At 51.3% G+C, this 138,476-nt stretch overlaps 7 protein-coding genes across 19 annotated transcripts in view; 4 read left to right on the forward strand and 3 right to left on the reverse strand.

The window, feature by feature from the left end:
- Positions 1-1,054: 1,054 nt before the first annotated feature.
- Positions 1,055-58,539, reverse strand: LMNA (lamin A/C). 11 transcript variants are annotated; one of them, XM_063694126.1, is made up of 15 exons: positions 58,422-58,539; positions 57,906-58,142; positions 36,231-36,383; positions 25,876-26,480; positions 10,341-10,497; positions 6,601-6,726; positions 6,154-6,324; positions 5,817-5,942; positions 5,018-5,238; positions 4,703-4,925; positions 4,111-4,218; positions 3,907-4,026; positions 3,393-3,482; positions 2,379-2,648; positions 1,055-2,056 (listed from the first exon to the last, which is right to left on the reverse strand). In XM_063694126.1, the coding sequence occupies exons 4-15, from the start codon at positions 26,229-26,231 to the stop codon at positions 2,030-2,032; spliced, it is 1,995 nt and encodes a 664-aa protein (XP_063550196.1). In that variant the 5' UTR covers positions 26,232-26,480; positions 36,231-36,383; positions 57,906-58,142; positions 58,422-58,539; the 3' UTR covers positions 1,055-2,029. The 11 variants fall into 11 exon arrangements, with proteins under 11 accessions (XP_063550196.1, XP_063550195.1, XP_063550198.1 ...); XM_063694125.1 differs by lacking the exon at positions 36,231-36,383 and adding an exon at positions 47,361-47,430 and having other exon boundaries at positions 58,422-58,495; XM_063694128.1 differs by lacking the exon at positions 36,231-36,383 and having other exon boundaries at positions 58,439-58,539.
- Positions 58,540-58,619: 80 nt separating this feature from the next.
- MEX3A (mex-3 RNA binding family member A) lies at positions 58,620-69,079 on the forward strand. The gene is made up of 2 exons (XM_031010868.3): positions 58,620-59,539; positions 63,413-69,079. The coding sequence occupies exons 1-2, from the start codon at positions 59,086-59,088 to the stop codon at positions 64,519-64,521; spliced, it is 1,563 nt and encodes a 520-aa protein (XP_030866728.1). The 5' UTR covers positions 58,620-59,085; the 3' UTR covers positions 64,522-69,079.
- A 1,510-nt stretch (positions 69,080-70,589) lies between these two features.
- RAB25 (RAB25, member RAS oncogene family) lies at positions 70,590-79,973 on the reverse strand. Its single transcript, XM_004026948.5, has 5 exons — positions 79,645-79,973; positions 74,986-75,181; positions 72,629-72,822; positions 71,344-71,424; positions 70,590-70,936 (listed from the first exon to the last, which is right to left on the reverse strand). Exons 1-5 carry the CDS (start codon positions 79,685-79,687, stop codon positions 70,809-70,811), a joined length of 642 nt encoding a protein of 213 aa, XP_004026997.1. The 5' UTR covers positions 79,688-79,973; the 3' UTR covers positions 70,590-70,808.
- A 2,598-nt stretch (positions 79,974-82,571) lies between these two features.
- Positions 82,572-87,020, reverse strand: LAMTOR2 (late endosomal/lysosomal adaptor, MAPK and MTOR activator 2). Of its 2 annotated transcripts, XM_004026945.4 has the most exons (4): positions 86,117-87,020; positions 85,650-85,812; positions 83,008-83,097; positions 82,572-82,760 (listed from the first exon to the last, which is right to left on the reverse strand). In XM_004026945.4, the coding sequence occupies exons 1-4, from the start codon at positions 86,182-86,184 to the stop codon at positions 82,704-82,706; spliced, it is 378 nt and encodes a 125-aa protein (XP_004026994.1). In that variant the 5' UTR covers positions 86,185-87,020; the 3' UTR covers positions 82,572-82,703. The 2 variants fall into 2 exon arrangements, with proteins under 2 accessions (XP_004026994.1, XP_018879758.1); XM_019024213.4 differs by lacking the exon at positions 83,008-83,097 and having other exon boundaries at positions 86,117-86,655.
- A 265-nt stretch (positions 87,021-87,285) lies between these two features.
- Positions 87,286-105,745, forward strand: UBQLN4 (ubiquilin 4). The gene is made up of 11 exons (XM_031010859.3): positions 87,286-87,495; positions 89,238-89,389; positions 89,768-89,985; positions 90,562-90,824; positions 92,457-92,615; positions 96,897-97,122; positions 98,178-98,317; positions 98,855-98,938; positions 99,104-99,219; positions 99,420-99,606; positions 103,918-105,745. The coding sequence occupies exons 1-11, from the start codon at positions 87,388-87,390 to the stop codon at positions 104,068-104,070; spliced, it is 1,806 nt and encodes a 601-aa protein (XP_030866719.2). The 5' UTR covers positions 87,286-87,387; the 3' UTR covers positions 104,071-105,745.
- A 16,472-nt stretch (positions 105,746-122,217) lies between these two features.
- SSR2 (signal sequence receptor subunit 2) lies at positions 122,218-134,147 on the forward strand. The gene is made up of 6 exons (XM_019024189.3): positions 122,218-122,294; positions 123,020-123,174; positions 124,819-124,917; positions 128,123-128,231; positions 131,311-131,388; positions 133,549-134,147. Exons 1-6 carry the CDS (start codon positions 122,238-122,240, stop codon positions 133,657-133,659), a joined length of 609 nt encoding a protein of 202 aa, XP_018879734.1. The 5' UTR covers positions 122,218-122,237; the 3' UTR covers positions 133,660-134,147.
- A 1,983-nt stretch (positions 134,148-136,130) lies between these two features.
- Positions 136,131-138,476, forward strand: part of ARHGEF2 (Rho/Rac guanine nucleotide exchange factor 2) — a 62,137-nt gene continuing 59,791 nt past the window's right edge. For both annotated transcript variants that reach the window (XM_063694169.1, XM_055361751.2), the window contains exon 1: positions 136,131-136,252. The gene's annotated coding sequence lies outside the window, so the exon portion shown is untranslated. The remainder of the gene's footprint in view (positions 136,253-138,476) is intronic.

The following is a 138,476-nucleotide window of genomic DNA, read 5'->3' on the forward strand; positions in this document are numbered from 1 at the left end:
GTGTCCAGCATGACCTCAGGGGCCCTTCTCCTCTCAGTAATTTTGCTTTCTCACATGTTTTCCCACGATCCCAGCCAGACATGCCCGTTTCTCACTGACTCTTGACTGTAGGCTCAACTCTGCCCAGGGAACATAAATAAACTTCCAGAATCTTGGGATCTGTGCCACCTTCGAGCTGAGTGGCCTGAGTTCCAGAGGCCTGGGAGACAATACCTACCTCTCAAGACAGTACGAAGGCCAAATGAGATGCTGCAGAAATGCTTTGGAAACTAGGAAGGGCCAGAGAAAGCCTGGCTTCTATAGCTCATTTTCCCTGCTTGGGGCCCCTCCCCTCAGTCTGGGCACCTCATGCCCCCAGGTTGGAACCCCCTCGGAGGCTCCTACTTGGCCTAACGTATCCCTTTGTCTGCAGTCTATTTTCTGACTCCCACTGGGATGTAATTTCTCTGAGGACAGTGGGCATCTTGTCTTGTTCATTTCCCAATCCCCCAACCTGAGCACAACATGGCACAAAGGGACATTAACTGCTCCTTTCCTCTGCCCTCTCCTGCAGCTTCTGTTCCCTCCTCCCCGGGTGTCCTTGTCCTTACGTCCTGATATGTCACCACCCTCAGACTGGGTCCATATCATATGTCTTATATTCATGCTTCGCTCAGGGCCCAGCACAGAGAAAGCACTCAGTAAGTGCTGGTGGACGAGGGAAGTTAGTTAGCAAATGCTCTCCTTCAGGCGCTGCTTCTCTGAAGGACTTCCATTGGGAGAGAGCCGTACAGTGGATGGTGATGGTTATATCAAAGCCTTCCCCCTCAGCCACCACCGAGTGCCCAGATGTGCACCCAAAGTGCTCTGATCTCTAATTGTTTCCCCTGGAGCAGGGCAGGGCTGGGCAGCAATGAGCAGGAGGATGCAGTGACCGTGCGGCGCTCTGTGTGTGTGTGTGTGTGTGTGTGTGTGTGTGTGCACGCGCGTGTGTGTACGCGCGCGCATGCCCACGAGTCTGCACCTCAGTACACACAGTGACGTCCACCAACAAAGACACCACAGCAGCCAGGGGTAGAAACAACTAGTGTATTGATTTGGGGAGGAGAGAAGGGGTGCAGATGGGAAATGGGGAGGCAAGGGCTCTTTAGTGTTTGCCAAAACCACTGCCACACCCCTCCACCCCCTCTTGCCTTCCTCCTCCACGGTGGGTGCCAGCAGGCTCTCCCCTTTCCAGTGACCTCCCTCTCCCTCCTCCCAGCACCCCACTTGGCTTCAACCTCCAGTGACTGCACAGAGCCCACCCAGGGTCTAAAGCTAGGGAAGGCAGCTCAAACTCACCTTTCTTCTCCCTTCTTCCACCTCCCACCTCATTCCCATCTCTTGTCTAAATAAAATACAGAAAAGCAAGCGCAGCCGGTACCTGGGAGAATGGACTCACCCCGGGGCTGGGGGCAGGGGTGGGGACTGGGGGCGGGGCAGGCAGAGGAATCTCAGCCAGGTGTAGTGGAATCACAGCAGGCCAAGCCCAGGGGCCCGGCTCAAGCTGTCCTCTCTCTCTCTCTCTCCCTCTCGGAGGCTGGCCTGGCAGTGAGCCTGCCATCCAGAGGAGGCTGGCGGAGAAGCCTCCATGCCTGCCTCTCAGGCACCATGTCACAGGGTCCCCGGGGTGGGGGCAGCAGCCAGGGCAGAAAAGCAGAAGTTAGCCTCTATAAAAGCACCCCTTTCCCTTGGCTTCTGGAGGAAGCCCTCTTTGGTTTTAAGGCAGATGTGGAGTTTCCTGGAAGCAGGGAAAAGGAAGGGAGGAGAAATTAGGATTGAGATAGATGAGATAGATGCTTTTTTTTTTTTTTGCTTGTGTTTTTCCTTCAGTATAAAACCACTGTAGAAAATAACTTCTCTTAGAAAAAAAAATACAGAAGAAAAAAACCAAAGGGTTATTTTTCTTTGGCTTCAAGACCCCTCCCATGAGGTGCAGGGCAGGGGGTGGGCATGAGGTGAGGAGGACGCAGGAAGCCTCCACCCCCACCCCTGCCTGGCAGGTCCCAGATTACATGATGCTGCAGTTCTGGGGGCTCTAAGAGAGAAAACAGAGGAGAGAGGTGTGAGCAGCAGGGCCTGGACCCAGACCCTCCCTCCCCTGGCCCCTAGAAGGGAGGTAGCATCTCCCCCATCCCTCACACTCCAGCCCTGCCCCTGCCCTCCAGTCTGGGGCTCAGACAAGAGGGGCAGGATGCAGAGGTGGGCTGTCTAGGACTCAGGCTGTGGGGAGGAGGCTCCCACTCCCCCGGGCTGCGGAAGAGAAGGCAGGCTCTCCCCCCTGCAAGGCCACCTCATCCTACCCCTTGATGACCAGGGACCCGCCTGCAGGATTTGGAGACAAAGCAGAGACAACTCACCTGGGTTCGGGGGCTGGAGTTGCCCAGGAGGTAGGAGCGGGTGACCAGATTGTCCCCGAAGCTGCCACCCCCACTGCCCCCCACACTGCGGTAGCTGCGAGTGACCGTGACACTGGAGGCAGAAGAGCCAGAGGAGATGGGTCCGCCCACCTGGGCTCCTGAGCCGCTGGCAGATGCCTTGTCGGCAGGCTGCCCGCAGGTCCCGCACAGCACGGTGCGCGAGCGCAGGTTGTACTCAGCGGGGTCCCCCGAGCTGCTGCAGTGGGAGCCCTGGGAAGGGAGACAAGGCTCAGGCGGGACGGCGAGTCTGGGACTGACCACTCAGGCCCAACCAGTCTCCAGGCTCTTGCAGGCTCCCAGCTGCCAGGCAGGAAGGTGTGGTTCTGTGCCTAAGGAGCCAGCGGGCAATGGGGGTTTGGGAGGCCAGGGGCCCGGAGGAGGAGAGGGAAGACATAAAATGGGAGAAGGCTCAGGAAGACTTGGGGACAGAGAACCAGAGAGGTGACTCTGACTCTGTTCTAGCTACTCTGAGCTTAAGAGGAAAAGAAGAGAGAACAGGAGCAAGCTTGTAGGGCAGCAGGCATGCACTATTAATTGGAGTGGAGGGGCGGTCAGGAATGAGAGAGAACATTCTTGCAGGAAAAATGAGGGAAATGAGAGGATATGCATGCAACAAGAATGGGGGAGAGAGGCAGGGCGGGCATGCCCCACGTCTGTCCTCCCCTCCCTTTCCCAGAAGACAAATCCAGACCCTTGTCCACTGCTCCCACAGGAATATTCCATGGCATCAGAAAGTTCCCACTCCCTTCCTTACCAGAGTAGGGCACCCAGACACCTGGGTTCCCTGTTCAAGGTATAGGGAGGAGAGAGAAGAAAGGCCAGGCCAGCGAGTAAAGTTCCAAAACATTCTTTAATGAAAAGATTTTTGGCACGGGGAGGCTGGGAAGAGGCTGCCCCCAGGCCTGGCTGGGTGGCCCCAGTGCAGGCTCGGCCTCAGCGGCGGCTACCACTCACGTGGTGGTGATGGAGCAGGTCATCTCCATCCTCATCCTCGTCGTCCTCAACCACAGTCACTGAGCGCACCAGCTTGCGCATGGCCACCTCCTGGTGGGGACATGGAACCAGGTCCAAGGGTCAGGGCCAGGGAAGGGTTGTACAGCATGTCTACCCCAGTGACCACCTGCAACTTTTCTTGTGGCCTGCCCTTTGTCCGGCCTGCTGCTTACTCTGTCCTCTGTGGTGACGGAGCTAAGGAACTCATTTCCACCCCAGAGGACACTGTCAAGCTCTCCGGGTAGGAGTATGGCTCTGCCTTTAACAATCCTCACTGTCTAACTTCCACCCCTTGTGCTGTTGAGGAAGCATCTTTTGGTTTGCCTACTGGGTGGAGAAGTCTGGAGCCTGCAACAGAGAGCTCTAGAAAGGGGCCCTGAATTGGCAAACTTGGGTTGGGGGCAGCTGGCTCCGATGTTGGCCATCAGGGGGAGCCTCGTCCATCCAGCAAGCAGCCAGGCCCAGGCCTACTTACTTCCCCAGTGGAGTTGATGAGAGCCGTACGCAGGCTGTTCCCGCAGCCCCAGGTGTTCTGTGCCTTCCACACCAGGTCGGTAGGGGGGCTGTGGGTGGCCCCAGCTCCTGCAGCCCAGATCTGGAGAGGAGAAAAGGACACTTACCCCAGCGCTCCCATAGCCACCCAAGGCTTCCCCAGAGTCCCAAGCGCCCTGCCACTCACCGTCACCACCTGCCCAGCCTTCAGGGTGAACTTTGGTGGGAACCGGTAAGTCAGCAAGGGATCATCTCCATTCTGGCGCTTGATCTGCCAATTGCCCATGGACTGGTCCTGCCGGGAAGATAGGGAAGAGGAAGGTCGGGGAGGCTCACCCAGGCTCTTGGGTATATCTTGCTCAAAGGCCCAGCCCTCTGCCCGCCTGCAATTGAGGCCTCTCCTTCCATCTACACACACCCCTGTCACTGCCCTTCCCCCGGGGATAATAGCCATGATCTGTGGACACATACGCAGCACCAGGCACACAGATACCTTATCTTTCATCTTCCTGACAACTCAAAGACTTAGGGATCAGTATTCATCCCCATTTTACAGATGAGGAAACTGATGCTCTGAGAGGTTAAATAACCTGCTCAAGGTCTCACAGCCAAAGAGTCCAGGAGCCAGGCCTGGAACTAGAGTGTGGAGGAGATATACAGGCTCACCCTGGTCCACTCTCTGAGGGCAAGGATGTTCCTCTCTCCACATGCCATCCCTCTGTCTTGCCACTCTCTCCCTGTTGCAGCTGTATCCCCTTAGACCCTGAGCAGGAGCCTACCTCATTGGACTTGTTGCGCAGCCGGACAAACTTGCCCTCCTCGTCCACCTCCTCCACGGCCACGCGCCCGCTAGTGCGTGCGTGCTGTGAGAAGCTGCTGCGGCTCTCGGTGGACTCCAGTTTGCGCTTTTTGGTGACGCTGCCCCCACCCTGTGTCTGGGATGAGTGAGAGGAAGCACGGCCACGGCTGCGCTGCGAGGTAGGGCTGGGGGACAGGCGTAGCCTGGGGAGAGGGAGACCAAGTGGGGGTCTAGTCAAGGCCAGTTGCCAGCCAGAGGACACTGCCAGCACCTCCCCGACATCTCCCCAGCCCACCTCTCCTCCTCGCCCTCCAAGAGCTTGCGGTAGGCGTGGATCTCCATGTCCAGGGCCAGCTTGATGTCCAGAAGCTCCTGGTACTCGTCCAGCTGCTGCTGCATCCTTGCCCGCATCTCAGCCATCTCCCGCTCCTTTTCCGCTAGCAGCCGCCGGCTGGTGTCCCGCTCACGGGCCAGTGAGTCCTCCAGGTCTCGAAGCTTCGCCTCCTTGGCTGCCAGCTGCAGGGGGGTGGGAGGGTTTGGTGAGCTCCCAAGGGCCCTAAGTATGGGGAAGGAGGGACGTGGGTCGGTGTAGGAGACACCTGGCTACTCTCTCCAGGATCTGCAATCAGAGCTTCCCCAGAGCCCTCATCAGAGCCAGCTCTGAACATCACAAGCTCTAAACATAGTCTTGGCTGGCAACTGGGAAGTCCTTCCCCTTGTCTAACTGAAACCTCTCGTTCTGAGGCTAGACTCTTTTTCTCCTGTCACAAATGGCACAGCCAACTAGAAAAATACTGATGCTTTTAACACCTCACATTGCAGAGTCCTATGGCAACTCTGAGTTAGGGAGATTAAGAACAGCCTCCATTTTCGAATGGGAAAACCAAAGCCCTGAGAAGTGAAGGTGAGGTAAGAGTGTACAGAAACAGCACACAGGCCATCTGACTCCACATCCTGCGACCCTTCTCTGTGGTTCTGGGGACACTTTTCATCCCTCTCCTCCTCAGGAACCTCCCACCCCCAACCCTGGGCTTCCAGCCTGCCTCCTGCCCAGACTCTAGGCCCCTGGAGAGAGGGGTGAGGTGGGGTATCACCTGCTTCTGGAGCTGGCTGAGCTGGGCAGAGAGGCTGTCGATGCGGATACGCGACTGCTGCAGCTCCTCGTGGGCGGCCCCCACCAGGTTGCTGTTCCTCTCAGCAGACTGCCTGGCATTGTCCAGCTGGAGGGGAGGACAAAGGGTTAGGACTGTGGTGACTGGGAGGGGTGGAGGCACAGGCCTGAGTTGGGCATCACTGCTACAGCCCCAGGTCCTGGGCCACCCTGAGCTCCCTGCCACCATCTGCCTGATCCCCAGAAGGCATAGCCCAGCGTGGGTAAGGGTAGGGCTGCCAAGGGCAGAGGCAGTGAGGGAACCAATCGAGAGCAAGCACCTTGGCAGAATAAGTCTTCTCCAGCTCCTTCTTATACTGCTCCACCTGGTCCTCATGCTGGGCCCGCAGTTCCTGCAGCGCATCCGCCAGCCGGCTCTCAAACTCACGCTGCTTCCCATTGTCAATCTCCACCAGTCGGGTCTCATGACGGCGCTTGGTCTCACGCAGCTCCTGGAAGGGTTGGAGGAAGGACACAGAAACCAAAATCGGAATTAGTTCCTGGGAGGCCAAGACCCAGGGGCGGGGCTCCCTGCCCAGCCCTACTCCATGAGCCACTACCAGCCCCACTTTAACCTGGGAGCTGAGTGCTGGCCACCCCCAACTCCCTGTCCACTAGGGCAAGGGACTCAGGAAGGCGAGCTCTGCACACAGCTGGTCCCCCCTAGCCCAGCCCAAGTCTGTCATCACCCAGCCCCAGCCCTCTGGCTTGCAAAGCACAGTCCCCACCTCACTGTAGATGTTCTTCTGGAAGTCCAGTTCCTCCTTCATGGTCTGCAGCCTGTTCTCAGCATCCACCCGCCGCAGCATCTCATCCTGAAGTTGCTTCTTGGCCTCACCCAGGGCTGCCTCAAGCTGTGAGGAAGCAGGCAGAGATGAGGAAAAGGGGTCACAGAACACAAGAACTGGAAGGAAGCTGAGAGGTGGGCTGCTGCCCGTGCACCCCTTCACACATGTGGAAACAGGTCCAGGGAAGGAGGGCCTTGGATGCCTGCAGGGGTCAGGACATCTACTCACTCACTCTTGGTAGGTACTGTGCTAAGAGAGAAAAGATATATCTAATACAAAAAAGTAGCCAGGCATGATGGTGGCACACGCCTGTAGTCCCAGCTACTTAGGAGGCTGAGGCACAAGAATCGCTTGAATCCAGGAGGTGGAGGTTGCAGTGAGCCGAGATCGCACTACTGCACTCCAGCCTGGGTGACACAGCTAGACTCTGTCTCAAAAAGAAAAGATATATGCCCCCCAGCCACAGGACTCCCTCCTCTGGCACAACATAGCAACTGCTATAAAGGAGGTATGTGCAAAGTACTGAGGGGACATGAGAGAAGGAACCAAAGTATGCCTGGGGTACTTTTGGGGGGCTCTGGGAAGGCCTCCAAGAGGCTAAGACCCAAGGGGCAGGCTAGCGGGGCCTACAGAGAGCTACTGTCATGATTTCAAGGGCAGAAACAAGCATGTACAGGCACAGAGGTATGAAGGCATGTGTGTTCTGGGGTCTTTGGAAAGATCAGTACTGCTGAAGCCTGAAGTAGGGGGTGGGAAGGGATGGGAGAGGTGGCTGGGTCAGTAGGCAGGGGCTGGCTCATGAAGAAATGCCCTTATCTGCCATGAAAAGAACCTGAGGATGTTTGAGCAGGGGAGCACCACGCTTAGATTTTCTTTTTTTTATTTTTATTTTTTTTTTGAGATGGAGTCTCGCTCTGTCACCTAGGCTGGAGTGCAGTGGCACTATCTCGGCTCACTGCAAGCTCTGCCTCCCAGGTTCATGCCATTCTCCTGCCTCAGTCTCCCGAGTAGCTGGGACTACAGACATGGGCCACCACACCCAGCTAATTTTTGTATTTTTAGTAGAGACAGGGTTTCACCATGTTGGCCAGGATGGTCTCGATCTCCTGACCTCGTGATCTGCCCACCTTGGCCTCCCAAAGTGCTGGGATTACAGGCGTGAGCCACCACACCCAGCCGTATGCTTAGATTTTCATTTAAGAAAGCACAGGCTGGGCTAAGTGTGGTGGCTCATGCCTATAATCCCAGCACATTGGGAGGCTGAGGCAGGAAGATCTCTTGCGTCCAGGAGTTCAAGACCAGCCTCAACAACATAGAGAGAACACGTCTTGCCAGGCGTGGTGGCTCACGCCTGTAATCCCAGCACTTTGGGAGGCCGAGGCGGGCAGAACACCTAAGGTCAGGAGTTCAAGACCAGCCTGACCAACATGGTGAAACCCTGTCTCTACTAAAAATCCAAAAAGTAGCTGGGCGTGGTGGTGGGCACCTGTAATCCCAGCTACTCGGGAGGCTGAGGCAGGAGAATTGCTTGAACCCGGGAGACAGAGGTTGCAGTGAGCTGAGATCGTGCCATTGCACTCCAGCCTGGGTGACAGAGTAAGACTCCATCTCAAAAAAAAAAAAGACAGAGAGAGAGGAGAACATGTCTCTATTTATAAAGAAAAACAGGGCAAGGAAGCACAGGCTGATCAGTGCATCCAGGAAGGGCTGGGGGAAGGGTACAACTGGGAGGCTGGAGACCAGACCCAGGAGGAAGGTGGCCCAGCCTTGGTTTGGTGGTCAACCTGCTGGCTTCTCCAGGTCTTTCCCTGGTATACTATGATGGTAGGGCCTGGGAAGGGTAAGAACCCAGGATGGAAGCTTGGCCACTGACTCTAATCCTGGCCCCACTATGAACAGATGAGACTGTGAAATTAGGAATAAACTGCTTCTTTGATTCTTAGCTTTTATTTATTATTTATTTTTATTTTTATTTATGTTTTTTTGAGATGGAGTCTCGCTCTGTTGCCTAGGCTGGAGTGCTGTGACCTGATCTTGGCTCACTGCAACCTCCACCTCCCGGGTTCAAGCGATTCTCCTGCCTCAGCCTCCCAAGTAGCTGGGATTACAGGTGCCCGCCACCATGCCTAGCTAATGTTTGTATTTTTAGTAGAGATGGGGTTTCACCATGTTGGCCAGGCTAGTCTCGAACTCCTAACCTCAGGTGATCTGCCCACCTCTGCCTCCCAAAGTGCTAGGATTACAGGCATGAGCCACCGTGCCTGGCTATTTTTTATTTTTTTTGAGACGGAGTTTTGCTCTTGTTGCCCAGGCTGGAGTGCAATGGTGCAATCTCAGTTCACCACAACCTCTGATCCTGGGTTCAAATGATTTTCCTGCCTCAGCCTCACAAGTAGTTGGGACTACAGGTGTGCGCCACCACGCCTGGCTAATTTTGTATTTTTAGTAGAGACGGAGTTTAACCATGTTGGTCAGACTGGTCTCAAACTCCTGACCTCAAATGATCCACCCACCTTGGCCTCCAAAAGTGCTGGGATTATAGGCGTGAGCCACTGCTCCCAGCCCAATTCTTAGCTTTTAACATGATAAATTGGGGAAGAGTGTTTTGAAAGTAAAGGCCACTCTATATACACAAAGCATTATTAACACATGTCACATATGTAATTAGCCATCCGCTTCTGATGGCCTCAATAGATGATCAACTCCAGTCCTCCTTTTCCCCAGAGAAATCACAAGGGCCTATAGGAGGCCCTTGTATAAAGGAGGGCCAAACTGGGAGGGATCTAAGGCCAGGTACAGTTCATTGCAAAGTTAAGTAGAAATGGCTTGTGGATTATTTTATTTTATGTATTTATTTATGTAGAGACAGGGTTTCCCTCTGTCACCCAGGCTGGAGTGCAGTGGTGCAATCACAGCTCACTGTATCCTCGACCCCTCAGGTTCAAGCCATCCTCCTGCCTCAGCCTCCCAAGTAGCTGGGACTATAGGTGCACACCACCATGCCCAGCTAATTTCTTTAAATTTTTATTTTCTAGAGATGGGGTCTGTGTTGCCCAGGCTGGTCTCAAACTCCTGGACTCAAGCAATCCTGCCTCCTTGGCCTCCCAAAATGCTGGGATTACAGGCGTGAGCCACCACACATGGCCTGGATTTTTTTATTATTATTATTATTTTTTTTTTTTTGAGACGGAGTCTCACTCTGTTGCCCAGGCTGGAGTGCAGTGGCATGATCTCAGCTCACTGCAAGCTCTGCCTCGCAGGCTCACACCATTCTCCTGCCTCAGCCTCCCGAGTAGCTGGGACTACAGGCGCCCGCCACCATGCCCGGCTAATTTTTTGTATTTTTAGTAGAGACGGGGTTTCACCATGTTAGTCAGGATGGTCTCGATCTCCTGACCTCATGATCCGCCCACCTCGGCCTCCTAAAGTGCTGGGATTACAGGCGTGAACCACCACACCCGGCCTCCTGGATTATTTTAAATTCACTGTGGTAGATCCCATTGGCGGCCAAATTAGGATAAGATGTGGCCTCAGTGGGTAAAATGACTCTAGGACAGGTGAATGGCTCTGAAATCAGGTGACAGGTCAGACCAGGCACCACATGGGGGAGGGCCTAGGTAGAAGAGTGAGTGTACATGTGTTAGGTGGGGCCATGGGTGGGCCCTGCAGGGTGGCCTCACCTTGGCCACCTGGCCCCGCAGATCATGCAGCTCGCCCTCCAGCGTGCGCTTCTCACTGAGAGCAGTGCTCAGTGCGGCCTCCTTGGAGTTCAGCAGAGCCTCCAGGTCCTTCAGCCGAGCCTGAGCAGCTATCAGGTCACCCTCCTTCTTGGTATTGCTAAAGAAGAGAGGGGAGAGTGGATTTAAGAGAAGGAGTCTGTGTGCCTAGACAGTGCCAGGCTCCCAGGAGGTCAGCCATGGGGGCTGGCGCTGCTATGCCTGCAACTACCAGGAGAGGGCATCCTTGCATTAGGTTGGTTTGCATCTGCTTGCCTCTGGGGCTGGGCTCCCACCTCCCCAAGGTCCCTGAAAACCCCCTTCCTGCTTCTCCACCCTTCCCATGACTCAGGGCTCAGGAACGTGCCTGGGGCCAAGGGCAGAGCTCTACCCCGTGATATGAATGCTTTTCCCTCTCTCTCCTCCCATTCTTTCCCAAAGAGACAGGGGTACCTTTGTCTCCTGCCCCTTCCCACACAGGGCCTTAGCCTTCTCCCTGGACTCTACTCACTTCCCTTTGGCCAAGCTTCCCTCCCTCTGAGGAGCCTGACAACTAAGCTCATGGCCCACATGTCCCTAGCACTTCTCGATCTGAGCCCCAAAGGTACTGGTCACCTCTCCTAGTCCCTTTTACACATGTGGGACTGTGGGGAAGGAAAGTCTGGTTAGAGCTCAGAGGGACCTCAGACAAGGATGACCAGGCACAATATTGACCCTTTCCTTTCTCAGGACCCAGTCTGGGTGCCCTGATCTGCACTGAACAGAGGGGTCCCTGCCTCCCTCCCTCCTGCCTCATCCGTGCCCTGGGAGAAGGCTGAGCCCTACCCATCTACCACAGCCTCAGCATCTGGTTCCAGATGTGGATCCCAGGCCTCCAGGTCCATCTGGGCCCCAGCTTTAAGCCTCCCTGCTCCTCAAAGTGGGTAAAGCTTTAGCTATAACCAGTTGAACAGCGCTGTCTCTGCCACCTCCCTCACCTTTTCTGGGCCCCCGATTATTTTTGCTAGTGGACTGGAGAAATAGAAAGGTCCTATTTTCTTAAAAACCTCCAGAGAACCCAAGAACTTTCTAGATGTTACAACTGCTTCACAAATATAGGGTGAGAGAAAGCAGCAGACCCAGGGAGCGGAGGGAAAGATCCAGAGGACCTGGTTCCAGCTGCCATCTGTAACTCATCAGTGCTTAAGCGTGAGCCCACCACAGCAGATGGAAAAAAGGAAAACCAAGCGTGGGCAGAAGGAAAAATCTATCCTGGAAAGGAGAAAAGCAGCCCTGCCAACATTTTTCTTCTACCACAAAAGCCCTAAACTCCAAGAGGCCCAGCAATTCACTGTGAAGAGGGATAGGGGAGGCTAGATTTGCAGAAGCTCTGGAGGACGAGACCCAGGCAGTGTTCTGCTTAGGAGAGTCCAAAAAAGGAGTCACCCCCACCTCCCCCCACCAGGCAGGGAGGAGGATAGAGTGACACTCAGAGGGGCAGGCGAAGGACATGAGAAGCCAGAGGAAGCTCCCCCAGCCTGCACACTTGCTCAGTCCAGGCCTCTGGCCACACCTCAGAACAAGTTGTTTAATGTAAGTGTCTTTCTCCTGCAAAAAAGAGCTCCTTCCAGAACCAGAGAATGTATTCCCTCCTCTGTCTCAGTCAGAAAAGCTAAAAATAAAGTCAAAACCCAGCTCAGGTTTTGGCTGCCATCCGGCCTAGCCCCTGGCTGGGAGCACAGCCCCAACTTTCCATGACTTCAGAACTTTTCCGAAGCTGAAGCAGCTGCAGGGGGAGGAGGGAAAATGAAGAAAAACCGCTGGTAAAGTGAAGCAACTGGGGCAACTTAGATTCCGAGCTCCTTGGGCTGACTCCCAGGCTGGCTGGGGCTTCCCAGAAGAGGCCTCTCTACCCTGAAGGCTAATGGCTGCTGCTGGCTGTACTAGGAGGCTCTCAGAATTTAGAGAACTAGGAGCTTAGAGTTGATTCAGCTCAACCCTCTCCCTTTTATAGATGAGGAAACTGAGGTGCAAAGGAGGAAGGTGAATGGCCCAGTGTCAATTACCGAAAGCCAGCAGCAGCATTCCAGTCAATTCTAGCTGCTGATCTAGGGTTCCTCCTCCTCCACCTCACTGCTTTCCTAAGCCACAAGTTCCAGAGAGAATGGAGAAGCCAGGAGGAGGAAGAGGGCAGACACTATGGCACAAAGCGTTCCCCTGACCAGCCAGCCTGAGCTGAAAGAAGCTGGAAGGCGATGGGATGATTTCAGAAGATGTCTCAAGGGCACCTCTTCCCTAGTCCTGTCTCCCCAGCCTCCTTAGGTGCCAGGAGGAATTCCTGGAGTTCCCCCTGGTAACAGCCTTTCCTTGCCAGTGCCTGGCAGACACTGACTGAGGAAAACATAGATGCATGATCCCTGTGCTCTGCGAGCTTATGGGCTGATAAGCACAGAAGTTTTTTCTTCAGTCTAACCTCTTCACCTTCTGCTGCTTGCAAAAGTGATGGTGGCAGTGATAATAATAATATAATAGCAAACACTTATATAGAGCTTATTAGGTACCAAGCACTGCTCTAAATATTATGTTAACTCACGTCATCTTCACAGCTACCCTATGCGATAGGTGCTATTCCTATGCAATTGAGGAAATAGGCACAGAAAGCTATATCTAGGGTCCCACAGCAAGTAGATAGGGGAGCTGGAAATCCATGCTGTACCACTTTGGCACAAGCCACAGTATATGGTCTCCAAGGAAAGTAAGGGGGCTGGCTGAGTGCGGTGGCTCACACCTGTAATCCCAGCACTTTGGGAGGCTGAGGCAGGTGGATCACTTGAGGCCAGGAGTTCGAGACCAGCCTGCCAGCATGGTGAAACTCTGACTCTATCAAAAATACAAAAATTAGTCGGGCATGGTGGTGCATGTCCGTAGTCCCAGCAACTTGGGAGGCTGAGACACGAGAATTGCTTGAGCCTGGGAGGCGGAGATTGTAGTGAGTTGAGATTGTACCACTGTACTCCAGCCTGGGTGACGGAGTGAGACTCTATCTCAAAAAAAAAAAAAAAAAAAAATTTAGCTGGGTACGGTGGTGTGCACCTGTAGTCCCAGCTACTGAGGAGGCTGAGGTAGGAGGATCACTTGAACTCGGGAGGCGGAGGTTGCAGTGAGCTGAGATTGTGCCACTGCACTACAGCATGGGTGACAGAGCGAGACTCCATCTCAAAAAAAAAAAAAAAAAAAAAAGTAAGGGGGTTATTTGTCTTTCCCTGGTGGAGGTTTTGATTAGCACTGCAAAGAGAGGAGATTAAAGGACTAAGACACACCCTGCAGATGAGAAAAACCACGAGCAGAGAGGGAAGTAAGGAAGAACCTTTGTGGTTTTCTTAGGCACGGGGAGCTCCCATCTGCAGGGAAGAAGCCACTATCACCCATGGGCTCATGACTCAGACCTCGGGAGCTCTGTGGCCAGGGAGCCACACGCACACCCCAAGAGATGACTAGGGGTACAGTAGAGCCCAGTGTCTCTCCTCCCTCCTCCCTGCCCCCGCCCCCAAGTGCCATTTCCTTCCTAGGAGGGGTCCTCAGACCTAGCAGGGACCAAAGTAGACCCTAGCCAGGCATTCGGTCCCAGGGTGGTGGTGCAGCCCACTCCACTGGGGGTTGGCATCAGGAAAGCTGAGCACACGCTGAGTGCCGTCCCCGTGCTGGGTTGGCAGGGAGGACAGGGTGGGGCAGGCCAGAGGAGCTGGGAAGGGTGGGAACCTGGGCCCCTCAGGTGACTCATGCTCAGGCACACAATACCCGGGCAGGGGTCGGGAAATCCTCTAGTGCTCACAGGGGAGACCCTGGCTTCGCCCGTGTCCTGCCCCAGGCCGGGTGCTGTGCCAGCAGAGTGCCAGTCCTTTCCCTTGCATCCTCCAGGTTCCCCAAGCACAGGAGTGGCTGCATCCCAGTGGCCTCTTGAGGCGAGAAGGGCTAGGCATCCTGTTTCTAACTCTTCCCATCACTGGCAAATCTGATCTCAGAAAGAGGGAAGAGAGGGGGTGGGGAGGGGAACAGAGAGGAAAAGAATAAGGTAGAAATGAGAGTTGGCACTTGCAAATGTGACCCAAGGCAGGGGTCTGCAGGGCTGTGCCTGGTGGGACAAGGAAGTCGGGCTCCCCAGCTGCAGCAGGCCCGGGCCCTTGGGGCTGTTTGGGGAAGAAAGGCACCAGCACAGCAAAGGGGCTGAGTGGGCACCGGGCCAGGCGCTGACCCACCCTCTGAGTCACCCTGCTCAGCCCAACTCTGATGCCAGATATGGAAGCCAGGGCCGGCCACAGGCCTGTTTGGGCCCGGTTGCTGGGGGCAACATGCTAGGCCCAGAGGGAGAGGCCTCCGTTTCCTCTCCCAATCTGGGGGAGAAGCAAGAGGGACAGACACTGTAGCTAAAAATAACAAGTGGGAGGGGAAGACAAAGGGGAGGTGGAGGAGCTGGCCCAGCCCTGCAGGGACTCCTTAGACCCATTCCTCGGCAGCCCTGCTCACCAGCCCTCAGAGTTCCCCATCGCCAGGCAGCACACAGGAAGGGAGCAGAAGAGCAGAGGGTCTCCCAGCCCCTGGGCATTTCCTGTCTCCCAGGAACGTCGCCCCCTGTGGCCGGGTGGGTACAGGGAGTCCGCCTGGTGGCAAATGCTCTCCTGTATCCTCCTGGGCATCTAATTTGTTTAATTTTAATTTAAAATTTTTAATTTTTTAATTTTAAAAATTTTCATTTATTATTATTACTATTATTATTATTTTGAGATGGAGTCTCATTCTATCAGCCAGGTGATCTCACTGCAACCTTCGCCTCCCAGGTTCAAGTGATTCTCCTGCTTCTCAGCCTCCCGAGTAGCTGGATTACAGGCCTGCACCACCATGCCTAGCTAATTTTTCTATTTTTAGTAGAGACGGAGTTTTGCCATGTTGGCCAGGCTGGTCTCAAACTCCTGACCTCAGGTGATCCGCCCGCCTCCACCTCCCAAAATGCTGGGATTACAGTCATGAGCCACCACGCCCAGCCCCTATTATTATTATTTTTGAGACAGAGTCTCGCTGTGTTGCCCAGGCTAGAGTACAGTGGCGCGATCTCGGCTCCCTGCAACCTCCACCTCCCAGGTTCAAGCAATTCTTGTGCCTCAGCCTCCAGAGTAGCTGGTATTACAGGCGCCTGCCACCACACCCAGCTAATTTTTGGCATTTTTAGTAGAGATAGGGTTTCGCCATGTTGGCCAGGCTGGTCTTGAACTCCTGACCTTACGTGATCCTCCTGCATCAGCCTCCCAAAGTCCTGGGATTACAGGTGTGAGCCACCACACCCAGCCCCTCCTGGACACCCAGACCTCTGCCCAGGCTGACTTCCTGCCATGTGACAGGGCATCTTCTGCTGCCACCCCAAGCCACTCCTACCACCCCTCCTTTTGTTCCAGCAACTCCTCCTACTGCAATATATCCTCCTTCTCTCTGTCCCTCCCTCCCATTCACCCAAAACCTCCCTACCCCTCAGCCTACTTGAGCCTGTCTCAGCTCTGCCCTGCTGATTTCAGCCAGTGTTCTACCTGTTGGGTCGTGGGGCTTTTTCTGTGTGTCCCCCAAATACCCGGAGACTAGACGGTTCACAGGCTCAAGGCTTCTAGAGGAACCTTCTCCTGAACCAACTCCTATACTTTTACAAGGGGAAACTAAAGCCTGGAGACGGGTAGGCTCAGGCACTAAAAACCTGCCCCCAGGTCACCTGAGGACACTCACAGCAGATTGGTGCAAAACATAGAAAATGGCACAATACACACAGACACTGCAGAGAATAACACAGAGAGACCCAGTAAGACAGTCTGGGAAGCGTGTCTGCCTCTGTCTCGCTTGCTGGGAGATACCCCAGTCAGAGAGTGATACGGAGGCCTAGTGAAAGTGCCACTCCCACCCACCCTCAAATATACACATACCCACACCTTTGTGTGCGGCCAGTCATGAGGTTTGATAGCCCCCAACCCCCCCAACCCGGCAAAGTAACCACTGCTTGGTTTCTTGGCTAGTCTGTGGGTCTGCCACAACTCGGGTAAGGGCAGGATGTGGAGACTTCCCCTCCCTGGCATTTGAGGTGCTATCCCTCTCTGGAAAGAAGACCTTAAAGAGAGGAACTGAGGCTGGGCGCGGTGGCTCACGCCTGTAATCCCAGCACTTTGGGAGGCCAAGGTAGGTGGATCACGAAGTCAGGAGTTTGAGACCATCCTGGCCAGCATGGTGAAACCCCATTTCTACTAAAAATACAAAAATTAGCCAGGCATGGTGGCGGGCACCTATAGTCCCAGCTACTTGGGAGGCTGAGGCAGGAGAATCACTTGAACCCAGGAGGCGGAGTTTGCAGTGAGCCAAGATCACGCCACTGCATTCTAGCCTGGGCAACAGAGCGAGACTCCATCTCAAAAAAAAAAAGAGAGAGAGAGAGGAACTGAGGGGGGCAGCTGTTCCAGGGACTTAGCAGCCCCTTGAGCCTTCCCGAAACCCCAACCTGTGAAGTTCTGAATATCATACACCTCAAAAGCCCACAGGTGCCCCAGGATGAAACACCCCGACTTCCTCACACGGGCATGTGCACCCACAGCAGGCATCGCTCTGCTTCCACACGCTTCCCTTGGGCGTGACACCTGCCAAACAGACAAATATGCCTAGGGTCTGAGGCCTCTCAGATCCCCTACCAGAGCCACTAGGCTCCCAGCTGTCCTTCCCTAAGACAAAGCCAGGTTTTAATTCCAGGCAGAGGGAGGGGCTGAAGTGGGGAGAACTGGTGCTGAGAGAGGGATAGGAAGCCTGTTGACATGTTCAGACGCAACTCCAGTAGAAGCGCTGGGCCTGGCAGGGGGCCAGGCCTGAGTCACAGCTGCTGGGCGTATCAACGTGGCATTGTACAGAGGCAGGAGAAGCCTGAGGCCGGAGGCCAGGGCACTGGGGTCCTGGACAATGGGCGGCTGGCTTCCTCACCAGCCGCCCCCTGCAAGGTCTCCTGCCAAGTGCCACTTTCCTTCTTCCTGGCCTCTCTCTCTAGAAATCATTCCGGTGTTGTCACAAAAATGCAGGGGTGGGGCTTGGGGATAGAGCAAAAGAAGTAGTCCCTGGAGGAGGGAGGGATGGCCTAAGAAGATAGTAGAATGTCCTGAAGGGGGAGGGAGGGAGGCCAGTGACCAAAACGAGGGACATTTAGGGGATTCCCTTTACAAGAAGCCAATTCAGCAGCCCTTTAACTCTCTATCTGGTGGCACATAGTTATTAACCCTGAGGACACTGGGAGAGAGTGGGAGCCACACCCCAAGGTCAGGAGAAGAAGTGGGGGAGGACCTAGGCAGTCTGGTCTCACTGCATTCCAGCTCTAGCCTCAGAAGACACAGCTCTCTCCTAGCCGGCAGAAGGTGGCAGTGTTAGAGCTTTGGGAAGAAAGGGGAGCCTTGGTGACCCCAAATAGCCTCCTTCTCAACTGCCCAGAACCTAGACCCCTTGAAATGAAGTCTAGCTCCCCTGAGCCAGACCTAAAGGGACTCATGTGTCCTATCTCCCTTCCATTTGTCCCCGTCAAATTCAGACCACTGTCCTTCTTGCTGCAACTTGAATGTAGTTCCCAAGAAAAGGCCACCCCTCAGCCTCTGCCTTACTGACTGGACAAGCTTAGGGTCTCCTGTCCACTCTCCACTCTGCCCTCTACCGTGACTCAGCGCCCCTGCCGGGCCTGGGATCTCAGCCAGAATTATTCCTGGCTTCAGCAGGCAGGATTCCGGCTTCCTCTCTCACAACCTGGGGGAGGCAGGGGTGAAGGGAGGACTCCCCTTCCCAAACTCTTTCCCCTTCCTTAAGGGATTGGTAGGGGCCAAGACCTCCTCCCAGCCCAGCCACAGGTTGGGGGAGCCAGTATGGGTGCTGGAAGGGTAGAAGGTGGGCAGCCCAAGGTCACCGTGCCCCTCCCCCGGGTTCCAGGCACTGTTCTCTAATCCTGGCCAGCTCTAAGGTAACAGTCCTGCCTCTCCTAGGCCTTCGCCCTAGCCCCCAACACGGGTCAATGGGAGCCATTCCTGTGCCGCATCTCCCTTTCCTACTCTATGACACAGCCCTTTCCACCGTCCAGAAGGGAGAGGCATCGAAAACGAGTTGTCCTTTCCTAGTAGCAATGAAAACAAAACATTTGCCAAGAGGGTAATGTCACAATTTAACCATTTCTAACAAACTTTCACGGGGAAATAGAGAAATGTGGTAGTATGTTTAATTCCACAGCTTGTGGGAAACATTTCTATTGAGAACAACATTAGCTATTAACTATATTCACATTATTTATATTTGATTTTACTATTAATAACTTGGTATTTTAGAAGACTGTTTTCTCACTTTGTGGGTCACTGTACTACTTTGGAACCTAAAAGGTCTCTGGAGACTTTCCGCTCCAATCCCTTTCTTTTACAGCTAAGGAAAGCCAGAAAGGGGAGGCGATTTGCTCAAGGTCACACAGCAATTTAGGGAAAGGGCCACGCACAGAACTAAGGGCACCGAGGGCTAGGGTGTCCACTATATCACACTGCCTGTCATTTTGTTGGTGGACTACCTTGCCCCTTATTTATTTATTTATTATTAGTATTATTTTTTTGAGACGGAATCTTGCTCTGTCGCCCTGGCTGGAGTGCAGTGGCGTGATCTCAGCTCACTGCAACATCTGCCTCCTGGGTTCAAGCGATTTCTGGCTAATTTTTGTATTTTTAGTAGAGACAGGGTTTCACCATGTTGGCCAGGCTGGTCTCTAACTCCTGACCTGAAGTGATCTGTTCCCCTCGGCTTCTCAAAGTGCTGGGATTACAGGCGTGAGCCACTGCGCCCGGCTTGCCTTGCCCCTTATTGAGGGATAAGAGACCCTGCAATCTTCCAGAGATCTCCTATAATATTAGAGTTCGGCCTATCAGTACACTGGGACCCCAAGGAGGTGAGAATGGAATGAACCCTGCCCTTGTGTCTGGGCCTCTGAAGACTTGGTCTTGGCTGCTGCAGCTGCTAGGGGTGGCGAGGGGCTGGGGAGGAGGGAAGCAAGGGGGAGGGGAGCAGAAAGCACAGTTGGTAGGTGAAGGGATCTACCAGTTGTCCATCCAGCTGTCCTGGGCTTCAGCGCAGACACTAAGCTACCGAATCAGTGGGGGGTGGACCTGGAAGTGGGGGCAATGGGCACATCCATGGAAGAGTAAGTCTCAGACTCCTGGAGGCCAGGGGAAGTGCCAAGCAAGGGCACCAATAGTGGGAAGGCAATAGGGGGTCCTAGTGAGGAATTATTCTCTCTTTTGTTTCTCTTGGGCTTTTTAAGTACTTCTCACCCCCCAGGTTTAGCTGCACCCTTCTTCTTTCCCTTTGAATCAGAACGTGGATTTGGGCTAGGCTCAGTGGCTCTCAGCACTTTGGGAGGTCAAGGTGGGTGGACTGCTTAAGCCCCAGAGTTCAAGACCAGCCTGAGTAACATGGTGAAACCTGGTCTCTACTAAAAATAGAAAAATTAGCCGAGCATGTGGCACGTGCCTATAGTCCCAGCTACTTGGGAGGCTGAGGTGGGAGGATCACATGAGCCTGGGAGGTGGAGATTGCAGTAAGCCAAGATCATGCCACTGCACTCCAGCCTGGGCCAGAGAGCGACACTGTCAAAAAAAAAAAAAAAAAGAATGGATTTGGTGGTGGAGGGTTGGAGAGGTAACACCAGGAGATACCCTCAGATAAAGCCCAGGGCCCATGCATCCTCAAAGGTCTCCAACCCCATTAACCTAATGGGTCTGCCAAAAGGCACAGCCTCCTTTCAATCCGGGTGGACAATTCCCATGACAAGTCTCAAGATAGTCTCAAGACAAGAATCACCAGCCTCCCAGAGCTCTGACCGTCTCCCGATTGAGCGGCTGGCAGGTGTCCTGGGTCCAGGTATAGGCTGGAGCAAAGGCTATCGATCATATGCTAACAGGCCCTGCAGGACAGCAGAGTTTTGTTTTGTTTTTTTCTTTTTCAGAGACAGGGTCTTTCTCTCTCCCAGGCTAGAGTGCAGTAGTGCAGTCATAGCTCACAATAGCCTCAAACTCCTGGCTTCAGGTGATCCTCCCACCTCAGCTTCCCAAGCAGCTGGACTACAGGTGTTGACTGGCTAATTTTTTTGTACAGAAGGGGGGTCTTGCTATGTTGCCCAGACTGGTCTCAAATTCCTGGCCTCAAGTGATCCTCCTGCCTTAGCCTCCCAAAGCACTGGGATTACAGGCATAAGCCACGAAGTATGGCCATAGAGCACTAAGGTGTCACTGGCCCCAGAGCAGAGTTTCCAGGCTGCAGAAGTGAGCCTCAGCTACCTGACTTCACCTTACCTCACCCTCTAGATCCTCCCTCCAACCTGTCCCCCAAGCTAGAGAAGTGAGGCTTAATGGTAAGAGCACACCCAGCTGGAAGTCATAAGTCCTGCGCTCAAGTGCTGACCCCTTTACTGTGTGACATGGGACAAGCATCTGTGCCTCTGTGGCCTTTGCTGTTCTTGTCTTGATCAGAGCCTACATGAACTGGAGCCTGCATCTCCCTGCCTGTCCACACTGGGGCTGCAACAGTGGGCAATCCAGGAAGTTGTCAAGCACCAGGGCCTTGTTGGGGTGGAAGTAGCGCTTCTGCTTTGTGGGCCTGGGATCTCCCCACTTCTGACTCAGCCTTCCTCCATCAGTTTCACATGGGAAGGCACAGACCCTGGCACTATCCTGCAGCCCAATCCATAACTCTGAACTCAACTGTGGATTCTAATTACTTGTGTATGTTACCTGTCCAGAGAGAGCTATGTGTCCAGACACCACCAGAGGGTCTCAGGAAGGAGCCAGGCAAGGGACTCCAGGATGCAATGGGGAGGGGGGCAGAAGAGGTAGACATTCAGACCACCACTCCTCCCTTTAAGACAACTGCTGTCTCCACCCTGTCTCCTGCTGTCTTCTGTAAAGCCACCAGGGTGGGAGGGAGGGGGGCAGCATCTGAGTCATCCACCCAGCTGCCTTGCCTGGGGTGGGGCCCAGCTGCAAGCCTGGACTCCAGACAGGCTTCCCTGGTGCTTACAACCTTCCCATTCTGCCTGCACTTGGGTATCCAAATCCCTTGGGCTACAGACTAGAAAGAGATAGAGAAGGGGCAGGGTGTACCAGGTGCGGTAGCTCATGCCTATAAATCCCAGCACTTTGGGAGGCCAAGGCCAAGGCAGGTGGATTACTTGAGCCTAGGAGTTCGAGACCAGCTTGGGCAACACGGTGAAACCCCATCTCTACAAAATATATAAAAATTAGTGGCCGGGTACAGTGGCTTACACCTGTAATCCCAGCACTTTGGGAGGCCAAGGTGGACGGATCACGAGGTCAAGAGATCAAGACCATCCTGGCCAACATGGGGAAACCCCAACTCTACTAAAAATACAAAAATTAACTGGGCGTGGTGGCATGTGCCTGTAGTCCCAGCTACTCGGGAGGCTGAGGCAGGAGAATCGCTTGAACCTGGGAGGTGGAGGTTGCAATGAGCCGAGATCGCACCACTGCACTCCAGCCTGGCAACAGAACAAGACTCCGTCTCAAAAAAAAAAAAGAAAAACAAAATTAGCTGGGCATGGTGGCACACACTTGTAATCCCAGCTACTCAGGAGGCTGAGGTGGGAGAATCACCAGAGCCTGTGAGGCTGACGTTGCAGTGAGCTGTGATCATGCCACTGCACCCCAGCCTGGGCAACAGAACAAGACCCTGTCTCAAAAAAAGAAGAGAGAGAGAGAGTATTGGTGAAAGGGGTTTCTTCTTGGAGCCTATAATCCAGCCCAACAGAAGGTCCCCCAAACTCCTGAGTGTGGTTGAGGTACCCAGGCTGGGTCAAAAATTGCTACAGGGTCTTAAAAACAACTTTCCATCCCAACTCCAAATCTGGCCCTGAACTCTGAGCTCTAATTAAACATTAAACCAGACAACACCTTCTCTCTAGGCTTTGGTGGGAGGGGTTGGGAAAATGCCTTTTTTCGTCTCCCAAATTCTTTACTCTACCCACTTCTCTACCTCACCCTGAGCACAGCAGACCCAGCAGGGAGTAACCAATCCTGGCTCCTCCTACTGTGGGCATAGAAGAGGACAGACACCCCAGTCTGAGTCCCCTTTGTCTTCATCAGCTTGGGATCCAGGTGTGCAAATCCACCTCTCTTTTCCGGAAGCCCAGCCTTCCCAGCCAGGATCAGTGGGGGAGAACAGAGGCAGGTGGCTAAATATAACAAGTACACACACCACCTCCGCCCTGCCCCACGTGCGCACATACCCGCCTGGTGTCCCAGGCCTCGACAGCTGCACTAGGAGGCAGAGGAGACAAACTGGCGTGGCTGGGTGAGCAAGAGAATATCGAATCCACTCAACCTGTTTCCCGATCAAAGTTTTGACCAGAAAACTGCTAAAACTGCTAAAAATGTCCTTCACAGGGCTTTGGTAGATGAGTGGACTAGTTTAGAATGCAACGAATTCTCTGGGTCTCCCCTTCCTTGCTTCCTATCTGTCTTGCTAACTAAATTGTTCATATCACTAGTAGAAAAAAGACAGGCCTGGCGTCAGGCCTGGTGGCTTATGCCTGTAATCCCAGTGCTTCCGGAGGCCGAGGCAGGAGGATTGCTTGAGGCCAAAACTTCGGAACCAGCTGAGCAACATAGCAAGTTTCCATCTTTACAAACAAAAAGCAAAAAAAAAAAAATTAGCCAAGCGTGGTGGTGCCTGCCCTTAGTCTCAGCTATTCTAGAAGCTGAGACGGTAGGATCGCTTGAGCCCAGGAGGAGTTCCAGGCTGCAGCAAGTTATGATTGTACCATTGCACTCTAGCCTGAGCAACAGGGCAAGGCCCTGTCTCTGAAAAATATAATAAAAATAAAGAAAAGGACAGGTGTGGTCTCTTTCAGCAGAAATAAAATTTGAGGCTGGGCACAGTGGCTCATGCCCTGTAATCCCAGCACTTTGGGAGGCCGAGGCAGGAGGATTGCTTGAACCCAGGAGTTCAAGACCATGGGCAACATGGCAAAACCCCATCTCTACAAAATAATACAAAAACATTAGCTGTGGGTGGTGGTGCCTGCCTGTGGTCCCAGCTACTCAGGAGGCTGAGGCGGGAGGATGGCTTGAGCCAGAGAGGTAGAGGCTGCAGTGAGCCATGACCTTGCCACTGCACTCCAGCCTGGGTAACAGAGTGAAACCCTATCTCAAGAAAAAAAGAAGCCAGGCGCAGTGGCTCCCGCCTCTAATCCCAACACTTTGGGAGGCTGAGGCAGGCAGATCACTTGAGGTCAGGAGTTCGAGATCACCCTGGCCAACATGGTGAAACCCCGTCTCTACTAAAAATACAAAAAGTAGCCGGGCGTGGTGGCAGGCACCTGTAGTCCCAGCTACTTGGGAGGCTGAGGCAGGAGCATGGCTTGAACCCGGGAGGCAGAGGTTGCAGTGAGCTGAGGTCACACTACTGTACTCCAGCCTGGGCAACAAAGCAAGACTCCGTCTCAAAAAAACAAAATAAAGGTTGATGGCCGGGCATGGTAGCTCACACCTGTAATCCCAGCACTTTGGGAGGCCGAGGCGGGTGGATCATTTGAAGTCAGGAGTTTGAGACCAGCCTAGCCAACATGGTGAAACCCCATCTCTACTAAAAATTAAAAAAAAAAAAAAATTAGCCGGGTGTGGTGGCACACGCCTATGATCCCAGCTACTCAGGAGGCTGAGGCAGGAGAATCTTTTGAGCCTGGGAGGCAGAGGTTGTGGTGAGCCAAGATCGCACCACTTCACTCCAGTCTGGGTAACAGAGTAAGACCCTGTCTCAAAAAAAAAAAAACAAAAAAAAAACCGTTGAGCCTGTCTTCCTACACACAACTTCCATTGACTCTTCAGAAAGAAGGGTGATGGGCCCAGCGTGGTGGCTCATGCCTGTAATCCTAGCACTTTGGGAGGCTGAGGCAGGTGGATCACCTGAGGTTGGGAGTTCAAGACTAGCCTGATCAACATGGAGAAACCCCATCTCTACTAGAAATACAAAATTAGCCCGGCATGGTGGCACATGCCTGTAATCTCAGCTATTCGGGAGGCTGAGGCAGGAGAATCACTTGAACCTGGGAGGCGGAGGTTGCAGTGAGCCGAGATTGTGCCATTGCACTCCAGCCTGGGCAACAAAACCACACCTAGCAAAGGGTTCTAGGAAGAGCAGAAGTTTGGAGTAGATGATAAAAGAGAAAGAAGAAGTCAAAGCCAACAGCCCTTTACGGATCTCCAAGCACCCTTAGTGCTCTTGGCCTGGGTCTGCATAGAGAAAGGGAAGGCAGGAAGAAGGGAAACAAATTTTGATGGGGCTGGAAGAGAGGGCCTATACTTCCAAGCTCCCAAAGGCTTTTTTAGAAAAGAAGGTGCAGTTGAGTAGGGTGGGGTAGGGTGGGGCAGGGGTGGGTAAAGTGGGAGTGGCCTGAATCTTCCAACGGCTGGATTTCAAAAATGTCACTGTATTCCAGCACTTCAATAAGACAAAGATCAAAACATCAGCAGCTAAGAGGATGGGCCCGAGCAAAGACTGCCTGGCCCGGCTGGGAAAATGAAAGTGGCTCACCCCAAGGAGGGAAGGACAGTGCCCCCAACCCTCGAAGACACTAGGCAGAGGGCCAAGGGAGGAGTGCGGCCAGACCTGGGCATAACACAACTTCCTGAGCTGGGAGCCTCTGCCCTCTGCCTCCCTCCCTCCCTTGCATTCCTGGGCCAAGCAGGCCAAGGGCTGTGGGAGCTGCGGGGGAGCCGATCTCTCATCTCCCGGAGCTCTTTTGGTGGGCCTGTCAGAGCCCAAGGAAGGTCCCAGACACGCAGAGTGGCAGAGTGAGGGAGAACTTCCCAACCCTTAGAACCCAGGACAAGGTCATGCTGAGGGGGCCACCGCCAAGCCCTTGGGAGGGAAAAGGGGGATTGCCCTGCCTTCCTGACCTCGCTCCAACACGCTGGACAGATGCCAACTTGAGAGTTATGTCTTAGTGGGCATCGTGTTTTCAGAGCCAGCTTGGGCAAAGCTGGCACAGTGCCAAGCCCGCCAACAAAGTTCTAACAGGACCCTTTCTGCCACTCCGATGTGTCCTGGGTGCCCAGGGTTCTTCGAGCTGGCAGGGCTAGTTCTGTTTTGCTCAAGCCCCTCCCCCGGGCTCCAAATAGCTGGCAAATCCCAATCTGACCGAATTCAGGCCGGCCCCAGCCCCAACTTGTCCCTGATACCCCCACCATTCCTTATATCACCCCCGACCCTCTCCCAGAGACCACCTCTTCCCTCTCTGTCCTGTCTTGACAATTCCCCTTGACACTGCCAGTCACCCGCTGGGGGCAGTTCCGGGGAGGGAGGAGACTATGGCAAAGTTATCGGCCTCCAGGCCCTCTCACTCCCTTCCTGCGGCCGGCCAGGGGCGCCGGCCCGCCGCCCTCTCCACTCCCCGCCAGGCACGCAGCCACCTGGGCGAACTCACCGCGCTTTCAGCTCCTTAAACTCCTCACGCACTTTGCTCAGCTCCAGCTGCAGGCGGGCGCGCTCCTTGGCTACTGAGTCAAGGGTCTTGCGGGCATCCCCGAGCTCGGCCTCGTAGGCGGCCTTGATGCCGGACACTTCGCGGCTGACCACCTCTTCAGACTCGGTGATGCGAAGGCGCAGCCCTGCGTTCTCCGTTTCCAGCGAGCGCACACGGTCGATGTAGACCGCCAAGCGATCATTGAGCTCCTGCAGGTCCTCCTTCTCCTGCAGCCGGGTGATGCGGGTGGGCGACAGCGGAGTGGAGCTGGCCTGCGCCCCGCTGCGGGTGGCGCGCCGCTGGGACGGGGTCTCCATGGCCGGCAGGGTGGCAGCGCTGCCCGCGGGGCAGGGGTCCCGGAAAGGGCGCGGGGCTCGGGCCGAAGGACAGAGACTGCTCGGAGTCGGAGTGCGCCGGCCGGCTGGCTCTCGGCTTGCTCCTGGCAGGCGTGGGGATCTGGGCCGGGCGCTGTCGGACCTCGGGATCTGGGTTGGCTGGTGTAGGTGCGGCGCTCCCGCGAACACTGAGTCACCGACGCCGGGGCAAAGGCTCTAATAGGTCCTCCTCTGAAGGGAGGAGGGGCCACTACTCTTAAAGGGGCAGTCCCAGATCCATTGGGGGTGGGGGCGGGAGTAGTGAGGAGGGGGAAGGACCGTTGGGGTGTGGCGGAGTCGGGCCCCACCCTCTCCAGCGCACCCCTAACTGCGTGAGGCTCAAGCTTCCCCTCTCTTGGCTCCTGCCTGCTCAGCACTGTCGGCTCCAAGCTTGCCCCCATTGCCTCAGACCTTCTGGGCTAGAGGGCAGAGCCAAGGAGGGAGAGTGGGTGGGCAAAAGGGTCGGGGAGAAAGAGAGGGAAGTGGGCGCAAAGCAAGGGAGAGGGTCAGATAGGCAGGGCTGGGAGCCAGGAAAGTGGGGGGAGGGCCGAGGCTGGTGCCCATCAGTGTGACTCACCCTTCTTCCACCACTGGCTCCCCCTGTCCTCCCAGTAGTAATAGTGAGTCACCCCAACCCCCCTCCACACGTGGGCAGCCCATTCAGAGCTGCATCTCAGTGTGCCAGGAGTGGGGTGGAGAAGGAATGCCTGGGTTCCCTGGGGGGAGCAAAGTTCTGGAACCTGAGTTCCTTTATGCCCCCAGTTTGGGACCAGGGATCAAGGAGTTTGGGGGTCCCTTTTTTTCTTTCTTTTGCCCCAATCTATCTCTCTTCAAAGCCAAGCATTCGTTTTTAGACCCAAGCAACAAGCCACAGTCCCCTAAAGAAGTCCCCTAAAGAAGGCCAAGAATAGGAGCCAGGCACTGCCCCTTCCATCTCCTGTCCCCTTCCTTTGGACCCAAGCACTGCCTGGGTTCCTTCCCCCTTCAGTCCCTTTCTACTACTTACTGCACCCAGTCAACTTATTTTTTTCCCCCAGAACTGTACTTATTTTAATGGATAATTTAAAACAGATACCAGAGCTGTGCGTGCATTCATTACGTTGCCAAGACACTAGGTCCCAGATTTCTGTGGTTCCCAGAGGGGCCTGAAAGGGGGAGCAGGGCTGGGGGCTGGACAGCCAATGTTGGGTCTCTATCCTGGTTTCAGCCAGAAAGAAGGTAGTGGGGGGCAAGAAGGTAGTGGGGGACAGGAATAGCAAAGACCCCACAGCCTTGCTGGCTGCAAAGGCCAGCACCATACTCATCTCTACTTTCCTCTCTGGCCAGGTCCATTCTGCAGCTGGCTCTGGGGAGGGGCCAGGCTCTCTCACAAAACGAGATCACTCAGGTCCCCAGGGTTTGCTACCTCAGGCTCTGGAGCCTCCATCCTCAGGCCTCACCAAGGACCCTTTTGATAAGCCTTCCACTCCCCTCCCCTCATCCTGGCCCCTATCCTGGTCCCACCAGCCACCTCATCCTCTGTTTGTTTGTTTTGTTTTGTTTTGTTTTTTTGAGATGAAGTCTTGCTCTCTCACCCAGGCTGGAGTGCAGTGGCATGATCTCAGCTCATTGCAACCTCCACCTCCCGGGTTCAAGAGATTCTCCTGCCTCAGCCTCCTGAGTAGCTGGGATTATAGGCACCTGCCACCATGCCCAGCTAATTTTTTTTTTATTTTTATTTTTAGTAGAGATGGGGTTTCACCATGTTGGCCAAACTGGTCTCAAACTCCCGACCTCAGCTAATGTGCCTGCCTCAGCTTCCCAAAGTTCTGGGATTACAGATGTGAGCCACCATGCCTGGCCCACCTTATCCTCTCTAAGAGGTGACAGCATTGAGGCCTGGGTCCCATCTGCCTGCATGCCCTGCCCAACTGCCTCCCACAGCTTATCCTCCGATGAGCAACCAGGGAAATCAAATTATGTTGCTACCTTGTACAGCTCCAAGATATCAGGGCTTCCCTCAAACACAAGGAAAGCAGGGCTGGACAGGCCCTCAGTTCTGGGTTCTGAAGCCTGGCCTCGGGGTGGATGAGGGACTGGAGTGGGATTAAGGCAGGAACTTTGGTTATTAGGGGAGGGGAACAAGGAAAGTTCTCATCTCAGTGAGGGTGCCTGGGCAGCATGGTGAGCACTAGGGATGCACCCGGATGAGGGGGCCCAGAATATGGCTTCTCTCCCCCAGGGCGTGGCACCCACCCTCAGCTTCCCAGACAATAAAAAGTCTTGTTCTTCTCCACACCAGAAGCAGAGGCAGGAGGGGTAAGCCAGTGAAACGTGAGGGAAGGGTTCATGCTGTTCCCACTGCCTCAGCCCCTCCCTGGCACTCAGTGCCCCCTTTTCCCCTACCCAGCTGCTTGGCCTGGCTTCCTTTCCAGGCTGGGAAAGCTAAACCACACTTAACGCTTCCTGTCCTAGACCTCCCCCCTCTGTTTTTGAGAATCTTGGTCTGTCGCCCGGGCTGGAGTGCGGTGGCAGGATCATAGCTCACTGCAACCTTGAATTCCTGGGTTCAAGTGATTCTTTTATCTCAGCCTCCTGAGTAGCTGAGACTATAGGCTATTATGATAGAGATGGAGTCTTGCTATGTTGCCCAATTTGGTCTATAACTCCTGGCCCCAAATGATCCTCACCTCAGCCTTCCAAAGCGCTGGGATTATAGGTGTGAGCCACTGTGTCTGGCCAGACCTCCCCATCTTGTGGAAAAGGTGCAGGAGAAAGAAGGAGGGCTTTCACCCCAAATTTCACTCCAAGCTCTTTCTAAAGGTTCCCTGCCACCACCCTCAAAATGGCCTCAATCCTAAATCTGAACTTCAAAGTGAAACTTTATCCTGAATATTCAATCCTAACTCTGGACTCCAGATGTCATAAGTCTGCTCTCCCTTTGCCAGGGCAAAAATCACCAACCCAGAAGCAGCAGCCAGGTCCAGAGGAGCTGAGCCTGCTGGAGGTGAGAGGTGATGGGAGTGGCGGCTAGAGGGTGACCACATTCTAATCCTACCTCTTAACTGCTGAGTGATGCTAGATCTGCTACTGAATTCTCTGGACCTCAGTTTTCTTACCTGTAGTATGGGCAGAGTGGCTATCAAAGACGGGGACTGAGCTCCTGGGTGTGCAAGAGTTCTGCACACTATGCCACAGGGTGATAGCAATACTATGCTTGCTCTCAAGGGAGCCTCCCACTAGTGGGAAAGACAGAGGGAGAAGCAAAACCAACAAGCACAAATGATTAAAGAGCAGTGGAGGACTCTGAATTGGATGAATTCCAAAGGGATCCCAGAAGTCTGGGAGCTGGAGCATGCATGAGTGAAATCAGAATGCAGTGGTTGGGTCCAACGGACGGTTTGAGCTTTTTTTTTTTTTTTTTTTTTTTTTGAGACAGAGTTCTGCTCTTGTCACCCAGGCTGGAGAGCAACAGTACAATCTCAGCTCCCTGCAACCTCTGCCTCCCAGGTTCAAGCGCTTCTCCTGCCTTAGCCTCCTGAGTAGCTGGGATTACAGGCGTGTGCCACCACGCCCGGCTAATTTTTGTATTTTGAGTAGAGATGAGGTTTCACCATGTTGGCCAGGCTGGTCTTGAACTCCTGATCTCAAGTGCCCCCTCACCTTAGCCTCCCAAAGTGTGAGATTACAGGCATGAGCCACTGCACCAGGCCTAGGCACTTTATCTTGAAGACCAATGACCTTGATTGGGTCGGGGGGCTCCTCTGTGTTCTTATAGCATCCTAGTGTTTCCTCTGTGACCCCCATTCCTGAAAGTGCTGTGAGGGACAGAAAGGACCAAGTCTTGGTCATCTGTCTCCCTAACACCTGGCACACAGCAGGCACTCGGTGTTTCTAATTTTTTTTGAGTTGGAGTCTCGCTCTGTTGCCCAGGCTGGAGTGCAGTGGCACAATCTCGGCTCACTGCAACCTCTGCCTTCCATGTTCAAGCGATTTGCCTGCCTCAGCCTCGAGGGTTGCTGGGATTATAGGCACCCACCACCACACCCAGCTAATTTTTATATTTTTAGTAGAGACAGGGTTTCCCCATGTTGGCCAGGCTGGTCTCGAACTCCTGACCTCAGATGATCTGCCTGCCTTGGCCTCTCAAAGTGCTGGGATTACAGGCATGAGCCACCGCACCCAGCCTCTTTATTTTTTTAAGAGATGGGGTCTCACTATGTTGCCTAGGTTGGTCTTGAACTCCTGGAGTCAAGTGATCCTCCCACCTCAGCCTCCCAAAGTGCTGGGATCACGGATGCCAGCCACCATGCCCAGCCCTCTCAGGGTTTCTTGGATAAACAAATGCATCTGGCCCTGCCACTTTTCAGGTCAGTGACTCTGGACAAGTTTTTCCAGCGTTAGTTTCATCATCTGTAAAATGGGGATGTGCAATAACTAAATAAGGTTACATACATTTGAAGGAGGGCTTCTTGGAGAAGGTAGATTTAGGGGCTTTACAGAACTGCCTTATACACAGAGAATTCATTCATTCAACAAATATTTATTGAACATCTACTATATACCAGGAACTATTCTAGACACCAGGGATGCAGCAGTGAATAAAACAGACAAAAATCCCTACCCTTATGGAGCTGACATTCTAGTGGAGGGAGACAGTCAATAAACCAAAGACAAAGTTATAGTTTGTTAGAACACGGTAGGAGCTATGGAAATAAAAATATAAAGCAGAGGCTGAGCATGGTGGCTCACACCCATAATCCCAATACTTGGGGAGTCCGAGACAGGCAGATTGCAGATTGCTTGAGCCCAGGAGTTCAAGACCAGCCTGGCCAACATAGTGAAACCCCATCTCTTAAAAAAAAAATTAGCTGGGGGTGGTGGCACGTGCCTCTAGTCCCAGCTACCCAGGAGGCTAAGATGGGAGGATCACCTGAGCTTGGGAGGTCAAGGCTGCAGTGAGCTGTGATTGCACTACTGCACTCCAGCCTGAGCAAGAGTGAAACCCTGTCTCAAAAAAAAAATTACATATATATGTGTATATATATATATATATACACACACACACATATACATACATGCATACATTTAGCAGAATAATGCTCACACAGTGAATAACTTACATCTTAACAATCTTTATAGTTGTTGCATGTTTTCATACATTCTCAACTGGGTCCATACAACAACCTCATGGGTTGGAAATTATTTCCCTGCTTTGCAGATGAGGCTGACTTTCCTAAAACTAGGCCGTGAGTAACAGGCCCAGTGCAGAACTGGGACCAGGTAGTCTGGTCCAAATCCTGGACATGCTTCTCTGTCTTCTGCCACTCTGGCTGGAGGAAGTCTGTGCAGAGGTGCCGAAGTGGGAAAGAGCTGAGTGTGCTCTGACCTGCCAAGGGGCATGGGGAGCCACTAGAGGTAAGGCTGGAAAGAGGGGGAAGAGAGACGGGAAGGGAGAAGTGTGGAGGCAGGGGCCTGGTGCTGGGATGGGGCCTGAGGGAGAGGCTTCCAGCTGCTTGATAGGCCTTGAGGTCAAGGAGAGAAGGAAAGCATCAAGACCAGTGAAGAAAGAGTCAGGAGCACTGGCCTTGGCAAGAAATAAGCCAAACTAGGGTCGGGTGGGTTCAGCCCAGTGATGATGCCAGGAGGGATTCCAGAGGCATGCTAAGAACCATTCGTGTAGGGAATATTTATGGACTAGGCACTATTAGGCACTAGGTACTTGCATTATTTTGTTGGACCAATACAATAGCTCTACAAGGTAGATACTATTAATAGCCCTATTTTACAGATGAGGAAACTGAAGCCCAGAAAGGTTAAATTATTCATTTAAGGTCAGGTTTCTCAACCTTGGCACTACTGAATTTTGGGCCAGATAATTCTTTGTTGTCAGAGAAGGTTCTTTGTACTCTGAGATGGTTTGTAACATCCCTAGCCTCTCCCGACTTTAGGCCAGTAGCACTTCCACTCTCAGTTATGACAATCAAAAATATCTTCAGGCATTGCCTAACATCCCCTGGGGGATAAAATTACCCCCTATTGAGAATCACTTGTCTAAGGTCATATGGTTAGTAACAGAACTGGATTTTTTTTTTTTTTTTTTTTTTTTTTTGAGATGGAGTTTCGCCCGTCGCCTAGGCTGGAGTGCAATGGCACAATCTCAGCTCACTGCAACCTGCACCTCCTGAATTCAAGCGATTCTCCTGCCTCAGCCTCCCGAGTAGCTGGGACTACAACCATGCGCCACTAAAAAATTAGCCCAGCTAATTTTTTTGTATTTTTAGTAGAGATGGGATTTCACCATGTAACTCCTGACCTCAGGTGATCTGGTCACCTCAGCCTCCGAAAGTGCTGGGATTACAGGCATGAGCCACCACGCCCGGCCAGAACTGAAATTTTAATACGAGTTTGCCTGAATCGGAAAGCCAAGATCTTACCATCAGGTGGCTAGAACCCTGGACAGGTAGGAGTCAGAGAGAGGCGACTCTTTGGAGGAGGGTCTGAGGAGGTGGAGGTGACGTAGAGATTCTGGGACATGGTTTGGGAATCTCTTTACAGTGAGTTCTTGAGGGAGGGTCTTATTCATCCTTTGACTACAGGGTATTAAACAATGATTGAAGTGCTGAGTCACTCGTGTGCAGGTGATAGTTATAACCTTGACAGTGGAAGACCGTGCCTACTCTTTAAGGGGCTGCCATGTGCCAGCAACCAGGCTAGGGGCTATATGGAGGTGATCCCATTTAATCTTCACCTCAATCTTATGAGGTAGGTATTATTATCTGCATTTTATGTGTCAAGAACCCAAATTCCGGCTGGGAGCAGTGGCTCACACCTGTAATCTCAGCATTTTGGGAGGCTGAGGTGGGTGGATTACTTGAGGTCAGGAGTTCAAGACCAGCCTGGCCAACATGGTAAAACTCCATCTCTACCAAAAATACAAAAAATCAGCTGGGCGTGATGGCATGCACCTGTAATCCCAGCTACTCTGGGAGCTGAGGCAGGAGATCATGTCACTGCACTCCAGCCTGGGTGACAGAGTGAGACTCCATCTCAAAAAAAAAAAAAAAAAAAGAAAAAAAAAAAAAACAACCCAAACTCCACGAGGTTGTAATTGACCTGAGGTAGCACAGCTGAGTAGATTTCTTCTCAGGCTCAGCAGGGGGGAATGAGGCAGGCTCATAGGTGGTGCCAGGTGAGAAGCGGGCCCTTAGATGGAGCAAGTGAATGACAGCTATTTGTAAAGTCAGAGATCCCCCTCACTTAAATGAAATCTCACCCAAAAAGCACAATCTACTAAATGACAGAGGCAGAGCTTCTCTACTTAGGGAGCTTGAGGCCCCTGCCTGGTTGATCCCCCCAGCCCACTTCCAGGAGGCCCCTGGGCTCTGACGAATAAGCCCCTTTCTTTATAAGTGGAATTCTGAGGCCAGAGGAGGAAAGATTTGCCCAAAGTCACACAGCCAGGCAGGGCCAAAACCTCCAAGACAGCACTGCAGCTCAGTGCCACGCTGCCATGGGAGACAGGGCAGCCACACTGGACAGATGTCAAAGAGCTGGTCCACTTAGGGACTGGCATGGGTTCCTACAAAGTCGGGAAGTGGCTGCCGGGCTCACTGAGCCAGCGGGGCTGGAGGGGCGACTGGATAAGTAGTAACCAAGCCCTCCCACCTGCCCCGGTCCCCCCGGTGACAAGCTTTTCACAATCAAGGTTACTACCTTAGCCTTCTCAAATTTCTTTGAGGTGCACAGGCAAGCACCATTATCTGCATATTACAGCTGAGGAGACAGAGGCTTAGGCAGGCTAACTGATTGTCTCCAGGCCACACAGCTGACAAGTGACAGAAGCAGGCCCAAACCCCAGGTTTCTGCCTCCAGGTTAAATATACTCTTTCCCTCTTCGACCCAGATCCCAAGGAACCCAATCCAACAGCAAAATCCTACAGTCTCCCCAGGAGCTCCATTCCCGACATTCCAAACCACCTCCCCCACCCAACCAGGCCCAAATCGCCACCTCACTTGTGAGTCTCAGGCTCCCTGAACTGTCACAATACACACCAGACTATTGCCAGTCAAATAGAAATCGGGCAGCAGGCAGAAGGAAATTCAGCAGAAATTCAGCAGTGACATCTCCTTCCTTTCTCTTTTCCATCCCCCAGCTTTGGCCCCTCACCACCTGGGGGAAGGTGTTAAGGGGGGAACGCGGCCGGGGGCGGTGGGGGGGTGGGGACAGAGGCGTGGGTGGGGCCATGTGGGCCGGCGGCGTCCTAGGCAAATCAGTAGGGGCGGGTAGTCGGACTGGATTCAGGCGGGGCTATTCTCCCCACTCCACACCCCGCAGGCGGGCAGCGAGGGCCTGACGGCTGGTGCTGACGCAGGCGACTGCGTGTGGGCGGCCGCGTGTGAGTCTGTGTGTCTCTGTGTGTGTGTGGTTGCTGGGGCCTCCCCGGCCTCCTAAATGGGGGTTTCCTTTCCCTGTTGCCAAGGAAACAAACAGAAGCGCCACAACTCCAGGACTGGAGCTGGAGGAGAGGGCCCCCTCGCCCCATAGCTCACGCCCCTACACATTTCCAGGAAGTGAGGCAGAAAAGGATTCCCTTTCTCCCTCACCCTCATCCCAGTGTGGGCCAAATGTTTGTGGAGCCTGAAACTAGGGTGGGCAATTGCCCTGGGTTTGCCGGGGACTGAGGAGTCTCCTAGGATAAGGGAATTTTTTTTTTTTTTTTTTTTTTTTTGAGACGGAGTCTCGCTGTGTCTCCCAGGCTGGAGTGCAGTGGCGCGATCTCGGCTCACTGCAAGCCCCGCCTCCCGGGTTCACGCCATTCTCCGGCCTCAGCCTCCCTAGTACCTGGGACTACAGGAGCCAGCCACCACGCCCCGCTTTTTTTGTTTGTTTGTTTGTTTGTTTGTTTGTTTGTTTGTTTTTAAGTAGAGACGGGGTTTCACCGTGTTAGCCAGGATGGTCTCGGTCTCCTGATCTCGTGATCCGCCTGCCTCGGCCTCCCAAAGTGCTGGGATTACAGGCGTGAGCCACCGTGCCTGGCCAGATAAGGGACTTTTAATGCTAAAATAGGGACAGTTGTTCATCCTACCTAAAGTGCACACAATTTTGTGGGGAGGCCCTCTTTAAGAAATACAAAATGATCTTTTTGCAAATGTTATGGACATGGGATCATGTGGAAAGTTTGGCAGGGCTCCTCTTCAGGCCTTGAAAGGGCCCGTGCAACTGAGAGGCCCTGAAACTTCACTTTCCTTTGCTCCCTGGTGAATCCACCCCAGTCCACAGCCCCTGCAGCCCTCACACTCCTCAAGGTCCCGGTTGAAAGCTCTCCTCTGGCCCTCAGGCCAGGAGGTCAACTAGGAAAGTGAACTCCCAGCCAGGAGGGTGGTGGTGAATCTGCAGGAGATTTCCTGGCCGCTGGGGTGGAGCAAGGGGCACTCTCAGGAGGAGTGGGGAGGGGGGCTGCCAAGTAGGGTAAGGAGATGGCTGGGGTCTCCGCCCTGTGGGATGGGGAAGGGACTGCACTTGGGCCAGCGTTTCATCATTCATTGCCTAGAAGTAGAACTTCAGAGCTGGGAGGAGTCTTAAGGCATCGTGCAGCCCAACCACCTCCCTTCTAGATCCACATTAGTCCAACTCCCCAGATTCCCCTGTCCGCTATCCCTAAGCCAGCCCACAGGCCTGCCCCAGAGGAGCACCCCATTGGCCCTCTTTGCCGGGTGAGCTCAAAGCTTGCACAGCATGCCAAGAGCCCACCTCACTTTGGCCTTGACCTCTGAGGGGCTCTCCGTCAGTGACAGGTAATGAGAAAACCACTGGGGGAGGAGGGTGACAGGGGTCTGGCTGGGAAGGACAGGAAGACAGGCTAAAGCTGGCATGCTCTCAGGCCCTGGCCCGCTCAGGCTACCCAGGGAGGAGCTAAGGGGGCATCTGTTTCCTCTTGGCCATGGTCCCCTCAGTCCTACCCCAGAGGAGGTGAAAATGGTGCTGGCTTCCTGATGCAGAGCTTCCTGGCCTGGGAGTGCAGTATGGGGTCCAGCAAAACATTCCCATATGCCCTCTCTTCTCTCCCCTTGGAGCTTGGTGGAGCTAACGTTTAGAGGTGGAAGGTGTGTTTCCTGTTGGAGGAAAGGAAAGAGATGTTGGGGCTAACTGAGCACCAACGACGTACTAGCCGTAGCCAGGCTGGGGTCCCAGTGAGATGTAGCGGGGGAGAAGCAGAGGACCTGTGTGGCTTAGGGGGTGGGACCTCACTCAGGCCCCTTGGTGAATGGATCCAGGAGTGGAGGATGGACGAGAGAGACCTGGGCACAGAGGATGATTGGGGATGAAGGAGAGTAAAAGGGAGAGAGGGAAGAGGTTGGGGAGGAAATCAACCATGAGGGAGGGGGTGAGGACCACATTTAGAATCCAGTCCAGGGGGCTCTGGAATAGGGAACTGAACAGAGGGGAGGCTCATAAATTGAGGAGGGGGCAACTACCTCGGCTGACGCCAGTGCTCCAGCCCCAGATCCTGTTGGGGCAAATATTTACCAGATGACAACAGTTGCTAAGCAAGGAGGAAGGAGGAGGGAGGCCAGTAGCTGCAGGCCCTTCCAGGCTCCTCCCCAACAACAGCCAGCCTACACAGGCCTGAGCCACCACTCCCCACCCCAGCTGGGAGGCTGAGCTATACCCCTCCATACACGCACCTCTTGGGATCACCCCGACCCCTGCCCCCCAACACGCCCAAGCTGGCAATACGCCAGAGAGCTGGGCTAAGGGAAAATCCCTGGGCTGCCAGGCCTTCCCTCTACTCTGGGACATCTTTTGGGGCTCAGACCTTGCAAAATGTCCCCTTCCCAATCCCTCCTTCAGTGGGGGCTGTGAAGGGGGGAGCCAAGGAGTGTGGATATGATGAGGGAGGGTGTGCTGAAGAATGGAGCCAGGATGTCCCAGGAACTGAGGCCGGGTTCGGGGAAGGAAAGGAGTGACTCCACTAGAGGCTTCGAAAGGGCAGGGGAGCAGGGCTGGTGGAGCCAGAGAAGGGGGTCCAGAGGGCCACTCCCTACTCTGGTCCTTGGGCAGGGGAGGGCGTTGAGGGATAAAGAGCAGGGAGGCTGGGGTATGTTCAAATGGAGCCAGATGTGGCCCTGTGATGTGGGCTGTTGTTGGCACAGGCACAGCAGGGGCAGGACATGCCACTGCCGATGGAAAGGATTAGTCAGAAACTGGGAGGGGGCAGCCCCCGGAGAGGGGACACAGGAGAGCTAGTCCAGGACCCCTTCCTCCTCCCTGCCCGAATGAGGGCTTGCAAGGAGGGGTTGGCTAGGGTTATGCGCTGCCCTCCCATCTCCTCCTCAAGGGGGCCACCATCTGCCCACCATCCTTAAGGTTCCCACCCATTTTCCTGGCTGAGCCTCAGCTACTGTATGCAAAATGGGGATCCTGGCACCCTCCCCACAGCTGTTAGAGGAGTCCCAGACAGAGGAAGTGCGAGGGCCCAGCACACAAGAGGGGCATACTGGGGGCCCTCTTCCTTGGCGGCCTCATTAGGGTGAGGACCCTCCTCTGCAAGATTTCTCCCTGGGGGTCGATCGCTGGCTTCTCACCCTCAGCCACAGGCCCTCTGGAAATTGGGATGCAGAGATGGGCGGGAAGGACTGGTAGGCAGGACACAAAGAGGAAGCTGCGGGGGCAGGAAGGAGGTTCCTAGAGCCCAGGACTTCCTGGTGCCTATGGAGGTTCTCCAGGGTTGGAGGGTTGGCCAGAGCAGCTGCAGGGACAAAGTCCCCAGCTCAGCTGCAGCCCCCATGGGTCCACCTTGAGGCAAGGATAGATGAGGGCTTGGCTGTGAAATGAAACCAGGGGAGAGACGGAAGCTGCACCACGGGATGGACTTCTCAGTGCCTCTGCAACAGCACAAGTCCCCAGGGAGAAGTGGGAAGGGATCCCAGGAAATAAGGCAGACCCGAAGGGTGGGCCGGGACGCAGCAGTTACGGGAAGACCTATAGACACAGCATATGGGACCCTTGGAGAGCTGGGCCCAAGCTGGCAACCAAAAGACTGTTGTTTTCCAAACTCCCATCGGAAAGTTTGAAAAATACACATGGAAACGTGACTCACTGCCCCCTCCCCATGGCCCCCCTTTCCTGATTTCTGTGATTTTTCTCCCAAGAGTTAATTCAAGTCACATTCCCACAGAAACCAAAGCTTAATGAAGGAGCGCAAAGAGCCGGCTGCAGGAGGCCAGAGGCGCCCAGGAGGGGCTGGAAATGGAGATGAGCACTGGGTGGGCCAGGGCAGACTGGGCTGCGGCGTTCTGCCCACTGTGGAACACCTCGGGTGGGGGAAAATTCAGCTCTCTCAAGGGTGGAGATGGAAGGGTTCATTCACACCACCTAAACCAAACCATCTTGAAGACCCAGTTTTAGGACAAGAATGAGCCCTTGGGTGCTCACAGCTCCTAACCAGAGGTGACAGAACCAGGACTGAAACCTGGGTGCCCTTGCCCTGCCTGGGTGTCTGCGGTATGTCAACTGTACCTTGCTGCCCTCTGTACCCCAGGCCCAGAGAACTTGCTTTCTGGCCTCTTACTCAGAATCCATTCCTGGGGCCACAACTGAGCCTAGAAGTCCAGGATGGTGGAAGTGAGGAACACCCCTGAATTCACTCACCTCCACTCCACTGTCCTGCCCCCGTGTATCACGGAGCAGGTGCACAGGCACATTCCTCCCTTTGGGCTGGGGAGCATCAAGGCCGGCCTGCCCCAACAGGGTATTTCTGAGCCAGGAATTCCCAGCCTGTCCCAGAGAGACTAGGGAAGGGGAGGGCCTGGCACTGGGCCAAGGGTGAGTGGCCTTCCACTCTTGAGAATTCTTAGAAGACGACCCCAAGTATTCCCAGACCAGGAGTGATTCCTAAGCATCCATAACTCATCATCACTCCTTGGATATCTCAGATGGAGTTCATGTCTCCCAACACACAGCTTCACTCTGCTCCTCCTTCCTCAGCCTCTCCTCCTTCATCTCCCTTGGCCAATGAGCCCCCAAGTTCTTGTGGTTCCTACCTCCAGAATTGTTATCTGTTCTATGTTCTACCTCCAGCTCTCTGGTCTGCTCACCACCAACCCCCACCTGGATAACTGCAGCAGCCTCACAACCAGTCTCTCTGCCTCCACCCTTGCCTCTGCTCCCATCCTTTCTCCTCTATAAACCATAGTGATTCCCTCGCTCCCTCCCTCCCTCCCTCCCTTCCTTCCTTCCGTCCTTCCTTCCTGGGTAACTGCAGCAGCCTCCCAACCAGTCTCTCTGCCTCCACCCTTGCCTCTGCTCCCATTGTTTCTCCTTCCCACAGTGATTCCCTCCCTCCCTTCCTTCCCTCTCTCCTTTTGAGACAGGATCTTGCTTTGTCATCCAGCAGGCTGGAGTGCGTTGGTGCAATCATAGCTCACTGCAATCCAAAATTCATGGGCTCAAGTGATCCTCCTGCCTCAGCCTCCTGAGTAGCAGGGACCAGGTTCATGCAACCGCAACCAACTAATTATTTTTATTTTTATTTGTAGAGCTGGGGTCTCACTTTGTTGCCCAGGCTATTCTTGAACTGTGGGGCTCAAAGAGATCCTTCCACCTTGACCTCCTAAAAGTGTTGGGATTATAGGCGTGAGGTGCCACGCCCAGCCCACAGCGATCTTTTCAAAATGAAAGCCTCATTTTGTTTCCAGAAGACTTTAAACTAACAGTGGCTCCACATTGTATTTAGGATAAGTCCAAATTCCTTGACCTGACTTGTAATGCCCTCCGCGACCTAGGCTCTGCTTGCATCTCTAGCCTTATCTAAATTCCAGCAATCTCAACCTCTCTCATTGCTTCCTAATTTTTCCAGACATGGCACTTACTTTACCCTCTGATCAACTCCTACTCATCATCCAGGCTCAGCTAAAAGTGCCACTAAGTCTGGATTAAATGTCCCAACTCGCCACCAATATCCCTTGTCACACTGTCTGTGACATTGTCTGTGTATGTGTGTCTTCCCCCATTAGAGGGACTCCTCAAGGGTAGAGACTGGGTGGATCTGGTGCTCTGCCAGCACCTGGCACAGTGCCTGGTGCACAGAAGGTTCTCAATACATGTTTGAGTAGAGTATCCTCATCATAGCCCCCTCACCAACCAGCACCCTCAACGTGCTCTACTCCTTCCTCTACTCTTCCCACACACCTTACTCCTCAGCACCTCATTCTAAGCTCCCCTTCCTCCTGCAGGCCCCACCTTCACTGCCTCCCTTCGTCTGAGCTCCCTGTGTGCACTGCAACCAGGCCTCTCTCCAACCTAGCCTGGGGCACGGTCACAATAACAATAGTAAGGAGAGTTACTGTTTAGAGAGCACTCACCATGTGTCAGGACCTGTTCTAGGCTCTTTCCATTCCTTGGCTCATTTCATAACCAGCAGGAGCTAAAAAAGGGGGTTGGCCCTATGACCTAACTTGTCTGATGGTCCAGGACAGGTCCCTCCAGGAGATTATTAACTCCATAGTCACCATGTGTAAAGGAGATGGGTGTGCACTAGGCCTCAATAAAAGTTTATCAAGGGAAGGAACAATATAATTGCCTACCTTTATAGCAGGTCCTATCACTAGTAAAACATTATGTCTGGGCAGCCCTGGGAGGTGAGCATGGCAAGGTCATTATTCTCATTTTATAGAGGAGAACTCCCTCTAAGTGAGTGGAGAGGAACCTGCTTCCAGCCACACTGGTGGTAATGAGCTCTCTTCCAAAGTGCAGCACCTCCAGGGCTATGCAGAGGGGTCCTGAGTGGTATGTGACAGGGAGGTGCTGTGCCAGGCTGGATGGAGCCCTCCAGACCATTCATCCAGTGATCTCAACCCTCACTGGGCATCAACATTGCTTGGAGGAAGGGGGCTTTCAAAACTGCCAATGCCCAAAGTCTTGGATATTTTGATTCAGTAATTGATCTGGGGTGACACATGGGCATTTTTCTTTTTTTTTTCTTTTTTTTTTTTTTTTTGTCACCCAGGCTGGAGTGCAGTGGCACCATCTCGGCTCACTGCAGCCTCTGCCTCCTGAGCTCAAGCAATTCTTCTGCCTCAGCCTCCTGAGTAGCTGAGATTACAGGTGCACACCAGCACACCCGGCTAATTTTTATATTTTTAGTAGACTCTGTAGGGTTTTTGCCATGTTGGCCAGGCTGGTCTTGAACTCCCAAGCTCAGATGATCCACCACCTCGGTCTCCTAAAGTGCTAGGATTACGGTGTGAGCCACTATGCCTGGCCTAAATTATTTTTTAGAGATGGTGTCTTACTCTGTTGTCCCTCACTGCAGCCTTAAAACTCCTGGGCTCAAGCAGTCCTCCTGCCCCAGCCTCATGTGTAGCTAGGACAGAACTTTTATTATCAGTTCCATTTTACAGGTGAGAAAACAAAGCACAAAGGGTCCAATGTTGCACAATTAATAAACGGTGGAGCTGGGATTCAAACCCTAGAGACCTAGCTTCAAAGGCCACATTCTCAATCTTGACTCCATAGCTGTCAACCCCAAAGTTGCAAAGCAGCCAGTGGTGGAGCTAGGCCCAGAATGCAAGTCTCCCCTGGGCAGAAAAGTCAGAGAGCCAGTGAAGGTGGATAAACCAAGGCCAGAAAAGCCACAATCCAGGCCTAGAAGGCTAGTAGCTCCTAGGAGCTAAGGAACTAAGGCCTAATTGCTAAGGAGAGGGCTCCAGGGCCCTCTCCTTCAAAGGGAAGGAAGGGGCTGACAGTGGGGCAGCCTTTGCCTGCCTGCCTCCCTCCCTGCCAAAGGGGAGCCCTGACCAGCCCCAGCTGAGTTGTCACCTCCCTGTGCTAATTGATGCAGCTTCCTAATTGCCCATCATGAGGAGGCAATTAAGCCCTATTAGAAAGCCAGAGCTAATTAGTGCTCAGCTTCCCACAGCCTCTGGGCACCCCAGGGGTCTACAGGAACCTGCTGCCCACCCCCGGGGAGAACTGTTGCTTGTATCAAGCATACTGGAAGTTTATGTTCCTCCCTTTCTCTCCCAAGGATGGGGGTGGGAGGGGTGAGCATCATGGCTTATCCCTTACCTTTGCACTGCAGGGTAGCTCTATCTCAGTCCCACTAGACATGACTTGCCTTCCCTGACAACTGACAACATTCATGTCACCCCACAGTTCACAAGTACTCTCCCACCACCCCCTCCATCCTCTCCACAAGCCTGCAGGTAGGGTATCCTGAGTTACCACTGGGGCTCAGAAAAGGTAAGTGATTTGTCTGGGATCACACAGCCCATTTTGACCACAGATCTTGTACCCCTAACACACATATGTGAGAAGTCTTTCCCATGATCTCACCTCAGTTATTCCTGATGTAACATGGTAGACAGTCGGGCCATGAGTTGCGTACCTTCTTTTCACATGGCATTTTATGCTAGGTTATCCCATTTCATCTGTCTCACTCCATCTGTTCATCTACCTGACTCCCATCCTAAGAACTCAATGCCAAATTCAAGAAGTCCTTTCTGGGATTACAGAACCTGAAGTCTGTGGACAGGGAATCTAGTTCACTCTTCCATTAACTTGCTCTGTGACCTCAGAAAAATTGCTCCCCTTCTATGAGCCTCAGCTTTCACACCTTCAAAACAAGAGAACCAGACTGGAAGATTTCTAAGGTCTTTCCAACCTCCATCCCTTCTACTACAAGGGAATAGATGATGAGGGCCTGAACTATGCTCTTGCATGCTATCAAGGCCCCGGGTGAGATGGGCATACCCCTCTTGTACTGAAATTGTGTGGGCCCCAAAGCTGAACAAGAATGAAACTATCCTGACAGGGACTAAAAGGCTGGGAACTCCCAGGCTATAGCAGAAGCTGGAGGATAGGGGTGATGGTGGTGGGTGGTGTAGACATGATGATCACACACACACACACACGCACGCACACATGCACACGCACCCCTGCCCCTAGGACCAGGACAGAGAGAAAACGGTGGGGGAGCTGCCATCCAGTTGGATGGACTGGAACTGGGGCCTACTCTCTTGGGCTTGGAGGAGAGTGAGAGGTAGGCTGGCTGCCCAGGTTCTGGCCCACATTAGGCCATGCAGTTGGCCAGCTTTCCTCCGTATCAGTGTTGGGCTCACATAGGGCAGGGCAGGCAGGGAGGCTAGGGGCCTTGGGGTCCATCTCCTCTGGGGTCTGAACCATCCTCTAACTCTCATGCTCCTGCTCTTCCTTTTCTGCTTTCTGGGCCTTCCCAAGCATGGTAAAGAGTCAGGCTAGCCTGGGTTCCAATCCTGGCTCTGCCACTCATGTCCTGCCCATGGCACCGTGGGCCAGGCTGAGAGTTTCCTCTTTGATAAAACAGGGATAATGGTAATTCCATAGGACTGTTGTGAGCAATAAGTGATATAAGTGATATGTGCATGTACGGCGTGGAGCAAAGCGCCTGCCCCTTATTGGGGCTCAGTTCTGCCATCCCTCAGTTTCCCTGCCAGTAGCTGGCAGAGCAGAGATCCAAGGCCTGGGCTGGGGGAATGCATGCTCAGCAGTGAGAAGGAGCCACAAGGCATCCGGTCCCCAGCACCAGGTCACTCTGCAGCCTTCCCTTTCCTGTGGTGAATCACTGCTTGAGGGCCCTGGGGACCCAGGAGTCCCCAGCTTGCCACAAACACTACCGTTGTCATGGAAACCGGGCCTCCCCTTCCTCTCTCGCTGATTGATTTCACCGCAGCTTCTCCCACATTGTGTCTGGTTCCTAGATCTCAGCTTTTGACTCACTGACTGACTTCACTGCCTCTCATTTCATGTCCTCAAGAGAATAGCAGCCTCATCAGGACCCCCAACCTCTCAGGTTGGCCCCTTTCCCGGGTGACCACCACTTCCTTCCCTGCCGTGTTAGGCTGGACATCCCCTAGGAAAACATCTTTCTGGGAGGGGTGAGCGAGAGTCTGCCCCCGAGCCCCAGGGCTTGGAACTTCACCCAGGCCTCAGGACCCCATCTCTCCTGCCCCAGCTGAGAACCCTCAGCGCCTGGGCATGAGATGAGCAAGCGCAAGGGAGGTGGCCACGGGGAGAGACCGACAGGCCCTGGCGCCACCTGCTGGCCCAGCGGAGACCAGCCCCACCTTCTCCTTCCCTGTGGGTGCGTCCAGGCTAGTCCTGAGTGGCAGGAGGCCCTGACTGTGTCCTTCCAGAGGAGACATTCCACATCATTCATTCATTCACAGATATTTACTCAGTACCATCTGGGTGCCAAAGACAGCTTTCATCTTCATGGATAAAGTAATTAATGTGTGATGAGTGCCTCCAAACGCTGGGGAGCAGAAAACCCGGCACCTAACCCGGTCTGCGGTTGTGTGGCAGGCCTGCCTGAGGAAGGGATGATTAAGCTGAGTCCTGGATAATAATCACCAACATTTATTAAGCACTTTCTGTGTACTAGACAGTATGTCAGTACTTTACATGCCTCTTCCCACTAATTGCACAACAATCCCATGAGGTAATTGCTACTATTAGCTTTACTTTATAGATGGGAAAACAGGTTCAGAGATGTGCGGTAATTTGCATAGGGCTCACAGGTAATACACAGTGCACTGCCACCCACCTACAGGATCCTGCTTGAATAGCCAGTCAGAAAGGGAGAAGCAAGTGTGTTCCAGGCAGAGGAAACGGAAGGGGGAGCCCCTGGCTGTGTAGACAGAGGAGAAGAGATGGGCAAAGAAGGCCAAAAAGGAACACCCAGGAAGGTGGAGAAAAGCCAGGGAGAAAATCAAGACTTCAGAGGGAAAGGAGGCATGTGTTGGGTCAGAGGTCAAAAGCAAAGCAACATAAAAGCTGAGACTAGACTCGGCATCACTCTCAGGGAGCCCTGGGCAGTGTGGGAAGGTGGGGCACAGAAACACAGGAGGCCAGAGTAGATCACGCCTCTGTTCAGGTCTGAGTGTCAGAGGTGGAGCCAATCCATACCCCTGAGTAGTCTGTGAAGGCTGCCTGGGAGAGACATGTACAGTTATCCGCCTGGAAGGGCATGCAAGTGCCTCTAGGATATGGGCAATAAGCAGGACCAGGCAGCCTGAGTGTAACTCTCCAGGTTCTGGGACTGAACACAAGAATTAATTAGAAGTGTGGGGAGGTAATAGAGTGGGGAGCAGCCTGACCTCTAACCCCCAGACTCCTGGGGAAGCTGGAAGAGGGCCTAGTACAAGGATGTTGGCGTTAGAAGTGTCTTGGACACCGGGCACAGTGGCTCACGCCTGTAATCCCAGCACTTTGAGAGGCCGAGGCGGGTGGATCACCTGAGGTCAGGAGTTCGAGACCAGCCTGCCCAACCTGGCGAAACCCCATCTCTACTAAAAATACAAAAAAGAAAAAAAAAAAATTAGCTGGGTGTGGTGGCAGGTGCCTGTAATCCTAGCTACTCAGGAGGCTGAGGCAGGAGAATCACCTGAGAAGAGGAAACTGAGATGGGGAGTGACTCATTCAGTATCACATGGTCATTTTATTCCTTTCATTCATTCAATCAATCATTTACTCAATAAATTTTTATTGAATGCCTCCTATATGCTAGGTTTTGGAGAGACACATCCCTTATTCATGGAGAGCGATCAGTCTGAGTAACATGAACACACAAACTGGCTTTGAAAGCACTGGGAGTTGGCCGGGTGCAGTGGCTAACGCCTGTAATCCCATCACTTTGGGAGGCTGAGGAGGACAGATCACCTGAGGTCAGGAGTTCAAGACCAGCCTGGCCAACATGGTGCAACCACATCTCTAATAAAAATACAAAAATTAGCCGGTAGCCGGGCATGGTGGCGTGCGCCTGTAGTCCCAGCTACTTGGGAGGCTGAGGCAGGAGAATCACTTGAACCAGCAAGGCGGAAGTTGCAGTGAGTGCACGCCACTGTACTCCAGCCTGGGCGACAGAGCAAGACTCCGTTCTCAAAAAAAAAAAAAAAAAAAAATTAGCTGCTTGTGGTGACAAACGCCTGTAATCTCAGCTACTTGGGAGGCTGAGGCAGGAGAATCACTTGAACCCAGGAGGCGGAGGTTGCAGTGAGCCGAGATCATGCCACTGCACTCCAGCCTGGGTGACAGCACAAGACCCCATCAAAAAAAAAAGAAAGCACTAGGAGCTAAGTGCTAACAAATGGGTAAATACTGAGTGCCACAGCAGACTTGGGGGTATATGTAAGACCATCAGCATGGTCAGGAAGGCCTCTCAGAAGACACAACTCCTCCTTGGCCAGGTGCGGTGGCTCACACCTGTAATCCCAGCACTTTGGGAGGCCAAGGTGGGCAGATCACGAGGTCAGGAGCTTGAGACAGCACAGGCCAAAGCCCTGGCCAATATGGTAAAACCCTGTCTCTACTAAAAATATAAAAATTAGCCAGGCATGGTGGCACGCCTCTGTAGTCCCAGCTACTCGGGAGGCTGAGGCAGAAGAATCACTTGAACCCGGGAGGCAGAGGTTGCAGTGAGCCAAGACTGCACCACTGCACTCCAGCCTGGGTGACACAGCAAGACTGTCTCAAAAAAAGAGAAGACATGACTCCTCCACTTCAGCTCAGGTCTGAAGGATGAGTGGGAGATAGCCAAAATGAGAGAGAGGGTTCGAGGCAGAGGGAACAGTGTGTGCAAAGCCCTAGAGGATAGAGAGGGCCTGGCCAGGAGCATGTGACCCATGTATACTTCTTGTGATAGACTCATTTCACTAGCGGTGACTGAGAGGAGGTGTATGCATGCTTAGGGATCCCTTCTGAGCCATCCACCAAGTCACGTCGGTGAGTTAGCAACACTATTGAGTTCCTGCTGTGTACGGCCCCAGACCAGGTGCTGGAGAGTGGAGGAACCCAGTGACAGGATATACTAAACCTCATGCAGACAGTAGCCCCTTGGAGATCAGATGAGGGCAGGCTGCGAGGGCCCAGGTGTGGGAGTGGGGATGGAAGGGGAGAGGAGAGATGGAGCTGGATGTGGGAGTGAAAGGTATGCCAGAAAAGCAGAGGGAGAAGTGGAATATTTGGCAATATATGGGTGAGAGGGTGTTCAAGAGGGAAGGATGGATGAGCATACACAATTTCCGAACAGCAAACATTTATTAAGCACCTACTTTGTGCTGGGTGCTGAGAATACAGGAGTAGACTAGATCCAGTCCCTGTTCTCAAAGAACTTCTCGTGTACTGGGGAAACAGAAGTGTAAACATACAGTTACAATAGAGCATGATGAATTGTAAGGGATATCCAGAAGTGACCAGGGGAGATTTCTAGGAAAAAGTGACATGTAGTTGGGCGCAGTGGCTCACACCAGTAATCCCAGCACTTTGGGAGGCCAAGGCGGGCAGATCACTTGAGTTCAGGAGTTTGAGATCAGCCTGGGCAATATGGTGAAACCCTGTCTCTAAAAAAATTACAAAAATTAGCTGAGCATGGTGGCGCACACCTGTAATCCCAGCTACTTGGGAGGCTGAGGTGAGAGGATGGCTTGAGCCAGGAGGCAGAGGGTGCAGTAAGCCAAGATCGTGCCACTGCACTCTAGCCTGGGTGACAGAGCCAGAACCTATCTAAAAATAAAAAAATAAAAATGAAAAAAAAATTGACGTATAAATTGAGTCCCGCAAGATGAACAAACATTAGCCAGGTGAAGGGTCAGGGAATAGCAGATGATGATAGCACAGGCCAAAGCCCTGAAAGAAAGTCCATGTGGGCTGGGAGTGGTGGCTCACACCTGTAATCCCAGCACTTTGGGGAGCCAAGGTGGGCAGATCACCTGAAGTCAGGAGTTCGAACCAGCCTGGCCAACATGGTGAAACACTGTCTCTACAAAAAATACAAAAATTAGCTGAGCGTGGTGGCAGGCATCTGTAATCCTAGCTACTTGGGAGGCTGAGGCAGGAGAATTGCTTGAACCCAGGAGGCGGAAGTTGCAGTGAGCCAAGATCGCACCACTGCACTCCAGCATAAACACAGCAAGACTCCTCTCTCTCAAAAAGAAGAAAAGAAAAGAAAGAAAGGAGAAAGTCCATGTGGCTGGAGTAAGGGAAGGAGGAGCAGGATGGGCTGGAGAGGTGGGCAGGAGCTGGCCAGGACAAGAGGGACATCATCACCACACTAAGGAGTGTGAATCTGATGGCAATGGGGAACTAAGATGGTGCTTTTATCAGTGGCATTTCATGATCACATTTTTTTTTTTTTTTTTTGAGATGGAGTCTCGCTCTGTTGCCTAGAGCTGGAGTGCAGTGGTGCCTAGAGCTGGAGTGCAGTGGTGCAATCACAGCTTACTGCAACCTCCACCTCTCAACTTCAAGCAATTCTCCTGCCTCAGCCTCCCAAGTAGCTGGGATTACAGGTACCCACCACCACGCCCCAGCTAATTTTTGTATTTTTTGTAGAGACGGGGTTTTGCCATATTGCCCAGGCTGGTCTCAAACTCCTGACCTCAAGTGATCCACCTGCCTTGGCCTCCCAAAGTGCTTGGATTACAAACAGGAGCCACTGTACCCAGCTTTCTTGTAAATTTTTGAATAGTGATGGGATCTCGCTCTGTCACCCAATCTGGAGTGCAGTGGCACGATCACAGCTCACTGTAACCTTGAACTCAAGTGCTCCTCCTATCTCAGCCTCCTAAGTAGCTAAGACTACAAGAGCAACTCACCACACCTGGCTAATTAAAAAAAATTTATTTTGGCTGGGCACTGTGGCTCACGCCTGTAATTCCAGCACTTTGGGAGGCCAAGGTGAGTGGATTACCTGAGGTCAGGAGTTCGAGACCAGTCTGACCAAGATGGCGAAACCCCATCTCTACTAAAAATACAAAAATTTGCCCGGTGTGGTGATGCATACCTGTAATCCCAGCTACTAGGGAGGCCGAGGCAGGAGAATGGCTTGAACCCAGGAGGCGGAGGTTGCAGTGAGCCAAAATCGTGCCACTGCACTGCAGCCTGGGCAACAAGAGCAAAACTCCATCTCAAAAAAAAAAAAAAATTTTTTTTGTAGAGATGGGGTCTCACTATGTTGTCCTGGCCAGATAGCATGACCATCCTTTCTAAATTAGCCACCTCAAACCTTTCTGCCCCCATATCCTGGCTTATCTTTCTTTGCAGTGATGATCACTACCAGAAAGTACATTATCTACTTGACTACTGTCTGCCTTCCTCCCCAATAGAGTATCAGCTCCGTGCAAGTAGGGACCTTGTCTATCTTGTTCTCTGATGTATCCAGGGCCTAGAATAGTTCCTGACACAGCATGTATTTGATAGATATTTATTGGATGAAAAGTTTGTTTGTTTGTTTGGTTTGTTTTTGAGACGGAGTTTTGCTGTTATTGCCCAGGATGGAGTGCAGTGGCGCGATCTTGGCTTACCGCAACGTCTGTCTCCCGGGTTCAAGAGATTCTCCTGCCTCAGCCTCCCGAGTAGCTGGGATTACAGGTATGCGCCACCATGCCAGGCTAATTTTGTATTTTTAGTAGAGACGGGCTTTCTCCATGTTGGTCAGGCTGGTCTCGAACTCCCCACCTCAGGTGATCTGCCCGCCTCGGCCTCCCAAAGTGCTGGGATTACAGGGGTGAGCCACCGCACCTGGCCATAGATGAAATGTTTTAAATCCTTACAAGGTAGATATTATTATTTCCCTTCAGACCCAGGTCAGTTGGACTCAAATGCCTGTTTCCTCAGCCTGTCCCCTGAACAGTGTCTCCCAGAAACTCAGAAGGGCGCTGGACATGAAGCCAGGTTTAGGCGACTGGAGGGGTCTCCAGGTGACCTGGGGAGCTGCTCAGACCCACGGGGATTCCCAGGTCTCAGCTACCTGGGTGTTCGTCCCGAGTCAGGAAACGACTGGTAGCATCATTGTCCCCCATGTGTTGGATGCCAGAAGCCAGGGGCAAGCGGAAGCTGGAGATGACACCTGAGGAAGCAAGCCGAGCATGGAGCCCTGGCTGAGCAGCGAAGTCACACCTGGGCCCTAGTGAGGGCGCTGAGGCTGGAGCCGCTTCTAGGAATTGGCCTGCGGCGCCACCTGGTGGCCAATGTTTAAAGACGTGTTTCTTTGAACCTGTCCCCTGATCCCCAAGATCCATGCAAGCCGGCCACCTGCTCAACCAGCAAGTCTCCCTGGGCACCTCCAGCACCAACTTCCAGACATCCCTCCAATTCTCGCCTTTCAAATGAACCTCACCCACCCTTCAGATCTACTTCATCCAGGAACCACTCCCTCCACCCTCTGTGGGCTCCAAGCACTCACTGAGTATCACTGTCTACCTCTGGGGTCCCAGGCTCTGGGGTCAGACTGCTCTGGTTTTGAACACTAAAGTCTCTACTTACCAGCTCTGTGACCTAGGAAAGTTACTTAGCCTCTATGAACCTCAGGTCCCTTCATGTGAAGCAGAGACACCAAGTCCATCTTCACAGAATTGTGAAGACAATTACATCAAGTCTGAAAAGGCCAGAACAGAGCCTGGCACCAAACATGCACTCAGGAAACGTCAAGTCCCTTCCCACCCCTCTCTCTGCCTTTCGCTTCCCTTTCCTGAAAAAGGAAGCATGACAGATCAGAAAGCAGAAGGGAGTCACAGGACTCGGGTTCTCTGGGCCTCAGTCTCCTCTGTAAAATGAGTGCATTAGGTAATTGATGAACTATTCATTCACTCATTCCCCTACTCATTCATTCATTCAACTTCTAGTCCAGCTCTGACATTCTATACTGTATGCTGTCAATTCATCTGTGCCAGACTGCATCTTGCGTTGCAGAATCTCATTAGTACCTTACACAGTGCCTGGCACAGAGAGGGCAATTAGAAAATCCTCAACAACCTAGGAAGGACATGTTTACTGCCTCCCCCTCCCTGCCCCAAGAGAGCATCCAGCCCCTGGCTGGCACCAGGTGCCCCTCCCCCTCCCTCACCGCAGCTCGAAACCAGAGCTGGCGCCACTGGGTGTAGAATCTGGGAACCAACTGTCACAGCTCCAGTATCACCCGCCTCCTGGACGCCTGGGTCCAGCCCTAAGTCCCAGAGGGGGCCTCATCAACCAGCTGTCCTAAGGGGCCCAGACTCCGCCCCAGCCCCTCTGAGCTACTCTCCCTGGGGAAATCAGACAATGCAGGGGAACTGGCAGAGGGAGTGCCAGGGTAGTCCCAGGGGAGAAGCAGAGACGTTTGTCCAGCTCCAAACCTAGGCTAAGCCTGCAAAGCCCTTGGAGATCAGATCCACAACAACAGAAAGACTCACAGTGACCTCTCTCCCCTAACCTCTGTAGCCCTCCGAGTCCCAAAGACCTTTTTTTCTTTCTTTCTTTTTTTTTTTTTAGACGGAGTTTTGCTCTTGCTGCCCAGGTTGGAGTGCAATGGAGGCCAAGGCGGGCAGATCATGAAGTCAGGATGGGCGTGGGGGTGCGCGCCTGTAATCCCAGGTACTCAGGAGGCTGAGGCAGGAGAATCGCTTGAACCTGGGAGTCAGAGGTTGCAGTGAGCCAAGATCACACCACTGCATTCCAGCCTGAGCAACAGAGCAAGACTTCATCTCAAAAATAAATAAATAAATAAATAAATAAATAAATAAATAAATAAACAAGGGTTGGGTATGGTGGTACATGCCTGCAATCCCAGCACTTTGAGAGGCTGAGGTAGGCGGATCACTTGAGCTCAGGAGTTTGACACCAGCCTGGCCAACATGGCAAAACCCCATCTCTACAAAAAATACAAAAATTAGCCAGGCAGGGTGCGCATGCCTGTAGACCAAACAACTCAGGAAGCTGAGGTGAGAGGCTCACTTGAGCCTGGGAGTTCAAAGTTTCAGTGAGTCAAGATCATGCCACAGTATTATAGCCTGGACGACAGAGCAAGACCCTGGCTCAAAATAAACAAACAAACAAATCAATCAATCAATAAAATAAAATAGGCTGGGTGCGGTGGCTCACGCCTATAATATCAGCACTTTGGGAGACTGAGGCAGGTGGATCATGAGGTCAGGAGATTGAGACCATCCTGGCTAACACGGTGAAACCCCATCTCTACTAAAAATAACAAAAACAAGTAGCCAGTTGTGGTGGCACATGCCTGTAATCCCAGCTACTTGGGAGGCTGAGGCAGGAGAATTGCTTGAATCCAGGAGGCAGAGGCTCCAGTGAGCTGAGATTGTGCTACTGCACTCCAGCCTGGGCAACACAGCGAGACTCCGTCTCAAAAAATATATAAAATAAAATAAAAATAAATTAGATGAGGTCTCACTTTGTTGCCCAAGCTGGTCTCAAACTCCTGGGCTCAAGCAATCCTTCCACCTTGGCCCCAAGGTGCTGGGGTTATAGGCAGGAGCCACCGTGCTCTACCCCAAAGACCATTTTGTCCTTACATTTAATCCTGCTTACCCATGTTCTCTGGGTCATGTAGGCCAGTTTCTGTGTCTTACCGAGGGTGGGGATCAAGTCTCACATTTCTTTTGTGTGGCCTACAGAATTTTATTCCATATTCTCATTGATTAAAATTAATTAATGCTAGTGAGGTTTGGACTGCTGGTATAAGGTTAAAAAAAGAAAACAAAAAAAATTAAATTAAATTAATTAATGTGTTGAGTGCATTCTATCAAAGGAGAGAAAACTGTCTGGACCCTTAGCAGAAAGGACGGTGGTTAGACAGCAACACAGACTTCCCACAAGAAAGGGTTATTAAGGAAAAAAAGGCTCGGGCCGGGCTGGTTTGGGAGGCCGAGGCGGGCGGATCACGAGGTCAAGAGATACAGACCATCCTGGCCAACGTGTTGAAACCCTGTCTCTACTAAAAATACAAAAATTAGCTGGGTGTGGTGGTGCACGCCTGTAGTCCCAGCTACTCAGGAGGCTGAGGCAGGAAAATCACTTGAACCCAGGAGGCGGAGGTTGCAGTGAGCTGAGATGGTGCCACTGCACCCCAGCCTGGTGACCAAGCGAGACACCATCTCAAAAAAAAAAGAAAGAAAGAAAAAAAAGGAAAGAAAGGCTGGGCATGGTGGCTCATTCCTATAATCACAGCACTTTGGGAGGCAGAAGTGTGAGGATCACCTGAGGCCAGGAGTTCAAGACCAGACTGGGCAACATAGCGAGATCTCATCTCTACAAAAAATTTAAAAATTGGCTGGGTATGGCAGCATGTGCCTGTGGTTCAGCTATTGGAGAGGCTGAGGTGGGAGGATCACTTTATCCTGGGAGATCAAGGCTTCAGTGAGCCATGATCAAGCCACTGCATTCCAGTCTGGGTGACAGAGCAAGACCTTGTCTCAAAAAAAGAAAAGAAAAGAAAAGAAAATGGGAGCCGGGCGCGGTGGCTAACGACTGTAATTCCAGCACTTTGGGAGGCTGAGGTGGGTGGATCACAAGGTCAGGAGCTCAAGATCAGCCTGGGCAACATGATGAAACCCTGTCTCTACTAAAAATACAAAAATTAGCCGGGCATGGTGGCAGGCACCTGTAATCCCAGCTACTCAGGAGGCTGAGGCAGAGAACTGCTTGAACCTGGGAAGCGGAGGTTGCAGTGAGCCGAGATGGCGCCACTGCACTCCAGCCTGGGTGACAGAGCAAGACTCTGTTCCCCCACAAAAAAAAAAAAAGGAAAGAAAAGAAAATGGGAAAATCTCATTATACATGGGAGAGAAGGCTCAGCTAACTAGGACAGATAGAGAAGGCATCCTGAGAGAAGTATGAAGATGGGGGAGATGACCTCTCTAAGGGCCAGTCTGCTTGGTAAGGCAGCCTTGGTGGCAGCCTCCTGTGTCTCCCTCCCTCAGGGTTCTGAGAATAGGGCTAAGGAGGGGCAAGTGTTAGGTGTGCACCCCCATCCCTTGGTACTGAGTGTTCAGACAGTGATAACAGGTGCCCAGAAGTGCTCAGAGGAAAGAAGGGATACAATTCCTAGCCGGGCGCGGTGGCTCACGCCTGTAATCCCAGTACTTTGGGAGGCCAAGGTGGGGGCGGATCACCTGAGGTCAGGAGTTCGAGACCAGCCTGGTCAAGATGGTGAAACCCCGTCTCTACTAAAAGTACAAGAATTAGCCAGGAGTGGTGGTGCATGCCTGTAATGCCAGCTACTCAGGAGGCTGAGGCAGGAGAATAGCTTGAACCCAGGAGGTGGAGGTTGCAGTGGGCCAAGATCGTGCCACTGCACTCCAGCCTGGCAACAGAGCGAGACTCTGTCTCAAAAGGAAAAAAAAAAGGAAGAAGAAGGGATACAACTCCAGACACAGACAAGCACACAGTCTGGATCATCCACCCCACTCCTCCCCCAACCTCCACAAGAATCCTGGACTCTCCACTGGGTCACCTTTCCTGCCCTGCAGCCTGGCTTGTGTGTGTGTATGTACTAAACAACTCAACAGGGTCCTTTGTTCCCCAGGCATGAGGCCAGAAGCCTGGCTTGTGTAAGAAAGACAGAAGAGAGAGAGAGAGAGAGAGAGAGAGAGAGAGACAGAGAGACAGAGAGAGAGAGAGTCAGAGGTCACCTGCATTCCAGGGCTTAACAGGAATTATTTTTAGAATTATTTGCTGTTTGTTTGGAATGACCTTATTTCAGCGAGTCTAGACCTAGAAGTGACTTCAAGTGACCTATGATGGGTCAGAATAAATCTCCTCCAGTGCCTGGCACATCCCAGGAGCTCAATAGGAAGTGGCTGGCTGAATGAATGAACGAATGAATGAAAATTCATGAAGACCACAATCTGGCTAAAGTCAACCACAAGGGGAGAACAACCAGGGCCAGGAAACTAAAACTGATTGAACACCTAAGATAGCCAGGCACTGTGTTAGGACCTTGGCTTATTTTATTTTATTTTTTGAGACGGAGTCTCCCTCTGTCGCCCAGGCTGGAGTGCAATGGCACAATCTTGGCTGCAACCTCTGCTTCCTGGTTCAAGCAACTCTCATGCCTCAGCTTCCCAAGTAGCTGCGATTACAGGTGTGCACCACCATGCCCAGCTAATTTTTGTATTTTTAGTAGAGACAGGGTTTTGCCATGTTGCCCAGGCTGGTCTCGAACTCGTGGCCTCAAGTGATTCACCCACCTTGGCCTCCCAAAGTGCTGGGATTACAGGAACGAGCCACCATGCCCTGCCAGACCTTGGCTTATTATTTCCATTTGAGAGATAAGGAAACTGAGGCTCAGCAATAAATGACTCCCCAAAGTGGCAGAATAAGCAGCATGTTTATCTTTGGAGACCTGCTCTTTCCTCCTGACACCATGAAGTTTTAAAAATGCAGTTACACTCAACATACCCCTATTGAGCCTCTGCTCTGGGCAGGGCTGCATGCTAGGTTCTGGGCAGCTAGGGTTGGGGACCATGATGAAGATGAGAGACATAGTGCTGTCCTCCAAAGTCCTGAAAGGGAGAAGTATGCCACCTCTACACCTTTCTGGTCATAAGGCAGAGAGTGGGGAGTATTGTTTAAGTAAGACCTTCTGCTCTCATTGCCATAATTCTGGATCAGGCAAGCGGGGAAAAGGAGAGCCTGTATACAGAAATCTACCTTCTCAGTTGAGGGAGGGGGTCTCCTGAACAAAGGAGGCCACCAGCCTCTGGGAGAGAGCGAAGGATTCGTAAAAAACACTCTGAGAATCCAGCTCTTCAAGGTGCCCACCCTGGGCCTCCTCTGCACCTGGGCACTCTCCTACATGATCTGCAGCACACACTCTCACATGTACACCATGCCACACATCTAACTGCATTTGCACACATATCCTTTGCCCTCCAGGTGCCAGGCTCACATCTGCTGTGAAGGAAATTTGTCTGGAGTCCCAGTGGGACCCTGAGGGTGGACATTAACTTACCCAGAGGGTTGATTCATTCTTGTTGGTGGGTCAGGGACGAAGTGGGTCCAGTAGGGACCCTGCCTCGCCCACCCCACCTTTCAGCCAGCCCCTTCTCCATTCAGCAGCTGGACCCTCCCCACTGACACATACTTGTTTCTGCCCTTTGTTTTCCTCCCTGGCCAAATCCCCAAGGCTTCTTTGGTCATTAACCTCCTGCTTTAATTAGCTTAGTGAGGAGGAAAGCAGAGGAAGGGCAAGTTCAGGGGGGGAGTCTGGGGGGAATCTCATTTCAGTGGGGACAGGAAGGCTCAGCCAGCTGGTGGCCCCACAAAAATGCCTAGCACACAATAAGTCCTATGCAACTGTTTGCTATTTCTATTTATGTGAAAGATAGTCACCTGGTCCACAAAGCAAAAACTTTCTCCCAAAGAGACCCCATGGTCCCCAGTACCACAGTCTCTGCAATCCAGGTTCCTGGGGCAGACAGAGGGGACAAGAGGCAGAAATAGCCCACTCTCCAGGGCCCTGTCTCTCCAATTCTTCCTCTTTCACTCTTGCTTGGTGGCAGTAGCATCAAATCCCACAATAAGGTTTACTGTTGATCTTATGTTAAATCCCCAGTCCAGGGGGCAAACTTCCCCAACTCCAGGACCCTCCCGGTTTCCTCAGTCAAGGTTCTCCTTCCCTGGATCTTCTGCCTAGCAAAGGAAAAAAATCCCTGCAGTGTGCCAACTGCCCCCCAACCTTCTGAGATCCTCAGCTCAGGTTCCAGCACTCCCATTAGTGTGCAAATTCACTCTTTCCAAGAAACAGTTTAGGGAACTGGACTAAACAGCTCAGCCCTCAAGGCCCCTCATTGCTAAGTCTGTGAAGTCAATTCATCTGTTTCCTTGCCTCTCAGCAGGACTTTATCTTACAAACTAGTTCAGATTTTTGTTTTTCAAGTCACTCCAGAAAAGGACACCTTACCACTGTGGCTCACCCACCCACTATTATAAAACTCTTTATGGAAGTTCTTCTTCTTCAAGTCTGACCTCGAGCCCTCAAGCTGCAGTGCCATCCCTTCTTCCCTTGGGAAAGATCCAGACATAAAAAGGGTGATATAAAATAAATGCAGAAAATATGGGGTAAAGGGAGAACAAAAAATTGCATTACACTCCACCTTCCTGAAACTCTAAAAGTGCCTAACTGTCCAAGCCTTAAAAACTTATTTTCATTCTCACCGAATTTCCGGAGTCAAACGGGACTGAATGGTTTTTTTTGTTTGTTTGTTTTGTTTTTGTTTTTTTGGTGGGGGGACGGAGTCTCACTCTGCGATCTAGACTCACTGCAACTTCCGCCTCCCGGGTTCAAGCAATTCTCCTCTCTCAGCCTCCTGAGTAGCTGGGACTACAAGCGTCTGCCACCATGCTCGGCTGATTTTTGTATTTTTAGTAGAGACGAGGTTTCACCTTGTTGGTCAGGCTGGTCTCGAACTCCTAACCTCAGGTGATCCACCCGCCTCGGCCTCCCAAAGTGCTGGGATTACAGGCGTGAGCCACCGCGCCCGGCCCTGAATAGGTTTTCAATGGGAGAGGGGTGGAGGAAACAGAGTGGAAATTACGATGAGTGCTAAAGAACAGATCACCCCAAGCTGTATTCACAGCCCAGGCCTGAAGGAAGCCTGGGTTCCCAGTCCATCCTGGTCTCTCCTCCCTCCTGTCATATCCAAAGCTCAAGGCCCTCACCCCAAACGGTTAAGTCACCCCAGGCCTTTAAGACTTTTCCTGCCTGCCCACTCTCCGTCCGACCCCCAGTTCTGTCCCTGCACTCCTTCAACCTCTGCACTTCATCACTCCACCGCCCTCCCGACCCCCTCCACCGAGCAGAAGGACGTGAACTAACTCACCTCCCAGTCGGTGCCTCTGAGATCTCCGAGACTGGGGGGGCGGGGGGCGGGCGAGGGGAGATGGCTTGCTGTTTAGGGATGAGGGGACCCCATCCTTTGCCAGGGGGTTCCAGCCCCAGCCTGGCAACCTTTCCTGGCCCCCACAACGCGCAGAGCCCAGCTCTGCCCCCATCGCTGCTGCGGGCTTTGTCTTCTCTGCCGAGAACCTCTCCCCGCGGCCGGGCTCCGGGATCGACTCTGGGAGAGCGGGAGGGGGAAGCGGAGAGTGAGCGCGGCAGGGAGTGGGGGAGAGGGGAGCGAGAGAGAAAGCCGCAGTGAGCGAGCGGGGACGGCTCCCGGCTCCCCGCCCCCGGCCCCCCCCCCTCATTTCCATAAAAAAGCGGGCCCCCAGGACCGGCCGGCGCGGGGCAGGAGCGGGTCCTGGGAGGGGGCGCGCGGCGTTAGCCAGCTTCATACCCGCTCTGTTTCCGCATACTACCCCTTCTCCCCGCACCCTCCCCTTAAAATATTAGGGACCTCGACTTCCATCCCACCCCTAGCTTGCCCCGGAGCTGCGAGGAAAGACCGAAGGCCACATCCCTATCCTCCTCGGGTCAAGGAATTTGTCCCCGCGCCCCCAAGGGCGGGAAACTACAACTCCCGGCATGCCCCGGGCGCCCCCGGCGCGCCCCCCTCCCGTCAGTTCCATGCTGCTCCATCCAGTTCATTTAAAACAAAAGAGTTTGAGCGCTGGAAGGGGCTGGGCTCTATTGGGGGCCACTGAGCGCCGCTCCCGGACTGGGGCTCGGTGCGGGAGGCTAACGGGGGCGCCTGGACAGCGGGGGGCTAGAGACTCCCAGGTCCGAGGCGGGAGGGGTGGGGGCAGAGATCCTGCAGCCCCCCGCCCCCCGTCACCCCCGGAGAGGAGAGGAGATCTGCTTTCTTGGTTTTGCTTCTCTTTCCCCCCACCCCCACCCCGGGGGCTGGGGCGAGGGGAGTCGGGTTACAGGGTGTTTGGGGAGGGGGGCTTAGGGGGAGGGTCTATCTTTCTATCTCGCTTTCTTCCCCCCTCCCCAGTTCTTTGTTCCCCCCTCCCCACACACCCCCTCCTCTCCTCTCCCCTCCCCTCCTCTCTCCTCTTTTCCCTTCCACCACCTCTCTCTCTCTCTCCCTCTCTCTCTCCCCCAGCTTTTGTTTCGCCATGCCTAGTCTAGTGGTATCTGGAATAATGGAAAGAAATGGGGGCTTTGGAGAACTAGGATGTTTCGGGGGAAGCGCTAAGGACCGAGGGCTGCTGGAAGACGAGCGCGCCCTTCAGCTGGCTCTCGATCAACTCTGCCTCCTGGGTTTGGGGGAGCCCCCCGCCCCCACGGCGGGCGAGGACGGGGGAGGTGGGGGGGGCGGCGCCCCCGCGCAGCCGGCCGCCCCCCCGCAGCCGGCCCCGCCGCCGCCGCCCGCGGCGCCCCCGGCCGCACCGACGGCGGCCCCCGCGGCGCAGACGCCCCAGCCCCCCACCGCCCCCAAAGGGGCGAGCGACGCCAAGCTCTGCGCTCTCTACAAAGAGGCCGAGCTGCGCCTGAAGGGCAGCAGCAACACCACGGAGTGTGTTCCCGTGCCCACCTCCGAGCACGTGGCCGAGATCGTGGGCAGGCAAGGTAAGCGGGGCGCCGGGACCACTGAGAGGGACTGTAGTGGGGGCACCCTCGTCCCTAGCGCGGAAAGTTCATTTCTTCCCTTCTTGCCCGCCTCCGGCTCTGTCCCTTCCCCACAAAGGGGGACCCGCCCCCTACCCTGATTTCCAAGTGCCACAAAGTTCCCTGTTACCCCTAGTCGGGACGGTTCTCCAGATCCTTCCTCCCCCAGGACTCTGCCTTTAGACAAAGAAATATCCTCGCACTGGAAGAGGGAAAGGGGAGGGGATCGGTCTCCCAATCCAGGGAGGCTGTCCTGAGGGGGTGTCCACTCCTAACCAGAAAAACTGACGGAATGTGCAAAGAGTTACTCAGAAGCCTGTACTCTGGTATCTGCTCCTAGGCTGGGGAGGGGGCATCCCTGGGGCCCCCAGCCGCCTGGAGTTACAGACTTTGGGGGAGACCTGGCCCTCGAAGCCAGACTGAGTATCTGTCTCTTTGTTGGGCTGAGTGTAGGAATGGAAGGGGGTGTGGCCCAGGGGAGGGTCCCAGACTGGGGAAGAGGCGGTGAGGGGGGCTGCTGAGAGGAGGGGGTCTTGTGGTCACCCACACCCCAAAGTTGGATTGTCTCTGGGGTTTTGGAAGGGGTGTCTCCAAGGAAGTGCTACGTCCTGGCTTGGACCTCTCCTCTTCCCTCTCTGGCTTTTGTTCTGGGCTGGCCACGGCCTTGGGCCAGAGGCCTAGAGAGGGGTCTCTGGTAGTGAAAGAGTAGGACAGGGTAGGAGGGGGAATGCTGGGGGGTAAGAAACCTTCACCTGGAAATTTGGTGGAGGGCGTGTGTCTGGGTGTGTTGGGAGGGGGTGCAGAATTAATCCAGCGTAGTATGTCTGGTACCACACCCTCTGCTGCTCCAGCATCCCTGGGTGGGTGAGTGGGGGTGTTGGTGAAGGTCCAAATTGAGCAGACGGGATCTTGGGGACCCTTCCCTCTCCTGGCTTCTCAAAGGAGAGTGGGGGGGGCAGGATTTGGAAATTGCAAAGAGGCTGGGCTGGGGAGGTGTGGGGTGGGGGAGGAGTGGGGGAGGAGCTGTCCCACAGTGGGGAACAATAGAGGAGCTGCATTCCGGCTGGGAGTGCGGGAGGAGGCCAGCTTCTGGCAGAGGAAAAGGGGAGGCGGGCCAGGGGGGCCCCTACTCCACATCCCACCTTATCCACTGGGAGTGCTGGGGGTTAGGGGGATTTCACGGAGAGATCCAGAATGGAGGAGGGGAAGATGCCACTCCCCTGCACAGCCCTCATCCCCCTGGGGCACTCCATCTCTTGAGATTTCTGATTTAGAAAGTTGGATTTCCTCTTGTCAGAAACTGGGGATCCAAAGCCCTGGAATTGGGTGGGGACGGACATTGCTATCTTTTCTTGGGTGTGGGGGTGGTCTTGGGAGGCCCCGGAATTTAATGGAGTCATTCTTTCCTCTTCTGCCTCCGCATCAGATGGGCTTGTCCCTCATAAAAGTAGGGGGATTTTTTATTCACAAAAGATAAGCCTGCCCCTCAGTCAAGTATATGGAAGTCCTCCCTCTTGTCTAACCTCCCTCCTCCTGCTGCAGTGTTAGTGCTCCTCTGTTTGACCTCTAGGAAGGTGAAGCCCAGTGGGTCTTCCCTTCAAGAGATGCTTCTTTGGGGTTGCAGAACCCAGGAAGAGACCCACCACCAGTTTTGCACCTCCAGGCCTCTAGCGTTTCTTCTTACTTGATGCCTTGGCCTGTCCTCCTCACCCCAACCCCAACCGCTAAAGATACCTAGCTCTCATTTAAGTTTTTGGACCCAAAACTTAGAGCCAGAACCCAGGTGCCCATCAAACGATATGTGAGTAGAAATGGTAGGAGAGGGGAGTTCACTGTTTTGTGACCCTCCATACCTCGAAAATAGAACAATCATTTACTGACATTAAAGCAGCAAGGATGTGGGCTGGACAACAGGTAGGACTTCATAACTGCCAAGAGGTCTGAAGACAAGAGGAAACAAGCAAATTCTCCTTCTTAAGGTCTTTTAAAAGTGAGGGGAGGGGGTAGGGCGTGGTGGCTTACACCTGTAATCCCAGCATTTTGGGAGGCCGAGGCGGGTGGATCACCTGAGGTCAGGAGTTCAAGACTAGCCTGGCCAACGTGGTGAAACCCCATCTCTACTAAAAATACAAAAAATTAGCTGGGCGTGGTGGCAGGTGCCTGTGATCCCAGCTACTCGGGAGGCTGAGGCAGGAGAATCGCTTGAACCCAGGAGGCAGAGGTTGCAGTGAGCCGAGATCATGCCACTGCACTCCAGCCTGGGTGACAGAGCAAGACTCCATCTCAAAAAAAAACAAACAAAAAAAGTGAGGGAGGGTCCCCCAACCTACTCTCTTCCCCTCACCCCCCAATCTGCCAGCGTTGAAGAAGCAGCCATCTGGAGTGGAGGAAGGAGGAAAAAATGAGCTCACCTCAGGTCTCAGGTTGGAGGGTTGGGGCAGAGGCAGAAAAGTAGGACCACTTGGTTTCGGTTGGAGAGAGAAGGGGAATAGTGAGTTGTGCTCAGAGAAGGGTGTGAGTGGGTCTATATGTGATTGGGGGTGAAAGTCATGGGTGCGGGTGTGTATAGGAATGTGCTGTTTGTGTGCTGGGGAGGATGGGGATGGACAGTAGGATGTATGAAAGGCCGAAACACAGGGACTTGATGTGTGTGTGAAAGAGGTGTATAAAAGTGTACATTAGATTGGCCCCATAAGTATTATTTAGATAAAGGCACACCTCTTAGGTACATGTGTGTGAACTCACACACGTGACGTGTGCTTCCCAAAAGGGTATGAGTCTTGGAAGCTCTGTGTGAAGCTAGGAGCAGGGAAGAGGAAGGTGGGTAAGGAGGAGAGGGACTTGTCCAGACCGCCAGGTCGGCAGCTTTTAGAAACAGAATAGCCCTTACTTTTCTCTCTAGCCTTCTCCCTCTTTGTCTCTCTTTGTCTCATTTTTCTTCTTTCTCTTCCTGCCTTTCCCTAACCTCCCAGCTTTAACTCACTTCTACTTCAAAGCAGGAGTGTGGGTCCAAAATACCTCTCCCTCACCGTACTCAGCCCCAGCCCAGCTCAGCTGTCTTGCCCCCAGGGGACAGGGGGACAAGAGTGACACGGGGTTGGGCGCTGTTCCCTCACACAGAAGTTTAACTCCATACTCCTCCTTTCCTCCTTGAGCTTATGATTGTCAGACCTTTCCCAGTCCCCTACACTCTACTCGTTGCTGCAAACTTGCTATGAATTTGAGGCCCGCTGAGAGAAACTACTGAGTGGAAGGCATGTGGGGCGGTCATAGAGCAGATAGACTTCAGTGGTCCCTGGGTAGTTTGGAGGACACTTTTAATGATCAAGGGTCAGATAAGTAGATTATGAGGTTACTGAGCACATTGGGGTTCTGTGGAAAGATCAGGGTCAGTGACAGATGTGGGGGGTGATTAAGTGGTTTGGAAGTTTGTGAGTAGCCAGGAATCAGTAGAGAAATTGAAGGAAGAGCAAATGTTGGGAGAAAGGAGTGTAGTTTGTGAATGGATTTGAGTTACCAGCTTGTATGGGAGGGTCAGTGATTATTTGGGGGTTTTGAAGAGTGAATGAATTTGGAGGGCCCTGAATGGAACTCAGGGAAAGTTAGTACATTTTGAAATCTGTGGCTGAGAGAGACATTAGGTACATCTGAGATCTGATAAATGGTTTCTTCAAGTCAGGGTGGACTGTGTGTGCAGCAGTGGGCATTTCAAAGGGTAGACTGAAGTGTTCCTGGGAGGCTAGGTATTTGGGTAAGGATCAGGAATTTATTGGTCCCAGCACAAACCTTGCTGTGTGCGTTTCTTTGTCTCTCTCCTTCCCCGCCCTATCCCAGGCTGCAAGATTAAGGCCTTGAGGGCCAAGACCAACACCTACATCAAGACACCGGTGAGGGGCGAGGAACCAGTGTTCATGGTGACAGGGCGACGGGAGGACGTGGCCACAGCCCGGCGGGAAATCATCTCAGCAGCGGAGCACTTCTCCATGATCCGTGCCTCCCGCAACAAGTCAGGTGCCGCCTTTGGTGTGGCTCCTGCTCTGCCCGGCCAGGTGACCATCCGTGTGCGGGTGCCCTACCGCGTGGTGGGGCTGGTGGTGGGCCCCAAAGGGGCAACCATCAAGCGCATCCAGCAGCAAACCAACACATACATTATCACACCAAGCCGTGACCGCGACCCCGTGTTCGAGATCACGGGTGCCCCAGGCAACGTGGAGCGTGCGCGCGAGGAGATCGAGACGCACATCGCGGTGCGCACTGGCAAGATCCTCGAGTACAACAATGAAAACGACTTCCTGGCGGGGAGCCCCGATGCAGCAATCGATAGCCGCTACTCCGACGCCTGGCGGGTGCACCAGCCCGGCTGCAAGCCCCTCTCCACCTTCCGGCAGAACAGCCTGGGCTGCATCGGCGAGTGCGGAGTGGACTCTGGCTTTGAGGCCCCACGCCTGGGTGAGCAGGGCGGGGACTTTGGCTACGGCGGGTACCTCTTTCCGGGCTATGGCGTGGGCAAGCAGGATGTGTACTACGGCGTGGCCGAGACTAGCCCCCCGCTGTGGGCGGGCCAGGAGAACGCCACGCCCACCTCCGTGCTCTTCTCCTCGGCCTCCTCCTCCTCCTCCTCTTCCGCCAAGGCCCGCGCTGGGCCCCCGGGCGCACACCGCTCCCCTGCCACTTCCGCGGGACCCGAGCTGGCCGGACTCCCGAGGCGCCCCCCGGGAGAGCCGCTCCAGGGCTTCTCTAAACTTGGTGGGGGCGGCCTGCGGAGCCCCGGCGGCGGGCGGGATTGCATGGTCTGCTTTGAGAGCGAAGTGACTGCCGCCCTTGTGCCCTGCGGACACAACCTGTTCTGCATGGAGTGTGCAGTACGCATCTGCGAGAGGACGGACCCAGAGTGTCCCGTCTGCCACATCACAGCCACGCAAGCCATCCGAATATTCTCCTAAGCCCCGTGCCCCATGCCTCCGGGGCCTACTCCACTGGGCCCACCCTGGACCTGTTTTCCACTAAAGCCTTTTGGAAAGCGGTGATTTGAGGGGCAAGGTGCTTAGACATACTCGCTCGCTGGGGAAGGGGGGAGGGAGGCAGTGGTGGCTGGAGGGTGCGCCACTTTCAGAGCCTCTGGTCACCCTGTCCTGGAAAGATTGGGAGGGGGCCAGACTGAAAATTTTACTAGAGTTACAACTCTGATACCTCAACACACCCTTAAATCTGGAAGCAGCTAAGAGAAACTTTTGTTTTGCCAGAGGTGGCCACTAAGGCATTCTGACGCCCTCTGCCCACCTCCCCCGCTGTGTGTCACTCCACCCCTTCTTCCGAGGAGGGGGTGGGTAAAAGGGAGAGGGAGAATTACCACCTGTATCTAGAGGTGCTCTTTGCAATCCCTAAGCCCTCTGGTCCTGACCTCCGACCTCCTAACATGACCCTTTACCTCCCACCCCCCCCCCCCATATCCTGTTTGGGAAACTGTCACCAGTTTCCAGCAGTGTAAGGGAGTTGGAGTCCTATCAGAAGTTGCATAGATCTTCTAGGGGTTGGGGAGAGAAGCATGTCAATCGTTTCTGTGGCTGAAAGGCTCAGAAGCCATCTGTCCCCACAAAGCTGGGCTAGAGGAATCTGGAGAGGAGTCCTCCTCTCTGCCCCCGTCCCCCGCAATGTTTCCCTTCACTCTCTCCGCCCATCTTCCCTTTCTTTGGGATCTTCCCTTTCCTCAACTCTTTCCTTTCCCTCCAGCTCTTTGCTTTGCTTTCTTTTGGTGGCTGTCACTCCCAGCTCTGTCTTGTTCCTTGTCTTTGTCTTTCTTCCCTTCCCCCTGCCCCTGCCCCTACCAGCCCAGCTTTGGGGACACCATCCTTCTGGGGAGAAGTAGGGGGAGGAATATTTGGATGGTCCCTCCATTCCTCTTCAGGCATCTGGAGGCCCTCTCCCCCACTCCTCCAAAGAAACATCTCAAGTTATTCATGGAATGTATCCCCATTCTCAGTGAAAATGTGAGGAGGGGACTAATACTGGGGTAAAGGGTCAAACCCCCACCTTCATCACTATGGGCATTATATTTAGGGAGTAGTTCTTGGGCTGGATTTTCTGGTTGTGGAAGTGGGGGCGCCAGAGTAGTGTGTCTGCTATTTAAAGGAGCAGGAAAGGGCGTGAGGCAGGAGGAGAGACTGGTGGAGGGAAGAGCTGCTCCTCCCATGCAGTGCCCGACTCCCTGCACCCCTCTCAACCTGACCTGAACCTTTATTGAATCCTTATTAGCTTGAATCCTTATTAGCTTGAATCCTCCATGCAAATCATGGAGTCTGTGTCCCACCCGATGTGGTTGAGGAGAAGCCAGGTCTTCAAAGAGGGGTCAGCCTGGGGCAAAGCAGGACTGGGGGGAGGTGGGCAGCAGGGCCTATTCTGAGAATCACATATTGTTACAGGCCTTGCACCCCCTTTGCTGCTTCCCTCCTGCTCATTTGGGGCTGCCACCAGCTCTCCACCCTCCTGGTTCCGCTGGCCGGGCCAAGAGAGGATGGAGGGATGGGAGTCCCAGGAGATCCTTGTAAATAGTGGGGTGGGACTGTTCTGAGTGATCACCCGAGCACTTAAAGCTCCAGAGTCCCATTCTTCCTGGATGGAGCAGGTGGAGGTGCAGAGGGGATTTCCTCTTCTCCTTCCTCCTGTCGAGAATTAACACCTCTCCACAGCCTTCCCCTCCAGAACACCAGCCAGGGAGGGGTGGGGAAGGAGGTCACAGCCAAGAAAACTGCCCTGTGACGACTTCCCTCCTTCCCGCCTATGTGAGCCATCCTGAGATGTCTGTACAATAGAAACCAAACCAAATGGGCACCCTCGGTTGCCGGGGGGCAGGTGGGGAGGGGGGTGGGAAGAAGGGATGTCTGTCTGTCGATCCCCCTCCCCCTCTCCACTCTTTACCCACAAAGGCAGAAGACTGTTACACTAGGGGGCTCAGCAAATTCAATCCCACCCTTACCAATTGAGCCAAACCTAGAAACAAACACAAAACACGAATAGTGAGAGACAAAATAGAGGAGAGAAAGAGAGCACGAGAGGGAGCGAGACAGGCGACCAACACAGAGGAGAGAAAACAAAAATAGCAAAAAAAAAAAAAAGCAGTTCTTTATAATTTAATATTCTATTTTAATAAAGGCGTTTATTACCATATAAATGTAGCAAAGAACCTGGGCTAATATGAAAAAAAAGACTTTTTATTAGGTAATTTATTATATGAAAAGGATATTTTATTTTATGATAAAGTGATCCTTAAAAAAATAAAAAAACTTTAGAAGGTTTAGAATATATGTAGGGAAAGAAGAAGAAAAAAATACATTTGTATTCAGAGTTAAATCTTAAAAAAAAAGTGTTTTTAATATATGTTTGGGTTTACGTTGCTTTTTTCCCCCACTTTTTTTTTGGGGAGGAATGTCATTTGCTTTTCTTGGGGGAGCATCCCGGGGGTGAATGGTGGAGAGAGGAGCTGGGGGAACCCGGTCCCTCCTGGGACCCTTCCAGTAGATTGGATTTCACTCCATGGACTCCTCCTCCCCTCTCCCCCTCCCCCTCAGGGGAGCCGGCAGAGCCAAACAAAGAAAGGGATTAACAAGAAAGGAAGAAGCTGTAGGACTAAGGACTGAGGATCCTGGGGTGTCCCCCACCACTTTCCCCTGCCCTGTCCTAGGGGCAAGTGAGGAGGGGGAATCCAGAATTAAGGCCTAGCAGGCCTATAGGAACCCTCAGAGATGTGTGAGATTTAAGAGATCTAGATTTTTTTTTAACCAAAAACAAGAGAGAAAGAGAAGAAAAAGAGAAACCGAGGGGTTTAAAAGAAAAGAATACTACAAAATAATAATTATTAATAATAATAATTCAAATTTATTTCATATAATCCTAGAGATGGAAAGAAACAATTACTAGTTACTTAGTAGACAATATTAAGATAGCTTAAAGTTTAGTAGCATTGAGGGCCCCTGGGTCCAGTAGAATGTATAAAAGTTGTAAGGAAAAGATAAATAGAGGAGGGAAGTGGCTGAGTCCACCCTGAGTTGCCCAATCTTCAGATACCAGGGTTGGAGCAGGTTGCTAGTTTAAGATTGGGAGCTTCCAGTCTGCTGGGGTTGATTCTGAGAATCCTTGGATTTTTAAATTGTAGGACAAAGAAATGAGGGGTTCATTTCCCAGGGTCTTGGAAAGGATGCACACTGATCATCTCAATAAGACAGGGGCTGGGTTGGGGGCAGCAGAGGAGACCAAGCACATTCACCTGCACCCCTAGTACCTGGGCAGCCCATACTCCAATGTGGTATGTCCCCTCCTGGGGCTCCCAGCTCAAACCCTCCCATGCCTGCTTCCCCCAGGCCTAACTGAGGAAGTCCTTCTTGAAGTGTGACCTCGGTCCACTTCTCTACAGATTGATTTAAGAGCCTGGGAAGTCATTCCACAAACAGACACACATGCACACACGCTTCTCACCTTCAGAGCTTCAAGAGCGCTGAGGCGATCAGTCCCCTACCCCTGTTCCCATCCAGCTTTCCACTTAGCTTTGACCTCCATGGCAGCAGTAGCAGTAACAATCTCAGTAATTGTTCTTTAAAGCTGACTCGTTCTTCACCTACTTGCAAAGTGCTTTCTTGTCTCATAAAAGTTAGATTCCAAGAAGGACTTCCCACGGAGTGGAGTGGAAACACTGTCCTTGAAGGCCTGGGAGAAAGGCATCCCCATGGGCACAGAGGCAGGGGAAAGGCACAGGGACTTTGGGTGACCCTAACCCTGACCCTCTGCTCCAGTTCACCTCCATCTATATGTGTTCAGGTAGGGGTCATCTACTGTACCCTGGCCTGGGAACACATTGCCCTCCCCACACAAAACTGGAGGGCTTGGCTTCTGCATGTGAGAAATCAACATTTTTAAAGCACTTGCCTTCTACCAACCCCAGCTTGCAATCACTGGGCCTTCCCCTCCTATCCAAGGGGGTGGAGGGGCCCCTTGGCTCTCCTTTTGGCAGGAGGAGCCTGCTTCATTACACCAATGACTCTGCCATGCCCCTCCCTGGCCCTAGACCCCAAACACATCTCCCTCTACCCAATTTACTCTTCTCGCCCCACCTAGGGACAGATTCCCCCTGCTCTTTTTGTCCTAGAAACCCCGCTAGTTTGGGATGGTAGCGTCTGGGGTGGGGAGGGCTTCCCCTTCCCCACTCGAGGGTGCGGGTGGGGAAGGGGGGGTGGGTGGAGACAGCCCTGGGGCAGGGAGGATGGTCTCTCCACTGTAGAAAGTAGAGTAGGATTGTGGTCAGACTTAATTTGAGGCATCTAGTGAAGACACGTACAAATCCACCAAGGAAAAAGATTTCAAAAGCAAAATAAAAGCGGGAAATAAAACAGACCCAAGAATAATCAAGTCAAAGTGATGTTGCACAAAATGCAGAGAAACCAAGAAGGGGGAGGGTTAATGTATTAAATGTGCTATTAAGAACTTAATTTTATTAAAAGTACTATTACTTAAGGCTCTGTCTTCGTTCTCTGCATGTGAGTCTGTGCCATCTTGGGGTGAGTGGGAGGATCTGGGTGGGGATTGCAGCTTGGGGTTTCCTCTAGTGTAGCTTTGGGCTCCCTACACACCTGTGAGTAGTGGATGTCTCTGGAGTTCCTTGCCACCCTTAAGCTCCCCCTTTCAGCTCTCCATAGCTCTGCTTGAGTCTCCAAGCTCTAATCCCCTGCCTTTTCTCTCCATTTACTCCCTTCTCTTCTTTGGAGGTGCAGTCAGGCCTTGTTCCACCCTGACCTGAAGAACAGGGGAAGGTGACTGGGCGCAGTGGCTCATGCCTGTAATCCCAGAACTCTGGGAGGCCGAGGTGGATGGATCGCTTAAGGCCAGGAGTTCAGGACCAGCCTGGGCAACATAGCGAGACCCTGTCTCTACCAAAAATACAGAAAATTAGCCAGGCATGGTAACACATGCCTGTAGTCCCAGCTAATCGGGAGGCTGAGGCAGGAAAATCACTTGAACCCAGGAGGCGGAAGTTGCAGTGAGCTGAGATCACGCCACTGCACTCCAGCCTGGGCAACAGAGTGAGACTCCATCTCAAAAAAAAAAAAAGAACAGGGGAAGGTGAGGCAGGGTGACAGAGATGCTACCTGGACAGCCATCTCCTACGCTCCATGGAGAGGGGGCAGAGAGCTAAGAGACAGGGACCCTCCCCATTTACCCCACCAGATTCAATCCATCCCTCTTCTTTGGGATCAGGAAGAAGACTGGAAGGGCTCAAGTTTGTAATCCTAGCACTTTAGGAGGCTGAGGCAGGCGGATCACCTGAGATCAGGAGTTTGAGAGCAGCCTGGCCAACATGGCAAAACCCCGTCTCTACTAAAAATACAAAAATTAGCCAAGTGTGGTGGCGGGCACCTGTAATCCCAGCTGAGGCTGAGGCAGGGAGAATTGCTTGAACCCGAGAGGTGGAAGTTTCAGTGAGTCGAGATCACACCACTGTACCCCAGCCTGGGCAACAGAGTGAGACTCCATCTCAAAAAAAAAAAAAAAAAGACTGGATGGAGGACTTGGACCTTCCACCTCTCAGGCTTAAAAACCCCTTCCCCAGTACACACCTACAGGACTGGCCCCGACTCCCTCTTCTCCCCTTGTATCTCCCACTGCCTCCTCCCCTTGCCCCTGGCATTGGAGTGACCTCAGTTCTTGGCACCAGGGCCCTCAGCACCAGATGGTGCCCGCCGATGGTTTCCTTTGTCTCGCCTTCCAGATACCCCCTCCCCTCCATGCTCTCCTCCCTCCCCCACCTGCCCTGGGGGTTGGCAGAGGGAAGGGCAGGCACCTCCCATCCCCTTGGCACCGTCCCCAGACCACAGAACTCCAGAGGCAGCTGGCCCTGAGGGGCAGTAGGTATGGTGGGGAGGACAGAGGAAGAGGATTAGGGACTCAGAGGAGGGGCCAAAGTTGAAGGGGAGGCACAGACAAGGAGAAGAGGGAGGAACAGACGGGAGGCAGCAGAATGACGAGGCATTGATATAAAACAGCTTTATTTGAGGGTCCTAGTCTGTGAGAGGTGGACAGATAAAAGAGGTATTTGTGATAGGGCATGAAGACCTTAAGACCCTGAGGGTGCTGTGAACAGGGAACAGTCTGATATCTGGAACCAAAGGGCAAGGAAAGGTCCTGGGGCTGAAGTGGGGACAAGGGGCACCAAAAAGCTAGTGGGGGCAGGTGGTGCTGGCCAAGGTCAGAGGCTGATGCAACAGGCCCTCTTCTCCCCAGGGCCAGGCTCCTGCCCAGCCTGGGCACTGCCCAGAGTGATGGCATTGGTCCGGATGCTGTTCTGTCTCTGCTTGGACACCTTCGCAAAGATTTCTGGGAGGGCAGAGGGCAGTGATCAGGCCAGAAGATTTAGAGCCCATGCTCCCTTCTCCCCAACCCCCCATACATACTGCATGCCCCTTCTGAGCATGGGGGGTGGCCACACTTGCAGGAGGTTTTGCAGGAAGGAAATGAAGTGTGGACATAGGGGTCCCTTCTACTTACTTGGGTGGAGAAGGAACCAAGAGTCAGCCCCATGGGGAGTGTGGCCTGTTCCCTCCCTGAGCTCCAGACTGAGTGGGAGGCACTGGGGAGGGACTGAGGGGGACAGGCAGTGGTGCCAGGACCCACAGAGGAGCTGAGAAATTAGCTGGGGTGAGGGCTGAGTGTCTGCATTCCTACTGCTGCCTGTAGAAGCCACGGGGATGGAATAGGGGTACAGAATAAAGGTAGGCTCTAACCTTTCAGGACAGTCTCAAAGGCTAGCTCAACATTGGTAGAGTCCAGGGCTGAGGTCTCCAGGAAGAGCAGTCCATTGTTTTCTGCCAGGAAGGGAAACACATCATTAATTGTGGGAGTCAAAGGCAATAATAATAATAATATTAATGTTTGTTATATACATTTGCCATGTGCTAAACTCTTGGCATGTAGCAGATCATTTAATCCTTAAAACAACTTACAAGGTAGGTTCATTTAGAAAACTGAATCCAGAAACACAAAGAAAACAAATAAGGGGCTAGGTGCGGTGGCTCACACCTGTAATCCCAGCACTTTGGGAGGCTGAGGTGGGTGGATCACGAGGTCAGGAGTTCAAGACCGGCCTGGCCAACACAGTGAACCCCGTCTCCACTAAAAATACAAAAATTAGCCAGGCATGGTGGCGGGCGCCTGTAATCCCAGCTACTCGGGAGGCTGAGGCAGAGAATTGCTTGAACCCAGGAGGCGGAGGTTGCAGTGAGCCAAGATCGTGCCACTGCACCCCAGCCTGGGTGACGGAGCGAGACTCCTCTCAAAAAAAAAAAAAGAAAAAGAATAAGGAAATTGCTCCATGTCCCACATTTAGTAACTGGCCAAGAGCAGATGGGAGACTGGGCCATGGGACTCCAGAACACCCTTAACCACCATATTGTGCTGCCTCTAAACTCAGAAAACTCCTGGGAAGCCTATCCTCTCCATAGGATCTTTGAGCATTACAGGGTGGGGCTGCCTTAAAATTAACTACGGGCAGGGCACAGTGGCTCACACCTGTAATCCCAGCACTTTGGGAGGCCGAGGCAGCTGGATCACCTGAGGTCAGGGGTTCGAGACCAGCCTGGTCAACACGATGAAACCCCATCTCTACTAAAAATACAAAAATTAGCCAGGCATGGTGGCGCACACCTGTAGTCTTAGCTACTCAGGAGACTGAGGCATGAGAATTGCTTGAACCCAAGAGGTGGAAGTTGCAGCCAGCCGAGATCGCACCACTACACTCTATCCTAGGCAACAGATTGAGACCCGGCCTCAAAAAAAAAAAAAAAAAAAATCAATAAAGACAATCTCAGGGCAAGTGGTGGGACATCATGGGAGACACAGGGTCCCAAAGGGGAAGTGCTGGGAAATCCTGAGGAAGAGGGGATGGGGTAGAGGACTGTATGGAGGAAGGCCAGGCTAGGGGCTCTATGGGTGGGGGCAGGGCCTGGGAGGCTGCAAGGGGAAGGTGGGCTAAGCTTGGAGGAGTCAGCCTGGGTAGTGGCAGGCTCTCACCAGCGAACATTCGGGCCTCCTCAGTGGGCACTTCCCGGGCCTGGCTGAGGTCACTTTTGTTACCCACGAGCATGACGACGATCGTGGCTTCAGCATGGTCATAGAGCTCCTTCAGCCATCGCTCCACCACAGCATAGGTCTGGTGCTTGGTTAGGTCAAACACCAGGAGGGCCCCCACTGCACCACGATAGTACCTGGGTGGGAATGAGAAGGATGGACAGAGATACGATCAGAGGCATTGGACCCAGCATCAGAGCAGAGTCATCAAGCTGGAACACGCGGGATCAGAGTACTAGAGATCAGGAAATACAGAAACTTGTGGCCAGGGGCCCAGAACCCAACAGAGCAGCCCAAGGCTCCTCTGCCTTCCAGGGACACTAGTCTTGGAGCCTGTAAAGTTTCACCTCCCTCGGCCAGGCGCGGTGGCTCACGCCTGTAATCCCAGCACTTTGGGAGGCCGAGGTGGGTGGATCACCTGAGGTGAGGAGTTCGAGACTAGTCTAACCAATATGGAGAAACCCCATCTCTACTAAAAATACAAAAATTAGCTGGGCATGATGGCGCATGCTTGTAATCCCAGCTACTCGGAAGGCTGAGGCAGAAGAATTGCTTGAACTCAGGAAGCGGAGGTTGCAGTGAGCTGAGATCGCTCCATTGCACTCCAGCCTCGGCAACAAGAGTGAAATTTGTCTCAACTAACTAACTAAATAAATAAAGTTTCACCTCCCTGCTCTAAAATCTCTATTGGCTTCCTCACAGCCAGCCCCTCTACTTTCTCAGGTTCTCGTCCTGATTTTAGCCCCTACTCTCCACCAGTGCACATCTGGGCTTTAGCCAACTCTGCCACCTTCAAGATCTTCCTCACATGGCTCCTTAACAGTGGCCTGTTCTCTCCCGTGGCCATCTTTCTAGGATTAGCTGAATGCCTACCTCTTGCAGCAGTCCCTGGCCTGACCATTCAAGGCATCACTGAAAGCATCCAGTCTCCCTCTTGGAGTTGGATGGGATGTCTTCAGACTAGTGATGTCTAACTCCCAATTCATTGATGAGTCAACTGAGGCTCATAAGAGATCAGGTAACGAGGAGCGTGTGTAACCAAAGCCCCTGACTCTTGCTTCCTGCCCCCTGGCAAGTGCTATCCACCCCATATACACACAAACAGACCCCATTTCACATGCTTAGGCCTCACACTGACTGGAAGACACTTTCTTTCTTTTTTTTTTTTTTTTTGAGACAGAGTCTTGCTCTGTCGCCAGGCTGGAGTGCAGTGGCACAGTCTTGGCTCACTGCAACCTCCACCTCCCAGGTTCGAGTGATTCTCCTGTCTCAGCCTCCCAAGTAGTTGGGATTACAGGCACCCACCACCATGGCCAGCTAATTTTTGTATTTTTAGTAGAGACGGGGGTTTCACTATGTTGGCCAGGCTGGTCTCGAACTCCTGACCTTGTGATCTGCCCGCCTCGGCCTCCCAAAGTGCTGGGATTACAGGTGTGAGCTACTGCGCCCAGCTGACCCTTTTTTCTTGAGACACAGTATCGCTTTGTCACCCAGGCTGGAGTGCAGTGGGGTGATTTCGGCTCACTGCAACTTCCGCCTCCCGGGTTCAAGCCATCCTCCCACCTTAGCTTCTCAAGTATCTGGGACTACAGGTACGCACCACCAAGCCCGGCTAATTTTTTATATTTTTGGTAGAGACAGGATTTTGCCATGTTGCCCAGGCTGGTCTCAAATTCATGAGCTCAAGAGATCCACCCACCTTGGCCTCCCAGAGTGCTGGGATTACAGGTGTGAGCTAACACACCCGGCCTAAGAGACACTTCGGATGTGGTGTCAGGAGGCCTAACCTCCTGTGTGTCCTCTGAGTCTTCATAAAATGCAGATGCCAGGTTCAGCTTTTGGCCCTCTGTGGTTAGATGAAAGTTGCCAAGTGCAGAGCATTGTGCGGAAGTGAGGGGGCGCTCTCGATCCGTGCAGCTCGCCCCCATCCTAGCTCCACCCTGATTTCACCTTGTTTGTATTTATACAGAAATTAACTAATTATAGCACTTTACTCCTGTGGTACTTTAAGGGTTACATAAAATGCCAAATGTAAAGTGCCTTTTCCCTTCCTGGGCACATAGCAAAGGCTTAGTAAGTGGCAATGATTCCTGCTTGTAGTAGTGCTAGTCAGTGTTACTATATCCTGGCTTGTGCTGTTTCTGTTTACAGTACCTTTTATCTTCTGTGATCTCCATCCCCACCCCCCAGAGCCCACTGCTGAGCCCCCTTGCCTCCTCCTCCCCCACTTCTCCTCCAGAAGTGTTCCTCGACTTCCCCAGAAATCCCACCACCCAGCAGCCCCCCAGGCCCGGGCTCACGCCGAGGTGATGGCTCGGTACCGCTCCAGGCCAGCTGTGTCCCAGATCTGAGCCTTGACAGCAGCGGTGCCCAACATCACAGTGCGGGTGGAGAACTCAACCCCGATGGTGGTGCGGCTGTCGTGGCTGAACTCATTGCGCGTGAATCGGGAGAGTAGATTGGTCTTCCCCACACCTGATTCGCCGATCAGCACCACTGAAGGAGTGGAGAGATAAGGGCTGAGCATGGGGTAGAGCAGCTCCAAACCCACCTGAGCTTGGAGGGTCTGCCCAGCAGAAAAAGGGAACTGAGCTCAGAAAAAAGATTAGGGAACGGAGTCTCCTGTGAGACTGGAGTCTGCAACTCTGCATAATGCATCTGTCCTGGTGGGCAGGAAAGCCAAGAGTTTAAAACAAACAAAGGGGCTTGACGGGTTATAGCCTGGTCTGTTGATACATGGTTGCAGAGTCAGCCTGCATCTCTGGTGAGGGAGTGACATCTGTGGGCTCTTTATGAGTGTCATGCGGAGACATTACTGTTGTGTGTGAATATGGACAGGGATGGTGGGAGGTCAGGGGGTGCACAGTTCTGGACTAGGACTTGGAGTATGAGAACATTGCACTTGTCTCTATATATATGAGCTGGGAGGACAAGTGGGAGGTTTGGTGTGTGTGTGTTTGCATAAGGAACAGAGGTGTGAATCGAAGTGTGGGTAAGGAGAAAGTTTGGCAGTTGACACATCTATGGGTGAGAGGAAGGCATGTGTGCTCATGTGTGTGTAAGAAGTTAGGTTCCAGTTGTCCCTAAGGAGGGACAGTCCCGCATGGTTAAGAGCATGGGCCTGGGTGTTAGACCAGCTATGTGTCCTTCAGCAAGTTATTTAACCAATCTGAGCTGTTCTTTTCATATGAAAAATGGGGAAGACATTAGTATCTACCTTAAGGGTTATTGTAGGAAGTAAGTGAGACGTTGCCCAGGATATAGTAAGTGTAAAAATCATGACTGGTATGATTGTTGTTAGCAGGCCAGAGTTTTTGCCTTTGGGTTTTCAGAGACAAGGATCCACCTGAGGGGCCATGAAGACCCTTTAGACTGGTGGGCAGCATCCAGGGCCCAGTCTTACCCATGTGGATAAGCTGGGGGCTGGGGTAGAGTGTAGGGGGCTGATGTGAGTAGAGCCCACAAATTGCACTGGCACTGAACTAAGCACACAGAATTAGAGGAGGCCACCCAGAGTGGTTCTGGAAAGGCAGGCTGGCACCCAAGGACTGGGAGCCACATATTGTGGGCTCTGGTCCCTGCTCAGCTTCTAACTAACTGTGTGAACTTGAACAAGTGACTCACCTTTTCTCAGTCTCAGTTTCCTTGCTTATACAACTTATAAAGGCCTCCTCCAACTTTAAAAGTTCCTTGGCTGGGTGTGGAGGTTCACGCCTGTAATCCCAGAACTTTGGAAGGCCAAGGCAGGAGGATCTGTTGAGCCCACAAGTTTGAGACCAGCCTGGGTAACACGGTGAAACCCCATCTCTACAAAAAATGCAAAAACTAGCCAGGCATGGTAGCATGTGTCTGTAGTCTCAGCTACTTGGGAGGCTGAGGTGGGAGGATTGCTTGAGCCCTGGGGGTGCTGCAGTGAGCCGAGTTTGTGCTACTGCACTCCAGCCTGGGTGACAGAGTGAAACTCCGACTCAAAAAAAAAAAAAAAGAAAAAGAAAAAAAAATTAGCCAAGTGTGGTGGCACATGCATGTAGTCCCAGCTACTCAAGAGGCTGAGGTGGAAGGATTGTTTGAGCCCCGTAGGTTGTGGCTGCAATGAACTGTGATGGCATCACTGCACTCCAGCCTGGGTGACAGTGAAATTGTGTCTCAAAAAATAAAAATAAAAAATATATATTTAAACATTCCTTATTTGCACAGGACAGTATGGAAAAGCTGGAAATAATATGGATATGTGTGGGTAAGAGGATGTGTGTGCATGCGTGTGTGTGTGTGTATATGTGTGTGTGTGTGTTCCTGCCTCTCCCCTACTGGGCACATCTCCCTCATCCCTCTCAGTGGGTGGGCTCTCAGCCCTAGCGTCATACCACAAAGGTGCTTAGGGCAAGGGAATTGAAGTCAGACTTTGTGGCCTTTTGTAAACTACTTTGCCTCTAAGCCTCAGTTGTAAAGTGGAGATACTAATGGTTCATGTTTACAGTGTACTGAATGCTTACTATGTGCCAGGCAGTGTCCTTAAAAGCTTTACACATATTACCTCATTTAATCCTCATAAGAATGCCATGAATCCCATTACTATTTTCCCTGTTTTTACAGACAAGGCGCTTTGGAGGTCAAATGACTTGCCCAAGATAACAGGGCTAGTGTTGTAAACACAGAGATGTGCTGGCCAGATCAGCCTTCAAGGAAGGACTTGCCCCAAGCTGCAGGGAGTGCAGGCTGCAGACAGGCTCCATCTGTCAGCTCCTTCAGCGTCTGCCTCTGTTGCAGACAGCGGCCTCACTGGAAGTCATGCCTTTTCTGGGCAGCCTACACCCAGTGCTCAAGCAAGGTGAGGCAATCACAGAGCTCCCCGCCCTTGACCCAGGTTTGTCCAGCCTGTGTTGCTGTTTGACTTCTCCCTCTGCCCAATTATGTTTTCTCTCCCTTCCTTTCACAGATGCTGATTTGTAAAAAAACATTGAGCTGGGCGCGGTGGCTCACGCCTGTAATACCAGCACTTTGGGAGGCCTAGGAGGGCGGATCACAAGGTCAAGAGATCGAGACCATCCTAGCCAACATGATGAAACCCTGTCTCTACTAAAAATACAAAAATTAGCTGGGTGTGGTGGTGCACACCTGTAGTCCCAGCTACTCAGGAGGCTGAGGCAGGAGAATCGCTTGAACCCAGGAGGCGGAGATTGTAGGAAGGCGGAGATTGCAGTGAGCCAAGATCGCTCCACTGCACTCCAGCCTGGGCAACAGAGCGAGACTCCGTCTCAAAAAACAAACAAACATTGAACACCCCAACTTCTTCTCAGCATCTGCTTCTAGGGACCCCAACCCAACCCTCAATACTTTTTTTTTTTTTTTTTTAGACAGAGTCTTGCTCTGTTGCCCAGGCTGGAGTGCAGTAGCACAGTCTCGGCTTACTGCAACCTCTGCTTCCTGGGTTCAAGCGATTCTTCTGTCTCAGCCTCCCGAGTAGCTGGGATTACAGGCACGTGCCACCACACCCAGATAATTTTTGAATTTTTAGTACAGACAGGGTTTCCCCATGTTGGCCAGGCTGGTCTGGAACTCCAGACCTTAAGTGATCCGGCCGCCTCGGCCTCCCACAGTGCTAGGATTACAGGCGTGAGCCACTGCGCCCGGCTGACCAACCCGCAATACTTGTAAGTGGCAGGGCTGAGATCTGAACCCAGTCTGGCTCCTGACCACAATGTTACACTGCCCCTCAAAATAAAATATGACTTTCGGGGATTGTTATGGTATTAATGAGGTAGTGGCAGGTACATAGTAAGTGCTCAATAAATGGTAGTTCCTCATATTATTGCCCCAGACTATTGCTAACCCTTTCCTTCCTGGAAAAGATGCCAGTAGTACAGGTTCCCCAGCTCAAGGGCGGGTTCTGGAGTGAGAGTCCCAGCTCAAGGGAGGGGCTGGGCTGAGGTTGGGAGAGGCATTGGGGTAGGGTGGCTGGAGAGTCCACCCTGCCCTAAAGGAAGTATGAAGGTGGGGTTGGGAAACAGCAAAGGGACCAAACACAGGGGCTAGAAAGATACATGCATGCTTCCAGGGACAGCAAAGTTGAGCCCAGTGCCTGGTATGCAGGTCCAGTGAGTCAGCCAAGGGCCAGGCAGACGAGGCTACAACCCTAGGAGTCCTCTGGATTCTATCAGACTCTGAGGCAAATTCATGATATTTTCTGTCTTCCCTATGTATTTATTGCCCCACCCTATAATGGGATATGTCTCTCCTTTCTCTCGTTCCCTGTACACCTGCCCAGAAAAGATGACTTTCTTCCTCTTGTTTGCTGGTTTCCCTTTCTTCTCAAGAGAGAAGTCCTGGCCGGGTGTGGTGGCTCATGCCTGTAATCCCAGCACTTTGGGAGGCCGAGGCGGGCGGATCATGAGGTCAGTTCCAGACCATCCTGGCCAATATGGTGAAACCCCGTCTCTATTAAAAATACAAAAATAAGCCGGGCGTGGTGGCAGGTGCTTGTAGTCCCAGCTACTCGGGAGGCCGAGGCAGAAGAATCGCCTGAACCCAGGAGGTGGAGGTTGCAGTGAGCTGAGATCGTACCACTGCACTCCAGCCTGGGCGACAGAGCAAGACTCCGTCTCAGAAAAAAAATAAAAGAGGGAAGTCCTTTCTGAAGTCTGACCTCCATCTCTTGTGCTGCACTGGCTGACACCAGGGATTTGGGTTTCTATTAGGAACGGGGCAGAGGAGCCTAACTCAGCACTCTTAAAGAGGAATCAACATCATTATTTACCACAGTAGAGCATACTCAGAAGCTCCCTGACTTTTGCCCCTGCAACCAGACCCTCCCCCACTCCCTGCAGCTTTCTTTCTGAAGGAATGAGGAGCCCCAGGAGGTCTTGGTAAGAGATGAAAAACAGGAGGGGGCCCTCTCTGGCTCTATTCAATCTCTTTCTGGGTCTCTCAGGCTTCCTCTTGCTTCAGGGAACCCAACTCACCCTTGAAGACAAAGTTATAATCTTCCTCAGTTCCATTCCCCATCTTGGCTCCGCATGGAGGGTGCAGGTGTCTTCGGGGACAGAGGCGACAAGTCTGTGTGTTGGCTCAATGCCCTCAACCCTCAGCTCTCAAAAGATCTGGTCCTGCCCCTCCTCTCATTGGGGGTAAGGGGACTTCTGCAGCCAGAGGGATTGGGGGCCAACTCAAGGTTAGGCAGGGCCTAGGGAGGATCAGCTCTGGCAGGTGGGGGTGCTGTAAGGAAGCAGAGAGGACGGAAGCTGAGAACAGGAAGAGCGGGGTGGCTGGAGACCTGGGGCCCAGGTGGGTGGAGAGATGATGACGTCAGACAGGTTCGACAGGTTGGGTGTCTGCTCTCAGCCTGGGCTCCCGCAAGTGGGAGAAGCAGCTCCAGCGGGGGGGAAGCGAAAAAGGGACAGGACCTTCAGAGACAGGACCTTCAGAGACAGCCCACTGAGGGCTGAGTGTGCATTGCTGGGCTTCTGGAATCTGTGGTGAGGGCCGGTCCCCCAACTAATGAGCAAGAAATAGCCCCTCAGAAACCCACTTGAGGCCAGGCGCGGAGGCTCACGCCTGTAATCCCAGCACTTTGGGAGGCTGAGGTGGGCGGATCACCTGAGGTCGGGAGTTCGAGACCAGCCTGACCAACATGGAGAAACCCCGTTTCTACTAAAAAAATACAAAATTAGCTGGGCGTGGTGGCACATGGCTGTAATCCCAGCTACTTGGGAGGCTGAGACAAGGAGAATCGCTTGAACCCAGGAGGCGGAGGTTGTGGTGAGTCGAGATCGCGCCCTTGCACTCCAGCCTGGGTAACAAGAGTGAAACTCCGTCTAAAAAAAAAAAAAAAATTAGCTGGGCATGGTGGTGGGTGCCTGCAATCCCAGCTACTTGGGCAGCCAAGGTAGGAGAATTGCTTGAACCCAGGAGGCAGAGGTTCCAGTGGGCTGAGATCGTGCCACTGCACTCCAGTCTGGGCAACAGAGACTGCTACTCAAAAAAAAAAAAAAAAAAAAAGGCCGGGTGCGGTGGCTCATACCTGTAATTCCAACACTTTGGGAGGCCGAGGCGGGCGGATCACAAGGTCAGGAGATCGAGACCATCCTGAAGGAATGAGGAGCCCCAGGAGGTCTTGGTAAGAGATAAAAAACAGGAGGGGGCCCTCTCTGGCTCTATGGTAGAAACCGTGAAACCGTGTCTCTACTAAAATTCAAAAAATTAGCCAGGCGTAGTGGCAGGTGCCTGTAGTCCCAGCTACTCGGGAGGCTGAGGCAGGAGAATGGCGTGAACCCAGGAGGCAGAGCTTGCAGTGAGCTGAGATCGCACCACTGCACTCCAGCCTGGGCGACAGGCCTGGTGCGGTGTCTCCCACCTTTAATCCCAGCACTTTAGGAGGCCGAGGCCAGCGGATCATGAGGTCAGGAGTTCAAGACCAGCCTGACCAACATGGTGAAACCCTGTCTCTACTAAAAATATACAAAAATTAGCTAGGCATGGTGTCGAGCGCCTGTAATCCCAGCTACTCAGGAGGCTGAGGCAGGAGAATTGCTTGAACTCGGGAGGCGGAGATTGCAGTGAGCCAAGATTGTGCCATTGCACTCCAGCCTGGGTGACAGAGCAAGAGATTCTGTCTCAAAAAAAAAAAAAAAAAAAAGAAAGAAACCCACTTGGCCTGCTTTTCCTTCAGAGCTGGTAGGGGGGTACACTGGGGGAACCAGAGTAAGGGATATTAGACCAGGGGCTGATAGAACACCAGTCACCCTGCTGCAATGCAGAGCTGTGGGAGCATCATGGCCACAGTAACTTCTGCCCTTCCTTGACAGCCCAGGGCCTGGGATGGGCAGTGTTTCTCATCTTGGGTGGAGCTGGGACTCGAAACCTACCCACTTCTCTGGGATGGGTTCCTTTATATGGCACTGGGGAAGGGGGCTGGTAGCTCCCTATACAGACCTGCTTTAAGGATATTGGGTAGGCAGAGACCTGGGGCAGAAACAGACAGCTGGGGTGAGTGGTCTGAGTGTAGGAGCAGGGTCTGGAGATGAAGGCCTTTGGGAGGTCTGGGTTACTTCTACTCCCTATACAGGACCTGAGGCCTCACAGCAAAGGCCTCTTGTCTACAAAGGGCTTCAAGATCTGGGGAGGGTCTGTGTAAGCACATGAACACCTGGAAGAAGAAGAAAGGGATAGCTTGTTCTAGGCTGTTAGGGGCACCCTCCCAACCCCAAGAATAGAAAAGGCACTCACTGGCCAGTCGAAGTGGTTCATATCTGTAATCCCAGCACTTTGGGAGGCAGGAGGATGGCTTGAGCCCAGAAGTTGGAGAACAGCCTGAGCAACATATTGAGACCTCATCTCTGCCGAAAACAACAACAACAAAAAAACCCCTAAAAAACACAAAAAACAAAAACCCAAAAATTAGCCAGGCATGATGGTGTGTGCCTATAGTCCAGGCAACTCGGGAGGCTGAGGTGGAATCACTTGAGCCTGCATTGAGCTGAGATTGTGTCACTGCACTACAGCCTGGGCAACAGAGGGAGACCCTCTCAAAAAAATAAAAGGCACGCATGCCCCAAACCTGAAATGATAGACACTAACCTCTCAGGGCCTTTATATTCTCTGTGCAACACAACCCCCACCAGACCCTTGCACCTCTGAGCTCACTCCCACAGTTTTGCCTATGAGGTGGGTAAGACTCTGTTCTGAGCAGCAGGGTCTAGGTGAGGTCACGCCATTGGTAAGGACAAGGACTATTTGGCGTAACTGCCAAGAACCATTGTTCGCAGAAGGTCATGGTGAAGGGGTGGGTAGAAGTCCATCCTTGCAGAACATGAGGAATCCTAGAAGCGATGCCTGCTTCTTCCTATCTTCTCTGATTCCTCCCATCCAAGAAAGTAGCCAAGACACAGGACAGGAGTTGAAGTTTATTCTTGGAAAAAACAAAGTCCCATCCTCCCCCCATTGTCTAAGAAGGTTCTTCTAGGAGGCCCCGCCCCTCCAAATGGTCATTTCTCTTTTCTGACCCCAGCTTCCACCAATGCCGTTAAGATGCCGCCACTTGGGTGAGGGGCTCCTCCAGGTACTGCACCAAAGCCTGGGCCTGCAGAGGGAGAACAGAGATCAGTCCTGCACACAGCCTGGCATTAGGGACCCCAAATCCAGGTCTGCTCCCAGTGCCATAGGAAGCAACCAGCCCCCAACCCCCACCTGCTCTCGGGAGCTGGCCCACACCAGAAATGGACTGAGTAGACATGAGAACTCTAGAAACAGGGTCCTGGTGGGAGTGAACACAGTGTAGAAGCACGAAGGCTGGGCCCAGGGCTATGGAGGGATGGGCACATACACACCTTGGCCTTGAGCATTCCAAAGCCCACGGTCTCCTTGGCATACATACACAGCAGAAGGTTGGCCACTCGGGTGATGGCTACACGGCCCTCCTGGTGGGGGTGATATGATGGGATGTGATGTTCTGCTTGGCACCCTTAGCACCCTCCTTCCCCAAAGGCTTCTCTGGCCCCAGAGAGACTATATCTTCCTCCCATGCCCTGGGCACAGCAGGAAGTTCAGCAGAAAAGCTTTTGGCCACAGCCCTGAACATGGGGTTCTGAGCCCAGGTTCCAGCCTCAGCACAGCCACCTACTAACCATGTTACTCTGGGAAACTTAGTCTCTCAGAAATTCAGTTTTTCTTTCTGTAATCCCTACCTCATCCCAGTTGGTGAGGGTGCTAATACCATGAAATTTCATATCTGCCAACAGTTGTCCAAATGAGTGATGTTATTACTGTGAGCTCACCCCACAGACACTGAGAGGGGCATGGGAGTGGTAACCCAACTGGTATTTCTCCTCTTTTCCCATGGTAATGTTTTTCAAATTGCAGATTTGACCCCACAGTTAGGAGATAAATTAAGAAGGTTGATCAGCATTAAAAACCAAAAAAGAAAAAATGAAGTATATTACATGTAGTAGGAAAAGTATTGTTTCATGACTTTTGTTTTAGTGGGTCTATGTGTGTGTTGAGCTCTGACTTAAAATGTCTTTCTTAAAAAATTTTTTCCTATTTATTTATTTATTTATTAAAATTTTTTTTGTAGAGATGGGGTCTTATTAGGTCACCAAGGCTGGTCTTGAACTCCTGGCCTCAGATAATCCTCCAGCCTCAGCCTCCCAAAGTGTTGGGATTACGGGAGTGAGGCACTGTGCTCAGCCTTAAAATGTATTTCTTTTTTTTTTTTTTTTTGAGATGGAGTCTTGCTCTGTTGCCCAGGCTGGAGTGCAGTGGCGTGATCTCGGCTCACTGCAACCACCACCTCCTGGGTTCAAGTGATTCTCCTGCCTCAGCCTCCTGAGTGGCTGGGATTACAGGCACGCACCACCATGCCCAGCTAATTTTTGTATTTTTAGTAGAGATGGGGTTTCACCATGTTGGCCAGGCTGGTCTTGAACACCTGACTTCGTGATCCACCCGCCTCGGCCTCCCAAAGTGCTGGGATTACAGGCATGAGCCACCATGCCCAGCCCCTTAAAATGTATTTCTTATGGCTGGGTTGTGGTCAAAACGTTTGAAAGCTATTGCCCTATAGCACCAGCTCTAGGCATCCAGTAGGAGTCATACGTTGAACTAAAAATGGCATTGGTTGTGCAGGGGGTAGGGGAGAGTAGGCAGTTGAGTTACAATGAAGATCCTTCCTGGAGAGTTCACCTTCTGGCCAATTTGAAAAAAACAAAAGGAAGTTCAGCAAACTTTTACTAGGTATTTATTGTATGCCAGGAACCAAGCACTGCACTCCCTGCCTCTCTGACCTCATCTCCTACTACCCTCCTCCATCTCACGTAACTCCAGCCATACCAACCAACCCTGTTGATCCTTGAGCAGGCATAATTCTGCCTCAGGGCCTTGGTACTTGCTGTTCTGTCCAAAATATTCTTCCCTCAGATAGCCACATGGCTTGTCCCCCACCTTTCTTCAGATCATTGATCAAATGTCACCTTTTCAGTGAGACTGTCCCTGACACATACGCCCAACAAACTCATACTCTTTCACTTCCCTGCTTTCTCTCCATTGCATTTTCAATACCTAATATATACTATATATTTTACTTATTTTAAAAAATGTGGCCAGGCACAGTGACTCACGCCTGTAATCCCAGCACTTTGGGAGGCCAAGGTGGGTAGATTGCTTGAGCCAGGAGTTTGAGACCAGCCTGGGCAACATGGCAAAACCCAGTCTCTGGAAAAATGCAAAAATTAGTGAGGTGTGGTGGTGCATGTCTGTAGTCCCAGCTACTCAGGAGGCTGGGGCAGGAGGATCACCTGAGCCCAGGGAGGTCGAGGCTGCAGTGAGCCGTGATTGTATCACTGTGTAAGATTTATTAGGGCTGGGGGTTTTGTCTTTCTGTTTGCTATTTTTTCCCTAGTCCTGAGAATACTGCAAGGACCTAAATACTTGTCGACCGAACAGATACTAAGAAGTTCACAATCTAATGGTGACTTCCCCTTTCTGGACTTCATTTTCCTTTCTTTGAAAGCTTAAGGGTTGGACTAGGGTCTGGAGACTGCCATGGTTCTGTGAGTCGGTGAAACTGGGATGACAACACTTTGTGTTTGCACGTCATTCTACTGTTTATACCCATTATTTCATCTGACCTTCACAACAACCCATGAGGGGAGCGGGGAGAGGGAAATTATTGTCTTCTCCTTAAACATGAGGTAAGGAAGCTGAGAGAGGTTAAGCGACTTACCCAAGGTTCCACAACTGATAAGTGGATGGCTGAGACCAGAACCCAAGTCAGACCTCTCAGGTCCAGGGATCCTTCCTCACCACCACTTGATGAATAGGGTCCTGCCTATTACAAATGCTGCTGCAGACCAACTCTTAGTAATCTTCCGAAGATCCTGTCCCTGCCCCTCCAACCATCCAGGATGGGGTCCAGGTCGCCCCCTTGGGATCCCCTTGGGGGACAGGAGAAGTCTGGCTCCCCTCTCCATACCATGCAGTCCATGAGGATGAATTTGAGATTGTCTTCATTAAACGCTTGGTTCCCGTTCCGGTCGTAGGCGGCCCAGATGTTACTGGCTATGGCGGCGGTGACCCGGGCGTCAGTGTCCCCGTAACCAGAGTAGGCCAGCAGTGATCCCTCGTTATTCAGCAGCCTGGTGAGGGGCGGGGAGGGATAACGATGTGCTCAGAGCGGGGAGTAAAACGTCTGGTTTCCATCCCAAGTCCCACCAAGGGCACATCCAGCAAGGCTCTGGCCTGAGCGCGTCCCGGTACATGCCCTAAGCACCCAGCACATCGGCTTCCCTTTTCGACAGGGGACCTCCCGGCCGGTACCCCCAGCCGCTGCCCCCTCTGCCGCTTCCTCCCTTCCTGATGATCCTTCCCCACCCCTCCCTCAGGGAGCCGCGCGCCGCCCCACTGCAGCGCTCGCCGCTCGGGTCCGTGGTCCGCACTCACAGGGTGCTCTGGACGCCTCCAGTGTTGGCTTGGCTTAGCACCTGGGTCAAAGCCTTGGGGCGCAGCATGCCTACGGTTCCTAACCCTGGGCTTTTGCACCCAGATCTCCGAGGTGCCTCCCGCGGGCCGCTGCCCGCTGCTTCCCGTAGTCGCGTTGGCCTGCTCCGGGACGCCCTGGGAGTTGTAGTTTCTTCGCCTGGCTATTGTGGTTCCGACTCAACCCCGCCCCACCGCGGGGGGCTCTGGGAATCGTAGTTCCTTGTGGCCTCGCGAGGCACCCTGGGAACTATAGTTCGCCTTTCCAGGCCGACCACGCGGTTGTTGGGGGGCGGAAAAGAGCGGGAGTGAAAGGACAGCAGCAGCGCTGGAAGGACATTTAACCCCTTCGGGGAGAAAGGAATCAACGTGTCCGCTTGGCAGTCCACGATTCAATAATCATACTACATCCTCATATTTGTCAGGCACGCCTTTGGTTACTTTCAAAACAGTTTTCTCCGTTATGCACAATTCTGTGCGATGAGGCGAGAGGTACTATTATTATTATCTTGAGGAAACCAAGGCTCTGAAAGGCCACGCAGCCAAAACCCAGCTCCCTGGAACCGTTCTTAATAGACCATTCAGGCCGCGACCCTCGGGGCTATAGGGTCAGTCCCAGAGCTGAGAACCTAAGTGGACGTGCTTGGTGGGAAAACCCAACCTCCAAGTCGGGAAAGTCCCCTGGCCTGGAAGGGACTTGGGCTTCCAAGAAAGACCAAGTTATCACAGGAAACGGAGATAAAGCGGCGACACAGAAAGTCCTTTGTCCCGGAGCCGAGTTAGCCGCGGAGGGGGCGGGGAGGCTTTGGGCTGGAGAGGACCGCGGCACGGCTCGGGCGGGCAGCGTTGGGTCGCGGTCTTCCGGGGGAGTCCGCCCTCGCCCCCGCAATGAAGGGCACGCCCCTTCCCCCGCCCAGAGGCCCCCCAGGGGCCCCCGCCTGGCGAGACCCTGGCCGGGCTCCAGACCTGGGGCTTGGCCCTGGGCGGACCCCGCTGCAGTGGCCCCCCCGGTCCGCCCGGGGCGCTGTGGCTGCGGCTGGTCCGGAGGGGGCGGTGAAGCCTCGGGGAGGGGAGGGGAGGAGAGGGGAGGGGAGGAGAGAGGAGGGGAGGGGAGGGGAGGGGAGAGGTGGAGAGAGGGGAGTGTTGGAGGCGCAGAAGCCGAGCCGGGCCGGCCGGGCGGGCGGGGAGGAGGAGGAGCCGGGCGGGCTGGCGGGCGGCCGGGTGGCGGCGGCGGCATGGCGGAGCCGAGCGGGGCCGAGACGAGGCCCCCCATTCGGGTCACCGTCAAGACCCCCAAGGACAAGGAGGAAATTGTGATCTGCGATCGAGCCTCGGTCAAGGAGGTAGTACAGCAGGCGGGGGGCGGGGGGAGCGCGGAGGAGGGGTCTGCGAAGAGATGGGGGGGCCTCTCTGACGGTCCGGCGTCCCGGAGGGCCCCGGAGAGGAGGGCGGGGGCCAGCTGGGACTCCGAGGAGCTGAAGGCAAGGAGAGGAGGGTAGGGGGCGCCCTGCGAGGGGAGATCTGGGGGAGCGTGGCGCGTGTTGAGGGGCGGGTTTTGCCTTGTGGCCTGGGGGCGTGGTGGAGAGTGAGGAGGGGACACCTTGCACCGGGAAGAGGGAAGGACCCTGGGTTTGAGGGGAGTGTGCCGGAGTGGGGGCCCGGGCTAGGTGCTAACTGAGAGAATGGTCCGGGGGCAGGCGGAGAGCGCCGGCGCCTACTCTGTGCCTCAGAGAACGCCCAGTGTTCTCTGAGCGACGGGGCTGTCGGGGGAGGATTTCCCTGTGCCCAGATCCTTCCCACTCTTTCAAATCGACGTGGTTACATTTGGTTCTCAGCTCTTCTGAGATTTACACGGTGTGCAGTAGGTGCTCAATAAAATCTTGTTGAATGATGGACTGTTGCCTGTGTTCGCCACCCCCTGTGGCCGCTCCATAATTTCACATAGGCGGGGCTTAAGATAGGCCATCTGGTTGGAAGAGAGGGATCTGGAAGCAGCCTCTGCTTAACAAGTGCACTGTTTTTACTTAAAGTGTGTGTTGTGTTTTGTTTTGTGTTGTGTTTTGGAGGGGCTGGTAGAATTTGGGAAGTCTAACTCCATCCTTGCTCCCTCCCTAACCACATAGAATTACTAAATTTCAGAATTTAAATACTGTATGTTCCCTACAAAGCTGAATTTGAAAACGACTCTCATTGAGAGGCAGTGTGTTTAGTTAAGAGCCTGGACTTTGGTGTCAAGACCTGAGTTCTGGTCTGCCTGAGGCAAGTTACCTTACCTCGCTGATCCTCAGTTTTCTCATCTTTAAAATGGAGATACGGCTGGGCGTGGTGGCTCACACCTGTAATCCCAGCACTTTGGGAGTCTGAGTCTGGTGGATCACCTGAGGTCACGAGTTCAAGACCAGCATGGCCAACATGGTGAAACCCCGTCTCTACTAAAAATACAATTAGCCAGGCATGGTGGTGCGTGCCTGTAGTCCCAGACACTCGGGAGGCTGAAGCAGGAGAATCACTTGAACCCGGAAGATGGAGGTTGCAGTGAGCCAAGATCGCACCTCTGCACTCCAGCCTGGGCTACAGAGCGAGACTCCGTCTCAAGATAAAAATAATAATAAAATGAAAATAACAATTAATATACTATATCTTTAACTGGTGAATAGGTAGTGCTCAATAACTGGCATCTATTTGTTGTAGTTGTTAAGAGAATACTGGGAATAGAGAGGAGAGAAAATTGGGTCTCAGAAGGCTGAAGGTCCAAAGCTGTTGAAGGAGTTGGGATGGGAGGAGGCTGCTCTGCCTTAGAGAACTAGGTGGAGGGACTGAAGCTGGGAGGCAGATAGCAGCAAGGGCTTTCTAGGGTGGGAGACTCTAGGATGGAGCTGAGAGAAGAGCCTCTCACTGGTTCATCTCCTTTGTTAAGAAAGGAGATGCTTATTGCAGCTGGAGGAATGGCGTCGAGACTACAGAAAGGACTTCCCATGACTAGAGATGAGAGCAAGAGAGTGCAGAAGGTGTTGAAAAAGAGTCAAGGTCCCTGGTAGGGGGAGTCCAGGTAGCCTCCACAGTGACCTCTGCCTCTTGATCACAGTTCAAAGAGGAAATCTCCCGGAGGTTTAAGGCTCAGCAGGATCAGCTGGTCCTGATCTTCGCAGGCAAGATCCTCAAGGATGGGGACACACTGAACCAGCACGGAATCAAGGACGGGCTCACTGTCCATCTGGTCATCAAGACCCCTCAGAAGTAAGTTCAGGAGCAGAGCAGATCCAGCTTCTGATTGGGCCTCCCCATCTGATACTTCCTCACTCATTGCTCAACTGTACCCAGAGGGCCTAAGCTGAGGCCCAGGCAGGTAGCTCCTGGATGAATATGATCTCATCTCTAGGGGAAGGGAACCTGATTTACCATTCCCAGAATGCCCTGAAGACAGATAATACTAGCTCCTTTCTCCCTCTGCTGGTTTACTGACTGCCCTCCTGCCATCACCCCACTCCAGCCTCAGGACTGCTCAGGAGGGGTCTTGGGTTAAAATAGTTGTCCCATAGCAAGCACAGAGATTGTCACGGTACCTTCCTTCTTCTAGTGCTCACTCCAACAGGATTCTCCTTTCTCTGTCCTCAGGGCTCAAGATCCAGCTGCTGCCACTGCTTCTTCCCCCTCCACACCTGACCCTGCCTCAGCACCCTCCACCACGCCTGCTTCACCCGCCACCCCTGCCCAGCCCTCCACCTCTGGCAGTGCCTCTTCGGATGCTGGCAGTGGAAGCCGGAGGAGCAGTGGTGGGGGGCCCTCTCCAGGGGCTGGGGAGGGATCCCCCAGTGCTACTGCGTCCATACTCTGTAAGCCCTCAGAGAGGATAGCACAATCTTGTTTGGGGTTGGGGAGTTGGGGAAAGCCAAGAGGAGGGAGAAACAGGAGTTCCTGCTCCTGGTCTGATGGGGATAGGGGACCCCATGACATAGGGTTCCAGACATTGATACTTGAGTCAAGCTGGGGAAGAAACTAGTCTGAGGAGTTCTCAGAGGTGGGGACCATGGCTAAGGGTTAGGAGTGAGGGGAGAAATGGGGTTGGGGATGTGGGGAACCCTAGGTAAAGGGAATGGAAGACCCTGTGAGTCTGGGGAAAAGTTGGATCCAGCAGTAGCCACATGGGCCACTCATTCAACAGACCATTGCTGGTTGCCTTCTCTCTGCTCAGTTCTGTGTTTGGCACAGCCTCAGCCTTCAGAGAGGCCTCAGTCTAGTAGGCTCACATTTTTTTGCCAGCAGTGGATCAGGGCCGGGCTGTGGGAATGACTGGAAGAGGGACATGTGAGAAGCATTTGGGGCGTGTCCTGGAGATCTGAATTCAGTGGCTCTGGCTAAGTGAGGACACTGTTCTTGTGGCAGACTGTGACCCTGCCCCCTTCCCACAGCTGGCTTTGGGGGCATCCTGGGGCTGGGCAGCCTGGGCCTGGGCTCTGCCAACTTCATGGAGCTGCAGCAGCAGATGCAGAGGCAGCTGATGTCCAATCCTGAGATGCTGTCGCAGATCATGGAGAACCCCCTGGTCCAGGATATGATGTCTAACCCTGACCTGATGCGTCACATGATTATGGCCAACCCCCAGATGCAGCAGTTGATGGAGCGGAACCCTGAGATCAGCCACATGCTCAATAACCCTGAACTCATGAGGCAGGTGAGTATGAGAGGGCTGGAGAGCTGGAGGACACTGGTGCCCAGCCGTGCCCTGCCCAGCCTTTCCTACTTTGTCCTACATTGATTTGTTCATTCGTGTATTCAGCAGTTTTGAACACTGGAGGTACAGGGATGAAAAGACAGGCCTAGCTTTTCAGGAATTCCAGGTGTCAAAGGGAAGTAGGACAAGTAAACCGGCGATTAGAATACAATGTGGCCATTGCTATCAGAAGGATAATCACGGGATCCTCTAGGAGCATAGAGAAGAGCTCCTGACCCTACCCTAAGGCTTAGAGGAGGCCTTAAGAAATGTCACCAAGCTGAGACCCAAAGGCGGAAGACGAACCAGGGGGAAAGAAAGAGAAGAGCATTCAGGGCCGAGGGACAGCAAATATAAAGGCCTGGGAGTGAAAGATAGTAGGTTGTTTGGGGAGCACTGTGGCTGGGCAGGGCCCAGTTGGGAATGGAGAACCAGGGGAGAGACTGTTGTGATGTTGCTCTTTGGGAGTTCCAGCTCATGGTCTGCTCCACCAGAGGACCAAGGTAGACGATCTTCCCAGCAGGGCTGTGGACACCAGTGCTGGACTCACCAGAAGATAATTTATGTAAGGTCAAGGACTTGTGAGTGTTTTGTTCACTGTCTAGAACAGTGCCTGGTGCGTGGTAGTCATGCAGTAAATATTTATCGAACAAATGAATTACAGGACGAGATCAGAGTTCTGGGAAGCTGGGCATATCAGTTATAAAGGAGTCTTAGAAAAGGCAAGTGTGGAGCACGTTTGGGAAGGAGAGGGAAGGTATTCCAAGTTGAATGGGAACAAGTAGTTACACTTATTTTTCTGTGATGAACTCCCCCGGGGTTGACATAGCCACCTCTTATTGAGATTGTGCCATTGGCTCCATAGAAGAAAGCCCCCATCTTCAGTGTTTCTCAAGGTTCAGGCAGAGCAAAGACTTGGGGGTGGGAATTACAGGGTGTCAGTAGCTTTATTCCAGCTTGAACGCTTTCGTTCCCCAACTTGCAGTCATTTACCAGGAATCACAGTATGGTCTTGGACAGACCAACCAACCTGGCTTTGAACACTGTCTTCACCACTCAGTGACTGTGTGTCCCAGGGCAGCAAGTCAATTAACATCTCTGAGCCTATTTGCTCATCTGCAAAATAGGGACAGAAATAAACACCTGAGATGGTTATTGTGGAGATTACATGACTTGAATTCCGTAAGCTACTTGGCCCTGTGCCCATATACAGTAGGTTCTCAGTAGATGTTAATTTTCTCTTCTGCCTCCTCCCCTTTCTTTCTGTGTCTCTTCTGACTCAGTTTCCTTGTGCACCCTGACACTTCTTTGGACACTCTGAGCCTAAGGGAGGGAAGCTGCTGCCCTCACTTCAGCTGGGATCATTGTCCTCCACTAGAAAAAGCCAACCAAAATACCCACAGGGAGGCAGGCTTGGAGCCAAGATTACAGTAGAGGAAGGAAGTCCAGTTTACTCTACTCCCTGTCACTGTGGGGCAGTTCCTGGGCCCTGGTCCTGATCCTGATACAGACCCCCTTCCTCAAGGCCCACCCTTTTCCTAGGTTGGTGCTCCCCTCGTTCCGGGGCCCATTTTGTCTCTCTCCCTTGATCAGACAATGGAGCTTGCTCGGAATCCAGCCATGATGCAAGAGATGATGCGGAACCAGGACCGGGCCCTGAGCAACCTTGAGAGCATCCCTGGAGGGTATAATGCCCTCCGCCGCATGTACACGGACATCCAGGAGCCCATGTTCAGTGCTGCCCGGGAACAGGTGGGATCAAGGGCCAGGGTAGTGGGTTGGGCTGTCTGGGCTCGAGATTCCCTACCCCTACCCCAGGCAAACCTGGGTCTGCTCTTCTTTCTTTCCCCAGTCCCCTGAGGGGTGGGCCTTGGCTTGAAGGCAGTTCTCAACAGTACATATCGGGGGATGGTCCATTTTGGCATGGACAAAAGATAAGCAGAGGTCCTTGTGGAAGTGGTTGAGGCATAGCATCCAAGGAACTTGACATCCTGACAAACTTCTTGTACCAGGGGCTCAAAGGTCACATGGCAGGCCTGAGGTCAGACGCCAGCCCTGATACAGCATGTCTCAAATATGGTCCATGGATCACCTGCATCAGAATCACCTGGGGAGCTTGTTGATAATGAGAATCCTGGTCCCCACCTTTGAGCTACTTATTGAATCCATTTCTGGGGTTGGGCCCCAGGATTATACACTTTTAAAAATGCTTTATGAATCCTATTCAAGTACACACAAAAAAATAGATAAAAATGTAACATTCTTTTTTTTGGTTTTTAATCAATGTTGCCCTAACATGTTGCCATATATAATTTCAGTGCCCTTTTGGTTCTTTCTTTCTTTCTTTTTTTTTTTTTTTTTTTGAGACGGAGTCTCGCTCTATCGCACAGGCTGGAATGCAGTGGCGCAATCTCGGCTCACTGTAACCTCCGCCTCCCGGGTTCAAGCAATTCTCCTGCCTTCTCCCTGGTGGCTAGGACTACAGGTACATGCCACCACGCCCAGCTAACTTTTTATATTTTTAGTAGAGATGGGGTTTCACCATGTTAGCCAGGATGATCTTGATCTCCTGACCTCGTGATCCGCCCACCTTGGCCTCCAAAAGTGCTGAGATTACAGGAGTGAGCCACCGCGCCTGGCCATGGTTCTTTTTAAAAATTTAATTTTACATTAAACACATTCTATGTTTGTATGTTTGAAAATGCAAAAGTTGGCCAGGCGCAGTGGCTGACGCCTGTAATCCCAGCACTTTGGGAGGCCGAGGTGGGCAGATCACGAGGTCAGGAGATCGAGACCATCCTGGCTAACATGGTGAAACCCCATCTCTACTAAAAATACAAAAAATTAGCCGGGCATGATGGCACATGCCTGTAGTCCCAGCTATTTGGGAGGCTGAGGCAGGAGAATCGCTTGAACCCGGGAGGCAGAGGTTGCAGTGAGCCAAGATCGTGCCACTGCACTCTAGCCTGGGCGACAGAGTGAGACTCCATCTCAAAAAAAAAAAAAAAAAATTCACAAGTTACACAAAGTAAACAAAAGGGTATTCCAAAAAAGTATGGAAAAGTATACAGGCTAAAAAAGGGTTTACAGAAGGGATCCCTCTGTTTCCATCTCCCAGCCAGCTCTTTTCTACCTCAGTGGTAACTAATGTTGTTAGTATTTTGTTTATTTTCCTAGACATATTTAATATTTGCAAATAAGACATAGGTAGAGTTGTAGCCTTTACAAACCCCTCCCCTCTCCTATTCTTTTTCTCTCCAGAGGTAACTACTATGCTGAAGTTGAAGTTGGGGTTTATCATTCTGATTCTTTTATTACCTATGTATATGTCTATAAACGTCTATTATTATCAAATTTTTAAATATGAGGTGGTACCATGCTGGTCTTATTATTTTAACTTGCTTTTTTTTGAGACAGAGTCTCACTGTTTCGCCCAGGCTGGAGTGCAATGGCGCGATCTCAGCTCACTGCAACCTCCACCTCCTGGGTTCAAGCGAGTCTCCTGCCTCAGCTTTCTGAGTAGCCAGGACTGCAGGCTTGCACCACCACGCCTGGCTAAGTTTTGTATTTTTTAGCAGACACAGGGTTTCACCATATTGGCCAGGCTGGTCTCGAACTCCTGACCTTGTCATCTGCCTGCCTCAGCCTCCCAAAGTGCTGGGATTACAGGTGTGAGCCACTGCACTTGGCCACTTTTTTTTTTTTTTTAATACAACCTTTAAAAATGTTTTGTGTTTTTGGTTTGTTTTGTTTTTTTGAGACGAAGTTTCACTCGTTGCCCAGGCTGGAGTGCAATGGCATGATCTCAGCTCACTGCAACCTCCGCCTCCCGGGTTCAAGTGATTCTCCTGCCTCAGCCTCCCGAGTAGCTGGGACCACAGGCACCCGCCACCACGCCCAGCTATTTTTTTTTTTTTTTTTTTTGTATTGTTAGTAGAGATGGGGTTTCACCATGTTGGCCAGGCTGGTCTCGAACTCCTGACCTCAGGTGATCCACCCACCTCGGCCTCCCAAAGTGCTGGGATTATAGGCGTGAGCCACCGTGCCCGGCCTAAAACTGAGAAACTTTTAAAATATTTATTTCATTTAAAAATGACAATTTATTACAAGTTGGCGGAGCGTAGTGGCGCATGCCTGTAATCTCAGCATTTTGGGAGGCTGAGGCGGGTGGATCACCTGAGGTCAGGAGTTTGAGACCAGCCTGGCCAACATGGCGAAACCCCATCTCTACTAAAAATACAAAACTTAGCCAGGCGTGGTGGTGGGTGCCTGTCATCCCAGCTTCTCAGGAGGCTGAGGCAAGAGAATTGCTTGAACCCTGGAGGCGGAGGTTGCAGTGAGCCGAGATTGTGCCATTGCACTCCAACCTGGGCAGCAAAACAAGACTCCATCTCAAAAAAAAAAAAAATTATTACAAGTTAACATAAATAACATTATTTTGAAAAATAACTTTATTTTCCAAAACAAACAAAACTGTAGAGGAAAGTGTGGACTTGTTTTACATTTTTGTAGTTCTCTTTGATGTCTAGCTTACTACAAGACAGCTGGTTCTCAGATCTGCATTCAGTTTGCAATGTCACATGTCATGTAGACTTTGGAAAACTCCACTGTATCCTCATGAGAGAATAAGTGAAAAAGACAAATTCATGTCTTAGAAATATGAAAACAGTTTTAATGCTTGCAGGGGTCCCAGGACCACACTTTGAGAACTGTTGTATTAGAGGAGTATTATAAGCATTAGAATAAATGTGTCAGGCACATAGTAGGTGCTCAATAAATGATGGTTGTTATCACTGTGGGTAGTTCAGGAAAAGAGATTTCGTCCTTAGAGTGTACCAGGAAGAATAAAGTGAGCCCAGAACAAGGTGGGGTGAGGTGCTAGGCAAGTATCAGAACAAGAAATCTGAAACAGGCACAGAGGCTGAAACCATGGTGCCTGAACCCTGGCCTGTGAGCTCTGTTATCTGAACAGGATCTGGTGAGGTGAAGGAAACAGCTCAGAGTAGGAGAATCCTTGGTTAGCCCCGGTCCCCATGACCCACTTTCAATGAACAGGAAATGCAGCTCAATATGAAACCCTATGGTGGGGAGGGGCTGAGGTAGGACCACCTGGGAACTCAGGAGAGGGAGCTGCTGAGCTCTTAGACCACAAGAAAGGCTGAGTAGGGAAAACTGAGTCTGGGACTCCCTCAGCCAGAGCTCTGTGCTAGGTGCTGGAGGGGAGGAGGTTCCGGTGTTGCCTTTGGGAAGCACACCATCCCATGGGGTATGGACCTGAGATATCCTGGGGGCACAGTGAGGAGCATGGTAGGGCAAGGGGGACCAGAAGTAAACTGAGGCCTGTCCATCTGAAGTAGCCAGTGTGTAGAGGTAGGGTTTGGAGCAGGAGGGGAAAACCTAGAGAGGGCATATTCTGCTGGAGGTGTGTTCTGCTAGGGGCCGCCACTGTGGTGTGCCTGGATGGACAGAGAATGCCAGGTAGGGGACCTGGGGAGTGAGGGAAAGGTTCTGGGGAGTTAGGATTAGTCCAAGGAGGCTGGGGAAAGGGAAGATCGGGGTTCAAGTAGAGAGCCAGGTTTGACAGCCCACTCCCATTAAGCCAGTAGTTAGTTATTGAGCACCTACTAGTGTCGGGGCTGGGGGTGCACAGGCAAATCTGACATTGTCTCTGCCCCTTGAGGTACAGGAACACAAATATTTGGCTACACAATGGGAAAACTGTGTGTAAAGTGCAGTGGGTTACACAGGAGATGATTAGAGACCAAATATTGAAAGCCACCGGGGGGATGGGAAGTTTTCAATTATCTGAGAGTTTCAGTTATCCAGTCACTAGCATCAGCTAGCTCCCACCCTATGGAGCAAGGAAGGAGCTATCCATTGTGGGGCAAAGAACTGAACTGAGGACCTCCAAGGTCTTAGATCTCTCTCCCTTTTCTGGGGAAGGGGAGGCTATTAAGTGAGAGGAGAGAATGGGCCTAGCCCTTGTCCCTGATTTGTTTCAGTCCTTAACCCAAAACCTTTCCCTCCTCCCAGTTTGGCAACAATCCCTTCTCTTCCCTGGCCGGGAACTCCGACAGCTCATCCTCCCAGCCTCTGCGGACTGAGAATCGAGAGCCCCTCCCTAACCCCTGGAGCCCCTCGCCCCCCACCTCCCAGGCCCCCGGGTCCGGTGGGGAGGGCACCGGAGGATCGGGGACCAGCCAGGTGCACCCGACAGTCTCGAACCCCTTTGGGATCAATGCGGCTAGCCTGGGGTCAGGTATGTCCTAGGATGGAAGGAGCTTAGTGGGGTCACCAGGGCAGCCCCTCTGTCCCAGGACTGAATGGGGTTCATACTGCTCCAGGATTTTGAAGACAGAGGTGAGACTATCGAGGCCACAGAGGGGGCTCTGCCGTCTGGGATAGTGGCCGGGTGAGGGCTGGTTCTGGCCATGTCCTGATATCCCTAGGAGTGACCTAAGTAATAGCTCATGAGTAAACCAGGCCCCACTTCCTAAGCTCCATGAGCACCTCTGGTATTATCCAGTGTAAAAGGTTCAGACTGCTGTGGGGAGAGGGGGCTGGAGAGGAATCAAGGCAGACCTGGGGAGAGGCAGATGTGAGGCTGGGGGAAAGGGATGTGCAGGGCTTGCCACGTACAGAAGAACAGGTTATGCACTGCACAACCCTAGAGGATGCTCCATTTATCTGGACTATGACTGTACACATGGCCTGGGGGATGTCTTCAGCAGATGCTCTAATTTCTCTGCACTCTGGGGGATATCTTGATTGGGAAAGTTCCTTCCCTCTGTGTGTTTTAGTTTCCTTATTTGTAAAGTAAGGACTGGAACTTGATCCATGATTTTAAAATTGTGCTCCTGCATCCTGGAAAGGTCTTCATCTCCAGGATGAGGAAGGAACCAATGGGAGAGGCTGCAGCCCTCCTGCCCCAGCTCCAGCCAGACCATTAACACACTTGGTTTCTGAGTGAGATTTAGCATGAGGAAAGGGTCTCTGCTGCTAAGACAAGTTTGATCTAGATGATATTTAATCATTTCTTTCCAAATTGGACATAATTTGAGCTTATGGCAGGAACAGTCCAGAGAGGCATAAATCAGACCCAGTTCCTAGCTGGCTTGTCCTTATCAAGTAAATGGAAAAGGGGCCAGGCCAAAGCAGGGCAAGATGACCTTGGACTTGGGATGCCACAATCCTAGGGTGCCCACTGGACCATTGCTTTTCTGAGTTTTGTAGTCATTCGGTGTTTGAAGTGAGGCCTTCGGTTTCCATCTGGACCCTTTCTCTCCTGTTTTCTTTTTTTCCGCCTTGTCCTAGGGATGTTCAATAGCCCAGAAATGCAAGCCCTCCTCCAGCAGATCTCTGAGAACCCCCAGCTGATGCAGAATGTGATCTCAGCACCCTACATGCGCAGCATGATGCAGACGCTTGCCCAGAACCCCGACTTTGCTGCTCAGGTATCAAACCAGCATGAGGAGAGTATTGTTGGGGAGAGAGTTCCTCTTGGTTGGGGGCAGTTTCTTGTGGTCAAAACACTGTGGAGCCAGACTGCCTGGGTTTGCATCCCAAGCTCTGCTGCTTCCCAGCTGTGTGAGTTAAGCAAGTTATTTAGCCTCCCAGTTTCTTTATCTGTAAGATGATAATAACAATAGTTCCTACCTCCTATAGTTGTGAGGATTAAATGAGTTAATACACGTTAAGTGCTTAGAACATGGCGTGTGACAGAGTAAGTTCTGTATACCTGGAAATGTTAGCTGTCCTCATCATCATCAGACCCAGGGCTGAGCAGCCTGACTCCTCATACTCTTCATTACCCAGAGCATAGTTCCATTTCCTCTCACTGTCCCACTTAGGCCTTCAGGATACTTTGAGATCCCTGGAGAAGCTGGCCAGATTTCCTGCAGTGGTAGGGGGTGCCCAGGGAGTCTGAGGCTGTGGGGAAATTCTTAGGGCGAAAAGGCCCAGGTCTCCCCCTGCTACCTTCACCCTGGCAGATGATGGTGAATGTGCCGCTCTTCGCGGGGAACCCCCAACTGCAGGAGCAGCTCCGCCTGCAGCTCCCAGTCTTCCTGCAGCAGGTGAGTGAGGAGCCTAGATGGGTGGAAGTTGAGGGCAAGGGGTAGTCCCTGAAGCCCAATGGGTGGAAATGAAGTTGGGGCAGAGCTTGACTCTGGACTCCTAGTTGAGGTTGTCTCCTCTTTCCTGCCACCTCTTGATGCCTTTCTCTGCTTATTTCTCACCAGATGCAGAACCCAGAGTCACTCTCCATCCTTACCAATCCCCGAGCCATGCAGGCATTGCTGCAGATCCAGCAGGGACTACAGACCTTGCAGACCGAGGCCCCTGGGCTGGTACCCAGGTGAGGGTAGGGGGGCAGGAGGGCAGCAAGGTTCTAGCAACTTCTCCCCTTCAACTCTTCTCTCTGCCACTCTCTCAGCATCCTTTGTGTCTCTGAGGGTCTGTTTTCCTGTTTCTTCCAACTGCTTTTCCTTCTGGATCTCACATTCTCATCCCTTTTTTGGATGCCATCTCCTACCTCTTGGTCTCTCTTGCCTACAGCCTTGGCTCCTTTGGGATGTCCCGGACCCCAGCACCCTCAGCAGGCAGCAACGCAGGGTCTACGCCCGAGGCCCCCACTTCCTCACCAGCCACGCCAGCCACATCTTCTCCAACAGGGGCTTCCAGCGCCCAGCAGCAACTCATGCAGCAGATGATCCAGCTTTTGGCTGGAAGTGGAAACTCACAGGTACATGAGGCAGTGGGGGCAGGTGCTGGGAGCACCACTTTGATCCTGGGAGGTTTCAAGGGAAGCAATAGAATAGAGGCAGTAGGGCAAGCTTGGGAGTCAGGTCCTGTTCTGCCACTTGCTAGCCTTGGGCAGGTTACTGATCCTCCCTGAGTTCAGTTTGTGCAGATGTGAAATAGAGATGAGAAGAGTAATGGTACTTACCCGTGCACTACGTACTGTTCTAAATGCTTTAGATTTTGGAGCTCATTTACGACTCATTTACCACATTCCTCACAATAGCCTCATGAGAAAGCTATTATTATTATTTCTGTGTTAAAGATGGGGAAAACTGAGGCCCGGAAAGGTTAAGTGGCTTACTCACTTACATAGCTAGTAGATAATGAAGCCAAGACTCAAACCCAGGCATTCCACCTCCAGAATTTACACTATACCATTTCTGCTTATATCAAAGGATCCTTTTGATAATTAAAGCAGCCCCCATCTCTGAGACTCTGGGGAGGGGGATTCTGCGAGGTAACCAAAGCCCTGGGAAAGTCAAGGCCAGGGGCTGGCAGGAGGGGCAGGGATGACCTACCTCGAGTGAACCTTTCTCTGACCTCTGTGACTCATCTGGAAAAGCCATTCAACCAAAATGTATGTTTACCCAGCTTTGTGCAAGGCACGAGAGAGCTAAACTAGGTGGTGTCCAGTCCAGGTGCAACCCAAGTTAACTTCTGTGGACTGGCCGGGCGCGGTGGCTCACGCCTGTAATGCCAGCACTTTGGGAGGCTGAGGCGGGCGGATCACGAGGTCAGAAGATCGAGACCATCCTGGCTAACACGGTGAAACCCCATCTCTACTAAAAAATACAAAAAAAAAAATTAGCCAGGCGTGGTGGCAGGTGCCTGCAGTCCCAGCTACTCAGGAGGCTGACACAGGAGAATGGGGTGAACTCGGGAGGTGGAGCTTGCAGTGAGCCAAGATGGTGCCACTGCACTCCAGCCTGGGCGACAGAGCGAGACTCCATCTCAAAAAAAAAAAAAAAAAATTGTGTGGACTGTGATAAGAAGCAACAAGGAGCACTGGAAAGGGCTTGCTTTTTTTTTTTTTTTTTGAGACAGAGTTTTGCTCTTGTTGCCCAGGCTGGAGTGCAATGGCACAACCTCTGCCTCCCAGGTTCAAGCCATTCTCCTGCCTCAACCTCCTGAGTAGCTGGGATTACAGGCATGCGCCACCACACCCGGCTAATTTTTTTGTATTGTTAGTAGAGATGGGGTTTCACCATGTTGTCCAGGCTGGTCTCGAACTCCTGACCTTAGGTGATCTGCCTGCCTCGGGCTCCCAAAGTGCTGGGATTATAGGCGTGAGCCACCACACCCATCCAGAAAGGGCTTTTATACTGCAAGTCAGGGGGCCTTAGTGGCTGACTTTCTCTATGACCCCAGGCAAGTCCTGTCTTTTCTCTGGATCGAACATTGTTCCTTTCAACACCAGGTGGATGGTGCTTGCTGGACTCTTTCTAGCTATAAGAGTCTCGCTCTGTCGCCCAGGCTGGAGTGCAGTGTCCGGATCTCAGCTCACTGCAAGCTCCGCCTCCTGGGTTTAGGCCATTCTCCTGCCTCAGCCTCCCGAGTAGCTGGGACTAAAGGCGCCCACCACCACGCCCGGCTAATTTTTTGTATTTTTAGTAGAGACGGGGTTTCACCATGTTAGCCAGGATGGTCTCGATCTCCTGACCTCGTGATCCGCCTGCCTCAGTCTCCCAAAGTGCTGGGATTACTGGCGTGAGCCACCGCACCCGGCCGCTATAAGAGTCTTTTGTTCATAATCAAGGCTTGTGCTTTCCAAATACCCCTTGGGCAAACATTTACAGGAGATAATTAGAGGAATGACAAGAATGAAAAGCCAAGCTAGCCAGGCGGTGGCTCACTTCTGTAATCCCAGCAATTTGGGAGGCAGAGGCAGGCAGATCACCTGAGGTCAGGAGTTCAACACCAGCCTGACCAACATGGAGAAACCCCGTCTCTACTAAAAATACAAAATTAGCTGGGTGTCATGGCGCATGCCTATCATCCCAGCTACTCGAGAGGTTGAGGCAGGAGAGTCACTTGAACCTGGGAGGCAGAGGTTGTAGTGAGCCGAGATCGTGCCATTTTACTCCAGCCTGGGCAACAAGAGCGAAACTCCATCTCAAAAAAAAAAAAAAAAGCCAGGCCAGGAGTGTGGCTCATGCCTGTAATCCCAGTGCTTTGGGAGGCCAAGGCAGGGGACTGCTTGAGGCCAGGAGTTCGAGACCAGCCTGGGCAACGCGGGGAGACCCAGTGTGTAAAAATTTTTTTCTTTTAAAAAAAGGCTTAGTGCAAGCTGGGCATGGTGGCTCATGCCTGTAATCCCAACATTTTGGGAGGCCAAGGCAGGTGTATCACTTGAGGCCAGGAGTTCAAAACCCACCTGGCCAACATGGTGAAACCACGTCTCTACTAAAAATATAAAAATTAGCCGGGCTTGGTGGCATGCACCTGTAATCCCAGCTATTCAGGAGGCTGAGGCAGGAGAATCGCTTCAACCCGGGAGGCAGATCATGCCACTGCATCCAGCCTGGGTGACAGAGCGAGACTCCGTCTCAAAAAAAAAAAAAAAAAAAAAAAAAAAGACCTAGTGCAGTGGCTCATGCCTGTAATCCCAGCAGTTAGAGAGGCCAAGGCAGGAGGATCACTTGAGACCAGCCTGGGCAACATAGCAAGACCCTTTCTCTGCTAAAAAAATTTTTTTCTTTATTTTTTATTTATTTATTTTTTTTTGAGATGGAGTCTCACTCTGTCCCCCATGCTGGAGTGTTATGGCACAGTCTCGGCTCACTGCAACCTCCGCCTCCCGGGTTCAAGCGATTCTCCTGCCTCAGCCTCCTGAGTAGCTGAGACTACAGGCTCCTGTCACCACGCCCAACTAATTTTTGTATCTTTAGTCTCGGGGTATCGCCATGTTGGCCAGTCTGGTCTCGAACTCCTGACCTCAAGTGATCCACCTGCCTCAGCCTCCCAAAGTGCTGGGATTACAGGCATGAGCCACCACACACTTTTGTTTTTTTAAGATGTACTCTGTCTTCCAGGCTGGAGTGCAGTGGCGCAATTTCAGCTCACTGCACCTCTGCCTCCCGGATTCAAGCGATTCTTCTGCCTCAGCCTCCCAAGTAGCTGGGACTACAGGCATGCGCCACCACACCTGGGTAATTTTTTGTGTTTTTAGTAGACATGGGGTTTCGCCATGTTGGCCAGGCTGGTCTTGAACTCCTGACCTCAGGCAAACTGCCCATCTTGGCCTCCCAGAGTGCTGGGATTATAGGCATGAGCCACTATGCCCAGCCAAAAAAAAATTTTTTTTTAATTAGCTGGGCAAGGTGGTACACATCTGTAGCCCCAGTTACTCAGGAGGCTCAGATAGAAGGATCACCTGAGCCCAGGAGATAGAGGCTGCAGTGAGCTATGATTCTGCCACTATATTCCAGCGTGGGTGCAAGACCCTGTCTCAAAAAAAAAAGGAAATACTTCTCTTTTATAAATAACTGTTGATCAGTGAAACAAAATTAAATAGCTTCTTAACTGGGACCCTTCTCTAGCCTTTCATATGGCTGTACGTGTGATGACTATTAGGAGGCGCCTTGGAGGTCATGCTTAGTATGCATCTTATTTGACCACAGAGCATTTGGCTTTTGGAGTGCCTGTTAACATCTCCAGTGTTTATGGAAAGTAATGAGGAATATATGCTGATCTAGGCCTATCAGTTATCTTGAAAATCTAAAAAAGATATCCGCCTGCCATATTATTACACAGTTTTGTTTGTTTTTTTGTTTTTGTTTTTGTTTTTTGAGACAGAGTCTCGCTCTGTTGCCCAGGCTGGAGTGCAGTGGCACGATCTCGCCTCACTGCAAGCTCCGCCTCCCGGATTCACGCCATTCTCCTGCCTCAGCCTCCTGAGTAGCTGGGACTACAGGACACCCACCACCACACCCAGCGAATTTTTTGTATTTTTAGTAGAGATGGGGTTTCGCCGTGTTAGCCAGGATGGTCTCGATCTCCTGACCTCATGATCCGCCCGCCTCAGCCTCCCAAAGTGCTGGGATTACAGGCGTGAGCCACCGTGCCCGGCCATTACACAGTTATTTAGGACTTGGGACCTAGGCTCCTGGGCCCCCATTTGCAGCTCATCTTCCTGCCCTCCTGATTGACTCTGAGAATATTAGAGAAGACCTGCTGGTCTTAGAAACCCTTAATTCAAATAGGGCCCCCAAGATTGGTCCTGTGCCCACTTCACAAGGCCTGTCCCCTCCAGGTGCAGACGCCAGAAGTGAGATTTCAGCAGCAGCTGGAGCAGCTCAACTCCATGGGCTTCATCAATCGTGAGGCCAACCTGCAGGCCCTGATTGCCACAGGAGGGGACATCAACGCAGCTATCGAGAGACTGCTGGGCTCCCAGCTCTCCTAATCCCTCGGCCCATGCCTCCTGCCTCTCCCCTCCCTCGATGTCAGCATTCGGTTCTTCTGTCAATCCTTACCCTCTGCAGCTTGTCATCCCTTCCGTCTTCTCCCTCATCCGTTCCAAACAGCAGGGTGACTTTAGAGGCATGGGCTCCAACCCCTTAGCTCTGTCTGAGAATTATGGTTTTACTGCTATGTCTCTAACAGAATCTTCTCTCCTGGTCTCCTTGAGCAGTGCTACTTAAACAGTTTTCACAGTTTCATTGATTGACTCTACCTCCTTGCCCCACACCACTTTTGCAATCTTTAAACTTTCAGTGGCTGTGCAGAGTCGAGGGAGGAACCAGCTCTCTGGTTTACTGGAACATAGTCTTCCATCTATACCACTAGGGTTTTGTCTTATGTTTACTTTTGGTAACTCTCTTCCTTCTTTTTCTCCCTACCCCCCAACCCCTAGCCCAACCAATGCTAGAATTTGTTGCTCTGAAGGAGGAGCAGGTGAAACAGGTGGTAATTTTCCTTCTCAGCCCCTATTCTGGTTCATTCAGCACTTTTTGGTGGGAACTGTTGGAAATTCCAGGGTAAGGAGGAAGACGCCTGTTCTCCCTGTCTGAAGAGGGAGATGAGACAGCTCTCTGGACAGGAATTAACAAACCCTGGAGCAGCCCAGAGGAAATTCGTGTGAAAGAGGAGGGAATGAGATTATTCGGAGGAAGGGAATGGGGGAGACAGCCTGAGTAAAAGGCTTGGAAGTTGGAATTAACAGTGGGGAGCAGAAGCACTCATAGCTCTTTTAGGCAGAAGAATCCAGGCCCAAGCTGGCAGAAGAGACTTAGAGATGCTAATGGAATTTAAACTGAAGAAAGGAGCCCAATGAAGCTAAGCGCCACGCCCCACAAGGGGTCATATTGGCTTTAGTTCCTCAAGCACATGTGCTTATATGCACACACACACACATTTCCATGGACCCAGGTCTTGCTTGTGTCCCCAGGCACCAGTAGTTTGAGCCCCCCTCAAAAGACATGAAGGGGGTTGGGGTCTGTGTGAGTAGTGGGAAGGTGCATGTGTATCCACATGTGTGCATACACTCTTAAGTTGGGTGGGAAGTGGATTCCTTGTTGGTTTCTGGTTCAGAGTGCTCTCCCACCACCAGAGACAAGTGGGTAAAAAGGTCAGTCCATTGCAGGAATATATATCCGGGAGAGCTAGGTCCCTTGGGGCTCTGGATGCTGGGTAACCCAGAGGTAATGTGGGTACCCTTTCTGAAGCTGTCAGGGCTGTGACTAGCACCCTTATCACCCCTCACTGCCTTGTGGGAATAGTAGAGGGTTTTTTTCCTCCAGAGCCCCTGGCCTTTCAGTTCTTAACTATTTCCCTCCAGGCCAGAAAGTTTTCTTTGAGGAAGGAGAGGAGAGGGTGGCAATGATGCCTTTGATCTGGAATTGGACATTTCTCTGTCAGAGCACAGAGGAGGCTCATATCACCTCTTCCCTCTCCTACTTGGCCCAGCTGCTTGGAGGACTGACCCCATGGCTGAGAATATGACGGCAAGAGGAACAGAGTGCTCCAAGTGGGAAAGGGTCCCAAGCAGTCCAGAGAAGATGTCTGTGTGGCTTTCCCTCCCTGCCTCCCCCAGCTCCCACACTGGCCTTTGTAAATAAATGGCGTGGTCTTTGTTGTGAGAGTGTGTTGGCGTTTGTTTTTTTGAGGAAGAAGCTGGCTGAAAACAACTTCTTGGTTTTCCAGGGCAAGAATTGTGATCTAGAGGAATTTGAAGTTTGGTTCAGTTACTACAGATGTTAAGAAATATTAAAAGTGGCTGAGATCATGCCATTGCACTACAGCCTGGGCAACAAGAGCGAAACTGCATCTCAAAAAAACAAGAAATATTAAAAGGTTTTAGCCTGGCAACATAGGGAGACCTTGTCTCTACGAAAAATTTAAAAATTAGCCAGGCATGGTGGTGTGGGCCTGTAGTCCCAGCTACATGGGAGGCTGAGGCAGGAGGATCACTTGAGCCCAAGAAGTCAAGGCTCCAGTGAGCTGTGATTGCGCCGCTGCACTCCAGCCTGGGAGACAAAGTGAAACCCTGTCTCAAAAGAAAAAAAAATTATATATATATATATATAGAGAGAGAGAGAGAGAGAAGGTTAAGGGATAACTGATGATGGAAGTATCAATAATATATGACTTGGGAATGGGGAGGACTGCATTCTTCCATTCCCCATCAGACCATTGGGTATCTGAGATCTCTTCCCCCACTTCCCCATAGGTCAGGTGTGGTAGAGGAAACTATGAATTGTAAGATTATTGCCTCCATCCTCTGATCTTTTGGCAAGATTGCCCTCCCCTTACCTTAGGTTAAAAAGTAAAACAAGGCTGGGCACAGTGGCTCACGCCTATAATCCCAGCACTTTGGGAGGCTGAGGTGGGTGGATCACGAGGTCAGGAGTTCGAGACCAGCCTGGCCAAGATGGTGAAACCCTGTCTCTACTAAAAATACAAAAATTAGCCAGGCACGGTGGCAGGTGCCTGTAATCCCAGCTACTCAGGAGGCTGAGGCAGGAGAATCGCTGGTACCAGGGAGGCAGAGGTTGCAGTGAGCCGAGATTGTGCCACGCACTCCAGCCTGGGGGCGACAGAGCAAGACTCCGTCTCAAAAAAAAAAAAAAAAAGTAAAACAAAAACTCTTGCAGACAGGTTTTATGCCAGTGAAGTTTGGTAGTTATTAATCTTGAGCTCAGACTAAACCTGGCATTACCACTAATCATGTAAGTTTGAGGAAGTCTTTCCACACCTATGGGGTTTTATCTTTTGTACAGTGAAGTTATGGACTACGGTTCTGTGGAACATGAATAAGCCAAGAGTGGGAGGTTCCACTTTGATAATGGTAGACTAGATGCCTGAGACCGATACTCTCACTAGAAATTTTAAAATCTGGGAAAAATACATAAAAAATCGAAAAAGCATCAAAGAGTGAATAAGACTGACTGGAACCCAGAGGGGAAAGAAACTCTAAAGACTGGCTGCCTTTGACTTGGAGGCCAATTAGGAAAAGGTTGCTGAGAGGCTGAGCTGTGGGTTTTTTTGTTTTGTTTTTGTTTTTTTGTGTGTTTTTTTTTTTTTTCGAGATGGAGTTTCACTCTTGTCACCCAGGCTAGAGTGCAGTGGTGCAATCTCGGCTCACTGCAACCTCCCCATCCCAGGTTCAAGTGATTCTCCTGCCTCACCCTCCTGAGTAGCTGGGATTACAGGTGCCCGCCATGACACCCAGCTAATTTTTTGTGTTTTTAGTAGAGATGGGGTTTCACCATGTTGGCCAGGCTGGTGTCGAACTTCTGACCTCAGGTGATCTGACAGCCTCGGCCTCCCAAAGTGCTGGGATCACAGGCGTGAGCCGTCGCGCCCAGCCCATGCCCAGCTAATTTTTATATTTTTTTGTAGAGATGGGATTTCACCATGTTGCCCAGACTGGTCTCAAACTCCTGGGGTCAAGCAACGAAGGAAGGAGCAAGCAAACGAGATGTTCAGCAAGATAAAGTGGGGCAGGGATTGAATATATCTAGCAAAAAAAAAAAAAAAAAAAAAACCTGGAATCATCAGGCTCACACATGCCATTCACAAAAATAAAATGTGCTTTATTTCTAAGCGGAAGGATTACACTCTGCTCTTCTGGCTTCTGCCCAGAGCTTTCCTTGGAGCCCCGTGGAGATCTGGACCATCACCCATTAGTGAAGCTCACAGCTGAGTCAGTCTCACCCGGGCTCCTCCTTGCTCCAGAGTCGGATGCCTTGTTTTCCTCCACTGACTTCTGCTTCCTGTGGCAGCAGCTACATAAGTATTGGCAAAAACATGGACAGACAACTTGGTTTCATTGGTGGATAAGCTCAAGCTACTTTCCAAGATGCTCAGGTGCTCCTTGTGCCTCACTTGGCGGATTCTTGAGTACGGGCATTGCCTCTGTCCTGTCCTAGGTGATTGCAAAGAGGTAGGGGGCCCCTCTCTCTGGTCCTCCTCCTCTTCCTCATCCTCCTTGTCCTCCTTGTCTTCCTCTTTCACCTCATTTTTCCTCATCTGGAGAATGCAAACCTTGTTCTGCTTCCGCCTGTTCGTCTGAACAAGGCTGGGATCTTCTTCCTTGGGGGAATCCAAGAGCAAGGAATGAAGCATGCTCTCCACCGACCCATCCTGTTACATATGGGACTTTGCCTCTGTCGTTGGCGGGGAGGCGAAGTGCCGCAGAGAAGCATGGAGATCAGAGAGCAAACCTAAACCAAGTGCCCATCTGTCTGTGAGAACTGAGCAGACAGCAGAGGTTAAAAAACACTGTCCTGGCCCGGAAGACACGTTCACTTAAAATACTAAAGACAAGCTACAAAGCAGTATCTGCAAAGGATACACAGGCATATCCTGAATGCATTAAACGTTCATTCTTTTTTTTTTTTTTTCTGAGACGGAGTTTCACTCTTGTTGCCCAGGCTGGAGTGCAGTGGTGTGATCTCTGCTTACTGCAACCACCACCTCCTGGGTTCAAGTGATTCTCCTGCCTTGCCCTCCCAAGTAGCTGGGATTACAGGCGTGAGCCATCGCACCCGGCCAAATGCTCATTCTTTTCAAAGGGTTGTAATGCAAATATTTAGGTTAAATAAAGACTCATTTTGGCCGGGCGTGGTGGCTCACGCCTGTAATCCCAGCACTTTGGGAGGCCAAGGCAGGGAGATCACGAGGTCAGGAGTTCAAGACCAGCCTGCCCAATATGGTGAAACCCCCATCTCTACTAAAAATACAAAAACTAGCCAGGCGTGGTGGCACGTGCCTGTAATCCCAGCTATTCAGGAGACTGAGGCAGGAGAGTCGCTGGGCGGCAGAGCAAGACTCCATCTCAAAAAAAAAAAAGACTCATTTTGGAAGGCAGATAATCACCCATTAATTTACCTGCTCTAGAAATCCTGCTTGTTCATATTTGAACAATCCTGCTTGTTCATATTTGATGGATACGTTTATTATCTTCATTGTGGTGATGATTTCACGAGTATATATATATGTCAAAACTTATCAAATTGTACACTTTAAATATGTACAGTTTATTGTGTGTCAGAGCTCAATAGCAAAAAACAGCTAGCATTTAAACCCTCCCTCAAATAGACAATTAAGAAGTTCTTCCATCCTGGCTAACACTGCGAAACCCCGTCTCTACTAAAAATACAAAACAAAAAAATTAGCCAGGCGTGGTGGCATACGCCGGTAGTCCCAGCTACTTGGGAGGCTGAGGCAGGAGAATTGCTTGAACCCGGGAGGCGGAGGTTGCAGTGAGCTGAGATCGTGCCACTGCACTCCAACCTGGGTGACAGAGCGAGACTCCATCTCAAAAAAAGAAAAAAAAGAAGTTCCTATACCAAGTGCGTTTAAGAGCATATGAGTATTGAAAGGATATTAGGAAGGACTAATAAGAATCGAGTGGCTAACTGGGAGGTGGTTCTTTTGTGTGTGAACTCTTGAGCCAAACTGAGCTCAAACTCTAGCATCTTTGCTTTCTACTTATGCGGTCTTGGGAGAGTTATTCAACCTGCCTGTGCCTGAGTTTGTTCATCTGAAAAATGGGGAAAATAGTAGTACCTGCCTTATAGGATTGTTATGATAGTTAAATGAGATGTAAATTCTTACAAAATAGCATGTGGTAAGTACTCAGTAAATGTTAGCTATGATTACTATTATTGTTGATATTACTATTATTATTGGTGGTGGAATTTTTTTTTCTGAAAGTGGTAATTCTGTTTTGTTTTGAGGCAGGATCTCCCTCTGTCACCCAGGTTGGAGTGCAGTGGGGCATTCACAGCTCACTGAAGCCTCAACCTCCCAGGCTCAAGCAATCAATCCAACTCAGCCTCCAAAAGTGCTGGGATTACAGGCGTGAGCCACCGAGTCCAGCCTCAAAGCAAATTTGAGCCATGTTTTAGTAAAGATACGAATCAAAAGCATGTAGAGAATGCACGGGAGGTTGCCACAGTATTTCTTAGTGAGCTAAAGTGCTCAAATGATGGTAGAATAGGGGTGCAAGACCTGAGGGGTGGGAGGGATGCAGGGTGGGGCACATACACTGGTCAGCTCCTCACTCCCTTGGTAGCCCAAGTCATCAATGAAGCTGTTGATGGATGTCAAGGATACAGCAAATTTGTTAAAGGAGGGATTTTCTTCCCCTGAAGCCCCCCAAGCTTCTTTGATCTCCTAAGGGAGAGGTGGAGAGTCCAATTAAGAGTGGAACAGCCCATAGCTGGGTGTGGTGGTATGCGCCTGTAATCTTAGCTACTCAGGAGGAGTTAGAATCAATCAAACCCAGGAGGTGGAAGTTGCAGTGAACCAAGATCACGCCACTGCACTCCAGCCTGCGTGACAGCATGAGACTCTGTCTCAAAAAAAAAAAAAAAAAAAAAAAGAATGGAGCAGCCCATATCCTGAGAGTGACACTGTAAAATAAATAAACACCAAGCAGAACTTCAGGAATCACCCTGCCCTTGCTCCTGGCTGTGTCCCATACCCTGCCGGCTTTGAGAGTCGATAAAGGCCCATTCTCTTTCTTTTTCTTTTTTTTTTTTTTTTCTTTTTTTGAGACGGAGTCTTGCCCTCGCCCAGGCTAGAGTGCAGTGGCACTATCTCGGCTCTCTGCAAGCTCCGCCTTCCAGGTTCACGCCATTCTCCTGCCTCAGCCTCCTGAGTAGCTGGGACTATAGGCACCCGCCACCACGCCCGGCTAATTTTTTGTATTTTTAGTAGAGAGGAGGTTTCACTGTATTAGCCAGGATGGTCTCAATCTCGTGACCTCGTGATCTGCCCGCCTCGGCCTCCCAAAGTGCTGGGATTACAGGTGTGAGCCACCGCGCCCGGCCTGGACCCATTCTCTTTCTTCTTCATTATCATAGAGCTCTATGATCACTAATGCCATGAGACTGGCATGTCCCCCTCCCTCCCTCACCACACATTCACAATTCTTTACTCCCAGAGTCCTCACAGAAGTGGTTGTCATAGCAACAGGAGGGTGGGGTCCTGGGCCCATGGGTTCAAGGAGGGCTCCTCTGAAGGATGTGAGAGGCCACATGTGCACATGCATGCACACACACATGCATGCACACACACAGATGCACACGCGCACGCACATACACACACACACACACACACACTCCTTCGTCACTCTTCAGCAAGAGGAGGCTGGGCCTGCTCAACCCCTCCCCCAGCTCCCACCCGGGCTAAGAGAAGGGGAGAAGAGGAGACGGTGGTCAAATTCTGAAAATGGGATGAAACCTCAAAAGACATCAAGACAGCAGGTATAAATTCCAGAATCCACCTTGGAATTTGCATGTGTTGGGGAGAAATTTGGCAAGAAGCAGAAAATAGTCCTCCATCCACTTTCAACTTGGGGTGGCCAGGTCTGTCCAAGATTTTCAAGTGATCCCAGGACTTAGAAAGGACCCTTCAGAGTCTGTTTCAGGAGCTTGAGCTCTTTCTGAGCCTTCTCCGCTCCTCTTTCTACTCATCCTCTCAGTAGCCAAAGTTCTTCTATCTACCATGCATTTCTCCTTTTTCTCCATGCTCTCTCTAGGGGAGAAGCTCATTTGGTTTAATCTAAACTTTATTGGTCAAATACAATGCTGTAATATGCGATTCTTGGTTGGATTCTAGTTTTCTTTTGAAAGTCATAAAGAAGCTAGACACGGTGGCTCATGCCTGTCATCTCAGCACTTTGGGAGGCTTAGGTGGGCAGATCACCTGAGGTCAGGAGTTCCAGACCAGCCTGGTCAACATGGTGAAACCCCCGTCTCTACAAAAAAATACAAAAATTGGCCGGGGGTGGTGGTAGGCACCTGTAATCCCAGCTACTCAGGAGGCTGAGGCAGAAGAATCCCTTGAACCCGGGAGGTGGAGGTTGCAGTGAGCCGAGATGGCGTCATTGCACTGCAGCCTGGGCAACAAGAGCAAAACTCTGTCTAAAAAAAAAAGGCCACGTGCAGTGGCTCATGCCTGTAATCCCACCACTTTGGGAGGCCGAGGCTGGCGGATCATGAGGTCAGGAGATTGAGACCATCCTGGCTAACACAGTGAAATCCCGTCTCTACTAAAAATACAAAAAAATTAGCCGGGTGTGGTGGCGGGCACCTGTAGCCCCAGCTACTCGGGAGGCTGAGTTAGGAGAATGGCGTGAACCCGGGAGGCAGAGGTTGCAGTGAGGCGAGATCGTGCCACTGCACTCCAGCCTGGGGGACAGAGAGTGAGACTCTGTCTCAAAAAAAAAAAAAAAAAGTATATATGAATGTGTATACAACCAGCCCTCTGTATTTGTGAGTTCCACATCCATAGATTAAACTAACTGCAGATTAGAGGTTATTATTATTATTTTTGAGATGAAGTCCTGCTCCATTGTCCAGGCTGGAGTACAGTGGCAAGATCTTGGCTTGCTGCAACCTCTGCCTCCCAGGTTCAAGCCATTCTCTTGCCTCAGCCTCCCAAGCAGCTGGGATTACAGGTTCACACCACCATGCCTGGCTACTTTTTTTGTATTTTTAGTTGAGATGGGATTTTGCCATATTGGCCAGGCTGGTCACGAACTCCTGACCTCAGGTGATCTGCCCACCTTGGCCTCCCAAAGTGATGGGATTACAGGCATGAGCCACCTCACCTGGCCGGAAAATTGTTTTTTTAATTAAAAAAAAAATAGAGACAGAGTCTCACTATGTTGCCCAGGCTGGTCTTAAACTCCTTGTCTCAAACAATCCTCCTGCCTCTGCCTCCCAAACAGCTGGGATTATAGGCATGAGCCACTGCACCTGGCCCAGAGATTATGTAAAGTGTACGGTAGGCCCAGCGCAGTGGCTCATGCCTGTAATCCCAGCACTTGGGGAGGCCAAGGTGGGCGAATCACTTGAGGTCAGGAGTTTGAGACCAGCCTGGCCAACATGATGAAACCCTGTCTCTACTAAAAATACAAAAATTAGCTGGGCGTGGTGGCGCACGCCTGTAATCCCAGCTACTTGGGAGGCTGAGGCAGGAGAATCGCCTGAACTTGAGAGGCAGAGGTTGTGGTGAGCCCCAGATTACACCACTGCACTCCAGCCTGGGCATCAGAGTGAGACTGCATCTCAAAAAAATAAATAAATAAGTTGGGCGTGGTGGCTCACGCCTGTAATCCCAGCACTTTGGGAGGCTGAGATTGGCAGATCACAAGGTCAGGAGATCAAGACCATCCTGGCTAACACGGTGAAACCCTGTCTTTACTAAAAAAAATACAAAAAAAATCAGCTGGGTGTGGTGGCGGGCGCCTTTAGTCCCAGCTACTCGGGAGGCTGAGGCAGGAGAATGGCATGAACCCGGGAGGCGGAGCTTGCAGTGAGCCGAGATCGCGCCACTGCACTCCAGCCTGGGCGACAGAGTGAGACTCCGTCTCAGATAAATAAATAAATAAATAAATAGTATATGGTAGGGGCCAGGTGCGATGCTTCATGCCTGTAATCCCAGCACTCTGGAAGGCCAAGGCAGGAGAATCGCTTGAAGAGTTTGAGACTGACCTGGGGCAACATAGTGAGATTCTGCTCTACTTTATTTATTTATTTATTTATTTATTTTTGAGACGGAGTTTTGCTTTTGTTGCCCAGGCTGGAGTACAATGGCATGATCTCAGCTCACTGCAACCTCCACCTCCTGGGTTCAAGCGATTTTCCTGCCTCAGCTTCAAGTAGCTGTAATCCCAGCAGCTGGGAATACAGGTGTGCCCGGCTAATTTCGTATTTTTAGTAGAGACAGGGATTCTCCATGTTGGTCAGGCTGGTCTCAAACTCCCAACCTCAGGTGATCCGCCTGCCTCGGCCTCCCAAAGTGCTGGGATTACAGGCGTGAGCCACCATGCCCGGCTGCTCTACTTTATTAAACAAAATTATAAAAAAAATTAACAAAAAGAATAAAGTATATGGGAGGATATGCATAGGCTATATGCAAATATTCTGTCATTTTATATAAAGATAATGAGCATCTACAGATTTTGGTATTTGCAATGGTCCTGCAACGAATCCCCTAAGGTTGCCAAGGGACGACTGTACATATACAGTTATGCATCACTTAACCACGGGATACATTCTGAGAAATATGGTGTTAGGTGATGTCGTTGTGTGAACATCATAGAGTGTACTTACAAACCTAGATGGCATGGCCTATTATACACCTTGGCAGTAGTATGGTACAGCCTATTGCTCCTAGGGCACAAACCTATACAGCACATTACTGTACTGAATACTGTAGGCAATTGTAACATATGATATTTGTGTATCTAAACATAGAAAAGGTACAGTGAAAATACAGTATCATAATCTATGTGACCACCATTATATATACAGTCCATTGTTGACCAAAACATCATTATGTGGCACAAGACAGTGTATACATATATTAATTTACATATAGAGTGACAGCAAATGGGCAAAATGTTAGTGACTGATAAATCCAGATGAAAGGCATACAGGTGTTAATTCAACCATTTTTTCAAGTTTCTATAGGTTTGAAGTGTTTCAAAATAAATAATTGTGCGTGGGGCACTGTTCTTGGCTCTGGAATCTGGTGTCCTTTTCCAGCCAAGCCTGACCATTGCAGGGTCAGCAGCAGTGATTTTCTTCTCCCTGCGTGGCTCAGTTATGCTCAGTGACTACTTATGGGGAAGCCATTCCACAAACACGAGGTGTGTCCCTGCCCTGTAGGTACTCACAGTCCAGGGAGGGGAAAGAGCTGGGACAAGTTGTCTGACTACAGCGTGGTGGATGCAGTGGCAGAGCAGGACCACAGCGCAGAGGCTCGCCGACACTGCCAGCGTTCCCTAGTGTCTGGCAGGAGACTGAGTGCACACAGCTCATTGTGGAAAAGAAAAGAGACCCCTTGGTAGCTGGTTGGTAACACACATAGACTCCTGGTCCGGGAGGTAGGATGTGCATGCATGCCTTTTCTCCCAAAGTTGTCTTCCAGAGCCAGCCTGGAGCAGATACCCGGAAGTCCCTTTTCACAAAGGACCCTTGCCTTGTTCTTATCTACTTTGCCACTTTTTTTTTTTTTTTTTTTTTTTAAGATAGAGTCTCCCTCTGTCGCCCAGGCTGGAGTGCAGTGGTGCCATCTCGACTCACTGCAACCTCCACCTCCTGGGTTCAAGTGATTCTCCTGCCTCAGCCTCCCAAGTAGCTGTGATTACAGGTGCCCGCCACCATGCCCAGCTAATTTTTGTATTTTTAGTGAAGACGGAGTTTCACCATGTTAGCCAGGCTGGTCTCGAACTCCTGACCTCAGGGGATCCACCGACCTCAGCCTCTCAATGTGCTGAGATTACAGGTGTGAGCCACCGTGCCCGGCTACTTTCCCGCTTTTAGTTGGAGCCCTACTTCTTCCTGCTGCTGCCTCTTGGGTGAGGTCGAGGAGACCCCTGTTTCTGGCCTCCTCACTGACGTCGCCATTTCATCTTCAGAGTATGATATCTACAACCAAACCAACAAGTCATGCTGTCGCTCTCACCCTGAGAGACTGCCTCTCAGGATGATATGCCCTTATGCTAAAATGGCTCCTCATTACTGGCTGTGAGGCTGACAGGGAACAAGAGGGTGAAGGGGCTGAGAGGACATGGACATCCTCCATGTGTGTAGGGGGAAGGGGGATACCGTGTGCTTTGCATACCTAGAAGCATCTACCTCAGGAAGGTGTCTTCCCTGGGTTCAGACATTCAATGGGGTCAGTCAAGATTTGGAGGTTTTTTGGGGACTCACTGGGAGCTGTCCCACATCCCGTGCCTCAGACCCGAGCTTTCCCAATGATGGAGGAAGAATTGTTTCAGAGAAAAAGCAGAGAAAATGCTTTCTGAGTAGCAAAATGCTGGGCTTTTGCATTTCAAAAGCCAAAGTCCAGACATGTGTCAGAGTACACTAGAGCTGTGCTGTTCCATATACTAGTCACATGTAGCTATTCAAACTTAAACTGAAATGAGTTTAAAAATGAGGCGGGGCATAGTGGCTCATGCCTGCAATCCCAACACTTTGGGAAGCCGAGGTAGCTGGATCGCTTGAGGTCAGGAGTTGGAGACCAGTCTGGCCAACATGGCCAAACCCCGTATCCACCAAAAATACAAAAATTAGCCAGCTGTGGTGACACTGTCTGTAGTCCCAGCTACTCGGGAGGCTGAGGCATGAGAATCACTTGAATCCGGGAGGCGGAGGTTACAGTGAGCCAAGATCGCACCACTGCATTCTGACCTGTGTGACAGAGTGAGACTCTGTCTCAAAAAAATTAAAAATCAATAAAAACAAACAAAAAAGAAATGAGTTAAAATGAAATAAAATTAAAAATTCAGTTCCTCAGTCTACCCAGTCACATTTCAAGTGCTCAATAGCCACATGTAGTTGGTGGCTACCATGTTGGACAGTGGAAATATTATAGAATATTTTCATTACCACTGGAAGTTCTACTGGACAGTGTTGCATTAGAAAGGCATGGGATTTTGTCTGTTTTGAGAGAAAGGTAAGGAGATTTGTCTGTTTTGTCCACTGCTGTTGCCCTAGGGCCTAGAACAGTGTTTAGCACGTAGGAGGGTAATCAGCAAATCTGTGTTGAATTAATAATAGAGAAGTTAGAGCCAGTTTTCCATCACATCTGCCTCTTTAACCAAGATGGGTACAGTTTGTCCAAATTGGTGAGGCAGGAAAATCACTTGAGCCTAGGAGGTCAAGGCTGCAGTGAGCCATGATTACGCTGCTGCACTCCAGCCTGGGTGACAGAGTGAGAACCTGTCTAAAAAAAAAAAAAGGTTAAAATGATCAACGTTGTGTTATGGTGTTATGTATATTTAATCACAATAAGAAATTGGCCAGGGCCGGGCACAGTGGCTCACGCCTGTAATCCCAGCACTTTGGGAGGCCGAGGTGGGTGGATCACTTGAGGTCAGGAGTTAGAGACCAGCCTGGCCAACATGGTGAAATCCCGTCTCTACTAAAAATACAAAACTTAGCCAGGCATGGTGGCATGTGCCTGTTGCCTGTAATCCCAGCTACTGGGGAGGCTGAGGCAGGAGAATCTCATGAACCTGGGAGGCAAAGTTTGCAGTGAGCAGAGATGGCGCATTGCACTTCAGCTTGAGTGAGACTCAGTCTCAAAAAAAAAAAAAAAAAAAAAAAATTGGCCAGGCACAGTGGTTCATGCCTGTAATCCCAGCACTTTGGGAGGCCGAGGCAGGAGGACGGCTTGAGCCGAGGAGTTCAAGATCAAGATCAGCCTGGGCAACAGATGAGACCTCATCTCTACAAAAAATTTAAAAATTAGTTGGGCGTGGTGGCAAGCACCTGTGGTCCCAGCTACTCAGGAGGCTGAAGTAGGAGGGTTGCTTTAGCCCAGGAGTTCAGGGCTGGAGTGAGCTGTGATCATGCCACTGCTTTCCAGCCTTGGCCACAGAAGGAGACCTTATCTTAAAAACAAAAACATTAAAAACAAAACAAAAAATAAAACACAATAAAAAAATCAATGTAGGCTGGGCACGGTGGCTCACACCTGTAATCCCAGCACTTTGGGAGGCCAAGGAGGGAGTATTGCTTGAGTTCAGGAGTTCAAGACCAGCCTGGCCAACATAACAAGACACCATGTCTACAAAAAACAAAAAAGGCATGATGGGACATGCCTTTACTCCCAGCTACTAGGGAGAAAGGATTGCTTGAGCCCTGGATGTCGAGGCTTATTGAGTCACTGCACTCCAGCCTGGGTGACACAGTGAGACCCTGTCTAAAAAAAAAAAAAAGAAAAAAAAAACAAACAAGACATGAAACCTGTTATACCATCCTAGGGGCACAACTGACACCACAGGTGGCCTCACACTGGCTCTGTAAACCTCCAATCCTGACACACAATTCCTGCTCATCTAACAAAGTCCTACTCAATCTCTTGGTTTGGAGTCCCCTTGAGGATGGCAGGAAGCATTGGTATTCTTTTGGAGCTCTTTCAACAGAAACACTTCCTTTAGCAATTGACTCAAAATCTGTCTACTCTAGTCAGAATGAATTCCAGTAGGGAGACTGAACAGAGATGATGTGTCCTCACCAGCCCATTCCTTGTCTGAGACTTTCTGATCCACAGTGAGATATGTGAAAGTTCCAGGGGTGAAATGTGCTGTTATCACAGCGTTTTCCCAGGTTCTCTCTAGTTCTAGAGAAAAAAAGAAAAAAATCAATCTATACTAAATCCAAGAGATTTTCTTGACAGACTCACTTTGACATAAGTCACTTTGGTGGATGTTTCCCATCAACTATATCAGGGATGTGCCACCCCACCCAGCTAATTTTGTATTTTCAATAGAGACAGGTTTTCTCCATGTTGGTCAGGCTGGTCTCGAACTCCTGACCTCAGGTGATCCGCCTGCCTCAGCCTCCCAAAGTGCTGGGATCACAGGTGTGAGCCACCGCACCTGGCCCATGTGTTTTGTTTCCAGACAGGTTGTTGCTCTGTCACCAGGCTGGAGAGTAGTGGTGCAATCATAGCTCCCTGCAGCCTCGAACTCCTGGGCTCAAGCGATGCTTTCACCTCAGCCTCCTGAGTAAGCTGGGGTTACAGGAACATGGCTCCATACCTGGCTGCTTAAAAATTTTTTTTGTAGAGACAGGTCTCGCTTTGTGGCCAAGGTTGGTCTCGAACTCCTGGCTTTAAGCAATCCTTCCTTCCAAGGTGCTGGGATTGCAGGTGTGAACCACCTTGCCTGACTGTTTTTGTTTTTGTTTTTTTGAGGAGTGCTTGACACCTCATTTGTCTTTTCATTATGGTTAGGACTATAGGTCATCCTCCTTGAGGGCAGGCACCATATCCTATTTTGTATCTCTCTTTTTTTTGAGATGGAGTCTCACTCTGTCACCCAGGCTGGAGTGAAGTGGCACGATCTCGGCTCACTGCAACCTCCACCTCCCAGGTTCAAGTGATTCTCCTGCCTCAGCCTCCCTAGTAGCTGGGATTACAAGGGTGTGCCACCATGCCCGGCTAATTTTTGTATTTTTCGTAGAGACCGGGTTTCACCATGTTGGTCAGGCTGGTCTCGAACTCCTGACCTCATGATCCACCCACCTCGGCTTTCCAAAGTGCTGGGATTACAGGCATGAGCCACCGTGCCTGGCCCTATTTTGTATCTCTTATAGTCACTATCACAGTGCTTGACACATAACAGGTGCTCAAAAAATGAATGCTAAATGTACTAATGAAAGAACAAGTGACTCGGATGGGATAGAGGCAGGAAAAGGGTCAGTGTATAAGTGGGCAACCCAAAGATGAAGACATTTCTCTTCTGGACCTAGAAGTGGCTACATAGTAAGGTGTCCAAAGAGTGTGTGCTAAAGATACATTGCTTTCAGGTGCAGCAGAGTCTGAGAAACAAGAACACCCACACTGTCCATCTTTCCGGTCCTGAAGAAATGGCTATAGAAAGCAATATTTGAGCAAACAAGGTGGGCCATGCCTATAATCCCAACACTTTGGGAGGCAGAGACGGGTGGATCACTTGAGCCCAGGAGTTAGAGACCAGCCTGAGCAACATGGCAAAACTCCGTCCCTAAAGTAAAAAAAAAAAAAAAAATTACCCAGGCATGGTAGGGCACACCTGTGGTCCCAGCTAATCGGGAGGCTGAAGTAAGAGGATCAGCTGGCCCAGGAGGTTAAGGATGCAGTGAGCCATGTTTGTGCCACTGTACTCAGCCTGGGCAAAGGGTGAGACTCTGTCTAAAAAGAAAAAAAAAGGAAAGAAAGAAAAAGGAAGGAAGGAAGGAATAAAAATTTCTCCAATTGGCTGGGTGTGGTGGCTCACATCTGTAATCCCAGCACTTTGGGAGGCTGAGACGGGCGGACCACAAGGTCAGGAGATCAAGACCATCCTGCCAACATGGTGAAACCCTGTCTCTACTGAAAATACAAATAAATTAACTGGGCATGCTGGCATGTGCCTGTAAGTCCCAGCTACTTGGGAGGCTGAGGCAGGAGAATTGCTTGAACCTGGGAGGCGGAGGTTGCAGTGAGCTGAGATAACACCACTGCACTCCAGCCTGGGCAACACAGTGAGACTCTGTCTCAAAAAAAAAAAAATTTCTCCAATCAGCAGACGTTTCTTGAGCACTTTCTTTGCCCTTGAAAAAGTGTACACTACAAAAACAGGACCTAATCATTAAGGTACATTTTTCTTTTTCTTTTTTAAGACGGAGTCTTGCTCTGGCACCAGGCTGGAGTGCAGTGGTACGATCTCGGTTCACTGCAACCCCTGCCTCCTGGGTTCAAGCGATTCTCCAACCTCAGCCTCCTGAGTAGCTGGGATTACAGGCATGCGCCACCATACCCAGCTAATTTTTGTATTTTTAGTAGAGACGGGGTTTCACCATGTTGGCCAGGATGGTCTCGATCTCCTGACCTCGTGATCCACCCGCCTCGGCCTCCCAAAGTGCTGGGATTACAGGCATGAGCCACTGTGCCCGGCCTAAGGTACATTTTTCAAGCCAGAAACAATTAGAGGAAAACAAATAAACTGTTGTGCTGTAAAAGAGCAATCAAAGCCAAGGAGGGCTTCCCAGAGAGGACAAGACCAGAACAGGGTCCTGAAGGATTGGCTGGATTTGGATAGGAAAGAGGGGCAGTAGGACATTTCAGGGAAGCCACACACCAAGGCCTGAAGTCAGAGCAGATTGGAGGTTGTATGTAGAGAATTCATTATTAATTCCTGGACTACTTCCTGTGTGCTCAGGCAAGACACTAAGCAATGGGAAATGGACAACCTTTTCTCAAGAAGCTGCAATCTTGGAGGTGGAGAATGGAAGGATAGATACTAAGGCAGATACAGGCAATGTGTATTATTCTACAAGAATGTAACCTCCAGAAAGTAGAAACCATATCTGTCCTATTTATCACTGTATCTCCAGAACCTACAGCAGCACCAGGAACAAAGTAGGTGCTCAGTAAACGCATATTGAATGCAGGAATGCTACAAGGGAGGTATAGAATAACAGCAATGCTGATAATTAGCATTTACTGAGCACATACATGTGCCAGGCACTGTACTAAGAGTTTTACATACATCATCTTATTTGATACTCTAACCTTTTGTGAGTGCTATAATTATCTTGTTTTACAGATGTGGGAACCAAGGTGTTATATAAGTAATGCTTGTTCAAGGTTACCTAACCAGTAAGTGACAGAACTGGGATTGAATTCATGACTGCCTAACTTCACAGTTCATCCTCTGAACCTAAGATCTACTGTTCAAAATGCTGTTTTGGGAAGTTTGGCAGCTGATTAAAAAGTGCAGGGAGGCCGGGCGTGGTGGCTCAAGCTTGTAATTCCAGCACTTTGGGAGGCCGAGGTGGGCAGATCACTTGAGGACAGGAGTTTGAGACCAGTCTGGCCAACATGGTGAAACACCGTCTCTACTAAAAGGACAAAAAATTAGCCGGGCGGGTGGCACACTCCTGTAACCCCAGCTACTGGGGAGGCTGAGGCAAGAGAATCGCTTGAACCTGGGAGGCGGAGGTTGCAGTGAGATGAGATCGCGCCACTGCATTCCACCCTGGGGTACAGAGCAAGACCCTGTCTCAAAAATAAAATAAAATAAAATAAATAAAAATAAAAAGTGCAGGAAAGACCTAAGATAGAAAGACTACTAGAGTAAAACCCACATCCAGTAACCAGCAAGAACTGAAGCAGTTATAGTAGAAATGGAGAAAAAAAGATCTACTTTTTTGGCACTTCAAAGGGCTTCTAAATAAAGCTCAGGGTTCGGTGACCTGCTGGATGTAGGGAATGTCTACGTGTCTTGTCTGAGAATAGAAAAAATACTGGTTGGAATAGCTTTTCTCTAATTCTCTGTTCGACAGTACTAGTTGACATTTTAGTTGATCCAAATTTCTAGGTTTGCTAGTTTCCCAAAGCACCTAATCAGGTGCGGGTCACATACAGTAGTGAAAAATCAGCTTGAAAAGCCCCCCAAAGAGGGCCGAATAAGGCCTGGAGAACGCACAAACCTCTTAGGAGCGCTCACAGCCTCTCAGGCAGGCGGGCACTACAAAGGGAGAGGTGGGGCTTCTCCAAGAACTACAACTCCCAAAAGGCATTGGGCGGAACACCACGGTTTCCGGCCAGTGCTTATTTCCGGTCTTTCGGATGCTGACGCTCTCTTCCCGTCTTTGTGGCTCCGGAAGGGCGTTAGGGATGCCAATGGTGAGTCCGGAGGCTTAGGGCGTCCGAACGGGAGAGGCGAGAGCCTCGTGTCTGCGCATCACCCCGTGGCTGGGGGTTAGCTAGGGGAGGGCGGGAAGGGCAGAGGACGCGGTGGCTGGAGGACGTGTAACCTTGCAAGAGGCGGGAGGCGGGGGGCAGAGGTGATTGACCCCCGCCCTCCGCCCGTGGGACCAAGAAAGGGATGTGACAGGCGAGGACGAATGGGACCTCAGGGGCTGGACTGGAGAGTGGGGTACAGGGATGTGAGGAGGACCCCGCGAGTCCGCGATGGGATCCCAATAGAGCTGTGGCCAAGGAGGAGGGGAGCAGCGGGAAGGCTGCAAGCTGTGGGCACTCCTGTGTGAGGGAAAGCTACAGGCTCCTGCAGGTCCGAGATGGGCCGAAATCAGGCACCCCAAGGAAAGCCCTGCTCTGGCCACATGGTGTCCCCAGAAGACTCCACCAGCCGGTGGGCATCCCGGGGCTTCTGACAGGAAGAGGGCAGTAGATATATTGGTGCTTGTACCGGTTTTTCGAGGGCTGCAGGGTGAAGATGGTAGGAGAGTCTGGAGAACGGGTCTGCTCTGGTGGCTTATGGACTACTCTGTGGAAGGGGCTGCTGCCCTGGTAGCATCGGAGGAGCTTTCTACGGGAGCGCTGTCAAGAGGATTTTGGTGAATTTGACGTACTTGGTTTGATAACTCACTTTGCTTTTTTCTCTAAAGATGAGGCTGCTGTCATTTGTGGTGTTGGCTCTGTTTGCTGTCACTCAAGCAGAGGAAGGAGCCAGGCTTTTGGCTTCCAAATCACTGCTGAACAGATACGCCGTGGAGGGACGAGACCTGACCTTGCAGTACAACATCTACAATGTTGGCTCAAGGTAACTAGAGGCCCTGGAGTTACAGATTAAGCCTATTTCTGGATTCTTAGTTTTCAGATGGGAATAGGGAGCATATTGGTGGGTAGTGGTTTCTCTTTGGGACACTTCCAGCATCAGATATATTGAGTGAATGAATACACTTCGGGATCTACTTTTGGAAAGCAGGACATTCTTACCTAAGCTACAAGAAACCATCTTTCACGTTTCGGGTTGGAAGAATTTTAGAGTAGGGAAGTGGCAAGAATTGTGGAAAAACAAGGAGGGAAAGATAAAGACACAGAAAATACACAATCCCTTGTTACCTCAGGGGTTTAAAGTGTCATCTTCCAGCCTGGCATGGTAGCTCACGCCTGTAATCTCAGCACTTTGGGAGGCTGAGGCGGGCGGATTGCTGGAGGTCAGGAGATCGAGACCAGCCTGGCCAACATGGCAAAACCCCGTCACTACTAAAAATACAAAAATTAGCCAGGCGTGGTGGTGGACGCCTGTAGTCCCAGCTACTCGGGAGGCTGAGGCAAAAGAATCGCTTGAACCCGGGAGGCGGAAGTTGCAGTGAGCTGGAGATCACGTCACTGCACTCCAGCCTGAGCCACAAGACCGAGTCTCCATCTCAAAAAAAAAAAAAAGTGTAATTTTCCTTCTTTCATTAGCGTAGAGCATTTTTGTTGCCTTTCTTTCATTTTATTCCCTTATAACTTTCTCCTCTGTATTCACTGTGTTCCTCTTCTCCCTCCCTCCACACACATAGGCATGTACATGAAGAAAAATTGAGGCAAGGATGAACTTGGACCTATTGCCTCCTGGATACTTGATTATTTTGGTGCTTCTGAGCAATAGAATCCAGTCCTTGACCTGGATTCTTCAATGCAACAGAACCAAGTTGCTATATTACTCATATCTTTTGCAATTCTGATTTTTTTGGAGAAGCAGGCAGGTTTGATTGTTTATTGCTTTAATTTAATTTAATTTAATTTTTTTTAGATGGAGTATCACTCTGTCACCCAGGCGGGAGTGCAGTGGTGCAGTCTGTGCTCACTGCAACCTCTGCTTCCCAGCTGCAAGTGATCCTCCTGCCTCAGCCTCCCAAGTAGCTGGGATTACAGGCGCATACCACCACGCCTGGCTAATTTTTGTATTTTTAGAGACAGGATTTTTTGTATTTTAGAGACGGGGTTTCACCATGTTGGCCAGGCTGGTCTTGAACTCCTGACCTCAAGAGATCAGCCAGCCTCGGCCTCCCAAAGTGCTAGGATTATAGGTGTGAACCACTGCGCCCGGACTATTGCTTTAATTTTTTTGTTTGTTTGAGACGGAGTCTCGCTCTATCCCAGGCTGGAGTACAGTGGTGCGATCTTGGCTCACTGCAACCTCCGCCCCCCAGGGTTCAAGCAGTTCTCCTGCCTCAGCCTCCCGAGTAGCTGGGATTACAGGCGCTCACCACCGCGCCCAGCTAATTTTTGTATTTTTAGTAGAGACAGGGTTTCACCATGTTGGCCAGGCTGGTCTCGAACTCCTGACCTCAGGTGATCTGCCCACCTCGGCCTCCCAAAAGTGCTGGGATTACAAGCGTGAGCCACGGCGCCCGGCTTGCTTTAATTTTATATCCATTACTTACTAACCCTTTTTGTTTCATCCATTTTCTAGTGCTGCATTAGACGTGGAACTATCTGATGATTCCTTCCCTCCAGAAGACTTTGGTATTGTGTCTGGAATGCTCAATGTCAAATGGGACCGGATTGCCCCGTATCCTCTTGGCACTTGGTGATGAAGGGTCGGGGGGCAGGGAGAGCCTTGCCTGCAAAGCAGCAGGGGTACTTCAAATAGGCTGGATATGTGTGGCTGTCCTCCTGTCATCTCTCTGGATAAGATGGAGCAAGAGAGGTTGGTGTAAATTGTGTGAGCATGATTTAGAGTAGACATGAAGAAGGAGGATACTGAAGTTCAGATTATAAGACCCTGAAACAAGCTGGGCACGGTGGCTCATGCCTGTAATCCCAGCATTTTTGGGAGGCCGAGGTGGGTGGATCATGAGGTCAAGAGATTGAGATCATCCTGGCCAACATGGTGAAACCCTGTCTCTATTAAAAACACAAAAATTAGCTGGGCATGATGGCGCGCGCCTATAGTCTAGCTACTTGGGAGGCTGAGGCAGGAGAATCGCTTGAACCCGGGAGGCGGAGGTTGCAGTGAGCCGAGATCCTGCCACTGCATTGTAGCCTGGGCAACAGAGTGAGACTCTGTGTCAAAAAAAAAACAAAACAAAAACAAAAAACCCCTGAAACATACTATACTGGGAGGATATAGACACTTAATAAAGATGTTTGTGGCTGGACAAAGGTATTTAAGGTGCTTTTAAAAGAAATTCAGGCCAGGCACAGTGGCTCATGCCTGTAATCCCAGCACTTTGGGAGGCCAAGGTGGGTGGATCACGAGGTCAGGAGTTCGAGACCAGCCTGGCCAAGATAGTGAAACCCCGTCTCTACTAAAAATACAAAAATTAGCCAGGTGCAGTGGCGGGAGCCTGTAATCCCAGCTACTCGGGAGGCTGAGGTAGGAGAATCGCTTGAACCTGGGAGGTGGAGGTTGCAGTGAGCTGAGATCGCGCCACTGCACTCTAGCCTGGGCGACAGCAAGACTGTCTCAAAAATAAAAAAAAGAAATTCATTGGGATGCTAGCATGAAGGATCTGGGTGACCTTTTAAAGTCTCTTATTCAGTGAGTCTCTTATTCTAATCTACCAGTTATCTCCTGAGTATTGAATTAGATGGTATTTTTCTTCCTGTGAATTAAAGTATATTTAAGCCAGGTGCGGTGGCACATGCCTATAGTCCCAGCTACTTGGGAGATGGAGGTGAGAGGATTGCTAGGGCTTGGGAGTTCAAGCCTGCAGTGAGCTATGATAGTGCTGCTGTACTCCAGCCTTGGTGACAAAGTGAGACCTAGTCTCTTAAATAATAATTAATTGTATTTTATTAATCTGTTCTCAAGTTGCTATGAAGAATAAGCTGAGACTGGGTAATTTTTAAAAAAAGAGGTTTAATTTGTTCACGGTTCTGCAGGCTGTACAGCAAGCATGGCTGGGGATGCCTCAGGGAACTTATAATGGTAGAAGGCTAAGGGAAAATAGGCACGTCTTACATGTCTGGAGCAGGAGGAAGAGAGAAAGGGGGGAGGTGCTACACACTTTTAAACAACCAGATCTTGTGAGAACTCATATCATTAGAATGGCGAAGGAGAAATCTGCCCCCATGATCCAATCCCCTCCCACCAGGCCCCTCCTCCAACATTGGGGATTACAATTCCACATGAGATTTGGGCAGGGACACAGATCCAAATCATATCAATAATAATTATATATACATTTAGGTTTATTGGTGAGGGTAAATGTGGTCTTTGTATTTGTTTTTGTTTTGTCTTTTTTTTTGTATTTTCAATAATTTCCTTCAATTATAGTTAACAAAATATTTTCTATGAGCTTGGCCAGGCGCGGTGGCTTACGCCTGTAATCCCAGCACTTTGGGAGGCCGAGGCGGGTGGATCACGAGGTGAGGAGATCGAGACCATCCTGGCTAACACACAGTGAAACCCTGTCTCTACTAAAAATACAAAAAAATTAGCCAGGCGTGGTGGTGGGCGCCTGTAGTTCCAGCTACTCTGGAGGCTGAGGCAGGAGAATGGTGTGAACCCAGGAGGCGGAGCTTGCAGTGAGCTGAGATCATGCCACTGCACTTCAGCCTGGGCGACAGAGTGAGACTGTCAAAAAAAAAAAAAAAAAAAAAAGATTTTCTGTGAGCTTAAGTGACTATAATTTCTTTTAATCATCCAAGAAGAAGCACTGATTGAATGACTGTAATTTTTTTTTTGAGATGGAGTTTCACTCTTGTCTTGAGTGCAATGGTGCAATCTCGGCTCACTGCAACCTCTGGCTCCCAAGTTCAAGCGATTCTCCAGCCTCAGCCTCCAGAGTAGCTGGGATTACAGGCACTCGCCACCATGCCTAGCTAATTTTTGTATTTTTAGTAGAGACGGGGTTTCTCCATGTTGGCCAGGCTGGTCTCGGACTTCTGACCTCAGGTGATCCAACCACTTCGGCCTCCCAAAGTGCTGGGATTACAGGCATGAGCTCCCATGCCTGGCCAAGTGACTATAATTTTTTTATCCATAACATATATTGCTTTGGAAGTTTACTTCAAAAACCATGACACTGAGTATAACATGGGCCCCTTAAAATTTAGCGGGAAAAACAACCTGTAATACCATACACTTTAGATTTAAAAAAGATGCCTAGGCCCCATATGGTGGCTCATGCCTGTAATCCCAGGACTTTGGGAGGCCAAGGCGGGAGGATCACTTGAACCCAAGATTTTGAGACCAGCCTGGGCAACAAAGTGAGACCCCATCTCTCTCTCTTTTTTTTTTAATATTTAAAAAAATCAGTAAATTTTAAAAAGATGCCTATATATACACACACACACACACACATATATATATATATATATTTTTTTTTTTTTTTAGGCAGAATCTCGCTCTGTTACCCAGGCTGGAGTACAGTGGCACAATCTCGGCTCACTCAACCTGCGCCTCCCGGGTTCAAGCAGTTCTCCTGCCTCAGCCTCCCGAGTAGCTGGGACTGTAGGCGCATGCTGCCATGCCCAGCTAATTTTTTCGTATTTTATTAGAGACGGGGTTTCACCGTGTTGCCCAGGCTGTTCTCGAACTCCTGAACTCAGCCAATCCGCCTGCCTCGGCCTCCCAAAGTGCTAGGATTACAGGCGTGAGCCACCGCGCCCGGCAAAGAAGCCTATATTTTTTCATTCCTGCAGAATATTGCCGGCATGAGATCAGCACGTATTGGCAAATGTTTTGTAAGTGGTGCATTTAGTCCACAGGTTGAAAGGCTGCTACAACTTTAGCTTCATCTCTTTCTGTTCCTTAACTCTTGAGCCAGTGCTAGCAATGTCTCCCACACTGTGGTCCTGCGCCCTCTCAAGGCTGGTTATTTCAACTTCACCTCGGCAACAATTACTTACCTGGCCCAGGAGGATGGGCCCGTTGTGGTGAGTTGCCCAAACCTTTAGCTGGATGGAATTTGGATCTGCCTTCCCTTAAAATCTCTTGTGGTGGGGGTAGAGGGGAATGAAGAGAGGTTGATTAATAGATACCAAAATACAGTTAGGGCTGGGCGCAGTGGCTCACACCTGTAATCTAGCATTTTTGGAGGCCGAGGTGGGCAGATCACCTAAGGTCAGGAGTTCGAGACCAGCCTGGCCAACATGCAGAAGCCCCATCTCTACTACAAATACAAAAATTAGCTGGGCGTGGTGGCAGGCGCCTGTAATCCCAGCTACTTGGGAGGCTGGAGCAAGAGAATCACTTGAACCCAGGAGGCAGAGATTGCAGTGAGCCGAGATCACACTACTGCACTTCAGCCTGGGCAACAGAGTGAGACTCCGTTTCAAAAAAAATATATATATAGTTAGAAAGAATAAGACCTAGTGTTCGATAGTTTAGTAGGGTGACTATAGTTAACAGTAATCTAATGTATATTTCAAAATAGCCAGACGAGAAGCATTTGAACATTTCCATCATAAAGAAAAGATAAATGCGGCCAGACGTGGTGGCTCACACCTGTAATCCCAGTACTTTGGGAGGCCAAGGCAGGTGGATTGCTTGAGCCCAGGACTTGGAGACCAGCCTGGGCAACATGGTGAGACCCCCATTTCAAATAATTAGCCAGGCATGATGCACGCGCCTGTGATCCCAGGTACTCAGGAGGCTGAGGTGGGAGGATTGCTTGAGCCCCAGAGGTTGAGGCTGCAGTGAGCCATTTTATTGCCACTGCATTCCAGCCTGGGCAACAGAGTGAGACCCTGTCTCAAAAAAAAGATAAATGTTTAAGGTGATGGATATCCATCTAAAAAGTATAGATTGTAAAAACAAAAACCTCTTACAGAAAATTTACACAGTAGCTACTAAATTCTGAGGGAGATAACATTAACCAGACACTTGGTATTGTCCTAAGGAAGTATGTTTCAAATTAAAGTTCTGGACTAGAGTGATTGAAATGGATGGGAGAGGTGTACCATGGCCTTCCCCTCCTCTTCATTCCTTCTGCCTTCCTTTTCATCTGGAGTGTGTCATTTGCTGCCTACTGATGTCCTTGTCTTTCTGATCTGTCTTCTCTGCCACTGTCAGATTCTTCCCAGTCTCCACTGTTACTCCCTCCTTCCCTTGCTTAGATTGCTCCTGCTTACGGCATCAGGGCTGAGCTTTTCTGCCTCTCACTGCACCCCCTCCAGTAGTCTAGCTATTTTCTGCCTCCAGCCTTCTCTCCCACTCTGCCCGTACAGACCCTACATCCTAATTAGGCCAAGCTACTTCCCATACCTTCTCCCCCAACTCAGTCCTTATTCTTTCCTTTGTGCCTTTGTTCTGTTTGAAGTACCCTTTTCCCTCCACTCCATTATATCTGAAGCCTTCTCAAGAGCCAGCTTTGGGCTGTGTCTCCTTGTTTTCTGCCTTCAGTTCATATTGCTCTTTGCTATTCATTCTTTTCTTTTTTCTTTTCTTTTTTTCTTTTTTTTTTTTTGAGACAGAGTCTCACTCTGTCACCCAGGCTGCAGTGCAGTAGCGCAATCTTGGCTCACTGCAACCTCCACTTCCCGGGTTCAAGCGATTCTCTGCCTCAGCCTCCCGAGTAACTAGGACAACAGGTGTGTACCACCGTGCCTGGCTACTTTTTTATATTTTTAGTAGAAATGGGGTTTCACCATATTGGCCAAGCTGGTCTCAAACTCCTGACCTGTGATCCGCCCGCCTCGGCCTCCCAAAGTACTGGGATTACAGGCGTGAGCCACCGTGCCCGGCCACTATTCATTCTTTCATAAACATATATTGACTGCATCTAAACTTCTGTAGCACTTATAGTCTATGGCACTTGAACATTTAATCACTGTCTTCAGTAGTTTGTTTCTTATTTATAGATCTTCCCTCTCCCCACCCCCACCTCCCAATTTAATTATAAACTCCCTGAGGCCAGTAACTGTCTTAGATTTCTGTTTCCCATATATGATAGAAACTCAGTAGTAAACAGTCTTTTGATTGATTGATGTAAAGGTCAATAGACATTTATGAAGCCCCTGAAATGTGCCAGACTCTGGGGAATACCAAGAGGATTAAGATACTGTCCAAGTCCTCAAAAAGCTTAAGTCATAAATGTATAAAGCCAAATAAATGTATAAATTTATGAAGCCAAAATGTGTGATCCTCCATACCAGTAGGGCTGTAGGCTAATTAGTACACAGTAGGGAAGGGACTTAACACAGTCAACCATAGAATGAAAAGAACTAATATTCAGTGCACCTTCTGCATTTTTGTTTTTCATAAACTACATGGAACCGTATTCTTCTAAACCTAGCGGTGTTTTCACATCCGGTATCATTTCTGCTTTCAGAACCAACCTCAGGACTCTTTGGTTCTACCTGGTAGTTGATGGGTTAATAGACATAAAATCAAAGTGGCAGCTTAGCTGCCACTTTGGAATAAAGTTGTTTGCAGTGTGCTCCAAACTCTTGGCTTCCTCTCCAAGACAAAGGAATGTGGACCAGACTCAACCCCTCCTCTAATAATGTACATTTGGGTAGGGCTTTATACTTCATTATATATTTTTGCTATTTCATTTGAGCCTCACATTAACCCTGTGAAGTAGTGGATTTTTGCTGGAGGATTAAGTAAATGATTACCAAGGGTAAGTCATTCCACGCACACCTTGCCCTGTAGAGGGGCCAGTGGTGGTGAGCAACTTCACTCTTTCCAGAGTCTGAGGCTCAGACAGAAGAATTTGGCTTTAATTTCAGTTGCATGCCTGGCCTACCTTGTTTAATATATGTTCTCCATGGGGTATTTCTCAGGTCTTCTGGCTCTTAGGTACTCCTCTTTATAACACACTAAGAGAGAATCATCCAACTCTCTCTAGCCAAAAGCTTTCCCTCATCTTCTTGAAGTTCTCCTGAGCCTTTGGGAACTAAGACTCTAATGCATAGAGTTGGGTTGGTTGGGACTGCCCTTTCTCAGAGTAGATGAGGTGGAACTTCATGAGGTGGACTTGCCTTAATGTCGTTCTTTTCTTCTTTTCAGATTGGCTCTACCAGTGCACCTGGACAGGGAGGAATCCTGGCTCAGCGGGAGTTTGACAGGCGATTCTCCCCTCATTTTGTAAGCTTTCTAGTGTTCTCTCTCATCAATCCCTTGGTATGAGAATGCCCTTTTGGTTCTGGACCCTCTTGGCTTCCACAGATTTGTTTTGTTGGTTGGTTCTTGCCCTGTCTGTTTTTTGGTGTCTGATATAGATACTCATCAAATAGATTGATTTAGCCATGTCCAGAGATTTTTGGCAATGAGATCACAATTGCCAAAACCATAAAACTGACTTAAGTAGAGTCCCATCTTTGAGTAGATACCCATCTTAGACTCCTGGGTCTATTTTGAGGTTTAAAAAAAAAAATCTGATTAGATTCAGAGGGTCATAGATCATTGGGTCGGTTAAGTGGGAACTTTACTGTGGTCTAGTCTAGGAAAGAATTTTTTGAAGATGAGCCTGAAGTACTGAATGCTGGAATTCATTCAGTGAATAAGTATGATGTTCCAGATTATGTGCTCATTCTGTGCTCTGCTTTGGGGACACAGTGATGAATAAGACACAGTCCCTTCCATTAAAGATCTTACAGGCTGGCGAGGCACCATGGCTCATGCCTGTAATCGCAGTGCTTTGGGAGGCAGAGGCGAGAGGACCACTTGCGGCCAAGAGTTTGAGGCTGCAGTGAGCCATGATCACACCACTGCACTCTAGCCTGGGACACAGCAAAACCCTGCCTCTGAAAATAACAAGATCTTACGAGCTCATAGAGGACTCAAAATAGGTAAATGGGGAGGCTGAGGCAGGGGAATTGCTTGAGCCCGGGATGCGGAGGTTGCAGTGAGCCAAGATCGAGCCACTGCACTCTAGCTGCCTGGACAACAAGAGCGAAACGCTGTCAAAAAAAAAATGGTAAATGGGGAAAATGCTATGATAGAGGTTATATGCCAGGTGCTGGAGGAGCCTGCAGCAGGAACATCTAATGAGAGGGGACTTTCTGGAGGAGATAAGGAAGGGCAGGCACTTGAGGAGAGAGAGCAGCCGAGATTGAGAAAAGCATGGTGTGATTCAGGAATGGCAAGTAGTTTATCAAGGCTGAAGGGCAGAATGTGAGGTGGAGGAATGGAAAAGAGGGGGCCAGAAGTGTAAACAAGGGTTAGATCATAGGTGGCTTGACTGTCAGGGGCAAGACCAGGGCATCTCCATTCTCAAAAATTGTCTGGAACAGAAGCTTCTCTTCCAGTCTGGTTTGGGTCAGGTGAGTCCTTTGGTTTCACAGCTTGAAAGATTGGTCTTTAGAGAGCCATTCTATATCAGGATTGGTCAGAGAGGAACCTTCTTGCCTAAAGTTCTGCTTAAAATTTGTGCTGAGTTAGGCCTGGTGGTGTGTACCTATAATCTCTGCTGGAGGATCGCTTGAGCCCAGGAGTTTGAGGCTGCAGTGAGCTATGATTGCGCCACTGCACTCCAACCTGAGCAACAGAGTGAGACTCTTATCTCTAAAAAAATAAAATAAAAATTAAGAAAATTTAGGCTGGGTGTTGTGGCTCACACCTGTAATTCCAGCACTTTGGGAGGTCAAGGCAGGAGAATCACTTGAGCCCAGGAATTTGAGACCAGCTTGGGCAACATAGTGATATTTTGCCTCTACAAAAAATAAAAAAAAAATTAGCCAGGTGTGGTGGTACGCCCCTGTGATCCTAGCTACTCAGGAGGCTGAAGTGGGAGGATCACTTAAGCCCAGGAGATCAAGGCTGCGGTGAGCCGTGACCGTGCCACTCCACTCCAGCCTGGGCAACAGAGCAAGACCTTGTATCGGCCGGGCGCGGTGGCTCATGCCTGTAATCCCAGCACTTTGGGAGGCCGAGGTGGGCAGATCATAAGGTCAGGAGTTCAAGACCAGCCTGACCAACATGGTGAAACCCAGTCTCTACTAAAGATACAAAAATTAGCCAGGTGTGGTGGCATGCGCCTGTAATCCCAGCTACTGGGGAGGCTGAGGCAGGAAAATCATTTGAACCCTGGAGGCGGAGGTTGCAGTGAGCTGAGAATGCGCCACTGCATATCAGCCTAGGTGACAGGGTGAGACTCCGTCTCAAAAAAAAAAAAACTAAGACTTTGTATCAAAAATAAATAAATTTGGGCTAGACTGCTCCCTTTCTCATTGGACTCATATTTTCCCTGGCTTCTCCTGTGCCCTAATCCAGACTTCTAAGCAAGGTCTTTGTTTTCCTTTACAGCTGGACTGGGCAGCCTTTGGGGTCATGACCCTTCCCTCCATCGGCATCCCCCTGCTATTGTGGTACTCCAGCAAGAGGAAATATGACACTCCCAAAACGAAGAAGAACTGATTGGGGCTTCCACAGCCCTCCTCTCCCAAGAAATCCAGGCTCCTCTCCCAAGAAATCCAGGTGCTTTCCAGACTCCAAAGGGTATCTTAAATGCAATCTCTTCTCTCTTAGCCCTTGGCCACTTTCTCCTGGATCCTGCCCTGCTCTCAGCCATAGTGAAGGACCAGGCCTAGGAGTCTGCAAGAGCCTCCTTGGTTCCATCGTGAAGCCATAAACAGGAATGCCTTTGGCAATAGCCTTGAGCCTAGAGGGCCCTCTGATGCCCCACTGAGGTGCTGTTGGTTTATTGCTGGCAATGTGAATTCTCTCAGGGGTCTAGGAGGGGCATTTTGGAGACTGCCTGACACCACCCCTATCCCCTGCCTCCCCCTCTCAGAAGAGGGTGGAAGATGAAATGAAAGCTATGGGACTCTTGGAGGATACCCAGTGTCTATTCTGGGTTAGAGAAGTGCTTACTAAGGGGTTTTCTAATAAAAACAAACGCCACATTGACTTGTCTGTTTTCTCAGCCCCCGGGTGAACACAGGTGATTATTGGAACTCAGTCTTTGCCCAGACCCCTGGGCAAGCGAGCTGGGTTCTGGCCTTGCTGCAGGGGTTGTGGGCGGGTCCTGTTCCCATGGAGATATCTGCCCTTTTGAATCTTTTGCTTCCATCTGTTATTTTCCTCTGATTGTTGTTCTCATCAGTCACCACCTATTGCCGTACACCTTCCTTGCCAGGCAGCTCCTCTTCACAGCTGGAGAATGTAGGATGGGGAAAGATGGTCTGCAGAGGAACAGCTATTCTCATCCCCTTAGATCTCATCTGATTTATTGACTCAGTATTTGTTTTTTTTGTGGTTTTTTTTTTTTTTTTTTTTTTTTTTTTGAGATGGAATCTCGCTCTGTCACCTAGTGGTGAACACCCGTGCATGGCAACTGAGTGTTCTTGAAAAGCTATCTCTCATGCCTGACTCTAGCCCTTTCTCGTTAAGAACTAGCTTTTTGACCAGGTGCGGTGGCTCATGCCTGTAATCCCAGCACTTTGGGAGGCCGAGGTGAGCGGATCACAAGGTCAGGAGATCGAGACCATCCTGGCCAACGTGGTGAAACCCTGTCTTTACTAAAAGTACAAAAAATTAGCTGGGCGCAGTGGCATGGGCCTGTAGTCCCAGCAGATTGTGCCACTGCACTCCAGCCTGGTGGCAGAGCGAGACTCTGTTTCAAAAGAAAAAAAAAAAAGAACTAGCTTTTCTTTTTTTTTTTGAGATGGAGTCTTGCTCTGTCACCCATGCTGGAGTGCAGTGGCATGATCTCGGCTCACTGCAAGCTCCACCTCCCGGGTTCACGCCATTCTCCTGCCTCAGCCTTCCAAGTAGCTGGGACTACAGGCACCCGCCACCATGCCCGGCTAATTTCTTTTTTGTATTTTTGGTAGAGATGGGGTTTCACCATGTTAGCCAGGATGGTCTCGATCTCCTGACCTTGTGATCCGCCTGCCTCGGCCTCCCAAAGTGCTGGGATTACAGGCATGAGCCACCGCACCCGGCCAAAACTAGCTTTTCTTGAGCTTTAATTTTACTTTCTTTTTTTGAGATGGAGTCTCGCTCTGTTGCCCAGCCTGCAATGCAGTGTTGTGATCTTGGCTCACTGCAACCTCCACCTCCTGGGTTCAAGTGATTCTCCTGCCTCGGCCTCCCAAGTAGCTGGGATTACAGGCACCTGCCACCATGCCTGGCTAATTTTTGTATTTTAGTAGAGACGGGGCTTTACTATGTAGGTCAAGCTGGTCTCGAACTCCTGATCTCAAATGATCTGCCCACCTCAGCCTCCCAAAGTGCCAGGATTACAGGCGTGAGCCAGCCACCGCGCCTGGCCCTTTTTTTTTTTTTTTTTTTTTTTTGAGATGGAGTCTTGCTCTGTTGCCCAGGATGGAGTGCAGTGGTGTAATCCCAGCTCACTGCAACCTCTGCCTCCCGAGTTCAAGCAGTTCTCCTGCCTCAGCTTCTCAAGTAGCTGGGATTAGAGGTGCACACCACCACACCCGGCTGATTTTTGTGCTTTTAGTAGAGACAGGGTTTCACCATGTTGGTCAGGCTGGTCTCGAACTCCTGACCTCAAGTGATCTGTCTGCCTCAGCCTCCTAAAGTGCTGGGATTACAGGCGTGAGCCACCATGCCTGGCCTGAATTTACTTGTAATGCCTCTGTTCTTTGAGCTCTGGCAGGGAAGAAGTACCTGGATCCCTTGAGTTGGGCTCTAAGCATGACCTATGGAAAGGCAGTGACTTTTGCTGCTGCAGCAGTGGGGAGAAGCCACTCTGAGCTGACTCTGTCCAACCCAGGAATGCCATGGTCTGAGAACAGCCTCCCAGGCAAGAGGGAAGCCCAACAAACACCGGCTTTGTTTCTGCTACCGAGTTTCCCAGTTTAGATTCTGCTCCCCCGGCTCCCCTGCCCAACTGGTTTAACCTTTCCTTAGCCCAGCAATCAGAGCCTCCAGGCCCAGGAGGATGAAAAGAACATGGAGACGAGAGGCTCCAAATGGAGTAGCCCTCTGCCAGCTCACATCCCTCTTTCAGGGGCTGCAGCTTGGACATCCCAAGACTGGCCAGGTTAGAGGCAAGGAGGATATATTCGCTTTTGTTCATTGTGTTCCTGGTGGAAACCTGGGACTTGCTCAGGAGAATGGGGAGGATAGGCCAATGAGTCAGAGGCTTGGGGTTGAGAACAGGTGTGGGGAAGGGAATGGGAACTAGTCTGATATGCATCATTTTGCACTCCAGGACTATGGAGTGTTAGCCTCTGAAGGAGGAAATGGTATTTTCCACCTGTGTAGTCTCCAAGGAAAATGTAATGAGTTAACCTATGGGCGGGGGGAGTGGGGGGCGGTGGCGGGGTTCTGGCTTAGAGAATAGGGTAAACTTCATAACTCTGGAATGTAATACAGGTGCTCCTTGACTTCCAATAGGGTTATGTCCGATAGGTTTATATGATATGCATATCAGGACGTAACCCTGTTGTAAATTGAAAATGTTTTAAGTTGAAAATGCATTTAATACACTTAACATATCAAACATCATAACTTTGCCCAGCCTACCTTAAACATGCTCAGAACACTTACATTAGCCTACAGTTGGGCAAAATCACCTAACACAAAGCCTATTTTATTATTTTTATTTATTTTTTGAGATGGAGTCTCACTCTGTCACCCAGGCTGGAGTGCAGTGGTGCAATCTCAGCTCACTGCAACCTTCACCTCCCGGGTTCAAGCAATTCTCATGCCTCAGCCTCCCTAGTAGCTGGGATTACAGGTGCCCGCCACCATGCCTGGCTAATTTTTGTATTTTATTATTATTTTTTTTTCTGAGACAGAATCTCACTCTTTCCCCAGGCTGGAGTGCAGTGGCCCAATCTCAACTCACTGCAACCTCCGCTTCCCAGGTTCAAACAATTCTGCTTCAGCCTCCCGAGTAGCTGGGACTGCAGGCATGCGCCACCACGCCCGGCTAATTTTTGTAGTAGCGACGGGGTTTCACCATGTTGGCCAGGCTGGTCTCAAACTCCTGATCTCATGATCTGCCCGCCTCGGTCTCCCAAAGTGCTGGGATTACAGGCATGAGCCACCGTGCCTGGCCCAGAAAGCCTATTTTATAATAAAGTGTTGAATATCTCATGTAATTTATTGACTATTGTACTGAAAGTGAAAAACAATGGTTTTATGGTACTCGGAAGAGGATTTCTACTGAATGTGTATGGCTCTCACACTCTTGTGAAGTCGAAAATCTTAAGTCAAACCATCATAAGTCGGGGACCATCTGTATAAGATTCCTTCCTTAATCTGAACTCTGAGAGGTGCTCCTTTCCCAAAAGCTGGGGGCGTCTTTATTGTACCTTTCCCTTACAAAACTCAGCACTTTGTGTCCTGGCCCTTGTCATGAAGAAGGCAACTAGGAGGGAAACCCAGGCCTGACACAGATGACAAGAGAAGCATTGTGAAGACAGTTGGTGTCACAGGCACCTTGAAACAAGGCCAAAGCTAGATACCTCATCTCCTAAGAGATCAACTTTCTTGGAGTCAGAATGGAATGTGAACCTCCCTTAAGTAGTGGTGTTGGAGAATATAAGAGCCTCTAAAATCTATAGACAGAAAGTCTTAGCTGGAATAGTTGGCTTTAGGATTGAGCCCTCTTAACTTCTTGAGGTAATTTATTAGGAGGCTGAGTGGCAGACAACACTCCTCCGCTCTAACTGAAAACCACCCTAGGGAGGTGTGAACCTTGATCTCAGGATTGTGTGCAGATCTGTGAGGGAGGAGGAAAGTAAGCACTGATCCCACATCCTTCCTGGAGGCTGGGTACCCAAACTGAGGCTCCTCCCTAAAAGGCAGTACAGACAGTAGGTCAGCCACCAGCATGTTCCAGGTGTCCCCACTCCTGGAGACTAGCCCTCCAGCCCTCCCTCATTGTGCAGACTTTCAGCTGGCATTGGCTCACCCACACACCCCACCCTGGTACCAGGAGGAGCCAGGTGGCTTGATTTCCACCCCCTTCCTGTACTCAGCTTTGGCACTCGAAGAAAGTGAGTGGGAAATGGGTATAAGAATTTCTACAGGCCGGGTGTGGTGGCACACGCCTGTAATCTCAGCACTTTGGGAGGCTGAGGTGGGCGGATCACCTGAGGTCAGGAGTTCAAGACCAGCCTGGCCAAAATGGCAAAATCCCGTCTCTACTAAAAATACAAAAAGTAGCCAGGCATGGCAGATGCCTATAATCTCAGCTACTCGGGAGGCTGAGGCAGGAGAATCACTTGAACCCGGTGGGCGGAGGTTGCAGTGAG

Source organism: Gorilla gorilla, chromosome 1 (genome assembly GCF_029281585.2).
Source record: "Gorilla gorilla gorilla isolate KB3781 chromosome 1, NHGRI_mGorGor1-v2.1_pri, whole genome shotgun sequence".
NCBI classification, from domain to species: Eukaryota; Metazoa; Chordata; class Mammalia; order Primates; family Hominidae; genus Gorilla; species Gorilla gorilla.

Bases quoted from the DNA above. Each gene is read 5' to 3' on its own strand.
- UBQLN4 (XM_031010859.3), top strand. From the start codon at position 87,388: ATGGCGGAGCCGAGCGGGGCCGAGACGAGGCCCCCCATTCGGGTCACC. The intron at 97,123-98,177 runs GTATGTCCTAGG...GCCTTGTCCTAG, and splicing joins TGCGGCTAGCCTGGGGTCAG to GGATGTTCAATAGCCCAGAA. The intron at 98,939-99,103 runs GTGAGTGAGGAG...ATTTCTCACCAG, and splicing joins TCCCAGTCTTCCTGCAGCAG to ATGCAGAACCCAGAGTCACT.
- SSR2 (XM_019024189.3), top strand. From the start codon at position 122,238: ATGCTGACGCTCTCTTCCCGTCTTTGTGGCTCCGGAAGGGCGTTAGGG. The intron at 124,918-128,122 runs GTATCCTCTTGG...CTCTTGAGCCAG, and splicing joins AAATGGGACCGGATTGCCCC to TGCTAGCAATGTCTCCCACA. The intron at 131,389-133,548 runs GTAAGCTTTCTA...TTTCCTTTACAG, and splicing joins GGCGATTCTCCCCTCATTTT to CTGGACTGGGCAGCCTTTGG.
- LMNA (XM_063694135.1), bottom strand. From the start codon at position 26,231: ATGGAGACCCCGTCCCAGCGGCGCGCCACCCGCAGCGGGGCGCAGGCC. The intron at 6,325-6,600 runs GTGGGGACTGTG...CAACCCTTCCAG, and splicing joins AGAAGAACATCTACAGTGAG to GAGCTGCGTGAGACCAAGCG. The intron at 4,926-5,017 runs GTGGGCTGGGGA...CCCTCTCCCCAG, and splicing joins TTGGAGGGCGAGGAGGAGAG to GCTACGCCTGTCCCCCAGCC.
- RAB25 (XM_004026948.5), bottom strand. From the start codon at position 79,687: ATGGGGAATGGAACTGAGGAAGATTATAACTTTGTCTTCAAGG. The intron at 75,182-79,644 runs GTGAGTTGGGTT...CCACTCCTTCAG, and splicing joins TTATAACTTTGTCTTCAAGG to TGGTGCTGATCGGCGAATCA. The intron at 72,823-74,985 runs GTGAGCCCGGGC...ATTCCCACCCAG, and splicing joins TACCGAGCCATCACCTCGGC to GTACTATCGTGGTGCAGTGG.
- LAMTOR2 (XM_004026945.4), bottom strand. From the start codon at position 86,184: ATGCTGCGCCCCAAGGCTTTGACCCAGGTGCTAAGCCAAGCCAACACT. The intron at 85,813-86,116 runs GTGAGTGCGGAC...GCCCCTCACCAG, and splicing joins GGAGGCGTCCAGAGCACCCT to GCTGCTGAATAACGAGGGAT. The intron at 83,098-85,649 runs GTATGGAGAGGG...CACCCCCACCAG, and splicing joins TCATCCTCATGGACTGCATG to GAGGGCCGTGTAGCCATCAC.
- MEX3A (XM_031010868.3), top strand. From the start codon at position 59,086: ATGCCTAGTCTAGTGGTATCTGGAATAATGGAAAGAAATGGGGGCTTT. The intron at 59,540-63,412 runs GTAAGCGGGGCG...GCCCTATCCCAG, and splicing joins CGAGATCGTGGGCAGGCAAG to GCTGCAAGATTAAGGCCTTG.